At 41.7% G+C, this 144,179-nt stretch overlaps 4 protein-coding genes and 1 long non-coding RNA gene across 12 annotated transcripts; 3 read left to right on the top strand and 2 right to left on the bottom strand.

Annotated features, from left to right (window-relative positions):
- Window positions 1-11,158: 11,158 nt before the first annotated feature.
- On the bottom strand, window positions 11,159-13,682 carry LOC311631455. Its single transcript, XR_014796593.1, has 2 exons — window positions 11,936-13,682; window positions 11,159-11,857 (listed from the first exon to the last, which is right to left on the bottom strand). It is a non-coding gene; the product is annotated as an uncharacterized lncRNA (long non-coding RNA).
- Window positions 13,683-14,270: 588 nt separating this feature from the next.
- Window positions 14,271-30,362, top strand: CDV3 (CDV3 homolog). 5 transcript variants are annotated; one of them, XM_084902110.1, is made up of 6 exons: window positions 14,271-14,641; window positions 15,440-15,516; window positions 24,214-24,359; window positions 26,731-26,890; window positions 28,044-28,093; window positions 28,222-30,362. In XM_084902110.1, exons 1-6 carry the CDS (start codon window positions 14,408-14,410, stop codon window positions 28,227-28,229), a joined length of 675 nt encoding a protein of 224 aa, XP_084758236.1. In that variant the 5' UTR covers window positions 14,271-14,407; the 3' UTR covers window positions 28,230-30,362. The 5 variants fall into 5 exon arrangements, with proteins under 5 accessions (XP_084758236.1, XP_084758238.1, XP_084758239.1 ...); XM_084902112.1 differs by lacking the exon at window positions 28,044-28,093 and having other exon boundaries at window positions 28,515-30,362; XM_084902113.1 differs by lacking the exon at window positions 28,044-28,093.
- A 17,644-nt stretch (window positions 30,363-48,006) lies between these two features.
- TOPBP1 (DNA topoisomerase II binding protein 1) lies at window positions 48,007-96,964 on the bottom strand. Of its 3 annotated transcripts, none has more exons than XM_084902115.1 (28): window positions 96,768-96,964; window positions 96,124-96,214; window positions 93,871-94,005; window positions 91,304-91,447; window positions 89,160-89,341; window positions 87,982-88,178; window positions 86,173-86,352; window positions 85,292-85,461; window positions 83,083-83,246; window positions 82,686-82,933; window positions 74,392-74,738; window positions 73,582-73,754; window positions 71,384-71,592; window positions 69,423-69,709; window positions 66,917-67,090; window positions 66,512-66,621; window positions 63,985-64,108; window positions 62,664-62,810; window positions 62,447-62,549; window positions 60,462-60,654; window positions 57,581-57,801; window positions 56,686-56,849; window positions 56,345-56,453; window positions 53,354-53,517; window positions 52,123-52,260; window positions 50,863-50,955; window positions 50,533-50,694; window positions 48,007-48,737 (listed from the first exon to the last, which is right to left on the bottom strand). In XM_084902115.1, the coding sequence occupies exons 2-28, from the start codon at window positions 96,205-96,207 to the stop codon at window positions 48,594-48,596; spliced, it is 4,566 nt and encodes a 1,521-aa protein (XP_084758241.1). In that variant the 5' UTR covers window positions 96,208-96,214; window positions 96,768-96,964; the 3' UTR covers window positions 48,007-48,593. The 3 variants fall into 3 exon arrangements, with proteins under 3 accessions (XP_084758241.1, XP_084758242.1, XP_084758243.1); XM_084902116.1 differs by having other exon boundaries at window positions 85,292-85,446; window positions 96,768-96,953; XM_084902117.1 differs by lacking the exons at window positions 96,124-96,214; window positions 96,768-96,964 and adding an exon at window positions 92,192-92,356 and having other exon boundaries at window positions 93,871-93,998.
- Window positions 96,965-106,433: 9,469 nt separating this feature from the next.
- LOC311631709 (inhibitor of carbonic anhydrase-like) lies at window positions 106,434-142,737 on the top strand. 2 transcript variants are annotated; one of them, XM_084902127.1, is made up of 17 exons: window positions 106,434-106,592; window positions 108,491-108,660; window positions 113,271-113,379; window positions 114,085-114,261; window positions 115,006-115,153; window positions 115,953-116,008; window positions 119,554-119,732; window positions 122,883-123,054; window positions 123,918-124,057; window positions 126,505-126,595; window positions 127,640-127,696; window positions 129,683-129,838; window positions 133,104-133,245; window positions 135,342-135,406; window positions 136,075-136,259; window positions 137,918-138,104; window positions 142,391-142,737. In XM_084902127.1, exons 2-17 carry the CDS (start codon window positions 108,517-108,519, stop codon window positions 142,423-142,425), a joined length of 2,043 nt encoding a protein of 680 aa, XP_084758253.1. In that variant the 5' UTR covers window positions 106,434-106,592; window positions 108,491-108,516; the 3' UTR covers window positions 142,426-142,737. The 2 variants fall into 2 exon arrangements, with proteins under 2 accessions (XP_084758253.1, XP_084758252.1); XM_084902126.1 differs by having other exon boundaries at window positions 106,449-106,967.
- On the top strand, window positions 139,277-141,665 carry LOC311631712 (plastin-3-like). The gene is given in 4 exon segments (XM_084902132.1): window positions 139,277-139,729; window positions 139,732-140,406; window positions 140,409-140,536; window positions 140,538-141,665. Coding segments are annotated over 4 exon segments (1,905 nt in total). The 5' UTR covers window positions 139,277-139,350; the 3' UTR covers window positions 141,261-141,665.
- Window positions 142,738-144,179: the final 1,442 nt, after the last annotated feature.

Raw genomic sequence — 144,179 nt, 5'->3', positions numbered from 1 at the left:
CCTCCCATCTCTCCATTCCAAATGCAATCAGAGGCCGCCCTGATTTCCCCCAGGGCCGGCGGGAAGTGCTCACCTGGGCCACTTAGCCTTCTCTGCTGAAAAGCATCCTCTGGGCTCCAGCAACATGGCCATCTGGGCACAGAGAGCCATGCACAGGGAGCAAGGCGAGCACATGGGCTGGGGGGACCTGGAGGGAGGAGGGGTGTCCTGATCTAAAATCTTTCCAATGAGGCACCCAGGTATTAGAGATTTCACCTGTCAAGTGTGATTCATTCACGTGGCATGGAAAATTCATTTATGAGCAGCACCTCCTTCTGAATGAGTGTATAGAAGACATTCTTTCCTGCCCAGGGTCGCAGAAGAGCAGTGAGAAGGCAACCTAGGGAGGCACAGAAGGCAAAGCTGACCTTGGCTCCCCCTCCTGGGTTAGACTGCCCTTAGGGCTGTGTACATGCAAGCACCCAGCATGCTCCAGGGCACGCTACGGTGTGCACCAGGGACGCAGGGAGCCATAGCAAAGTAAATGATCATACAAGTAACATGGAATGAGCTGCTAGTTTCTTGGCACGATGGTAACAAGCCACTACAAACTGAGTGGCTTAAAAATATCAGGAATGTATTCCCTTCTAGTTCTGGAGGCTAAACATCCAAAATGGAGGTGTCAGCAGGGTTGGTTCCCTCTGAGGGCTGGGAGGGAGTCTGTTCCAAGCCTCTCTCCTGGCTTCTGGTGGTTTGCTGGCAGTCGCTGGCGTTCCTCCGCCTGACCATGCATCGCCCCGTCTGCTTTCACGTTCACGTGGCAGTTTCCCTGTGTGCGCGTTGCTGCGTCCACGTTTTCCATGGTAATGACCTCATCGTAGGCTGGTCATCTGCAAAGAGCCCATTTCCAAATAAGTCACAGTCGCAGGCACTGGGAGTTAGGATTTCAACATCTTTTAGGAGAAGACACAACTCAACTCATACCACTGAGCCTTTAGTAAAAACAGTGACTAGCCATAAAATCCCAGGCGTTTGGCATGATAGTCATTTTATATACACTTTTCCTACCCCTCACAATAAGATCTCCCAATATTACAGGTCTTATCCTTACCCACACAGCTAGAAAACACAGGCTCTGGAGTCAGATAGCCTGGCTTCACCACTTAGCTGGGAGGCCTTGGGCAAGTTAATTCGCCTCTCTGTGCCTCTGTGTCCTCTTTGGTAAAGTGAGGATAATAGTACCTCCATCCATGCTGAGTTGTTGAAAGAATTTTAAAAGATAATGCACATGCCCTAACCAGTTTGGCTCAGTGGATAGAGCGTCAGTCTGCAGACTGAAAGGTCCCAGGTTCGATTCCGGTCAAGGACATGTGCCTTGGTTGCGGGCACATCCCCAGTAGGGGGTGTGCAAGAGGCAGCTGATCGATGATTCTCTCTCATCGATGTTTCTAACTCTCTATCCCTCTCTCTTCCTCTCTGTAAAAAATCAATGAAATATATATATTTTTTTAAAACATTCTAGTCCAGCTCTGCTGATTCTAATATTTTCCCCACTGTGTTGCCTATCATCTAGGACACAGACATAATAGTTTGCAAATAACCAGCTGAGATTATGAGTTTTTGGCAGTGACCACTCCGAGACTATGGCAGAGTCTGTTTCCATGAGAGTCAGCTCCTGGCACATTCAGATAACTCAGTCCAGCAGATCTGCTGTTAATTCTTGAGAAGGTTCTTGAGAAGGAAGATATCTTGAGGTTCTTGAGATATCTTCTCTCCTCTTCTCCCTCTCTCTCTCTCTCTCTCTCTCTCTCTCTCTCTCTCTCTCTCTCTCCTACACACACACACACACACTGCCTCTGAGGCCTCACCCAGGACAAAGCAACTAACCACTGAAAGGGGACGGGTTGTAAAGATTTAGTTAGAAAGCCTGAAGAGTGAGAACTGGCTGCTAAGCCCAGTCCAAAGCTCCTTTGCAAGCCAGTGCTGGGCAGAGCAGAGTCCAGAAGACAACAACAAAATGTCAACACCTTAGTGATGGATTCTCTCAGGTTTGTCAAGACAGAAAGAGAGCCCAAGCAGCTAAGTCCTCCGGGGCCTTTCCCTGATCCTCCCTGCATCACCTCTGCCACAGCCGCTTTTCCACACACAATTCAGTCTACAAATATCTAAGGAAAGCGGACGCAGCGAAATGGCTGCACACAGGCCTCGTCTGGCCCCTAGACAAGTTTTATGTAGCCTGCACATAGCTTTTTTAAAATTATTTTTTATTTTTCTTAATTGGGGAGAGAGAGGGGGGAAAGGGGAGAGAGAGAAGCATCCACTTATTGATGCATTCATTGGTTAATTTTCATATTTACCTGGGCTGGGAATCAAACCCACAACCTTGGCACATCAGAACAACACTCCAACCAACTGAGCTACCCAGCCAGGGCAGCCTGCACACAGCTTTTAAGTAGTTGCTAACATTTTAAAAGGAAGAAGTGTCACATAAAACCTCTGGGGCTGGATAAAAAGTAAAATGATAGACACATACTTCTTTCACTTAGGCGGGGTCAGGATAACTCACAGCTTCCACACCCACTATTGTCCATCTGAACGGAAACTTCCTTTTGATTGATGGGCCAAAGCACCTTGTTCTTTTGAACTACTTGTTCTGGATTTTCATGGCATCACACATTTGCATGATATAATTTCTCTTCTTGTAATCCACTTCCTCCTGATAAATTACTCCCAATAAGCCCAGCCTTCGATGAATGGGAAGGCCATCCTGACCCTCCAACCAACCCAGTCACCCGAGAAATACCACTGAGTGGCCTCAGTTAATGCCACGTGGAGCGGAATAGTTGCCTGGCTGAGACTTAAAAATTCTCGACTTTTTTTTTTCACCGAAGCTGGTTTGGCTCAGTGGTAGAGAGTCTGTGTGCAGACTGAAAGGTCCCAGGTTCGAATCCGGTCAAGGGCATGTACATTAGTTGCAGACACATCCCCGGTGGGGGTGTGCAGGAGGCAGCTGGTCGATGTTTCTCTTTCATCGATATTTCTAGCTCTCTATCTCTCTCCCTTCCTCTCTGTTAAAAAAAAAAAATCAATAAAATATATATATTTTTTTAAATTCCCGACTTTTTGACAATTGTGAGAAATGATAACAGCGTTGTTGTTTTAAGCCACTAAGTTCTAGGCCAGTTTGTTACATGACAATAGATAATTAAAACAGTTTCGAAAGTAAAAAAGTATTTTTTTAATAAATATTTTTTTAATTGATTTTTTTACAGAGAGGAAGGGAGAGGGAGAGAGAGTTAGAAACATTGATGAGAGAGAAACATCTATCAGCTGCCTCCTGCACATCCCTTATTGGGGATATGCCCGCAACCAAGATACATGCCCTTGACCAGAATCGAACCTGGGACTCTTGAGTCCGCAAGCTGATGCTCTATCCACTGAGCCAGACTGGTCAGGGCAAAAAAAAAAAAAAAAAAAAAAAAAAGGCTTTAATCTTGTTAATAATTACTTTCTTCAAGTCTTTGTTACAAAATTAAATATATGTATAATACATATACAAACACACACTATTTATTAAATTAAATCTTTATTGTTGAAAGTATTACATATGTTCTATATTTTCCCCTATGGACTCCTAGCCTGCTCCTGCTCCCCGCACTAGGCCTTCACCACCCTGTTGTCTGTGTCCATGGGTTACGTATATATACATACATACAAGGTCTTTGGTTGATCTCTTCCCACCCACCCTCCCCCGCCTTCCCTCTAAGCACACAATTTAGGGAAGTTGAAGTGACCTAATATTATTGAGCTCCTAATTTCATTTCTGCCTGGTGCTTTCTCATGCTTTATCTTATCTACTACTCAAGATAATCCAGTTTATATTATTATTTACATTTTTAAAAAGAAGAAGCCAGCCCTAGCTGGTTTGGCTCAGTAGATAGAGCATTGGCCTGCAGACTGAAGGTTCAATTCTGGTCAAGAACTTGTACCTTGTTTGCGGGCACATCCCCAGTGGGGGCGGGGAGGGGGGGAGGTGCAGGAGACAGCTGATTGATGTTTCTAACTCTCTATCCCTCTCCCTCTCTGTAAAAAAATCAATAAAATATATTTTTTTTAAAAGTTGTAACTATGTAAAAAAAATAAAAAATAAAATAAAATAAGAAGCCAATGCCCAGAGAAGTTAAGTAACTTGCAAATGATTACATAGCTCATGAGTGGTGGGAATGGGAACTGAGCACCCAGTTCTATCCAGATGGGATACCTATGTTTTTGTCACCATCTCACATACCCACACCACCTCTCTTGGCTCAGACAATGATCTACATTTCACTGAATGTGACATCAGATGTTATTGCAAAGCCTCCAAAACCTTCCTTTTAAATGGCACCATATTACAGTATTCCAACTGTAGTTTATACACCATTTCCAATTGTTGAGTATTCACATCCTTCTAAATCTTTTTGCCATTAAAAGGAATCCTGGCTCTGGTTGGCTTGGCTCGGTGGGTGGAGTGTCATTCTGCATCTGCGTAGTGAAGGGTCCCAGGTTCGATTCCAGTCAAGGGCACATGCCAGTGTGGGGCATGCAGGAGGCAGCCGATCAATGACTCTCTCTCATCATTGATATCTCTCTCTCTCTGTTTCCTCTTTCCCTTCCTCTCTGAAATCAAATAATAAAAATATAATTTTTTAAAAACGGAATTCTGACAGTTGCATCAGGCTGATAAGAGTAGAAATGAGGGAGTGGTGGGCCATTTGGGGGGTTTCTTTGGCATTACAAATGACCACATCTACAGAACTCCTCCTTCAGCTCCCTGCCCACATACCTGCTCTCTCCACCCTGACTATCTTAATGAACCTGGTTATGCAGTCACCTAAGGAGAAGGTCAGGTAGCAGGTGGAGCAAAGAGAAGGGAGAAAAACAATCCCTTGGAACTCACACCCATTCAGGCCAGATGAGCTCATCACCTTTCAACAACTTAATGCAGCCTTTATCCATCTTAAATAGCGTTGACAGCGGGGGAAATCAAGATTATGTCAGGATTCTGGTTGGTTTTGAAAAGATTATAAATCCTCTTATTTCAAAAGTGCCAAGTGAAAGGATTATAAATCCTGTTAAGAATTTTAGCTTTTATCTTGAGAGTAAAGGTAGCCATTGAATGGTTTTAAACAGGAGTGATGACCTGGACTGATGTTTTTGATCTAGAAAGAACACCTGGTTTGGAGGGCAGTAGGATTTAGGGATTAAAGGGATGGAGAGTGAGGGACAGGGAGGACTCTAGCATGATCCTAGAATACCCCAAGGACAGCTGGGTGGATAGGATAAAAAGCAGGAAGGGAAGAGAATCACAGGACAGTAGTTCCTTTTTGGACCAAATGAACTAAGGGTGCCTGAAAGCAGGGTTTGGAGCAGGGGGACTTCCAAATGCTGTTCCTAGGATTCCTGCTAGTTGGCTAGAGACTCAGTCTAGGAGGGAGGGCCATATAGGCTAGGGCTAGGCAAGTCCAAGGAATTAGAGGGTTCTAGAAAGCCATAGCTGACCCAGCAGGAGAATTGGGAACACTATGGATGACCATGTTCCAAAAGACATCTTCAAATCAGTGGCTGAGATAGACATTTCCTCTAATATCATTTGGGGGAAATGCTAGAAAGCTCAGTCCTTAACTCACTCTGTCTGCACTTCCAAAAGCAACTTTCCAGAGCCTCTGGAGGTGTATTTTTTGTTCTTTTTGTTACCTTTCTTTGCCTCTTACTTTGTTACCTGAATTTTTCCTTTTGCCCTCTATTTAAGCCTTTTGATGGGGTTTCCCCTCCCTTTTCTTTGCTCCACATAGGGTATCTATATATATATATAAAAGGCTAAAATGCAAACTGTCCCCTTGGGAGTTTGACCGGGAGACTGGGAGTTCGATTGCTTGCTATGACATGCGCTGACCACCAAGGGGCAACATGGAATGAAGGAAGGCCCCACGTGCATGAATTTTGTGCACCGGACCTCTAGTGTAAAAATAAACCTATAAAACACTAAACCATCACATTACCTCTCAAAACATATTCTATGTCCACCAGATCTTCAGAGGGGCAGGTCTGGGAGAAGAGCCTCCATGAAGCACAGAAAGGGCAAGCATGGACAAGGGCACTGGGGACAGTGTTTGGAGTGAACTGGACTGAAAGCACAGGAAGTCCTCAGGACCTCAGAAGGATAGTAAAGTCTACCTGCATACATCCACTTGGCTTCAATAGAGGCTGGCCAGGCAAGACCAGATGCTAGGTCATTTTTATCCAATTGTCACATATTCAGGGGTTGAGAGATTTTCAGGCTTCACATTTTATATATATATATGAGGCCTGGTGCACAAAATTTATGCACATGGGGGGGGGAGGGTGTCCCCTTAGCCCAGCCTGCTCTCTCTCCAATCCAGGACCCCTCAGGGGATGTCCGAATGCCAGTTTAGGCCCAATCCCTGCCTGATCACCCCTCACTGTGCCCTCTGCCAGCCTGGTAACCCCCAAATGCCTGGTCACCCCTAATTGCCCCCTGCCAGACTGGTTGTCCCACATAGCCTGCTGTTCAGTCGTTTCTGGCTCTCACTAACCCCATGCTCGCCTTGTCGCCCCAGGCAGCCTGCTGGTCATTATTGTTACTTGACAGCATCCCAGAAAATTTGCATATTCCTCTATTATTAGTATAGACATATACATACGAACCCATTTATTTATTTATTTAATTTCAGGGAGGAAGAGACAGAAACATCCATGATGAGAATCATTGCTTGGTTGCCTCCTGCACGTCCCTTCCTGGGGATGGAGACCACAACTAGGGCATGAGCTCCTGACCGGAATCGAACCTGGGACACTTCAGCAGGCAGGCTGACACTCTAGCCACTGAGCCAAACCGGTTAGGGCAAGGCTTCACATTTCCCACACAAAGGAAGTGAGACTTCCTGGGAAATGTGAGGTGCTCAGGGGCCTGGGAATTGGGTTGGGAAATGGTGATAAGAAGTCTTTGAGCAATTGTGGATCCGCTGCGGTTTGGAGTGAGATCTGAGTTTCTTTGCCATGGATGTGAGGGTAGGGGAAGGGAGAAGTGCAGAGTCCCTAAAAACCTTTAACTTTGCCATTTTACTGAGAACTTGCACACCGAGTTAGTCTTCATTGAGCTTCATTTAGTAGCAGGTTCAATGCACAATGTATAACTGTACCTTATTGATTTACACAAGTTTGCAGTTGTTTACAAGTCCATGACTTACTTTTTATCCCCCCTGGGCCAAGACCCACCGGTGCCCAAAGGTGATTCCTCTGCTACAAGGGAGAAAGCCCCAGGCAGCCTAACAAAGCTTTCCCAGTGTCTGTCCTTGGGCATTCCTCAGGCTGGGCTTCCCTATGCAGGGCGAGGTCTGCCTGGGGCCAGGGAGGGGTCGGAGGTGGGTAGACCCCAGAGTCACACCATCTGGGATTAACTCCCAAGCAGGAGGTTACACCAGAATCATCAAAATACTTTCTTCCTCTGTGTAATCACTTGACAGGCTAATCAGTGATTGTTGGAGGATACTCCTGACCCCTCCCTCAAACAGCAAACTGTGGAGTAGGCCGTAATCCAGTGCTGTTTGGGCTGAGAGGACAAGGGGTTCCTCAGCTCTAAAGACAGAATGGGGAGCAGGTAGCAGTGAGCGCCTCCGAAGAAGCCTCACAGTCGCTAGGTTAATGGGGAACCTTGATCCAGCCATTTGCTGCTCACTCACACAGTAAACACTGTACAACCTAGAGATTTAAGAGAAGTTATCAAAATACCAAGCAATTTCATATTTAGTAGTTGTCAGTAGACAGCATGAAACTTTAACTTCCTTTTTTTAAAACATATATTTTATTGATTTTTTTTTTTTTTTTTTACAGAGAGGAAGGGAGAGGGATAGAGAGTTAGAAACATCGATGAGAGAAACATGGATCAGCTGCCTCCTGCACACCCTCTACTGGGGATGTGCCCGAAACCAAGGTACATGCCCATGACCAGAATCGAACCTGGGACCCTTGAGTCCACAGGCTGCTCTGTCCACTGAGACAAACCAGTCAGGGCTAACTTCTTTTTCCTTAATGGTCAACAAATGTTTAGTGATTGTTTACCATGGGGCAGGAACTCAGCGAGCAGGCACTAAAGACCCAAAAATGAATATACACAGAGTTAGAGAAGACAGATAAAAGGAGTAGTCTCCCAACCCTCCCCCCACCCCATATAACTACAATTCGTGATACATGTCTTATAATAAATAATATTAATATCAGTAATACCTAACATCAATTGGGTTGACTATTTGCCAAGTGCTGAACTGACTGGTCTTCAATTCATCCCCTCATTTAGTCCTTACAACTCCATGAGAGTTTTTTATCATCCCCACTTTAAAAATGAAAAAAAAAAAAAAAAATGAGGCACAAAGAAGTTAGGTGACTTGCTAGGAAAAGGCAGAGCTGTGATTGAACCAAGGGCTGACTCCAGGAAGCATGCTCTTGACCATGAAGCAAAGAGCAGGGTGAACTAAGGACTTGCCTTCAGATATGGAAGATCTCTCTGCACTCCCTATACTCTCAGCCTTTCCCTGCCTTTGAAGCCCAGTTAGGATGACAATACCATTGACCTACTGACCTGACCTGAATATCTAGGATTGGGGTGGCTCTGAGTCAAAGCAGAAAATGCCAGCAATTTCACATGTACCTGTTGGGTTATGAAGAAGGATTAAGAATGAAGTTAGGGTCAGGGACAAGATAATCGTGCCTTGCCAACATAATCACATCCCCTGCACGCTGTGATAAAATGATTGAATCAGAAGGTTCTGCTTTGTGCAAGAGTCATCTGACTGACTCCCAAAGAGGCCACCTTAATGAATGTACCGCAGATCTGAACCTGTTTCACAGCCAAGTCAGTATCCCAAGGTTCATGAGTCTGGACGAGCCTGACTCCCAGCATTCCAACTCATAGGAGTCTGAAGTATATAACCAGATACCCATTGATTTATTAACACTTGGTATTAGTCCTTCAGGAACTGGAATCCTCCTGTGTCAGCTGGTCACCCCTTTCCCAATCCCAGCAATCCCAGGAAGCCAAATGAGTCATTAGCAGGCCGGTTGGTGGGTGTTTCCCATGTGTTAGGGGGAGCAGATGTCATCCAAATTAGGGTGGAGCTTAGTGAATCATCTCCGCCTCATAGCAGGGCACCTCTGTGTGAGCTCCAATTTCATGTTTCTCTCTCATAGGCAGTGGTGGGTAATAAAGTGCCAACTTCTGGCCTTTTGGCTCTACCCAACTTTTTTTCCTTCCTCTTTCTGTTCTCTTTTTTAATTTATTTATTGATTAAGGTATTACATGTGTCCTTATCCCCCCCATTACTCCCCACTCCCCCCACTCATGCCCTCACCCCCCTGTTCTCTGTGTCCATTGGTTAGGCTTATATGTATTTATACAAGTCCTTTGGTTGATCTTTCCCCCTTACCTCCACCCTCCCCTACCTTCCCTCTGAGATTTGACAGTCTGATCGATACTTCTCTGTATCTGGATCTGTTTTTGTTCATCAGTTTATGTTGTTCATTACATTCCATAAATGAAATCATGTGATATTTATTTTTCTCTGACTGGCTTATTTCACTTAGCAATAATGCTCTCCAGTTCCATCCATGCTGTTGCAAATGGTAAGAATTTTTTTACCGAAGCGTATTATTCCATTGTGTAGATATACCACAGTTTTTTAATCCACTCATCTGCTGCTGGGCACTTATGCTATTTCCAAATCTTAGCTATGGTGAATTGTGGCGCTATGAACATAGGGATGCATATATCCTTTCTGATTGGTGTTTCTAGTTTCTTGGGATATATTCCTAGAAGTGGGATCACTGGGTCAAATGGGAGTGCCATTTTTTGTTTTTTGAGGAAACTCCATACTGTTCTCCCTATTCTCCATCCTTATCCCTCATTCTTATTTCATGTGTTCTCCATAAAATGCAATTGATTAGGTTGATCATTTTATTGTCATCACATTCCCCCTAAGATGAAGTCAGGGAAGTCACCTGGATGGGTAGGCTGGTTATTCCCAAGCTCTTCATTAATTATGGATTTTTTCTTTGTTTGTTTATTCTCAAGTATTTTAGGTTGAACCATATGAAATTGCAATTTGGGTAGGTTAAAAACAATCAAAAAGCAGCAACTTCATGTGGTCCAACTAACAGCAGACCATTAGCGGGGAGGGCTTAATAAGTCCAGTGCTCTTTTGCAAGCCTTGGTGGTAGGTGTTGCCAGGGGAGCACTCATGCATGGCAGCTTTTTCTGGAAATAAGCTCTTTGGGGTAGCGACTTGTGTCTGGGGCCTTATTCCTATTGCTGCCCATTTGTCCTCCAACTAGGGCCTTTTAATGTCAGGGATGGAAAAAGGAGGCACTTCAGGTTGAATTCTTTGTTATGTGTGACAGAGTACATGTTCTGAAGCCAAGAAAGAACAATTCTGAGGAACACTTTTATTTATTTATTTATTTATTACTTATTTTTAATCCTCACCCGAGGGTATTTTTCCATTGATTTTTAGAGATAGAGGAAGAGAGAGAGAAGGAAAGACAGAAAAATATTGAAGTGAGAGAAACACATTGATTGGTTGCCTCCTGCAGGATCCTCAACCAGGGCCTGGGCCAGGGAGGATCCTACAACCGAAGTGTGTGCCCTTGATGGGAATCGAACCCAGGACACTTTGGTCCCCATGCCAACACAATGCTCTATCCACTGAACCAAACTGTCTAGGGGCCACTTTTATTATATATATATTTATATAATTGATTTCAGAGAGGAAGGAAGAGGAGAGAGAAACATCAACCATTGATTGGCTTCCTCCTACATGCCCCCTACTGGGGATTGAGCTCTCAACCTGGGCAAATGTCTTGACCGGGAATACAACCATGACCTCCCAGTCTGAACCACACCCTCCGGGCTGAGGAACACTTTTAGATAATACATGGTTTGCACATTCACCTGTTAATGTGGAAAATTAAGAACCAATGGAGACATTTCACATTTTGCAAACATTAATAAACATTTGTGTGATATAGGCTCTATTGCCCAACACTATTCCTACTTGCAAGGATTTTCAATGGGCTATAATTGTACGTATACTTGTGTGACTGCTCCATATAGTAAATTCTGTAATGGTAGGGCTTATGTTTGATTTACTAACCCTTAACTCCTATCACAGGGCCTGGCATAGAGTAGGGGCTTCACATTAATGATGAGTGAATGAATACATAAGTACATAAATGAAGGGGTTAAACAAATAATGGACATACTAGGAAGGAATTAAATACCACGACAAATGAAAGGTCTCTGGGCCTTTAAAGGTCAGGAACCAGGCTGCTCGTAGACGTCGGCAGAGGCTCCCTGGACGAGGTGACCTGACAGTGGTTGCTCTCCCGTTGGATGAGGCTGGTGAACAGCTCAGGCACTAGCACAGTCTGCCTCACAGCTGTGAGAGAGGAAGCCACAAGTGAAAAGAAGCCACAAATGCAAAGTTGCTCCTCATTTCCTGGCTAGCTCTCTGGCCAGCAAGAGCTGCATTCCTTTGAGCTGAGCGTGTGTGGAATTTCCAGCCTAGGTAGCAGAATGGAACTTTGGAACAAATAGATCAGCAAAAAAGAACCCGTGGACAATGGGGCCGGGCCCAGCTGCCCTTTGCCAGCTTTTTGAGCTCACAGAATATTGGAGTTCAGTGGGCCTCGTCGAGGGCGATACATGATGTCCTTTGGATTGTACCACTTCAGGAGACCCAGACAGCCATGTTCAGACAGCATCAGGATCCGATGTGCTGAAGTACCTGGGAATGGCCTGAATCTTCGCCATCATCCAACTTTCCATCTAGCAAGGACAAGCGAAGGTCTGTTTTTGCTTTAAAGAAGGGGAAAGTCCAAACATTAGAAGCAGAGGGAAAGATACCTTCATCAAAAGAGAGCTGAAAGATGTTTCGCTGGCAGCATAATGACGAGGGAGCTGGTGATAGCAGGAATTAGCATTCTGTGTAACTGTTCTGGAGGAGGGTGGTCAGGGATATTTAAAACAACTACATGAAAATATCACCCAGGTGACATTTCAGGGCAGGGGATTCAAAGAGGAAGGTCCAGCTTCATGGAGGGAGACTAATTATAGACGATGACACAATCACAAAGACACTGGTCTCTCTACTGGCCTGACCTGAAGTTCTTACACCTGATGGAGCTCTGGGAGCATGCCATCAATCACACCGAGAAACGTAATGGGGAACTTGGCGGTATTTACCCTCCACTGCTGTTCCTAAGGTCTCTGCATTTCCCCAACTCAACAATTCCTTCAAAACACTGATAATATTGATTGAGACCTAAGCAAGGGGAGGACTGAATTTCAGTTATTCATATCTAGATCTTCACTTCTATGATTATAATTGAGTTGAAGGCAGGAATAATAAATTACTCAACCTAGAATAAGCTATACTGCCTTAACTATAGCTATCTAGGTGTTTCATAGATAAAGAACAGATAAAGGAAGGGGAGAGAAGGGGACGTAAGGAAAGAAAAGAGAGAGGAAGGAAGAGACAGAACAAAAGAAACGAAATTTGATCGGAGATGTGGAGGGAGGTGGAGACGGGGGGCAGTACTGAACTTGGCCTGCATCACAGAATATAATAGTGTCACAGAAGGAAGTCACCTAGGGGGCCCATCCTGAGTAGTTATAGTTGAGGGAATAATATGTAAACTTGTCATTGGTCAAGGCTAGGTCTTTGATTTATTTCTTTAATAATATTCTGGATTTAGTTCTTTAATATAGTGGTAGGGTCAGGGGTGGGAGGGGGAGGACAACCTTAAATGGGGAGCCTGTAAAGGAAAAGACAAAGAGGTGCCTCCATTGACTGTGTGTGCTCTATCCCGTGAGGCTGTTAACACGTGTCCGAGTCATTTCCTCCATGGTTGTGACAGTCCTCTCCTTTATCCTTAGGAGGAAGTGAAAGTTTAATACCTTACATTAGACCACCTTTTTCATTACAAGGATTCATTTCATTCTCAAAGCTCAGAGAATACTTAAACGGTAACTACAGGTTTTGCATGGGTATTTTGTCCCCATTCCTGTGGCCGTTTATTAGGGATAAAAGCTAAGGATAAATTGCAGTCGTCATCCAGACTCAAGTCAGGGCTGGGGGCACTGTTTCTCGAATCTAATGAAGCACTCTGCTCTGCAGCCAACACCTACACTTGCCCCACCTATCTCACAAGAGCTAATGATTCCCGGATCAGGAGCTTGAGGATCAGATTTATTTATTTAGCTTGAACTTGGTAAGACCTATATCTTTAAGGGTGGAGTTCAGACAAAATCAATTCCCTTCTACCTTATCCATTGGTTTATTAAAGATCTTTAAACGAGATCGAACTACAAGCCCAACTCTCCTAATCATCATCCCATAAATATGAAAATGAATAATTGCCGGACCAGAGAGGGTGGAAGTATAGAGGCAGGAGGAGGGGGCGGTCTCATCTTTATAACTCGGTGTCTTTTCGCTTTCGCTCCAGTGCAAACCGCAAGGCCACACAGTTCGCTCGGGGCGGGCGGACACGTGTGTCTGCCACGCATGCGCTCAGAATAGGCCCACCCGCCCCTTCTCCCCTCCCCCAACCTCTCTCGCCCAATCCCAGCCAGCCCTCCAAATGCCCACCCTCCAGCCTACACCCTCCGCCAATCGGGAGACCGGAGTCATCATATACGTCACCTATTTAGCATAGACCTTCCCCCCCGCCCCGTCAGTGGCTGGGATTGTCGCCTAAGCGCTTCGTCTCGGCACCTGATTGGCTCCTTCTCCAGCCCCGCCTCCGTCTCCCCCCGCCCGCCCGCCGCCCTCCCCGCCGCGCCCCCACAGCGGTGGGCGGATCGTAGTACGCAGGGCGGACGCGGCCTCTCTCCTGGAGGCCCGCCCTCCCTCCTTCCCCTCCCTCCCCTCCCCACCCCTTCTCCCCTCCTCTCCGGGCCTGCGCGCGCGCGCGTCCTCCCGCACGCGCCGCCGCTAGCCGAGCACTCACGCCGGAGCTTCGGGCCGCGCGTTCCTTTTCCCCTCCGACTGCGGAGCGGCCGGGACCCTGCGCCGGGGTCGCGGCGGCGGCGGCGGCGGCGGCAGCAGCGGTAGCCCTCGGCGGGCTCGGGCGCCAGTAGCGGCGCGCGATCCATCAGGCGGACCGTACCACTGCCCGCCAGCTCGCGGGGGGGGGGACGGAGGCGGGGAGGAAGTCGCCTGCCCGGCCGCACACGCCTCGGCCACCCCGCGGGGCTGAGGCGTCGCCGCACCCGGGAGCCTTGAGCGTCGAGCCGGCGGCGTCGACCCAGAGGTCGGAGCCCCGCGGGCCGCTCCCGCCGCCGGCCCCACCCATCCGGGTCGAGGAGGCCAAGGCCATGGCCGAGACGGAGGAGCGGAGCCTGGACAACTTCTTCGCCAAGAGGGACAAGAAGAAGAAGAAGGAGCGCAGCAACCGGGCGGCGAGTGCCGCGGGCGCCGCGGGGGCCGCTGGCGGGAGCAGCGGAGCCGCGGGCGCGGCGGGCAGCGGGGCGGGCGTGGGGGCCCGGCCGGGCGACGGCGGGACCGCGGGGGCCGCGGGCCCTGGGGCCTCCACCAAGGCTGTGACGAAGGTGAGGGGCCGGGATTCGGGGTCGGGGTCGGGGCCGGGGCCAGGGCCGGGGCCGCGGCCGCGCGCTGGCGCCCATGTGCCTGCGCCGCCGGCCTGGCTGCCTGGCTGGCGGGGCGTCCGGGAGGGGCCCGGGGGCCGCCGGGCGCGGAGGCCGGCCACGTGACCCGGTCCTCTCGCCGGGCCGGCCTCCCGGCGGGACCCCCGGCGGGGCCGCCTCGCTGCTGACCCGTTCCTCTGCGCCCGGGGTCGCCTGGCTTGAGCCGGGACCGAGGCGGCAGCATGGGGGTCCGGGGAGATGGGTCTGGGTCCGAAGCGCCCGGCATTTGTCGAGTGACGTCTGTGCTAGTGATTTTGCGTTCCGACTTCAGCCCGGTCGTCGGAGCTTGAAATTCTCTTTTATTAACAATCGCGTTTGTAGCAACTCTTCATGGGCATGACTTACTTGGTCTCCTAAGCCGGAGAGAGAAACAGGAAAGGATCCCATGGCGATACGGAGGCGGTAGACACGTAGGTGTGGGCTCGCCGTGGACTTTTTTCATGTTCGGCTTTTCCTGGTTGGTTTTGAATGAACAGCTCTGATAAAAAAGGAACCGGATGGAAGTCACAGCGCTGGAAAGGGCACGTGTGTCCTCCAGCCCTAGTCGACCTCTTGGGATCAGGCAAGGGCTCTGGCCCGGAAAATGAGTCCATATTGTAGGGTCCGGCCACGTGATCCACCCTCCGTGGTGTCTGATATTGGCCTGAGTGGTACTTTTAGGAATAGCTTTAATTGATCAATTTGGTATGTGTGCTTTTACAGGATGAAGACGAGTGGAAAGAATTTGAGCAGAAAGAGGTGGATTACAGCGGCCTCAGAGTTCAGGCGATGCAAATAAGGTATGGCCTGGTTACAGATAATGTTCAGATAACCCTCAGGATAGGTGATTTATGTCTGGTTTCTCTTTATAGTAGCCTTGCACTTTACATATGCTTATTAGGGCTCTTAATAGACTGTGTCTATTCTTTCTCTCTGTGATGGCAGTCATTCTATATGTTGATCAAATTAGCTGCCAGCTCCAAAATCCTGAGAGAGCTTACCTACTTCCAGTCCTGGTTAGGTTTTGTTGATTTTTTTTTTTTTTTTTTTTGAGACAGCTAAAATTAATTTTGTGGTTTCAGAGTATTTAGCCCCCCCGCCCCCCCAAAAAAGACACTTAATATTTGTGGGTTGAGCTTAGTTTTTCCTTGTGTCTCAAAAATAACATGGATGGTTTTCAGGTCCTTTCCAATAAGCAGGGTAATATGTATTTTTGAAATGGAAGCATCCTTACAGAGAAGTACAGGTTTCATACATTCACACAGTGAAACCAGCCTGTGTAATCAGCACCAGAGTCAAGAAACTGAACATAAGAAAGCTCCCTCCTCACCCTCTGCAGCCAATGCCTTCACCCCGCAAGGATAACTCTATAGGTTAACTTTCCCTAGAATTTCATAGGAATGGAATCAAACAGGTTATTTTTACAGTTTAAGAAAACAGTAATTTTTTTTTTTTTAATCCTCACCAGAGAAAATTCTTTCCATTGATTTTTAGAGAGAGTGGAAGAGAGAGAGAGACAGACAGACAGACAGACAAACATCCAAAACATAAATGTTAGATAACAATTGGTTGCTTCCCTCACGTCCCCCTACCTGGCCTGGGACAGAACCTGCAAACCAGATGTGTGCCCTTGACTGGGAATAGAACCCCTTGGGCCGATGCTTTAACCATTGAGAGTAAAGCCAGGGCAAGAAGACAGTAATTTTTAAAAATTGGATTGGTTGAATTTTTCAAGATTTGAAACCAAGAAATATTTCATGGCTTGGCCAGGGTGGCTCAGTGGTTGAGTGTTGACCTATGAATCAGGAGGTTACAGGTCAGGGCACATGCCCAGGTTGCAGACTCAGTTCTCCACTGGGGGGCATACAGGAGGCAACTGATCAGTGGTTCTCATCACTGATGTTTCTATCTCTTCCTCTTCCTCTCTGAAATCAATTAAAAAATAGCTGTATATATTTTAAGTCCTACCTGTGGCAGTCAGTTTTAGATTTGTGTAAATAAAGGCAGGAAAAACAAGTGAATATAGGCTTCCATTGGTTTTAGATTTAAAACCCTTTAATCCCAGTTTGCAATTATGCCAGTGACCATGTGGCACGGTGGAGGAAATGTTCCTTAAAGAAATAATGTCTTTTCTCCTCTCTAGATGGTAATGTTTATGGCCTTAAAACTCTCATTCAAAAACCAGGGCTAATTTTGGCATCTATTGAATATCTACCACAGTTAGGTATTAATGTCCTACCTTTTTTCACATCATTTCATGAGAGCTTAACCGAAGTGAAACATGATTGATGGTGGGAACTTTGAGGAAATGTAGCTTCTCCGTTCTTGAGGTTCTTCTGTCTTGGTGTTAAGTAGCAGTAATTACACTGGAGTTTTAGTCCGTAACCGTTTGGGTTTATGGAATTGCCTGTGTGTGTGGTTCCTGTCTTGATGTGGAATAAGGCTCTTGATCTGCCTCTTCTGACTGCATATTCTTGGAGGAGACTTGGATGACTGGAGGCATAGTGTTTGCTCATGTTGAACTTTAGCGAGTAGCAATTTTGGAGGGAAAAATGTTTCAAGTTAATGTTAGACATTGACTTTGTTTTATTATGAAGGATTTTAAACCACCTGGTTGACATTAAGTATATATCCCATATCCATAGTCAAGGCTGTTTTTCATTTCGGCTACTCCCAAGATGGTGAAACATTCCTTAAATTCAGTTGTCGAACAAAACTTCCGTTCTTGAGGGTTCAACTCTTTCCTGCTGATTATTCAGTAAGTCTCCATAAGTTCTAGGAAGGTTAGTGATAGCAGCAAAGAGAAAAGGAAAGTTGTGAAAAATAATAATTGAGCTTAGAAATCTACTGTACATAAGAAAGCTTAAAAAGGCCAAAACCGGTTTGGCTCAGTGGTAGAGCATCGGTCTGGGGACTGAAAGGTCCCAGGTTCGATTCCGGTCCAGGGCATGTACTTTGGTTGCGGGCACATCCCCAGTAGGGGGTGTGCAAGTGGCAGCTGGTCGATGTTTCTCTCTCATCGACGTTTCTAACTCTATCCCTCTCTCCTCCTCTCTGAAAAAATCAATAAAATATATATATATATATATATATATATATATATATATACACAAAAGAAAGCTTAAAAAGGAATCATTTCAGGGTCTGAAATGCATTAATTCAATTTATATTATTTTTAATGGGAGAAAAATTATTTTGGTTTTCTAACAAATTGCTTCTTGAACAGCAGAACAAATTAGGTTCTAGAACTGAAGTTCCATTGTACTTACATCCTTCACCTTTGCCAGGAGCATAAATAAATTTCAGCTAGGATGAGCTTTTTAAGTTCTGCTTGACCTGAGGTAGACCAGCTTTAATATTGTGTGTTTTCATTATTCTTACCATGTAGTCACTGCCCCTAAGTGGCCATTCAGAGGTCTTCCTCTAACCTACTAACATTGAAAAACGTATCTTCAAGAAGCTGCTTTTGTGGGTCCTCAGTCACTATGGAGTCTGGGGTCTGTATTTGCATTTTTATAAATCATTCAAAAAGGGAAATCTAACAGCTCCTGGGGAAGGCTTGAGAGGGAGAAGCCATCTGAAGTTTAATAAGAGACCAAGATTTTCACTTTATACTAATATCCTTATAAACTGCAAATTAAATGTTCTTGACCATGGAACTTGATAAGGGTCCCCAAGGAAAGACACGTTTCATCAATGGGATGGAGTTGATAACGTGGCAAAAAGATGGACTTTAGGAGAAAGACAAACCTGGGTTTGCATTTTGCTTCTGCCTGTGTGTGATCTTGTGTTTTTTTTAATGAGGTTTTTTTTCCCTTTTGTTAATGCTCACCCGAGATTATTTTTCCATTGATTTTCAGGAAGAGAGAGGGAAAGACAGAGAAACATCGATGTAAGAGAAATACATGTAAGAGAAATACATCGGTTGGTTGCCTCCGGTTGCTCCTGCACCAGCCCCGACCAGGGCCCAGGCTGGGGAGGAGCCTGCAACTGAGGTCCATGCCCTTGACCGGAATCAAACTTGGGACTCTTTGGTCTGCAGGGTGTCGCTTTATCCACTGAGCCAAACTGGCTAGGGCTATTTTTGAATGTTCTTACCTGCAAGACTGGGATGACTACTCAATAGTGCTATGAGGACATTGAACAGGATGTTTATAAAATACCCACTTGAGTCGAAACCGGTTTGGCTCAGTGGTAGAGCGTCTGTCTGCGGACTGAAGGGTCCCGGATTCGATTCCGGTCAAGGGCATGTACCTTGGTTGCGGGCACATCCCCAGAAGGGGGTGTGCAAGAGGCAGCTGGTCTATGTTTCTCTCTCATCGATGTTTCTAGCTCTCTATTCCTCTCTCTTCCTCTTTGTAAAAAATCAATAAAATATATATTTTTTAAAAAATACCCACTTGATTAATATTAATCAAGATAAGTGGGTAAATAGAATGACTTACTCTTGGGAATTTCTCTGCTGTTTAACCACAAGGCGCCTGATTTATAAGACTCAAATTAAAGGAGGAGTAGTGAAGTCATATAAGGCTATCATGACTAATCACGTCAGACTCCAGTGAGTCAGTTCACTATGGACGTAATAGGAGAAAGTGACATGTTTGGGTTGGTGTTAGTATAACCATGCAGACAAAATTCCTTCTGAGTGTTCAGTGTTCTCTTCTCAGTGTATTTGAGAGGCAGCCTTGCTCTCTCTATATGGGACAAGGAAAATGAAACATTGGAATTTGACTGAAAATGTCTTAATTTGCCCTAGTCTGTGTGGCTGAGTTGGTTGGAGCATCATCCAATACACCAAAAGGTGGCGGGTTCGATCCCCAATTAAACACGTGCTAGGCAACAGATTGCTGTTTCTCCCTTCCTTTCTCAGGTGAATTAAATATATATTCTGAAATTTATAGTCTTTTTTTTCTTGCAACTCGTTGCTTTGGGGAATTACAAACTTCAGAAAAGGTGCAAGAATAGTAAAAAAAAAAAAAAAAAGAAAAAGAAAAAAGTACCTTATACTCTGCTTACATCTATCAGTTTCAGAGAGGAAGAGTAGGGGAGAGATAGAAACATCAATGATGAGAGAGAATTATTGATTATGTACTTCCTGCACACTCTCTACTGGGTATCAATCAGGGCATGTGACCTTGATCAGATCAAACCTGTCACTTTTCAGTCCACAAACCAATGCTCTGTCCACTGAGCCAAACCAGCTAGGGCTACCAATCATTTTTGCCATGTTTGCTTTATCTTTAGTTAGTTGCAGATATTGATCTAGACTTGAAGTACTTGACACTGTCTTTATAGTAGGTTAGCAAGTTAGACTGTTATTGCAGACTAGAGGTTTGGTGCATGATATTCCTGCACAGGAAGGGTTCCTAGGCCTTGCCAGGGCCTTCCTTCGTTCTGCACCGCCACCTGGTGGCCAGCACATGTCATAGTGAGCAGTGGAGCTCTTGGTTGAATGCTTAAGGGGACACTTCGCTATTAGCCTTTATATTTATACACACACACACACACACACACTCTAGAGGCCCAATGCACAAAATTCATGCAAAGATTTATCTTCCTTCTCCAGCTGCTGGCACCGGCTTCCCTTGTAGCCCCAACTTTGTCCAGAGGATGTCTGGTCTAATTAACATATTACACTTTTATTATTACAGATATAGATAAGTGTTAATTTGAAAGGAAAATTTTAGTAGCAACAGACATACTGTATTAATGTCCTAGCTCACATTTACCAACTAGCCTGAAATTTAAGTACCAAGAGTATTATAATGAAATGTGTCAAATTTTGTGTCTAAATAGATTTTATTCAAAGTCATGTTATTTATAGATAAGGTCTTAAGTGGGAAGCCATTGAGATGATTGAAGGGACCTACCACTTGAGCTTAGATTATTGGTTGATAGTAGGATCTGTAGGCCTCTCACATCTTTAAAATGGACCTTTAGGAGAATGAAATATTTCATTTAGTACTTGGCGGTTAGGTTACTAAATGTTGAGCGTTTCTACTCATTCAGTAGGACTGGTTAAGTTGTCCTTTGAAGAGAATAAATTGCTTCTGCATCCAAACTAGATCTATTGTAGCAAATTTTTGTGACTGCTGTGTGTGCCACACATTATGGTCATAAAAATAGCTCATGCTCTACTAAACATCAGTGATACTATGCAGGGTGCTGTGGGCTACAGGAGAGAGGGACTAAGTCTACCATGAAGAGGCAGAGTAAGAGTCCTTGCATGAGGTGCAGTGACATTTAAGCCACCAGGCATAGCTGTGGGGCCGTTTCTGTCTCCCTCTTTGACTCTGTAACAGTTGCTGGATAACAGTGTGAAACCAGCATTCCAGCAAAAGCAGGGTCATGTCTGAATTTTGTTTTAGCTGCTTCTCCCTAATGTTAGGGAAGGGGGTTTGGGAGGGTTAAGGATACATAAGTTCTCGTGTAACCTGAGATAAGGAGATAAGAACATTCTGTTCTTTATAAATATACTGCTGTAGGCTGTGTAATCCTGAACAAACTAAAGAAAGTGAATTCCTCAAATCTCAAAATAGAGAATTTCTGTGCCCTATCTTAGAACTGGAAAGAGGATAAAATAAGAGATTACCTGAAAGCATATAACCTTTGGAGTCCCACTGACTCAGCTCTGCTATTTTGTAGCCCTGGAAAATATTTAAATGTCCGAGTATCCGTTTCCTCATATGTACAATGGGTTTTCTCCCTGCTTCGTGTTTCCAGTTTAACTTTATTAAAGTCCGTAGATGGCTGCCTGGCATAGTAGATATTCAGTAAATACTCCTTTTCCAGCGCCATCGTTCTCCCCTACCCCACAATAGTGCTTTACAGGCATGCATATTTAAGACAATACTGTGTGAATTGTGATACTGAAATAACAGTAACGTCGTAGTGTTTAAAATCATCAAGTTTAGCTGATGGGAAGGTATATATTATATGTGGGTCAGATATAATTTTAGCCTAATTGTGTTCGCAACATGGATCTTGTTCTGGCTTTGATATTTGGAGATAGGACATTTTCTGAAATATGTAAATATGAAAAAAATAAGGTATTTAAATAATTTCTACCCTGCCGTTATTACTGTGGCATTTTGGCAAGGCTCTTAGCATCTCCCTCTGTTGGATAAAGGGTCTTGACTATACAATTTCCAATTTCCAATGTTTAGTTTAGCTAATACTTCAGAATCTTAAGAAGCCAAAATACTAGGTTGTCGTTTTGTGCCCATTATAGATAAGTTGTATAATTAAACAGATCACTCTTATTTTTTTTAAATATATTATATTGATTTTTTACAGAGAGGAAGGGAGAGGGATATAGAGTTAGAAACATCGATGAGAAACATCCACCAGCTGCCTCTTGCACACCTCCTGCTGGGGATGTGCCTGTAACCAAGGTGTTAGATGTTCTTGTGCAAAAGTCAAGAGAGGCCGCGATGTTTGACCAGAATCGAACCTGGGACCTTTCAGTTCACAGACCGACGCTCTGTCCACTGAGCCAAACCGGTTTTGGCTCACTCTTACTTTTTAATAAGATTATCATCTAGCAGTAATTTTAGATTATCATCTAGCAGTAAATATGATTATTTACTTTTCTCTAAGGTAAAGAGGTGATAAATACTAGACATAAAAGAATTTTCTTTACTTGTGATTCTCAGTATTCTATCAGACCAAAGGAGTTTTTCTTTAACTTTTTTTGTGAATTAGAAAAACAATATGCTTTATTTATTTATTCTTATTGATTTCAGAGAGGAAGGAAGAGGGAGAGATATAGAAACACAATGATGAGAAAGAATCATTGATCAGCATGTCCTACACTGGGGATCAAGCCTGCAACCTAGGCATGTGCCCTGAGCCGGAATCGAACTGTGACTTCCTGGTTCATAAGTCCACACTTTCCGCTGAGCCACGCTGGCTGGGCTACTTCTTTTAACATTTTAAAGATCATTCTAGATGTCTTTCTGTTTTAAGTGTATGTATAAGTTTTGTTTTAGTAAGTTTGTGTGACATGAAGGTTACTTCCCTGTTAGTATAGGGGTAACATTTTAAATGGATTCATAGGATTCTTTGTTAACAAAAAGGAAAACTGGAGCCTCACTTGGCCATATCTTAAATAAATCCTGCGTAGATGCAGATTGAAGATACAGTTGGTTTGTTCCCTTTTCCCCTTCCCGATTGCCACCCTAAGCCTAAGTTCCAGAATCTCATCCAGTTGGTGGACAGTTCAGAAGTGTCTTTAGAGGAAAATTGTTTTATAGCCAGGACTTGTCTTGTTTTAAAAGAAATGGAAGAAAGCACCCTTAGGTGTTCTTGTGCAAAAGTCAAGAGAGGCCGCGATGTTTGGAATTTACATGGTCAGCGTGGGGGTCATCTGTACATTGTTAGGGCCATGATCTTGGATCAGATATCAAAGTGTCTAAAAGGATGAAGGCCAAGGGTCAGAGCTTTAGACAACAGCCATGTTTTTTGTTTTTTTGTTTTTTTTAACAGGGAAAAGTATAGTTCGAATAGTGGAGATTGATAAACTGAAGGCCTAGGGAAAACCACCGTTGGTACGGGAGAGAATTCAGGGAAAAGGTTGGTGGTTGTGCCAGGTGCATCATCAGCAAGGGCAAGAGTTACAGAAAGGAAGTTTGATTTGGCAGTTCTCTCCCTGCCGTAAAGTCAGCAGTATAGAGAAGTGAGACATGTGCTTGATCTTGTAGAACATTGTTTATGTAAAATCATAAGTAATCTAGCCAAAGGAGAAATAATCAAAGAAACCCTGAGAAAAATCACAGGTTTCTGACTCAAGTCGATTCAAGACTAAAGACATTCTAAAATGGCATTAAAAAAAACTGCAGGCACTCTAGGATGCTGTGTTCCACTGAGGATCTCTTGTATTTCGAGAGTATTTTGTAACACATACTAACAGATACAACTTTCTCTTCCTTTTTTTAACTTGTTTATTTTTTAAATTAAATTATTATCTGTGTACATATCTTACCATTGCCCCCCCCCCCCCATACAACTTTCAGAAACCATTCATTCCATCCCTAAAAATAAGCTTATCATAAATGGTTGAATCCTTCAAGTTGCCCTTTTCACTGCATTTCAGATTAGACAAGCCAGTCACCCTTCCTCCATTGCTTGAGCCAATAGCTGGCGCTCTGCTCTTTCTTGGGGCTGCTATATATAATCATCAGGTTGTCATGGCCTAGCATATCGGTGTGTTAAGTATTTCTAAATGTTCGCAAAAGGGAGATGCAGACTATCAGGCCATGTGGTTTTTAAACCTTTTTCAGCATGAAATCTTTTTTCACAGGAACCCAAGTGAAAGTCTACTGGATAGATAAGGAAAATCCCCAATTTTTCTATCTTTAAAACAAATAAGCTTCTGTATTTGTAGAGCCTAAGTGACTTCTCCAGGGTCATACAAAACCAGCATTGATAGAACTAAAAATTTGGACTGCCAGTCTTCCTGATGGTTCTGTAATTGAATTCACTTGCTTTTTCAATAGTGAAAAGGAAGAAGATGATAATGAAAAAAGAGAAGATCCTGGTGATAATTGGGAAGAAGGTGGAGGTGGTGGTGGTGGTGTAGAAAAATCTTCAGGTCCCTGGAATAAAACAGCTCCGGTACAAGCACCTCCTGCTCCAGTAATTGGTAAGTTTAATATTTCATTTCCGTGAAAATGTCTAGGTATAATTTTATATGTGGTCAACTTTCAACTAAATGCATGTTTGTGGTGGGGTTAGTAGGGCTCATTTCCATTCCTGGGAAGGAGGCCTAAATACTTTCACATTCAAAGGAATTTGGAAGTTAAGATACAAGCTTTTTTTAGGCTAGCTAAATTTTTATGTAGACTAACTTGCCAAATTCAGATATTTAAGCATTTCAATTTTAGACAGCTGACTAAGAAATATTGGCTACCTGTGTTTCACCTGTGTTTGTCTTTTTTTTTTTTTTTCCCATTCCCCATTTTACTATCTTGAAGCATGAATTCTCAGAGGGGCAGATTTTATCACTACCAGGGGTGGGTAATGAAATCTTAAGACTTTTTTTGTATAATTTTTAAAGGCAACTTTGTTTTTATTATTTTATTTTTTTAAATATTACATTTTTCAGAGAGGAAAGGAGGGGAGAGAGAGAAACATCATTGATTGGCTCAGCTGCCTCAAGCACGCCCCACACTGGATCAAGCCCGAAATCTGGGCATGTGCCCCAATCAGAAATTGAACCATGACCTCCTGGTTAGGTCGACACTCAACCACTGAGCCACAGCCGGCCCGGCTATTTTTATATTATATTATATTATGTTATATTATATTATATTATTATTATTTATTTATTTATTTATTTTTGAGAGAGAAGAAGGAAGGGGGGAGGTATCAATTTGCTGTTCCACTTATTTATGCATTTATTGGTTGATTCTTATATGTGCCCTGATTGGGGATTGAACCTACAACCATGGCATGTTGAAACAATGCTCTAACAATCTGAGCTACTTGGCTGGGGCGAAACCTTAGATCTTAGTGGTTTTGTGACCCATCAGAGGGCCAAAGTATGTAAACAGATGTACAGTATGTATTTGTGGTATTAACATTTCTGAGGGAGGGAGGCAGTGGTGGTTAGGAAAGAGTTGTTTAAAAATGCTGAGGGCAATAATGAAAAGGAAGTTTGAGAAATGATGCTTGAATAAAATGATTTTCAAATTTTTCCATCTCGTGGCATACATGAAATAACTACTAAAATTCTGACACTGAAAAGTATATTTTTTTGCCTAACTGACAAAAAAGTATAATTTTTATTCATTCACACCATGTGATTATTGTTGTGTTTGGCTATTGTCGAAGAGGCCAGTGTCCCTGACTAAATAGGTGTTCATGTTTTCAAAATTCTTGTGGCACACTGATTGAAATCACTGCTTTAATATATACCCATTATTCTATCTAGACCAATATAAACAAAAATAAGTCACCCCAAATCTTACTTCCAGGGATCACAGAAAACTCCTTTGTCAGTATTTTTGCATCCGTTCTGGCATTTTGCTATGTATAAGTTTCTTCATTTATCTTCTTATTTTTCGAACTGCATCTGTCAGTGATTTCTACTACTTCCTGCATTGCTAACCCCATTGCCCAGGTCTCAGTCCTCATCTGATTTGTCCCATCAGCAACATTTGCCACAGTTGATCACCCTTTTGAAACACGCTCTTCTGTTGGTTTCCAGGACACTGAATTCTGGCCCCCTGTTGGTTGGTTCAGTCTCCCTTGGCAGTCTCTCTATATGCTAATGACCTGCAAATTCACATCTTAGCTCAGAGCTCTGCTGAATTCCAGACATGTTTATCTTAACTGCCTACCCAGCACCTCACTCTCAACATGTCTAAAACAGCTCATGTATGTGCTGCACCCCACCCCATAGCTCTTATCTCAATGCTGTAATTTCAGTCACTTAGCATAAACTTTGCGATCACCTCTTTAAAAATTTTTTTAAATTTTTTATTGATTTCAGGGAGGAAGGGAGAGGGAGAGAGAGATGGAAACATCAGTGATGAGAGAATCATTGACTGGCTGCCTCTTGCATGCCCACAATCCAAGCATGTGCCCTTGACTTGGGACCTTTCAGTCCACAGGCCGACATTCTAGCCACTAAACCAAACTGGCCAGAGCTGCATTCACCTTTGACAAAGTCTCTCCTGCTCCAAACCTAAATCTAATGTGTCCATAAATTTGTTTTGGGCTTACTTTTAAAGTAAATTACTCTTTATATGACTAGTTCTCAGCAGTTCCACAGCTACTCCCTGGCTTTGAACTGTCATTTTGTTACATGAATTACTGAGATGGTTTCTTATCTGGTCTAACAGCAGCAAGAGTGATCTTTTCAGATATGACAGAGCATGTCCTAGGCTATTTGTAAACCTCCCATGTCGTCCCCTCTAATCAGAGGAGAAACTAAAGTTCTCCTTTACAGGGCTGGTTTATTAAAATGCCAAACTTCTGAATATTTTCTCTAAACTGTTATGAAATGTTAGTTACAGAAACCCCGGAACCGGCAATGACTAGTGGTGTGTATAGGCCTCCTGGAGCCAGGTTAACCACAACAAGGAAAACACCACAAGGACCACCTGAAATATACAGTGATACACAGTTCCCATCCCTGCAGTCCACTGCCAAGCATGTAGAAAGCCGAAAGTAAGTAATTCCCACATTATGTTTTTGGGACCATTCCCTTGGTGTGGAGTGGGATGGGTGTAGGAGATACAAAAGCCCATGAGGAAGGGGTGCTCTTAACGGATAAATTCTAAACTGCATCAGACAGGCAGCTGAGAATTTAGAGTGGGACTCATGTACTCAGGAGGGGAGGAGCACCAAAGACTTTTGCACAAGTTTCCCTTACCCCCGGTTTATGTTCTGTAACTATGACTAAGCTGCTGTGTCATTTTTACAAATTAGAACTCTTTACAAGTATATTATTGTTGTTTTATGCTCCTTATAATGTGCAAACTGGACATGAAAGAGGACTATTTTGTTATATCCCCAGTAAATGTGAGTAGATGGAAGACGTTGGAATTTATAAATCTAATATTAAAATCTTATTTCAGCAGGTACTTAAAATGAATGCTACCTGGAGTTAAATGACCACATATGGCACATCCACATCTGTTAGGGCCATGAGTTTTAAAAGTTAAATAAAATGGGAAGAAATTAAATGATTAGCTGGATATAATTGTTTTGGGAGGGGAGGGTGACTTTTAAAGTAAATCCCAGCCGTTTTGCCTCTTTGAGACCACAGCTGGCTTGAGTTTAAACCTCCACTTGGACTTGCTCCTCTGCCCTGTCCTACAAAACCAGGGGCAGTGATCCGGCACACTCGTCCTTATCTGACCCACTCCCAGGAAGTAGAAGGGAGGAGAAGTCATTGAATAATGAGTGAGAAAATTGGTACTCTTGCTTATACATAAGGAAAGAGAGATGTATTGCTTATTATTTGCTAACAGTAAAAGTGAGTCTCAGAAGGAATCACCATGTTATCACAGAGCTTTTTAACTTTCCAGTTGTCTTCAAGTTGGTCCCAAATAGATTTGCAGTTAACAGTACTGAACACTACAGTAGATTTGCTACCACAGGAAATGGGGCCATGGAGCTTCAATTGCAGTGTTTTATGTTTTCTGTTCAATTGAAGCCTTAAAAATGGTTTGATAAGGATTTTATAGACTCGTTTTCCTCTCCTGTCCCTCAAGATTCCTCTAAGGGGTGGCTTTTTTTTTTTTTTTTTTTAACTCAAGGAAGAATATTTTTTCTAAGCCTCAAGAAATATTTACTGATTACGTTTATTTTCCCTTAGGGATAAAGAAATGGAGAAGAGCTTTGAAGTAGTAAGACACAAAACTAGAGGTAGGGATGAGGTTTCAAAAAACCAGGCCCTTAAACTTCAGCTAGACAACCAGTACACTGTGCTTGAAAATCAAACAAACAGCCACACACAGTACAATTAAGGGATGGTCTTTGCTACCCCTTCCAAGGTAACTAGACCACCACTAACCACCATGAACAGCCATTCCTCACCCGATCTCTGCCGGACCGACAGCCACCGACGCAGACCCCTCGATATAAGTGACCGGCCCTATCGCACTATGGAAGTTCAAGTGTCACAACTGCTCTGTGTATATTGAATTTAGGAGGATTTTCATTGTTATAAATGTGTGAACTAGATTCAGCAGTGTTCTCTCATAATAATTACTCTGCAAATACAAAAAAAACACAAACCCACAAAAAATGGCAGCCAGTGGTCATTTCAAAATCTTTTTATGTTCAGATTCTGAGCCTTTGTAAGGTTGACTACCTCAGATTTGCTGCACTCATGTGGATCACAACTTCTGGATTAGAACGTTACAGCTCTTAAGTGGCGACAAGGAACTTACAACCAGCTCTACTGGATTCCTATCAGAAATCCTGCAGAGAGTCAGCGTCTGGGTTCTGATCTGCTGTAAAAGATGAAGATTTAAGTGACCTTAACTAACCTGTCCTGTGCCCCACCCTCCGGGAATGCGCTCTGCAGTGGGCCGTGGCTGTCAGACTCTGGAGCGTGCCGCTCTCAGAAGGACATGTGTTCAGTGCTCTGTGTAGGGCTGGGATTTCTAACTTAAACTTTGAGTTGTATTCTGAGGTAACCACAAATTCAACGAAACTTGGGTCCACCAAGTGGGGAGGGGGACATGGGAGGGAATAATCTTGTTTTTTTTAGTAATTTTCCTTGGGGTAGTGCTTTCTCTATGTTCCACATTAAGGCCTTTTTTGCTTTGACTTGGAAGAAGTTCTTTGACAGAGCATATAGCTTGGTTAAGTAAGTGACCTGAAATACGCATTGGAATTGTGAAATTGCCAATCCCTCCAGGGGAACCAAAAAGCCTTTGATGGAAAGGGCAGTGGGTGCAGGGGGCTCTACTTCAGGTGCTGCTACAGCCTCCTCCAATCAGGTCTCATTGTAAAGCTGACTGCAGTGGAAAGAGGATGGTTTCTGCTCAGACCAAGGGGATCCACTGACCCATTCTTACAAATTCACAGCAGCGTGAGCAGAACCTCAACCTAAAACCCACTTAGGTTTCATGGATCTCGCATAGTCTTTGACAATTTCAGATATATTTGTGCCCAAATTTTTAAGTTCCTGGACATTCTGTAGATTGTTCCGGGGTCGCTCTGTTATCAACCCTCTGCTGTGTCTTTATGCTGTTCATTTAAAATCAGGGGCAAACCACGGGCGATGTAGCACTTCTGTTTTAATAATTACAGCCTAAACTATTCAGTCATTTTTAGTCCTCAAAAGGGACGTCAGGAAGATAGCCAGGTTTACTGAAAAGTTTCTTTCCATCTAATGAGATAGTTCGATAATTTCCTAGTTTTGTATCTTTGGTTCAATAGAAATATGTCCGAGTGGTGTGCGACCACTTGATGCAGAGTCTGGTTTCTCTGGAATAAGTCCCTTTGCCAAATGGGGGGAGTTGCAGACTTGCTACTGGCAAGAGTGAAGCAAGCGGGTGAGTAAAGCTGTCCTGATACGGGAGCATATTTCTGTGGGAATTTAGTCTTGATAAAAGTGTCAACACAGGAATCGGACTCCTGGGGGGCTCCAGGTCTGACAGGACTGCCAACCATTCCTGGGCAATAATGCTGGTGTTCTCTGAGGTGGTGGGCCGGAGTGCCCGCCTTCAGACGTGTTTGGGCGAGTTGCTGAGCAAACCAAGGAGAGGTTGGATGATTAAGCGAGAAATAAGGGATTCTTGGTTAAACTGAAGACTTCATTTGGGAACCAAAAATCTTAACAAATCTCTTGGACCTTGAGCCACATATAAAGTGTGCATTTTTTTCCCCAGCAGAATTTTGTTGAGGGTTACATTACTGAGGAATGAACTGAGATGGGTATGTGGAACTTATTTAATGGCTTACTGTACTAGGAAACAAGACCTGCAGGAGATTGAAAACCACCTCTTGTTACAACTTTTTAAGATTGTGAAATTGTCAAATGCACATGAATCAAGTTTTAATATGCTGTATGATGGGTTGGAGAGGATGTCCATTGTACCATTTCTTTCTTTGAATTCTCAGGCATGGTTTGGCAGTACAAGAACTCTTGTAACATTAACAAAGTCAATAAAAAGTGACTGGATTTTGGAGTCCGGTAGTTTTTATTCTTAACCCGTGAACTATTGTCTGTCTTTGAAAATGGTGAATGAATAGCAATGGGATGATGGTAATATCCTCTCAGGAGGGTACTATGAAAAATGTTAAAAAAGAGACCTGGAATGAAAGTGCAGTGGTGAACATTCTTTCCAGAGAGAGAGCATTGAGATGTACTTGTGTCTTCATTACTGTATTAAATTGTGTTATCTCAAACCCTGGCGAGGGGATCTGCAACCTTGACTATGTAGACCTTGCCCTTTGAGAAGCTTATGGATTTGTCAGTGATAGCCATTTTAAATTTCAGGATTTAGTCTATAAATTGTAGTCTCTAAATTTATAACCTAGAGAAAATATATTTCAAGTCTGGTAATGGAATTGTGTTAATAACTATGTAGGAGGTAGTCACTTTCTTGCTAGAAATGGTAGCAAAGTCAACAAATATTTAGTGTGATGTTCAAATTTGCAGTTACACTGTCAGAAACATGGTCTTCTGAAAGACATTTTTGTTTTTCTTTAGAACTGAGCCGTTTAACCCCAGCTCTGAAGTATCCTATTTTAAACCAGTGCATTTGACCTTTTCTCACCTTGTTCTGGTCAAGTATCTGGCAGTCATTTTCTGTCATCACTTAACCCTGGATGATTTTACTTCCTCCCTCCCCCCAGGAAGACTTTGATTCTTAAATTTACAGGGAGTCAAGATTTACAAAGAAGCATAAACCATAATGTTTCAAGTGTTAGTGTATGGAAACTCACCATTAACCCAGGACAGAGACGCTTGTCTTTAAATCCAAAGTGTAAATGGTATGCCATCCCTTTAAAAGACTGTAGCTAAAGTTTTTATCATGTAAGCAGTTATCTTCATGAGAAGTGGGGAAATTCAGCCGTTATCTGGTTTTCACATAGCTGTATTTTGGAATAATCTGGAGGACTTAAAAATTACTGAGGCCTCCCTAGCCAAGTAGTAGCTCAGTTGGTTAGAGTGTTGTCCCAATACGCCCAGGTGCAGGTTTGATCCCTGGTCAGGGCACATGCAAATATGTGGAACAAATTAATGTTTCTCTACATTTAATTAAAAGATTAAAATACTGAGACCTGACTCCCATCCGTAGACATTCTGATTTCATTAATATGGGATGTGACTTGAACACAAGGACATATATATTTTTTTTAATTCCCTAGTTAATTTCCAGCAAAGTTTGGGAATCACTGGGTTATGACAAGTGATCTAGTGAGTTATAACATCACAGGGCTAGTTCCAGTATGTAGGCAATCCTTTCAACTGTATTAGCCCAGAAAGGATGATCATATTTCTAAACACATGCTTAAATATGTAAACTGGAGGGGAATGAATACCGAAATTGGGGGGGGGGGGGGACACACACACCTATAAGCTGAAATACTGAAGTTATTGTGATTTTTATGTACACCTTTTTTATAGTTAAATATCAGTGTAATGACCATTTTTAATATTTACTCTTGTCATTTCTTAGACAACATTTTTAATATTTCCTTTTGTCATTTCTTAGACAATTACTGCACCATCAATATTCCCGTAGCTACTTGTTTTTTTCCTTCTCTATACAATAATTTTATTGTTTGATTTTTGTCTTGCCACTGAGTCTGACCATTCCAGAACTCACTGTAAATGTAAATTGCCTTACATTACCCCTGGCTACTCTTACTTTGCCCTTTATATTGCCCAGTTACCACCTCTGGGTGTTACAGGTTTCTTTAGAATGCTGTAGTTCTCGCTGGTGACTGTGGGAATGAGCCATAATTAACTTTCCAGAGATGAGCTCAGAAACGGCTCACCTTGGGAACTGGACCTCAGAGCCCGGCGCCGCCTGCACGCTCACCTGCTCAGCCTGCGGTTCACGCACCAGCTGCTCCCTGTTGGGGTCCTGTGGGTTGCACCCAAGCATCCTTTCTAATGGGCACGCAGAGGAGTCCGGGGGGGGGGGGGGGGGGGGGCGCTTGTCTTTGGCTTTAACTTGCTGTGACTATTGTGTTTTTCTTCCCGGGTTTCTCTGATTTCGCAGTTCAAATTTATGCCTTTAATTAGGGACAGAATAAAAGTTGGAAGTCCGGAACTCCCAAACTCGGTGGCACCCGGGGATGGGGGTGAAAGCAGGCTGCAAGCTTCCACTATATTCCTTTGTTCTCCCCTGACGTTCTTGTCTCCCTTCCTTTTAAAACCTTAGCTCCATCTGTCAAGAGTGTTAAGTAGAATTCGTTGAAATTTTAAAAAAATCACCCAGTATTTAACCATGGGCCGGGCACTCTCCTAAACAGGGAACACATGTTCCTGGTGTAATCCCGTAAAGGTGGAGACTAGGCCCTGAGGCTGAGTAGTTTGCCCCAATCACCTCGCTGCTAGCAGAGGAGCCAGATCCCACCCCAGGTGTTATGACTCCAGCATGTGCTTACCCAGGAGGCTTTGCGCCTGGTCCCGCTAGATTTAAGGCGAGAGAAGGAGCTAGGAAAACGCTTCTCAGATCCGACGGGAAAGGTGCTTTTTTTTTGGCGAATTCCGTGCTGAAGCCGGTGTGGCCGCCCTGGAGACTGGCTCTCCACTTCCCTCTCAGCCCCGGCACGCGGAGCTCCTGATGCTGAGGTGAGTGGCACTGCACTTTAGTGGCTGGGGAGGGATTTTTGTGGATGTCTTTGGATGAAAATTTCACATACATTAATACAGAACCTATAACCCAGCTTGAACAGTTAAATGCTTGTGGCCGCCCATGTTTTACCAGGAAACACCACCTGTTCCCCGGGTTATTTAGAAGCGAATCCCTGACTTCCTGCATCCATAGACATTCCACCTAGGCCCTAGGTCCTAGGGGCGCTCAACCATAAAAACCATCGTCAAGCGAACATTCCTTAATAGCGAATGTCCCCTTGGTGTCAACATTTGCCTCATTTCTCATGGTGCTTTACAGTGGGTTGTTTGTTTTTTTTTCCAACATAATCCAGACAAGGACGACCCATTGCATTGAGTCTTTTGCGCCCTGGTAGTTCCCCCACTTCATTCTTACCATTTTGTTGTTGAAAAAAAAACCTGGTCATTTGGTTTGCAGAACTTTCCACATTCTGAATTTAGCAGGAAGCTTTCCTACATTTCCTGCAAATGAGGAGTGTGCCGGTTATTAACTGATTTTAGCTTCCCCAGCGGCCCCGGTTGGGATGATAAGCAGCTCCGGGCACGTCTCCCCGTTGCCAATAGAGGGCGCTGGGGGGACGCCGTAGAATTGGCAAGAGGCTTGCAAGGTTCTCAGGGAAGCGAGCCCAAACACATGGACCCAGGGGCCTGAGATGGCATCTGGGCAGCCCTCATGGTCCGACTGTGGCTCACGCCCTCCGGGTGCTGCAGGCCTTACCCTCCGGCTGGTTCCTCTGCCAGGGCAGGCGGGGAGGCCGGCCGTGCTCCCCTCACGGGCTAGGGCCTCCGCCCAGAGAGGCTCTTAGTTTCTAGGTGCTGGAGAGTCGTGGCTGCTTTCTGTGGTTGCTGCTGCTGCTCTTTTGTGTCCTCGCTCACCCTTGTTTAAATTACTTTTTTTGTTTGTTTGTTTAAATTACTGGCTTAATTGGTTTCTTGACTGAATGCTGGCTGGTGAAATGGTACCAGGACTGGTCCTGGGAGACACACCCTCCAGGGTTGGGCCTGGGGGCTTGGTTTGGTGGAGCCTCTGAGCTCCTGGCTAGAGGGAAATGGAACGATGACCTGGTGGCAACACCACTCAGCGGCCACCTCTGCTCGCGATGCAGGGTCTCCGGGCCTGAGACCTGGGTTTCCCGTGACACTGCGGCAGGAGTGACGGCCAGGAGGACTAGCGTGGGGCTGGTTCCTGGGGCTCCAGGGTGCTCACCCAGAGGAATGACAAACTCGGGTCCTGACACTCTCTGCCAGGGTCACAGGGGCCTCCTGGCAGCTCTGAGGGCACCGCTTCAGGTGGCCAGGGGGCAGATGCTGCTGCAAACCAAACCACACTGAAGGATGCGGCTGCAGGATGACACCAGTTGAATTCACAACCTTACGGTTCTCCTGTGGGATTTTAAGATTCCGATTGGGAAGGGAGGGACCCGTGAACTGGGAAGGGTGGCTTCTGGTTGGACTCAGATGAAACAGAGTCTTTAAGTCTGAAGTTTCTCTGAGCCTGCCGGGCCCGGGCACATAACTGCCCCCCTGTGCCAGTTGAGGAGGCTGGCTACCTGGAGGCAGATGGCCTGGCAGAGGGAGGCCCATTCTCAAGAACTCCTTTGTTGCCACTTATGGGCAGAGTGACGGCACAGGGAAAAAATGTGAGCTATCCCCAGCATGTGCCGGCAGGAATCCGGGGAATGTGGGCGTGTATTTGAAGGCTGTTAGGGCAAGAACAGATATAACAAGATGGAACTGAATTCACTGACCACGGGTTCACTTTAACTAGAGAGTGTTTGCATTGTTTTTTATATGTATTTATACATATATATAAAATCTGGGTCTTGGTTCTTTTGATTTATTAGTGTGAAGAAAGAACTACATTATAATGAAAATCAAGTTTGATATGTTTGTTTTGAAGTAGTGCTGGGGAGTTGTTTGGGGGGTTGCATCTGTAGCACTGGTTACTTTGAACAAAAGCTTTCTATAGTTGTTTCCTTTGTCAGAAAAGAACGTTTGATATCATGTTGTTGTATTTTTTCCTCTGCGTTAGAGAAGTCTCTCTAAATGTTGGGGGAAATCTGCATAGTCATTACTCAGTCAGAATTTGTATGTGCCTAAGGATCATTGTGGGGTTTTTGTTTATTGGGGGGAGAGAGAAGGAAGGTGTGTATACATATGTAAATGGTTTTCTTTATTCTTTTTGTTTTTTTGTTTTTTTTACCAAAACACCATTTCACAACCATAGATAAGTTCATGTTTCTGAGCTGCCATCATTTTCAGCAACCTAAGAAAAAAATTATTTGAAGTTAAATTAAAATTTTTGCAAAACCCCTAAGAGGAAAATTTTATCACTGCCAATAACCTCACCCAAATGAGAAAACTAGGCAAACCCTGATGTGTTCTAATTAAGTAAGCAACACTTATTTAAAGGTTTTACCTCGTAAAATATTCCTTTACAAGAAGTTGAAATCCCTGTGTTATATTGCTAAAAGTTAAGGTCATGGAAAGTGTAAGACTTTATTCATGGATACCCAATCAGACTGTTAGAGACCTTGGCAGTTTAGGGCCTGCTGAATAAATGGGTGAACAAACTTCTTGTAATCTAAACTATTGGTCTGCATGTTTTCTCTTTACTCCAACTCAGTCTTTACATGTTGGTTTGGTCTCAGTATTGGGGGTACTGGTTCAACAAAAACCAGGAAAAACAATAGCTTTGTAGTAAATGTTACTACATTTACTTTGTAGTAAGAATGTTACCAACCAACTGTATATTGTTTACTTTATTGTAAATACTGGTAAACAGTGGTTAATAAATAGTTTTATATTAAAAAAAAAAGAGAGAGAGAGAGAGTCTGGATTTAAAGGATTAGCTCTAAGGCTCTCAGAGCTTCCTTGCTTGTGTTTGACTGGATATTGGAATCGGCGGTGGCCAAAAGCTGAGAAGCTAGAGCCTCCATAGCAGATGTGGAGAAAGAAATCAGTCCACCACCACATACAGTTTATTTCTTTGTGATGAGAATGTGTAAGAGCCAATCTCTTGACTTCCAGATGTACAAACAGCATTAACTGCAGTCACCATGCTGTGCAGTATGTCCCAGGACTTATAGCAGGAAGTTTAAAAAGTTTTGACCACTTCCACCCATTTCACCCACCCCCACCACCTCCTGCCTCTCACAACCACCCATCTGTTCTCTGTATCCTTGAGCTTGGACGTCTTTCTCTCCGTTTCCTTCCACTTATATATAACTGAGATGGTGCAGTATTGGATGATTTCTGTCTGAACGATTTCACTTAGAATAATGCCCTCAAGGTCTAGCCATGTTGTCACAAATGGCAAGATTTCCTCCTTTTCTTGGCAGAATAATATTCCTGTGTGTGTGTGTGTGTATCTGTCTATGCCTATCAATCACATTTTCTTTATTCATTCATCGATGGAAACTTAGGTTGTTTTCATGTATTGATAGGGTGCAGATATCTATTAAAGTTAGTACTTTTGTTTCTTTTGGACAAATACCCGGAAGTAAAATTCCTAGATCATATTAGTAGGTCCATTTAAAAAATATATATCTTTATTGATTTCAGAGAGGAAGGGAGAGGGAAAGAGAGACAGAAACATCAATGATGAGTCATTGATTGGCTGCCTACTGCACCTCCCCCAATAGGGATCAAGCCTGTAACCCAGGCATGTGCCCTTGGCTAGAATCGAACCTGGCACCCCTCAGTCTGCAGGCTGATGCTCCATCCACTGAGCAAAACCGGCTAGGGCCCATTTTAAATTTTTTGAGGAACCTCCACACACTTTTCCATAGTGGCTGCACCAATTTATATTTCCACCAACAGTGCACAAGAGTTCCCTTTTCTCAGCATTCTTACCAACATTTGTTATTTATTCTCTCTCTCTCTTTTTAAATTTATTTTTATTTTTTTTTATAATAGCCATTCTAAGAGATGTGAGGGGATACCTCATTGTGGTTTTGATTTGCATTTCCCTGGTGACTTTTCATGTACTTGCTGACATCTGTGTCTTTTTTTTTTTTTTCCCATCTTCCCCCCAGCCCCTTCCTTTAATTCTGTGTATGTCTTCTTTGGGAAAATGTTTATGCAGTTTCTCTGCCTATTTTTTAATAAGATTGTTATCTCGCTATTGATTGAGTTGTTTATACAGAGTGGGGCAAAAGTAGGTTTATAATTGTGAGTACCCAAAACAGGGTTTAATCTTGTGTTATTATTTATTTATCGTGTTATTTTCCATACTTTTATCTCACCCTGTATATTTTGGAAGTTAACTCCTTATTAGATAAATGAGTTGCAGATACCTTCCTCCATTTGGTAGGTTGCTTTTCATTCCTCTGCTGGGCAGAAGTTTTTTAGTTTGATGTGGTCTCACTCGTGTTGCTTTAGTTACCTTTGCTTTTGGTGTTAAATCCAAAATGTAATTGTCAAGACTGAAGTGAAGGAGATTACCCACTATGTTTTCTTCTGAGAGTTTTAGGGGTCAGGCCTTGCATTTAAGTCTTTAATCTACGTATTTTGGTTGGGTTTTGTGTACGGTGTAAAATAATGGCCCCATTTCATTCTTTTGCCTGTGACTGATCAGTTTTCCCAACACAATTAATTGAAGAGACTGTTCTTTCCCCAATGCTTATTCTTGGCTTCTTTGTCATCAATTAATTGACCACCGATGTGTGGGTTTATTTCTGGGCTCTCTATTCTGTTCCATTAATCTATTTTATGCCAGTACCATACTGTTTTGATTACTACAGCTTTGTAATAGAGTTTGAAATCGGGGTGTGTTATGCCTCTAGTTTTGTTTGGAGGAGTCTTTTTTCCCTCAGGATTATTTTGGTATTCAGGGTCTTTTCTGGTTCCATACACATTTTAGAATTGTTTGTACTATTTTTGTGAAAAATGCCATTGGAATTTTGATAGGGATTGCCTTGTATCTGTAGATTGCCTTGGGTAGTATGGACATTTTTAAGAAAATTCTCCAATCCATGAGCACTGAATATCTTTCCATTTCATTGAATCCTCTTCAATTTCTTTCATTAATGCCTTAATAGTTTTTAATGTAGAATTTATTTTAGGTACTTTATTCTTTTTGATGCAACTGTAAATGGGGTTCTTTTCCTAATTTCCCTTATAATTCATTATTTACTCATGAAATGCAGTTAATTTTTGCATATTGATTTTGTAACATAATTTTACTGAATTTGTATATTATGACAACTTTTTGATGATTTATGTTTCCTTTTTTTTTCTTTTATTAAGCTGGTATATGTGTACATATCTTACCATCGCCCCCCCACCCACTCCCATTCATGCCCTCACCCCCAGAGTTTTGCGTCCATTGGTTATGCTTATATGCATGCATACAAGTCCTTCGGTTGATCTCTTATCTCCCCAATGTCTCCCTAACCTTCCCACTGTAATTTGACAGTCTGTTGCTTTACTGTCTCTATCTATCTATTTGTTCATCAGTTTATAATGTTCTTTATTATCCATAAATGAGTGAGATCATGTGGTGGTTTTCTTTGACTGGCTTATTTCATTCAGCATAATGTTCTCCAATTCCATCCAGGTTGTTGCAAATGCTAAGAATTCCATCTTTTTATGGCAGCATAGTATTCCATTGTGTAAATGTACCATAATTTTCTGATCCAATAATCTGCTGACGGGCACCTAGGCTGTTTCCAAATCTTAGTTAGCTATTGTAAATTGTCCTGCCATGAACGCATGGGGTGCATATATCCTTTCTGATTGGTGTTTCTAGTTTCTTAGGATATATTCCTAGGAATGGGATTACTGGGTCAAATGGGAGTTCCATTTTCAGTTTTTTGAGGAAACTCCATACTGTTCTCCACAGTGGTTGCACCAGTCTGCATTCCCACCAGCAGTGCACGAGGGTTCCTTTTTCTCCGCAACCTCGCCAACACTTGTCATTTGTTGATTTGTTGATGATAGCCATTCTGACAGGTGTGAGATGGTACTGCATTATAGTTTTGATTTGCATCTCTCAGATAATTAGTGACTTTGAGCATGTTTTCATGTGTTTCTTGGCCTTCCTTCTGTCTTCTTTGAAAAGATTCTATTTAGGTTCATTGCCCATTTTTTTTATTGGATCATTTATCTTCCTTTTATTAACTTGTATAAGCTGCCTATAGATGTTGGAAATTAAACCTTTATCAGTGATAACATTTGCAAATATATTCTCTCATACAGTGAGCTTTCTTGTTGTTTTGTTTATAGTTTCTTTTGCTGTAAAAAAGCTTTTTATTTTGATGTAGTCCCATTTGTTTATTTTCTCTTCAGCTACCATTGCCCTAGGGGCAGTATCAGTGAAGAAGTTCTTTTGGCATATGTCTGAGATTTTGCTGCCTATGGATTCCTCTATTATTTTTATGGTTTTCCGTCTTATGTTTAAGTCCTATGTCCATTTTGAGTTTATTTTTGTGTATGGTGTAAGTTGGTGATCTAGTTTCATTTTTTTGCATGTATCTGTTCAATGTTCCCAACATCCATTTATTGAAGATACTGCCTTGACTCCTTTGTATGTTCATGCCTCCTTTGTGAAATATTGAGCATAGTGATTTGGGTTGATATCTGGATTCTCTATTCTATTCCATTGATCTATATGTCTGTTCTTATGCCAGTACCATGCTGTTTTGAGAACAGTGGCTTTGTAATATGGCTTGAAATCTGGTACTGAGATCCCTCCTACTTCATTCATCTTTCTCAGGATTGCTGTGGCTATTTGGGGTCTTTTTTTATTCCAGATGAATTTTTGGAGAGTTTTTTCTAGGTCTGTGAAATATGCCATTGGTATTTTAATGGGGAGTGTATTGAATCTATAGTTTGCTTTGGATAGTATGGGCATTTTAATGATGTTGATTCTACCAATCCATGAACATGATATTTTCTTCCACCTGCTTACGTCTTCCTCTGTCTCTTTTTCAGTGTCCTGTAGTTTTTTGTGAATAGGTCTTTTACCTCCTTAGTTAAGTTTATTCCTAGGTATCTTAATTTTTTTGGTGTGATGGTAAATGTGATTGCTTTTTTAGTCTCTCTTTCTGTAAGTTCACTATTTGTGTATAGAAAGGCCATAGATTTCTTGGCATTAATTTTGTATCCTGCAACACTGCCAAATTCATTTATTAAGTTTTTTGATGGAGTCTTTTTTTTTTTTTTTTTTTTTTTATGTACAATATCATGTCATCTGCAAATAAGGACAGCTTTACTTCTTCTTTGCCAATTTGAATGCCTTTTATTTCTTCTTGTCTAATTGCAATGGCTAATATTTCCAGTACTATGTGAAAGAGGAGTGGTGAGAGTGGGCATCCCTGTCTTGTTCCTGTTCTTAGAGGGAATGGTTTTAGTTTTTGCCCATTGAGTATGATGTTGGCTGTGGGTTTATCATATATAGTTTTTATTATGTTGAGGTATGATCCTTCTATTCCCATCTCATTGAGAGTTTTTATCAAGAAAAGGTGTTGGATTTTGTCAAATGCTTTTTTCTGCATCAATTGATATGACTATATGATTTTTATCTCTCAATTTGGTTATGTGATATATCACATTTATTGATTTGCAGGTATTGTACCATCCTTGCATTCCTGGGATAAATCCTACTTGGTCATGGTGTATGATCTTTCTGATGTACTGCTGGAGCCCATTTGCTAGAGTTTTGTTGAGGATTTTGGCATCCATGTTCATGAGGGATATTGGCCTGTAATTCTCTTTCATTGTGTGGTCTTTATCTGGTTTTGGTATTAGGGTGATGCTAGCTTCATAGAAGGAGTTTGGAAGTGTTCCTTCCTCTTGAATTTTTTGGAATAGTCTGAGGAGGATAGGTTTTAGTTGTTCCTTGAATGTTTGGTAAGACTCTCCTGTGAAGCTGTCTTGCCCCGGGCTTTTGTTTTCTGGAAGCTTTTTGATGACTGCTTCAATTTCTTCCATAGTTACTGGCCTATTGAGCTGTTTAGATTCTTCCTGATTGAGTTTTGGAAGGTTATATTTTTTTGGAATATGTCCATTTCCTCCAGGTTGTCCAGTTTGTTGGAATAGGGTTGTTTGTAGTATTTAACAATCCTTTGTATTTTGGCGGGGTCTGTTATTTCACTTCTTTCATTTCTGATTTTGTTTATTTAGGTCCTCTGCTTCTTGGTTAGCCTAACTAGAGGTTCATTAATCTTGTTTATCCTTTCAAAGGACCAGCTCTTGATTTTGTTGATCTTTTGTATTGTTTCTTTGGCCTCTATGTCATTTATCTCCACTCTGATCTTTATTATTTCCTCCCTTCTGCTTACACTCGGCTTTTCTTATTGCTCTTTTTCTAACTCTTTGAGTTGTAGGGTTAGGTATTTTATTACCATTGTTTCTTGTTTTTTTTTGCAGTAGGCTTGTAAAGCTATGAACTTCCCTCTCATGTCTGCTTTCACTGTGTCCCATAGATTTTGGATTGTTTTCTTTTCATTGTCTTTGTTGCCAGGATGTTTTTTTATTTATTCTTTGATCTCTCTGGTACCCCAGTAATTATTTAATAGCATAATGTTTAGTCTCCATGTGTTTGATGTTTTTGGATTGTTTTTATTATAGGTGATTTCCAGTTTTATGTCACTGTGATCTGAGAAGATGCTTAATATGATTTCTATCTTCTTGAATTTGAAGAGACTTTACATTACCTTTATATCCACATTGTTGAGAGTTTTTATCATAATAAATGTTGATTTTTGTCAAATGCTTTTTCTGCAACTATTGAGATCATATGACTTTTATCCTTCTTTTATTAATGTGGTATATCACATTGATTTGTAAAATGTTGTACTATCTTTGCATCCCTGGAATAAATCCCACTTGATCATGATGTTTAACCTTTTAAAAAAAATGTTTTCATTGATTTCAGAGACAGGAAGGGGGAGAGAGAGATAGACAGACAGACAGACATTGTTAGGTTGCCTCCTGTACGCCCTCTACCAGGGATAGAATGCACAGTCCGAGCATGTGCCCTGACCAGGAATCAAACCAGTGACTTCCTTGGTAACATGGGATAACACATAACCAACTGAGCTAAAACAGGTGGGCCATATGATCCTTTTAATGTATTATTGAATCCAGCTAATATTTTGTTGAATATTTTTGCATCTGTGTTCATCAGAAAAATTGGCCTTTAATTTTCTTGTCTTCTGGTGTCCTTGTCCAGTTTTGCTTTCAGGTAATGCTGGCTTCATAAAATGAGTTGGATGTGTTCTCTTCTATTTTTTAAAGAGTTTGAGAAGGGTTGGTATTCTTTAAATGTTTGGTAGAATTCACTAGTGAAGCTATCAGGTCCTGGACTTTTATTTTTGGAAGGTTTTTTGTTTTGTTTTAAATATATTTTTATTGATTTCATAGAGGGAGAGGGAGAGAGAAGTAAAAACATTAGTGATGAGAAAGAATCCTTGATAGGCTGCCTCCTCCACACCCCCTACTGGGGATTGAGCCTGAAACCCAACCATGTGCCCTTGACTGGCATCCAACTGGGGACCTTTCAGTTTGCAGGCCGATGCTCTATCCACTGAACTAAACCGGCTAGAGTTATTGTGAGGTTTTTGATTACCGATTTAAGTTCCCTACTAGCAGTTGGTCTATTTAGATTTTTTATTTCCTTGGTGTGCCTCCTGCATACCCCCCCCCTACTGGGGATTGAGCCCACAACCTGGCTTGTGCCCTTGACTGGAATCAAACCTGGGACCAGTCAGTCCACAGGCTGACGCTCTATCCCCTGACCCAAACCAGCTAGGGCTGTATTATGTTTTTAGCTTCTATTTCATTTAATTCTGCTCTGATCTTTGCTGTTTCCTTTCCTCGACTAACTTTGGGCTTGGTTCTTTTTCTAGTTCCCTGAGCTGTAAAGCTAGGTTGTTTTTTGAGGATCTTTCTTGTTTTTTCATGTAGGCATTTGTTGCCTTGAACTTCTTTTTATAGCTGCTTTTGCTGTATCCCATAGGTATTAGTATATTGTATTTCCATTTCCACTTCTTTCAAAGTTTTTATTTATTTTTCTGTTTCTCAGATCGCTATGGCCTAGTGCGAGCCCCATTGGCTTGCAAAGCTAGATGTTTTGGGGGCCCTTCTCTCAGGGAGAAGTTCAGGGTTGTGAGTTCCCTCCTACTTGTGGGTCATTGCACCAGGGGTGGGGGTTTATGGCAAAATTGCCTTTCAGCCTCTTCTACCCATTTTGATGTGGGGTTTTTCCTCATCTGCCCAAATTGTGGGAGTTGAGCAGCTACAATAGTTCGGGGTTTCCGTCAGAGGAAATTGTTTTGTATGTAACTGTAGGTTTGTGTCTGTGGAGGGACTTGACATCAGTATTCAATAACATCGTCAGCTTAGCTGGAACACTCCTGACTCGATTTTGATTGACTGCAGATTGCGAGATCCGGAGGCGTAATCAAATTCATGTTTAATTAACAGTAATAGATGCTCTCTGTTCCCTACTGTATCACATCAGGAGGCATGTCTGGCTGACTTGAGTGATGAGTGAATTTAGGTGTTATTATCTTGATCCAACATTATAATTCCCCATTTGCGTAGATCTGTGATTTCATTAGGAGTTGTAAGATGGTTTGCTTCTATCATTTCTCCTGTGCTTAGTACCTGGAATTACTCTCTGAAGAAGAGTTTTTCCTCAGCTGACAGGTTTTCCTGAAATGCAGTTACACTGGTAAGACAATTGCTTGATTCTCTCCTTTCATTTATCAGTTCCCATCGCTTAAAAAAATGTAACGTTCTTTTATGGCTTAAAGAGCCTAAACTAATATCTATACCCATAGTCAGCAAACCGCAGCTCGCGAGCCACATGCGGCTCTTTAGCCCCTTGAATGTGGCTCTTCCACAAAATACCACGGCCTGGGCGAGTTTATTTTTGAAGAAGTGGCATTAGAAGAAGTTTAAGTTTAAAAAATTTGGCTCTCAAAAGAAATCTCAATCCTTGTACTGTTGATATTTGGCTCTGTTGACTGATGAGTTTGCTGACCACTGCTCTATACCATGGCTTTTCTTTCCATTGATCCCTCACAAATGTAAATCACTTAGTAATTCTAATTGCAGTTTCCCACAAGCTAAACAAGCATCAGATGGCTCTGCCAAAGGGCCAATTCCTACTCAGGGTGGAAGGAAAACGAAGAACTGCGCAACTGGCTTGTTGACAGATGTAGATCAGAGTGTCTTTAGGCCTACAGGCAGGGATCCCCACACCACTACCCACTGCATACATACGGGTATGAATACATATAATATTTGAGTTTCCAATCAGCATGTTAGGGCTAATTTTTTTTTTTTTTTAAGTTCTAACTGGTTTGGCTCAATGGATAGAACATCAGCTTGTGGACTGAAGGGTCCCAGGTTCAAATGCAAGGGCATGTACCTGGGTTATGGGCACATCCCCAGAAGGGGGCATGCAGGAGGCAGCTGATGGATGTTTCTCTCTCATTGATGTTTCTCTCTATCCCTCTCCCTTCCTCTCTGTAAAAAATCAATAAAGTATATATTTTTAAAAATTAAATTTGCCCAGCCAGTGTGGCTCACTGGTTGAGCATCAGTATATGAACCAGGAGTTCACAGTTCAGTTCCAGGTCAGGACAGGTGCCCGGGTTATGGGCTTGATCCTGCATAGGGGGTGTGCAGGAGGTAGCCAATCAATGCTGCTCTCTCATTACTGATGTCTCTACTACTCTCCCTCTCCCTCCCTCTCTGAAATCAATAAAAAAATATTTTTTTTTAAAGTTTAATTTATTGAGATAGATGGCATACAGTTTTTAAAATAACAGTGATCCTGTGCACCTTTTCCCCTTTTCCCCAACTCTGTCATCTTATAAAAATACATAGCACACCACAGCCAGGAGACGGACATCCACAAGGTCAAGACACAGACAGCTGCAGGAGTCTCTCTCTGCTCCCTGGACGGTATACTGCCCATTTCACAAATCGATTAATAAAGCTAATTAGACCTTCACGTTTATATTTAAAAAGTAAAATACCAACAGTTCCATCATAAGAGTCCCTCAGGTACCCTTTTACAGCCACACCAACCCCGCCCCCGTGTAATTTTTACACTGACACGGTTTCCTCAGGCTGCGGCAGCACCTTCCGCCCGCCGCAGAACAGTCTGTGCGGGGAGGCAGGTGCAGAGGGCAGGCCAGCCTCCTGCCAGGGCTATCCCGCCTTTCCTGCATTTAAAACATTTATTTTAAATATATTTTATTGAGTTTTTGCATACAGAGAGGAAGGGAGAGGGATAGAGAGTTAGAAACATCGATGAGAGAAACATGGATCAGCTGCCTCCCGCACACCCCCTACTGGGGATGTCCCCACAACCAAGGTACGTGCCCTTGACCGGAATCGAACCTGGGACCTTTCAGTCCACAGGCCGACGATCTATCTATCCACTGAACCAAACCAGTCAGGGCCAAAACATTTTTTAAATTGTTTTGTTTTCAATTACACTTGACACACTTATATTAGTTTCAGTGTACAACCCAGTGAGTAGTAGACATTTTTTAAGACATTAAGTGATTATCCAGATAAATCTAGTGCCCATCTGACATCATACATAGTTATTACATTGACTATATTCCCCAGGCTGTACTTGACATCCTTGTGACCATTCTGTGATTACCAGTTTTGTATTTCTTAATCCCCCCACCCTTTTTACCCATCCCTCCAATTCCCTCCCATGTGGCAACCGCCAAAATGACCTCTGAGTCTATGAGTCTGTTTCTGTTCTGCTTCGTTCACTTCTTACACACCACATAAAAGTGAAATCATGGCATTATCTTCCTTGGACTTATTTCACTCAGCACAATACCCTCTGGGTCCATCTCGATGTTGTTGCAGATGGCAAGATTTTTTTTTTTTAATGGCTGAGTCATATTCCATTGTATATCTTCACAACTTCTTTATCCACTCGTATACTGATGGACACTTAGGTTGCTTCCATATCTTGGCTATTGAAAATAATGCTATAATGAACATATGGATGCTTGTCTTTTTGATTTAATGTTTTGGGTGTCTTTGGATAAAGACCCAGACCACTACCTATTTTTTATGGCCTCCAGCTGAGAATGTCTTTTACGTTTTTTAAAGGGTTGAAGGAAAAATGCCATAAAGTCCTGGCTCACAAAGCTTAAAATGCATACTACTGGGACTTCTCCAGAAAGTTTGCCAAACCCTGATGTAAAGCAGTATGTGTTAAAGCGCCTCTGGGTGAAGGCTGTATTACACGGGAGGTCTCGGACCCGAATTCTAAAACTGAACTCTCCTAAAAATGCACATACATAGCCCTGACTGGTTTGGCTCAGTGAATAGAGTGCTGGCCTGCAGACTCAAGGGGCCCAGGTTCGATTCCGGTCAAGGGCATGTACCTTGGTTGTCGGCAAATCCCCAGTAGGGAGTGTGCAGGAGGCAGCTGATTGATATTTCTCTCTCATCGATGTTTCCGATTCTCTCTCCTCTCCATTCCTCTTTGTAAATAAATCAATAAAATATATTAAAAAAAGTAAAAATGCACAATATACAAAGTTGTGCCTGTGTCCATCCCCAGGCACTACAGCCCCAGGTTAAGACCTTGGCACCACAGTATTGTATTAGCCTACTCCGGCTGCCGCAAAAGTACTAGACCTGCCGCAAAAGTACTAGACCGGGTGACTCAAACAATAGGAATTCCACCCCGTTCTGGAGGCTAGACATCTTCAGCTCAAGACACTGGCTGGGGTGCTTTCCAGGGAGTCATCTTCCTGACTTGCAGACAGTGCCTTCCGTGACTTCACATGGGCCTCCCCTCTTCCCTCCGTGCGCAGGCCCGCCTAGTCTCTCCCAAGGCCACCAGTCCTTGTGAATTAGCCTCACCCGTATGACCTCATTTAACCGGAATGACTTCCTTAAAGGTTGTGTCCTCATAGCCACACTGGGGGGTAGGACATGGCTGTGAATGGGGGGGGAGGGAGAGACACACAGTTCAGTCCATATCACCTATAAATACTAAATCTGAGTGTAACTGAGTACTGTGTGTCCAGACTGAGGGCCTCATCCCTGCAGCACTGAGAGCATGCGGTCTGGGTGGTTTGCTCCTGAACCCCAGGCACTACCTTATAGGCTAAGGAATCATCTTTGCTGAATTAATGAATGGTGAGATTAGATTAATGCACTAAGAAATTCATGGAGGAATATAAGTTGCTAATAATAGGCAGTGGTCAGGGTCTTTATTCAAAATGCCCAAAACAAATACGTAGTTCATTTGACTATCACATTTAAATACGGTAGTAATTCTGAGGAGAAACTAGGAATTAGGATAATCAAGGGAAGTGGGGTTTTTCTTTCCTTTTAAAATACCATGTGCGGGTGTGCACATACAGTGCAATTGAAATTTCGTGGCCCATGTGCAGAAGTTGGTTTCCAGCTCTCAAAAGAAATTTCAATTGTTGTACTGTTGATATTTGACTGAGTTTGCGGACCACTGTCTTAAGCTGTGAATTAGCTCTAAGCTAAATGCTTTGAAGGGCAGAAGTACCCCTATTCCATTTAGAGAAAAATCTGATAAAAACTCCAGTTCTTTTTGTCTAGGTCAGCAATTTTCAACCAGTGCACAAGGCTTTTTAAAATGTGCAATGCTTAATCTCTTTCCCCTTAGATTGTTATATTTGAAATTAAAATTATTGGTCTTGGTTAAGAACTGAGACCCCACCATCTGCCTTTCAAAGAAAGCAATTAACAGTTACATAAACACTATGCTCCTGATTCTGGTTGTACCTTAAACAAAATGAGACAGCATTTTATCTGAAAGTCTGTGGTAATGCATGCAGTATTTGGTAATAAAGGCTAATACAATTTCGTGATTCTATTTTTTTAACCCAATAGAATATTGTAAACAGCTTCAGATATCTGCCTAGCAATTAGCTTTTTAAGCAGTTTTACAAATTACAAATCTGTTACTGCTTCAAGAGAATGAATGCCAAAATACTTCTTTTAAAAAATGTATGACTTTTATTCTTTATTGTCTTTATTTTCTAAGTTTGACATCCAAACTTAGCAAACATCATGGAGATTTGTACAAACATACATATACATATATACACACACATTTTGAGTTTAAAGCCCTCATTAAACCTTGTGCTCAGGCTCCTGTTAAAAAGAGGTAAAATGGTGAGAATTTAAAAATCAGGAAAACATGAATAAATCCCAATGAACTTCCTTGTTATCAATTAAAGCAGACAGTTTAAGCAAAATCCATCACCTTGCTAATAAAACTCCCACTAAGCTACAGCCTCCGGTATTGACAAGAAAACACATAAAAAGCCCCCTTTTTTTGTTTGTTTTAGTGACAAGCTAGCTGAGGGGTTGTGTGTTGTTACTTCAGGGAACTCTCCATTCAGGAACAGTTAATATTTCACTGATTGAAATTTCAAGTGTTAAAAACTGACTTCAGGCTGGGTCATCCATCCTTCCACCCCGAGCGAGCCCTTCACAAACCACAGAACGTTCAGGCTATTGGAATGAGGCTCGGAATGAAACGCGCTGTTGTGGTTCGGAAACGAAGAGCAGGTGCTGTCAGTTCACTCGGGGCCGTTTGGTGTTATTCTTCTCTGGAGGCGCTTTCCTCTTTTGTGATAATCCAGACCCCAGTTCCTTATGATTCTGAAGGAAAGCAACAGCTTCTGGGAGACAGTAATTTTCTACTGGAGGAGGGGTTTCCTGAAAGGGGGAGGGATAGAGAGTTAGAAACATAGATGAGAGAGAACCATCGATCAGCTGCCTCTTGCACACCCCCTACTGGGGATATGCCCACAACCAAAGTACATGCCCTTGACCGGAATCAAACCCAGTACCTTTCAGTCCTCAGGCCGATGCTCTATCCACTGAGCCAAACCTGTCCCTATTCTGTTTTTTGACTACAAAAATTTTATACATTTCCCTTCACATAAACATGTTTTCTTTTTAAGAATTTAGACATGAATATTTCAAGGTTTGCTGTTTATCATGTGTCACATTTAGTGAACAGTCATTGTATATCAGAAAGACGAGCTAATAGCTCAGGTAGAGTGGGGCTAGCTCAGACCTAAATAATAGATTAAATATAAAAATAGGGGAAATTTGGGAAAATACAGTTAATAGTTATCAAGTGTGAGACAGTATGCTTAGTGTAATATTTGAAAAGTTTTTTACTGAACTTTTACTTGAGCTTTACATTAGATACCTGAGGTATTTTTTGTTCCCCATTTTACAGATAAAATAAAAAGGTTCAATAACAGTCAATATTACACAATTACCCAGCTGGCAAAGCCAAAATTCACAGTGTTCCAAAATAAAGTATATACACTTAGCAGCTGATAGATCAATTGATGTTTCTTTTCAGATTTAACCCATTAGAATAAGACTATTTAGTGTGTATTCATTTTGGGGGAACACTATTTATAAAACAGACTGTCATAATAGCACAACGTATTCCTCCAGAAATCTAGTGTCTGGCATATTTTACAACCTTGAGAGGCAGGGACATAACCAAAAGTCAGACAGTGATCACTCCCGGGGTAAGGAAGGAGGTGCATGGGAAATGCCCACGGGAATAGCAACGCTCTATTTCTTTAGATGACATTTTGCTATTCTTTAACAAGTACATGTTTTATGTGAGAATGCATACACAAACACTATGCCCAGCACAATACAGGCAATTAATAATGATCAGTTCTTGCCCTGGCCAAGTGGTTAGAGTGTTGGGGTGTGTGAGAGGCAAGCAGTGAATGCATCTCTCTCCCTCCTCTTTTCTATCTCTCCCTCCTCTTTTCTAAATAGAAAAAATAATTATTGGTTCTTGTCTTAGGGGGCAGTTGTATTCCTAAAATGACCAGGGATAAGATTCGGTGCTTTATGAAAAAGGCTTCATGTTTGTTTTGAGCATCCTTTTGTTTAAACCCAGAACAAGCATAAGCAGCATAAGTCACATGGCAGGCTGCGTCCTGGCTCCCCCCTCTCCCTATGCCTTTCTGTTTGAAATCCTTGATGGTAAAGTAATTCGTGACCGTGTCATATTTGCTGATGGTATTCTGGTGCCAGGAAGATGTTTCTTTGCCCGTTCAAACCATACAAACAAGGGCCCCTCACTCCACAAGTGCAGGGAGCCCTACATGTAAGCAAATGCTCGACTTGAGCATCTAACATTTTAGCATCTAACATAGGTGTTTACTACATATCAATGCAAATGGTCAAGAAAACTAAAGGAGGACCTTAGGGTAAATGTTTCTCCTTGGACTCTTGAAATCAATTTCCTCTTTCTTTGTATTCCAACATCTAGAAGAGCACTTTTATACCTAGCTCATATTTAAATTCCAAGCGACATGTTTACAAAAAGGAATGAAATTGAAAGGGGTTAAATAGAAAACAACAGGAGTCTGACATGTATTAACAAGGAGCGGAGGGTGGTGATGTGCAAACTTCTCTAAGCATAGAAGCAGATGGCTGGTAACGAGGTCAAGGACTGAGGCTTACAAACCTGCATGAGGTAATCGGCAATGTATTCTGTTTTCAAGCAGTACACGTACTGGGCAGCAGCTTCTGCTATATTAAGTCCTGAGTCATCTGGTTTCAGTTTGTTAAAGTCAGAAAAGAGATGTGTGGCTTCTTTAAATAAAGGCACAGAATGACCAGGTAGCACCTAAAGAAAAAGAAGCACCACAGCTATGAGTGTCCCAAAATAATTAAACTGTATGTCTGTACTTAGGGATCACCATCTCACAAAGCACAGGAATTAGGATCCGATCATAGCGACCTTGCTTAGAAAGAAATGCATGTAAAACACCCAGTGAACTGGTTCAATACAAACCTTTGCTCCTCCGGACTGAAGCAGCCGTCTGAATCCGGCTTCTCGGTTCTGATCGGCAACATGTAAGATAACCTTCCACCCGCTAAATGCCCCCTACAAACATAAAACATTGTGTGAAATTAGTTGGAAAATAAATGCAGATAATATTTAATTTAGTTTTATGTCAACAAATAACCTTATAACCTTTATTCTGCCGCAGTGCTATCTCAGAATCCTCTGAAACACAGCCATGTCTGGCACACAGTAAACCACCAATAAATACTTGAATGAAGGAAAATGATTTAATAGGTAACGTTAAAACAAAGCAATTTGTGGTTTGTTTTTTATATTTTCTAGTATTTTTTTTCTTATAATTAATCAAGGTAAAGCCTTGATTAAAGCACAGCTTCTTTAGATGAAGGCTCCAAATATATTTCTCTTGAAAATATTTACAAATAGGGCACACACAGTGGAATTACTCCAAAAGAAAGGGAGTCAAAGCTAACAAGGATGTGGAGAAGCAGAGAACAGAAAAAGATTACTCAGGGTTTCTTAACCTTTTGAGCCATGGACCTCTTTTAGTCTGGTAAAACTATAGACCTAGTCTCTAAGTAATTTGTGTTTTGTTTTTGTTTTTTTTAAATAGCAAATATCCAAAGTACAGAGGATTACATAGGAAATAATTTTATTAAAAATTACCTAATTATTAAATTATTTTAAAAATTGTGACATAATAGGTGTGTGCTTCTAACCTAATGCATTACAATGAAAGTGGTGAGTTGAATAACTACCTGTAATTTTTAAAGTATTGAACATAAACACTTCAGGATACTTACATTATAATGCAAAGCAAAGCTATAGATATTGTTACTAGTGTTGTGATTTGCTGCCCAGACTTATAACTACAGGAAATGCTTTTAATTAGAGGTTAGTAAAAGCAAGGATGTATTATTCCCCATCTAGAGTGGATAGCCTTCTGAATTTAACCTACAAACTTCTTTGGGGAACTCTGTGGACCCCAAGTTAAGAAGCCCTGAAGCTAGTTGCTGAAAGGATTCTTTGGAATACGTATGGGTCACATTTTACATGTAAACTATTTTTCTAAGTGCTATCAACATTTTATATATATAAAATATAAAATGCCCAAACTATATCAAATGATAAAAGATAAATAGAATTATTATTTTATCAAGCACATTCTCTTAAAAAAAACACAACAATCTGGAGCAGTCATGACATTGAATGCCATTTATACTACCTACATATCTGAGTATGTAATACCTCAACAACGCCCGATTCTTGACTCTGCTGGATCTTTTTCCTCCACCTCATCGCTGCCAGTGCTAGTCTGCGCTGCTGGGCACTGATTCCAGTCAAAACATCAAGGATGGAGCTGCTTCCCCACTCATAGTCTTCTTCCTAGAGAATTAGTCCAGCAAACCTTTTGGGTTCCCACAATTATGTCCTCAAGGAGTTCAGTCTAGCAGGAGTTTAAAACTATAGATTCAATTGTTACATAGAGAATAGGAACTAGAAATAAAATATTGTATACATTTCTCAGAAACACAGATAACCATAGCAATTGGTAATAGATTCCTGGGTTTCACCCACTGTAAGATGAACTTCACAGGAGGACAGACTCAGAGGATGTAGGTACTAACAGCTTCGTTACCTGTCTAAGAAGTGATTCCTAAGAGATTTGATTGAAAATTTCAAAACTACTAGTATGATAGCGACAATTGTGATGGTCAGTTAGGAACCAAAATATTTCAAATAGTTTAATATTTAACTGGCTAGCAGTAAAGCTTACAGTGAGATCATCTTAATATTTTCAAGTGTTATTTCAATTTTAAAAAAAACAAAGTAAATCAGCCCTAGCTAGTTTGGCTCAGTGGATAGAGCGTCGGCTTGCGGACTTTAGGGTCCCAGGTTTGATTCTGGTCAAGGGCATGTACCTTGGTTGCGGGCACATCCTCAGTGGGGGGTATACAGGAGGCAGCTGATCGATGTTTATTTTAAAATATATATATATTTTATTGATTTTTTTACAGAGAGGATAGAGAGTTAGAAACATCGATGAGAGAGAATCATCGATCAGCCGCCTCTTGTACCCTCCCCCCCACCCCCCCGGGGATGTGCCCACAACCGAGGTATATGCCCTTGACTGGAATCAAACCTGGGACCTTTCAGTCCGCAGGTCGACGCTCTATCCACTGAGCCAAACCAGTTTCGGCTGATCCGATGCTTCTCTCTCATTGATGTTTCTAACTATCCCCCTCCCTTTCTCACTGTAAAAAATCAATAATATATATATTAAAAATAAATAAATAAAATTGACATAGCTAGCAATCTATAATTCTAAATTTTGGGGGCTTTAATTGTTAATGTGGACCTTATTGGTCATATTTGGTTATTTCAATTACTTAAGTGGTCTGTGTATGTTTTGCAATCAATTAAGATATTCACTTTTAAAGAACAAATTAAGATATTCTCTGTAAATTTGAATACACACCGCCACAAAACGCCCAGCCGTCCTGCAGGCTTCCAGGTAAGAGCGATGAAGAACCCACTTCCCAGCCGCCACTGAGGCTAAATACTTCTCATTTCGAAGCGGATGCCCCACAATAATATGGGTGCAGCTGGGATCGAAGGACTGCTTCTCTATCACCAGTCCACCTGAAGGAGAGAAAAATTGGGAGATTTTCTTATTTAGCCACAACACCATTATCAGACCTAAAATAATTAACTAATTCTTTGCTATTTCAATACTAAATCCTTGTTCAACTTTTAGATTGGCACTTGTTTAGTACAATTAAGATATTTAAAAAGAAAAACAAAATACAAAAGAAGGTCCATATACTGCAGTTAGCTGCTAAATTTCTTAGGTATTCAACTACCTTAGCAATTTTAAGCACTGAATATAGATAACCAAAGACACAGTCAAAAAGGGACACCTGCGGACTAAAAGCAGAAAAAACACTTTCTGTGAGGGGAAATAAGGTCAGCTGACCACAGAGAAGCTTGGGAGGAAATACACAGGCTGAGTAAAGAGACAAAGCAGCAGGCAGGGCTGAAATCTCTTCTCGGGTACAAATGGGTGAAGCCTGACTCAGACAAAAGGAGACATAAATCTAAGCTCCTGCAAAGCAGGGTGTTGACTCATACTTTAGAGCTTACTTGTGTACCGGTTAATAACGGTGGATTTTGTAATCAAAGAAAACACAACAATTTCAAGAGAAACATGGAAACATCAAAAGTGCTTTTTCAAAGTAATGTCAATTGCTAGCTACACTTCCCCCATCTTTCAGGTAATTTGTGGATACTGTCCCCATAGAACTTTTCTTGAGACCATTCAGAGATCAAATTTTCCACTTCTTCGTATGGTTTGAAGTGCTGCTCAGAAAATACGTTTGCCATCGATCAGAACAGTGGTAATTTGAAGGAGCAAGGTCTGGTGAATATGGCTGATGGGTTAATACTTCCAGGCAAGATCTTTTAAAGTGTCTTTAACTGGTTTTGAAGTGTGTGATGGTGTGTCATCATGAAGCAAAATTACTTTGCCATGTCTCCTGGCATATTCTGGTTGTTTTATGATCAAAGCATGGTTCAAATTGATTATTTGTTGTCGGTAGCGATCACTATTAACGGTTTCACCTGGTTTTAGGAGCTCATAATACACCACACCTTCCTGATCCCACCAAATGCAGAGCACGGTCTTTCCGAGGTGATTTGGTCTTGCAGTCGATGTTGATGGTTGACCTGGTTGACCTGGATCAACCCATGATTTTGAGCCTTTGGGATTCTCAAAATAAATCCACTTTTCATTACCAGTCATAATTCAATGCAAAAAGACTTTTGTGCCGTTGAAGCAACATTTTACTGATGACTTTTTGGTTTTCTATTTGACTTTCGTTCAGTTGTTGTGGCACCCATTTTCCTTCCTTTAAAATCTTTCCCATTGTTTGTAAACGATTGGAAATTGCTGAGCAACATTTAATCTTTCTGCAAGTTGTTTTTTGAGTTTGACACGCATTTTCATCCAATAATGCTTGTAATTGTTCATCTTCAAACTTTTGGTTGACCTGGACATTAAAATCGTCACTTTTAAAGCATTTAACTCAGTGTTCACAAGTATCTTGAGATAGAGCATGTTCACCATAAGCTTCCCAAAGTATATAACTTTTTCTTCAAAAAAATGAATTAAAACTTCCCGCAAATGCTTTTTTTTTTTTGCACAAAATTTGAAATTTTTAAGCGTAAAAATGTTAAAACACCTTCAGCAAATTGGACATATGAAGTTTTGAAGCTTGCTGTCAACATAACAAAAGCATACATATCAAATTGCATATGTATCAACTATGTGTAACTCCATCTATTGAAAAAATCTGCATTATTAATTGATACACTTAGTAGCTTGACTACTGGCTGGGTGAAGATGCAGCCAGGACGTTCTAAGACTTAACTTTTGAACTCGTGCTTTGGAGATGACTAACAGCAGCAGCAATACCTTTTAAGGACTTACTATGCCAGACAATGTTGAAAGTAGTCAAAATTGTTAGCTCATTTAGTCCTCATAAGTTTATGCAGTAACTATTATCTACAATTTACATATGGGAACACAGTAACTAATTTACAATTTACATATGGGGACACAGAAATTCCATATTAATATCATATCGATATCTAACTAGACAATCTAATAGACTGATTTGTGTCTATCAGTTCACCAGTGTTCACTCATGAAGTGAAGGGCCTCTGCATTCTCTATCAGAAACCCTGTAGCCACAGACTCCCAATTTCAGCACAATCTATACCCAGATGCCCCGTGCTGTCCTCTTTCAGACAATTTCCTGCTAACTGCTGCTACTCTTGCCCAGAGCGTGCACAGATGGAACCATCTACAGGAGACACTGTGCTTTGCCCAGAGCTCACCAAACTGGAACGCTCATCAATTCTGACTTATTAGGCGACTGGGACACAACATGTTCCACCTGAATAGTTTCCAAGAAAAGGCTTCTCAAGTGTACTCTTGTACACATGACAGAAATCTTTAAATAAACATACCATGGTTCTCCACATCCTTAAAAGGACAGACAGCACTAAGTATGTGGCCAGAGGACCAGGTTATCTGTCTGGTACGTCCAGCACTGCTTGTAGAATGATGTCAGATCGAGAGCCTGACAACTAGTGGAATTCAAATACTATAAAAGTAAAACCACATTCCAGTGAGTCAGTCTATAATTTCATTGATTTGGACCAGGCTTTCATCAATAAACAAAAAGCATCACAAAAAGATTCTTAAACCTTAAAAGTTGGTTTCAACTTAAATCTTTAATCCTATGACCCAGTGCCTTTAAAAGGTCTAATTCTGACTCAATGTATAATCTTGGACAAATTAGCTATCTTTTTGGTCTCAATTTCTATACAGTGATAATATCATCCACATTTGCCTTCTAAATAACTGTTACTGGGTGGGATGTTTTTTTACTTAAAATACTTGTACCTAGTTTCTCGATCAGATGACAATAATCAATACGTTCTTGAGGATTCAGAGATGACAACTGGAATGTATACTGTTTTTTTAAGCCTTCACGAGTCTCCTCTACTGTTATCTGAAATGGAAGAGTTTTATTTTAGACAAAGTAACATTTAAAAAGTTATTAGGTATACAGTTCTTTCACAGTAACATTTAGTCTTCTGGGGTTATCAAATATGAAAAATAATACAATGCAAAGAAATGCAGTTTTCAACATTGTTGAACTCTTACTATGGATACCAATAAAATCTGAGCGCCACATACCATCACTACCCAACAGCATCACCACCAGGCTAAGGGCAACAAACCTTTTCTCTCGGGTGTGGAGCCACTGGTGGGTTGGCCAGGGGGAACGCAATGCTGGGGGCCTGAGGCGTCGGGATCAGGTGGCTGTCTTTTGTTGGGGTTTCCAGTTCAGAGTGGGGGTGTTTTGGAGCTTCAGTCACACACACGTTTCCAGGATCACAGACAGCTAAGGGCAATAAAACGTTGCAGTGTGATATTACCCAAACATGACTAAGAACAATTCTGGGAAATAGTCTCATCTGTCTTAGCCAAGATGAAATTAAACACAAATTCTGGAATGTAAAAACTACATGCAAAAGAAGTGGCCTATTGCTAGAGCTTATAAATCAATGAAATTACTTAGTATTAAAAGGGCAAATGGTGGTCGCATCTGTGGGTTTCTGCCAAGCTCTCACCAATAAAAAGTATCCCAAATTTGTAAAATACCGTAAAAGCAAGGTTTCACTTGGAGAAAATCAAAAGCAGAGATAAATCTATATATCTAGTACAGAGAAATATCTAACATTCTGTTTAAGATAAAGAAAGCCCATGGAAGAAAACAATAGGGGGATTCAGAAAGAAACTCAGACAAATCCAAAGAACAAGTGCAGTATGTGCTTCGAAGCTAGAAGACTTAAATGATCGGGAGAAAAAACAAATGCAAAAAAGACTAGAATAAAAGAAACAATAACAGTAAAAATAATGCCTAATCCTAAATTTAAAAGTAAAAATGTGTTTTTCAATTTGCTGATAAATTAATTACAATTATTTTTCTGATTCTTAAGTTTAAACTAAAATTAGAAATACCTAGTGTTTCATTTGCATGGACAATTCAGAGAATCACAATGTGCTTATCTGTTAATTTTCAAGAGCCAACATGTGCTTAATACAAAGAAGTAAACATCTCGTTCTCATTACCTTGTTCAGCAGTTTTCAAACATTGGAAAGGCTCCTGGAAAGGAGAATCCTCCAAATTTCTAATGTCAACCTGAGGTTCGGAGTACTGTGTGGGGCAAATTGGCCATTGCAAATTGCTGGCAAGCCTGGCCCTCTCCTCTCTGGCTGTAGGGTCATCCCAAATGATCTGTTCATTCTGGGAGGGCTCTGTGTTGATATCAGGTACTGTTTGACGAGACTGCCTAAGGAATGAAAGTGACAATTTTAACAGACAGCCCTAACAAAATCCACGTTCATAAATTCCTTTAGTTAGAGGCTCCAGGGGTCTTCAAACTACGGCCTGCGGGCCACATGCGGCCCGCAGAGGAGTCTGATCCGGCCCACCAGGTTTTTTGGGCAGTGAGCGCAGCCGAGGTGTTACAGTAGGAATTAGTAGTTCATATAGTCCGGCCCTCCAGCTCTCTGAGGGACCGTGATCTGGCCCCCACTTTAAAAAGTTTGAGGACCCCTGAGTTAGACGGTACATTTGTGGGTCACCTTTATATGCCCATCTAGCACACAGTAAGCACTTGACACTATTTATTGAATAAATAAACTTCGGGAAAGATTTTCTTTTTAAAATGTTTCTCCCAGAAACTTACCTGTTTCAGTGAGAAAATTAAACACATATTTGACTAAATGTCAATATATATGAAACTTCAAATATGAATGCCGCATTTAAAAATGGCAGTTTTTCCAGATACATAGAAGCATTGTACAGACTGTTAAACCTCAGAGGAAAGGCAGGGGGAGGGATAAGAAATCAACCAAAGGACTTGAATGCATGCATATCAGCATAGCCCATGGACACAGACAGTAGCGGGGCGAGGGCCTGTGCTGGGGGACAGGAGCGGGTGGGGAGAGGTCAATGGGAGAAAAAGGAGACATATGTAATACTTTCAACAATAAAGAACTTAAAAAGAAAAAATGGCAGTTTTCTTAATGATATAGACTTAGGGAAACTTGGTAATGTTTTAGCAAACTGGTTATTTTGCTTACCGGTAGCTGTATTTTCCATTTTATTTATTTTTATTTTTTTAAAATATATTTTTATTGATTTTTTACAGAGGAGGAAGAGAGAGGGATAGAGAGCCAGAAACGTCAATGAGAGAAACATCGACCAGCTGCCTCTTGCACACCCCCTACTGGGGATGTGCCCGCAACCAATGTACATGCCCTTGACTGGAATCGAACCCGGGACCCTTCAGTCCGCAGACCGACGCTCTACCACTGAGCCAAACCGGTTTCGGCTGTATCACTTGAACTAACAACTGTAATTTCATGGGAAGCGTATTGTAAATGCTGCCTTAGAAAGACCTTTTAGCTCTTGTAACCAAACCTCCCAGAGTCACAGGCAGACCAGCCTTATGCTGAACTAAAGTAAAGCATGCTCTATGGTATAACTGTAACAACTCCCCTGGAGAGTAAATAGAATTCCAACTCCTTTCTTCCAAGATATATATATCAAATCTTTCAACACACATATATGTTATATATAACCCAATTATATTATATACAATCAAATTATATATATATATATATATAACATATTAATAAAAAAAACCTGATACCACTAAGAGTTCACTTGTCTCAAAAACAAGGAGGATAGCCTTTTATTCTCAGGGTATTTACTCTAACTTGGCACAAGATTTAGGCTCTCTATAATAATAAAACATAACCTGAAGTATATTAATAAAAAGCCACAGTTACTCAGAGAATTAGCCTCATGAAATATACATTTATAAGATGAATGCATAATTTAATTCAAGATATAATTAGAGAATTTTCTATCAGGAAAAGGATGATGTAATGCTTCTGAACACACCACACTAAGATGTGTAATACCTTTCCTAGAAGACAGATTTGTAAAAATACAAAATGTATGTATTTTCAATAAGAAACAGCTGTTTAGATCACGCCCCACTATGAAGCACTGCTTGGTAAGAAACCAAACCTGAGTCTGTTTCCTGCCCCCAATCAAGAATTCCAGAACTGCCGAAACCGGTTTGGCTCAGTGGTAGAGCGTCGGTCTGCGGGCTGAAAGGTCCCAGGTTCGATTCCGGTCAGGGGCATGTATGTTGGTTGCGGGCACATCACCGGTAGGGGGTGCGCAAGAGGCAGCTGGTCGATGTTTCTCTCTCATCGACGTTTCTAGCTCTCTATCTCTCTCCCTTCCTGTCTGTAAAAAAACCAATAAAATACATTAAAAAAAAAAAAAAAAAAGAATTCCAGAACTGCTTGGAACAAGGTAGGGAAGTCAGAAAAGCGAGGAAGGTGGTGTCTGACTATACAGGGGTGGGCAAAAGTAGGTTTACAGTTGTTGTATGGAAAATGACTCAATAATTAACAATACAGGCATAAACTCTGGCCCTGGCCAGTGTGGCACGGTGGCTGAGCATCGTCCCACGCACCAAAGAGGTCTCCAGTTGGATTCCCAGTCAGGGCGCATGCCTGGGTTGTGGGCTCACTCCCCAGTAGGGGGCATGTGGGAAGCAGCTATCAATGGTTCTCTCTTATTGATGTTTCTTTCTCTCCCTTCCTCTAAATTAAAAAAAAGAAAACACAAATTCTGTGTTTCACGTACTCACAACTATAAACCTACTTTTGTGAACCCTGAAGGTAGTTTGGGCTAAATAAGGCCTAGAGGTATAGTATAGCCCTTTTAGTGGTCTTGATAGTAAAGTAGAAGTTTAGACTTAAGTAAAAGAAACAAAACAAAAAACCCCCACAAAATTACAAACAAAACTGCAAAACTAGGCCTAACTCGTGGAACTGAGTCAGTAGGTTCCTGTGTAAGCAGCTGCCTCTCTCTCAAGTCACGCAGTCACCTCGTGCTGCCACCGGATAAGTGACGGGCACCTACCTCAGGGCCTCCAGGACTCGGCTTCGTCCACTGCGGGCGGAGCGAGCGCTGTCGGGGGTTGAAGAAGCACTGTTACAACCACTTCTGGAAAGGGAGGTCCTTTGCCCTTGGGGCTTCACTATTGATGTTGCAGACATTATCTCCTGAAGCTGCTTTTGGATATTCTCTCTCATCTCCAAGGTCTGTGTCAGTGCTTGAAACATACACAAATATACCTATCAAGGTGAGTTTCTTTTTTTTTTTTTTTTTTTTAAATCACAGCTTACTCATATTAACCGTTTTGTCTAGATTTGGTTGAGTGACGTGGCATTTACTGAATATTACTTATAGGCTACAGTAAAGGACTAAGACTACGAATACTGCAGAATACAAGGCCTGTGCATGAAAGAATCAGGAAGCCCTTCGAAGACACTCTTCTAAGACTTGCAGTGATTCTCTCCTGTAGAGCGCCCTGCCTGCTTCTTACACGCTCTCATTTAGGTACTACAGTCTGAGGTGCACAACAGTCATTTATGTATGTGATTTCCCCCAACGGTCCTTGAAAACACACCACACTATAATATACATATTTATATGTGTATATGTGTGTGTCTATATATAGACACACACATATACACATATAAATATGTATATTATATATATATATATATATATATATATATATATCACATATATAGTGTGTGTGTGTCCATATATATATTTTATAGACTAAACACTGAAATAGGTACTAAATATTCTTTGAATGAAGAGAGTAAATAAGTCATAGGGAAAGCTCGGGTAGGGTAGAATGAGTATGGAAATAGAAAATAATCCATTAAAAAGGGGACACTTATAGTGATTATTCATTGCAGCACACTTTGTAATAGCAAGAAATTAAAATATCCTAGATGCCCGTCAACAAGGGACTGGCTAAGTAAAACGGGAAACTCATGGAATGAATACTATACACTGCTGCCAAAAATGACTGAAGGAGCTCCTTATGTACCGATAAGAAATACTCCACAAGCTAAACTGTTAAAAGATCAAAGAACAAAACAACATATATAATAGTCCACCATTTATGGTTTTTTTCCATTGATTTTTTTTTTTTTAGGGGGGAGATATATTGACTAGTTGCCTCCTGTGTGCACCCCAACTGGAGCCAGGGATGAAGCCTGCAACTGAAGTACGTGCCCTGGACCAGAATCAAACCCGAGACTCTTCAGGCCGCAGGCAGACACTCTAACCACTGAGCCAAAATTTGTGGTTTTTTTGTTTTTTTTTTAACCCTTTGCACTCCGAACCATTCTGGACATTGGCTACCAGCTACTCGACTCTACTTTGCGAAACGTGCGTTGAATTAACTCAATTCCTCGTAATCACTAATAAACTGCAATGTCCCCTGAGAGGGGACATCCGAGTGATATGCTAGAATTGCAATGTCCTCCGAGAGGGGACAGCGGAGTGCAAAGGGTTAAGTAGGCCAGGAGAGAATATACATATTTATGATCATGTATGCATAAAACAGCCCTTGAAGGATACACAAAAAAACTAACACTGAAAAGTAGAAGCTCTTCATACCTCCTCCTGTACCTTTAAAACCATGTGGTTAGTTTGCTCACTGGTTAGAGCACTGGCTCACAGACCAAAGGGTCTCAAGTTCATAATATATGTTAAAGATATATATATATATATATATATATATATATATATATATATATATATATATATATATATTACATATAGTATAACTTTCTGAATATCACTGAAAAGAACTGAACCAAAGGAAAACAATTTTAATCACCAACTCCACCTACCTTTAATAAAATAGGACTATTTCACTTAAGCCACTTAAAAATTTGAATATTATTACTTGATGTTTGGCATGGGACTTCAATTAATTCTCAAATATATGTTTTGTTTCTGTTTAGCACCACAGAAAGTATTTTTCCATTTGATGCAAAGAAATTATATATTCATTTTTTTTATAATTTAAAATACTTTACCTCCTTTAGAGTCATTGCTTCCATTTCCATTTAATGTTGCTACGTCTTTGTTACTAGTGGTCATATTATCTATATCATTTTCTTCTACAGGCAAATATTCTGGCTGTTGAAGGAGAAAAATAACAGTTGCTCAAACCAAGCCATTGTAGGTTTCACAGCCATATATGATTATACGCTCTGCTAAAGAGGGGGAAAAGATACCGTCCACATTACCTACCTCATCATTCTTTGCTGTCCCATCAGCTGAGAGCAGTTGACTATTACAGAGTCTGTCACCTTGCACTGCGCTGATATCCAAGCTCATTTTGGGATTATATGTGTGCGGATACAGAGATTCGGGAAGGTGCTTATACTCCTGGGCGCACTGCAATAGAATGGTGTGCTTTAAGCGGGACTGAAAAAATCTTACAGAATAAATGATGTTAAGTTGGTAAGGATAATCAATACATAAGGTAATAATAACAGGATAAAAATAATAATAACAGGATAAAAATTCAAAAACAGCAAAATTAGGTTTGGTGGGTTTTTTTTGTTAATGGAAAATAATATGGTTGGTTTTTTTTGTTAATCCACACCTGGGGATATTTTTTTCTACTGAGTTTTTTAGAGTGTGGAAGGGAGGGAGGAGATAGGAACATCAATTTGAGAGAAACACATTGATTGGTCGCCTCCTCCACAGACCCTGACCTTGGCCAGGGATGGAACTTGCAACCTAGGTACATACACTTGACTAGGAATCGAACTGATGACTCTTCAGTGTGCAGGCCAATGCTCTAACCACTGAACACACTAGCCAGAGCTTGCTAAATTAAAGTTTTGAAAACTAGTTAATACTAAAAAACCCATTATACAAAGGACAATTAAACTCTCATTTAAAAAAATTTTAATTTTTAAATTGCAGTTTATATTCAATATTGTCCTCACTTTTTAATGTATAAAAAGTAATTGTTGCCCTAACAGGTTTGGCTCAGTGGATAGAGCATCGGCCTGTGGACTCAAGGGTCCCAGAATCGATTCCGGTTAAGGGCATGTACCTTGGTTGTGGGCACATACCCAGTAGGGAGTGTGCAGGAGGCAGTTGATTGATGTTTCTAACTCTCTATCCCTTCCCTTCCTCTCTGTAAAAAAACAATAAAATACATATTTTTTAAAAAAGTAATTGTCATGTTTACTAATGTATAAAATCTAATTCTATTTCTATGCTTTTGCCAAGGCATCAACCACATTCCAAGGAAACACCCAGAAAGAGAAAAGACAGTTGTATTAATACACACATTAATTATCCTTAAATTATTATAACTTTTTTTTCATATCATTTCTCTTTAGTAAAACTGAATCAGAGATTCAGAAATAATACCTATTAAATACTTAAGTATTTAGGGAATAAAGATCTTTAGTTTTTGATGCCAAAGAACTGAGATGTGCACTGTTAAATAAGGTAATCAAACTTCTTTACCTGCACTGGAATTGGTTAATGCCTTGAAATAGTGTTTATATACATTTTCAACAGACATGGGAGGATAAAAAGTATTGCTTACTTCTAAAAGCCAGTGCTCTGAAACAATGTGTATTCCTCTTTCTTTTACAGATTTATATTCTCGATTAGCATCATTCTGCCGCCCTTGATAGATGAAATGAGTCACTGTCTCATCAAAATTCCACCTGAAACAACCAAGTACAAAAACCAAATAACTAAGAAATATCTACATTAGTTTAAGATGATCATTTTCTATGAATAGAATATTTTGACGTTCACAAAATTTCAAGAACTAGCATAAGCAAGAATATTAGATAGGCTCCACTTTTTTGGTCAAATTTTATACATATATTTCTAAGTATATATATACAGAGATATTTGGAAGGATGTACTTTAGAATATCACTTTTTTCTTTATACTTTTCTGTTTCAACTTTCTTATAATGGATATAGCTTTATAGTAATAATAAAGGTATTTTCAAATCCAAGCATTCAATCTGTCTTCAGTTGTTGGCAGTCACTATTCATTATCCACTTGCTCTATACCCCATAAAACATCTTGCAGTTTACACATATTTCTATATAGTCCTCACAATCCAGAAACACTGGTCTTATATAGGTTTTACCAATAGAACTAAAGGATATGGTTAAGTAACACGTTCAAGGATATCCAGTAAGTTGACAGAACCAAGTCTGGCTTTAAAATTCACACTCTTAACTATTTTATTATGCTTTGATCTCCTGATTCTTCTTACATATTTTCCTGACTTAGAAAACATATAAACCCAAGGTTTTTTTTTTTTTTTGCAGTTTTAATATACATTAGTATATCAGACATACAATAGTATATCAGACATACAACTATTAAGTGACTGATGATTGTTACTTTGCTTAATTCTTGTCACATAACCAAAATGAATGCTGCTCGTGGTATCTGTTTCAGCTGTGGCTGCAGCATTTGAGGTGAACTTCACATATGCATGCATGCAAATGAGTACTCCATTTTCTTCTAGTGTTGGCAGGCACAGCACTTACATACTAATCATATATTCTGATTTATTTTTTTAAATTATAGAAGTAGGTAAGTTACATATTTCTAAAGTTTTATACAGTGAATTTTTATTCAACATGTGTAATAAATATCTGCATGTGATGTGCTGAGCAGCTCTGGTCTAGATGTTTACTGCTGGAAGTGGGAGACAGGGTCAGTGATCTCTTCAGGAAGTTCTGGTCCTAGCTTATGGACGGGGACATCTGGGATAGCTGCACTCAAGACGTTTTCCCACACACATAACTACTGTAACCTCTGCATAGTCAATGGTTCTTCCCTCTCAACTATCACCAAGACTGAAAAATCCATTTCAGGCATAGATTTAATATAAACGTTAAATTAATGCAATTGGCCAGTTAAATTCTATTTAGGAGTTTCAGCAATATATTCTATTTTTCATACTGAGAGGACTGGCATTTTAAGTCTCATAAAAAACAACTCATGTATGTTCCATATATGTCTTACATCAAGTCCACATCCAAACAGTATCCAAGGAAATATTCAATTTACATATATATATTCAATTTACATATATATATACATATATATATATATATATGTGTGTGTGTGTGTGTGTGTGTGTGTGTGTGTGTGTATACACATGTATACACACACTCACCCCCTTCATAGATTGTTATGAAAATGAAAACAAAATGAGATAATGCTCATACTAAGTGCTCAGCAACCAATAAGAGGTAATAAATATAATAGGTGACTAAATAACATAACAATAATACTCTGTTACCTAACAGGTAGTATTATATAATACTACACTGTCCTACAATAAATGCTTATAACTGTGACATTTTAATATTCTCCTGATCTAATTTCTTTTATCAAATAGAAAGCTAACTGAAATAACAGGACTGCTAAAGGGAAAGATGAAGCTAATCGTAATCCTCAAACTGTTTGCTACATTTAAAACCACTCACTATGCTATCTATGAATGGCTGAATACAAGTGATCAAGAAAGCTAGCACTCAGATAGTGGAGGAATCGGTCAACTCAGATTGGCCAGAACAGGCCCTGGCCAATTCTCTCACACTAATGCCATTGGTGCTGGAGACATGCCTTTAGCTTGGCTCTCAGGGTGAGAGCATATCTGCTAATCTATGTCTCCAAAGTAGTAAAAATCTAATTAAAACATTCACAAAAAGACCTTTTTAATTCAGGAGTACTGCTAGAATACTTAGTACTACTCAGAGAGGGCTCTAATCTGTAGGTAAAATTATGCTTAATCAGTAAGTAAAATCAGTAGGTAAAATTATGCCTTATCTCATAGCTACAACAGCGAATGGCACAAAATAGGTTGTCAAAAATTTGTTGAATGCACCCTAAAAGGCACACATGTAAGAGTGAACCAATATGGCAGAGGACATTTTAAAAGGATGTAGTGACTTAAAAATCATTTGGAGAGATTTTGTACATAAAATGACACACTAAAAAGGCAAAAGAAATGTTTCTTCGTAGGCGGTCACAGAGCTTGAAGTTTCCCTATAAACTTGGGCCATATCACCACCAATCAAAGACGTGCATACCTGTAATCTGCTCCTAGAGAAGCCGCAATCCCGTTCAGCTCACTCTGCTTCTTACTGAGTTTCTTACTAACACACACCACCACCTTGTGAAGTGGCTTTGGAGCTTCTTCCTGTCCATGGAAAAGAGAAGGCATTGGCCATTACTATTTGAAATGTTTGCTCTAGAATAGGGGTGTCGAACTCAATCAGAGAAGGGGCCAAAATCTAAAATCCAGCCTAAATTGCGGGCCGAATGGTTTACTGAACAGTCATAAACTGACAATGTCATAAACTGACATCGGAGTGCAGTGATGACAGCGCGGTGCGGACCACATTGCAAGGCCTGGCGGGCTGGATTTGGCCCGCAGGCCTTGTGTTTGACACATGTGCTCTAGAACATCTTTTTAGTAAGAGATCTAAATCTACCTTCTCTGACTGAGCATCCTTCAGTGGAGGGCTGGCAGAAAGAGCCACAGCATCTCGTGAGCTATTTGCCAAGGCGAGCTTCAAGTTTCTGCCAATGACTTCGGAGAGCGGGGTACTCAGTCGCCTCTTCTTTTTGCCAGGCCCTCCTGGAGTTTCTAAGGCTGCCAGTGCATCCTGTATGTACGGAGGGGGAGAATGAAAGCAGGAGAGAGAAGTGGAGAGGAAGAGGAGAAAACAAGAGCCCAAGGAAGAAGAGGGGAAAGGAAGAGAAAAAGGAGAGTTAGAACGGGGATAATCCTCAAAATTAATGGATTACAACTATAACCTCATCTGGTTTTCCTTCAAACAATAAAATGAAATATTATATTACATAATATACACTACAAAGAAAATTCATACTGTCCAGCAAATTGGTTTAAAAAGACCAAGAAGCTTATATTTTCAGCAGTGTACGCCACATTTATCCAATTCTTACGTTTAAATTATAGTTTAAATAAAGGACAATCAAAACCAAAACAAGCAGACAAAAAACATAGGTGGAAACAAGTGAGCAAGGATAGATATAAACAAGACAAACTACAAGGAAGGTTACGAAGTCAGACTGAGCTGAGACTTATAAAGAATCTTCAAAAGCACAAAGTATGCTCCTATGCCTAAGCCATCCACAGTTCCTGCACGAGAGGAGGTCACTGCTGTCCAGAGGCTTGCTCATTCTCTTTCCCATCTTAAAGCACAGTATCCCATGTGCACACACAATGTATTTAACAGTACTCAACTGATTAACATTCAGATTAGCAATCTTTTGCCAGTATACTGACACAATGACTAACCTGTACACACACCATTTTGCACATGAAAGAGGAAAAGAACCATTTTAATAAAATGTATGTACTAACGCTGACATTCTCCTGAACAAAGCATTTGAGTGTATACTCTCCAATATGCTTGACAGCACAGTGGGTGGGTTAAATATATTTGTATGTTTCAACTTCTACCCTCATAGTAAATGAGATTAAACATCTTTATGCAAATGGAATATTTCTATTTAAAATTTTTTTTTATAGCTATCCCTTCCAATCCTTTGCCCATTTTTCCATTGGGTTATTAGTCTTTTTTATATTCACTTACATGAAGATATTTGCATGAATTTATATATACATATATATGTACACACACACACACACACACACACACACACACACTTGTTCCCTATTTGTACTTTGTGAAGTTTTTGCCATGAAGAATTGCTTTTTAAACAATTACTGCACATTTATGAAATTTTCATATTTAAATGCAGATAACTGGCTCAGTGGTTTGGCGTCTACCTATGAACCAGGAGGTCACAGTTCGGTTCCCGGTCAGGGCACATGCCCGGGTTGCTAGCTCCTTCCTCAGTGTGGTGCGTGCAAGAGGCAGCTGATCAATGATTCCCTCACGTTATATTTCTTTCTCTCACCCTCTCCCCCTCCTCTCTGGATCGAAAAATAAATAAATGGAGTTTCTTATTACTGTCAAATTCATATGAATTTTTATTTTCATTTGGGGTATGATATAGTTAGAAAGGTTTCCTCACATTGAATTATTTAAAAATAAACTCATGGTCTGTACTAGAGTTTTTATGCCTTCATATCTTGTGTTTAAGTATCTGATCCTCTGCTATTTATTCTGATGTGAGGTTCTGAAGTCTCATATTCCTACTGATTTCTCAGTTGTCTGATTGAAATACACCACTTATTACATAATAAATTTTATCTATGGGGTGTAATCTTGTGCATTAATTTGATAATTCATGTGACAATAACTGCTTCAATTACTGCGAATTTGTTTCAATAACTAGAATTAGTTCCTATCCTCCATTATTCTTTTCGGATTTTTAATACTACAGTAAAACTTCAATATAACAAACTAATTGGGACGAGGGCATGTCCTTATAGCTGAAAGTCCGTTACATAACAAAGTAGGTTTTCCGAACGTGTATGTTAAAGAATTGACAATCTAAGGGAAAAGAGGTCAGTACCCCTGACTAAATAGTCCAGTACTGCATGCCTTAAAAATTCTGTGGCTATGGCACACAATTGAAAAATCACTGCTCTAAAAAATGAAAGCTTTAAAAGTGTTTTGTAACTTTACAGAAACTTTCAGAACCACCAACTTTCCTCTGCAAGGTATCTAAAAAGAGGTCTAAATGACTGAAAATATTTCATCTATTTTCCTGCCTACTAATATTACTTAATTTACTACTCAGATTCTATGAACTATGAGACCTTAGAGATCATCTACGTATATTCCATCATTTTATGGAAATAATGAAGCCCAAAGAGCTCCTGATTTCACACTATCTCTTTCTCTGTTACCAACCACAGGTACAAACTGGGACTCTACTCAATAATATGCACCTACTTGCCAACATCTTTGGAAAATTTACTGTAAGCATTAGAGGTGATGCAGAATATGGTGCTTAAACTATGAAACTGTCAATTCCAGGACCATTTTCTAGAAACCTTACCTTTACATCAAAGGAAGGCTTGAAGAGTTTGTCCTTGGACAGGAATTTCGATGGCGTGTCCAGGTCTAACGAGGGCTCCTTCTGCAGCGGCTGAGCTGCGGGCGCGGGCTGTGGGGCCTGCCCGGTGTGCTGCGAGATCACAGCTCGGAAAGCTTTACTCTGAAAGCGGTTCATATCTAACGGAGTCACAGCTGCTTTCCTGTGAGTTTCCAGGCTCGTGGCCGGATGCTCCGGAGCATCTGAGTTTAGATTCTCCCCATTTGTTATTTCAGTTTCTAAGCTTTGCTCTGGAGATTTGAAAAGAAGCAAATGTGAGCCACTAATGTCAACTGTTTTTTCTCTAAAGAGGCACATGTGAGATTTTTACCTTACCGTTAATTTTTATGCAAATTCTCAAGTATACTTTAAATCACAAAGTTATATACCTACTTTTTATAGAAACTGACCAGATGATGTATTAAAATATGTTGAGTTAACCCTAACTGGTCTGGCTCAGTGGATAGTTAGCCTACTGACTGAAGGGTCCCGGGTTTGATTCCAGTCAAGGGCACTTGCCCAGGTTACAGGCTTGATCCCCAGTAAGGGGCGTGCATGAGGCAGCCAATCACTGATTCTCTCTCATCACTGATGTCTGTCTGTCTGTCTCTGTCTGTCTATCTCTCTCTTTCCTCCTCCTCCTCCTCTCCCCCTTACTTCCTCTCTGAAACAAAAAAAAAAGTATTAAAGAAAAAGCCCAGCTGGTTTGGCTCAGTGGATGGAGCATGGGCCTGCGAACTGAAGGGTCCTGGGGTTCAATTCTGGTCAGGGGCACATGCCCGGAGAGTGGGCTTAGTCCCTAGGAGGGGGCATGTAGGAGGCAGCCAATCAATGATTCTTTTATCATAGATGTTTCTATATTTCCCTCTCCCTTTCTCTCTGAAATAAAATAAAAACTAATCCTCTTAAAAAAAAAAATGTTGAGTTAGACAAGCACATTAACTGAAATAATAAAATCAGATTTACCATTTCAGCCTGTTGTAACTTGAAAACTTCTCAGTAAACTTCACAATTTGCCAAAATATTAAATGTCATCGTAATCATTGGCAGAATAAAGAAAATTCTAATTACATGTACTCAGAGTTAGCAAGTAGTGAAGTTTCTGGAAGTCCTTAATGAAATTTTAATATGACTAAAACATCACTTTGCCTCAAATGGAAAATTTCTAGGCTGTCTAGTAAGTAATGGCTCTGAGAGCTGTTCCCAAGCTGCTGAATTGTCTGAAGTTTGTCCAGGGAGGGACCCTACCATCTTATAGGAGGTTGGCTACTGGGTCCTTCCACCCGCCTCCTCCTGTTTTCCAACATTTAACAAACACATTAGATGGCTACTCAATGCCAGGCTCAATGCTAGCCGAAGGAAACACAATGCCCAAGACATGCATATTCCTTGCTTTTCAGAGCTTACAGTGGAGTAAACTAGAGCTATAAAGGGGGTAATACAGGGTGTGATGGCAAGACAAAGGCCAGACTTGGTGAGCAAGGAAGGCTTCCCAGAGAAAGTGACATCCAAGCTGAGAACTGAAAGATAAAGAGGAACGGGCAGGAGGTGGGCTAGGGAAAACAGAGTCCGAAGATGAGGAGAGAGAACACTAATTACAGTGTGTCCGTATGAGCCACAGAAGGGACACGGAAAAGGGATCAAGACGCACATCTTTAGGCTTAAACTCTGAGCCCCTAGAACGCTCCTATATTGTTGTGCACCTGCTACTTTCAGACAGTGCCTACACTTGCTAGTACAATTAAAAATTAAACATTTGTGCTATGAACACACATTTATTTTTCCACCCAATAATGAATAAAAAGTGGCTCACTGTGCCCATTGTGAAAAGTAGAAATCAATGACCTTACCTAAAAATAAGCTCTGACACCCAGAAACCATCTAACTGTAAAATCATTTATGTATAAAAGAACAAAAGCATTAACCTTTAGTTGAATTTTCAATCAGAAAATGGTTTTCAGTCGCTCTCCTTCCCAGTCTAGCAGTCTCCAACAGCCATGCTATAGTAACCGCTGGTAAATTCCACTTCTTGGAAGCTTCATATTTAGAACCACTTGGTTCTTTCAACACAAGATGTGTACTAGCAAACATGCCTTTCTTTGCATTGGATTTACGAACAAAGAATTCTTGAACACTAAAAGTTGTATTTAAAGAAAAGCAAATGGTCATATACACGATTAGACAACAAACTAAGAATGAAGTTTCTAACACAACAGTGTTGTCAGAGTTCTATGTATAAATACTGATTAAAAGTCAGTTCTATATCTTAAATAAAAATGTATTCCTACAATTAAACTTTTTTATAAAAAACATAAGCAAATTAATTAAACTAGACTTTCAAGAAATAACCAAAAAAATTGCCTCCTTTGTTAGTCATCACCCACCCACCTTGTCCTTTCCCCCCAAAAAGGGGCATGAACACCTAGAGGAGCAAAGAAAAGTGTAAGAGTAACATTATATATTTCAGCCAATTATAGCTGCTCAAGGGGAAATGGTGAACAACATAGACTGATGGACAAGAGATAAGGAACCATGGGTCAGATTGTTGGATCTCAAAGGGAGGGTGGGGATAAAAGGGAGTGATCAAACAAAGGACTTGTGAGCATACATATGAGCCTAACCAGTGGTTAAGGACAATTGGAGGTGGGTACTTGAGGGGGGAGGGGTAGGGGATTGGAATGAGGGGTTGAGGACAAATATGTGATACCTTAATCAATAAAGAAATTAAAAAAATAAAAATAAATAAAAAATAAATGCATATTGCTAGACTGAACTTCAATGATTAAATTTTAAAGAATTTTTTTAGTTTTTAAGTCAAATATTTAGTATTTCAGTTATCTTTTTTTGCTATTTGAATAAAGTCATCATATACTTTTAAAAATAAAAACAAACAAAAAAACACCAAACAACTGCTCAAAGCATTTTCACATATAATCTCATTTGATCCTCTCAATACTTGTAAAATACCAATTATTGTACAAAATATTGTAAAGATACAACCTGGGAAAAGATGAGAAATTAATGACTTGCTTAAAGTCACAGAATAGTAAACCTGAGAATGTGGGGGCAGAAACGGAAGTCTACCACTTGAGGTATAAACAGAATTCAATCATTTCTTTTATGACTTCTGGGTTTTATGTTCAACTTCCCCACTTTTAAAATTTAACATTCTACAGTTTTCCCTAGTATTTTCATTTTCCACATCCAACCCACTGATCCATGAAGTCTATTGTCACATTATTTTCTACAATTTCATTTTTTCAAGGAGCACTGTGCTGTTTAATGTAATTCAAATACAGAATACAGCAGAAAAGGAAACAGACAATTCAATAAATTATAAAGCTGGCCACCACCAATGTCAGAAGAAAAATCTCTTGCTAGCCACTTCAGAACCTTCCAAGGTGCCTTCAGTTACAACCTCCTTTCATCTCTTCTCCATAGTGGCCACTATCGGAATATTTATGGTAACCGTTTCCTTATCTTTCTTTATTCTTACTACATAATGCATCCTCAAACACTACATTTAGTTCAGTTTTGTATCTTTTAGCTTATACATTCCTTCTTATTCCCATTTAACATTTGCATTTCTGGCTAAAATAATGCTTAGATAAGCAAGCAGTATTCAATAAAGGAACATATCAGCTTTAAATACTCCCTTTCCTGGCAGATAAGCATTAATGTCTCTAGTCTTTTTTTTTTTTTCCTAATATATTTTATTGATTTTTTACAGAGAGGAAAGGAGAGGGATAGAGAGTTAGAAACATCGATGAGAGAGAATCATAGGTCAGCTGCCTCTGCACACCCTGTACTGGGGATGTGCCCGCAACCAAGGTACATGCCCTTGACCGGAATCGAACCTGGGACCCTTCAGTCCGCAGGCCGACGCTCTATCCACTGAGCCAAACCGGTTTCGGCATGTCTCTAGTCTTAATGTCAGCCAGGCATCCACTTGGTACACTCTCCCTTCTCCCTTTGAGCCATCACATAGATACACTGCACACTACCCATACTAGGGGTAAATATTATAAAGACGCGCAGCCAAATTCTAATTTGAATGCTTTCCAATAAGTCAAAACAAACAAAAGTACATCAAGACAGTAAATACACTAAAAAAATTACATACCTTGCTCCAAGGAACTTTGCTAAGAATGTCAATGAATCCTTTTCTGCTCCCACACACTGGCTGAAGGAAATAACACAATCCTCTAAAGGAGTCATTCCTGCCATTACTGGGATTGGCTTGAAGAGAGGACTTGACTTGGGATCCATTAAAGTCTGATACTCTATACAAGTTACCTTAAAAACAAGAGAAACAACATCAACCTGAAATAAGCAACCAGTGGCTAACACTGTTTCAGTTATAGCAGCAGTAATTTTGGTTTAGATGAAAAGCAACTTTAACATAAACTTGTGTATGCTCATTCTCATTATATTTTAAATAACATGTAAAGAAATATGTCAATTTGTTAAATATTACATTATGAAATATTAAGAATATTAAATTCAGTCAGGCTTATTGAAGTTATTGAATATTGTTTCAAATTTGATTTCTTTCAATGTATTAGTTTATAATTTTTCCTCTCTAAATTCTTGAAAAGTTAAAAAAAAAAAAATCAATGCTGAAATTACCAGTGATAAGCCAACAAGATGGAATACAAAAGTGCATGTCATGCTTTGGTTGTGAGAAAACCAGGAAAATTGTATGAGATGACCTGGAGTAACTCCCTAACAAGAAATGTTGCTGCTTTGGTCCCTGGGAAACAATAATCTCTACCAGGATTAAGACCCAGAAGCTTGAATATTTTCATATTTTACCACTTCCTTTGCTAAAAGAAGACCCAGTCACTCACTGCCCATACCAGAACACCAATTTACCTAAATTGAACTGATAAATAAACATGAACACTCTCAGCATTCATATGTATTGTCTTACCAGCCACGTATTTGTAACAACTTCTCCCACAGTTGCTTCTATTTCAGACCCCAGCAGAGGAACAACAGCATAATCGGCAACAATTCTGCTCTGAAGGGATACAATTGTTCCAGCATTTTCTCTTATGGTAGTTGCAATGTTAGACTCATTTTCATTATTAAAACCCAAAACAAGGAAACTCTTTTGGCTGAATAACCCTTCTTCAGTAATAACTGTGGAGTAATCAGGGGGGGCGTGACTGACAGAAGACTGGTTTTCTTCTTGCAGAGAAATGTGAGTAGAATCATTACTGGGCTCAGCATGAGTGATGTCATTCAAGGCCCCAACTTCAGACTTTGCAGCTTCAACTGGAAGAGAAAAAGGAATGTTTTCTAACAGATAGTTTATCTTATAAAGTTACTTTCTAGCAAGGATATTAAAGATAACAGTCTGAGAATTGTGACTACCCTTAAAAACTAAGGCTTCAATAAGTACACAAATGCATAAAGTATACGATACCACCCCATCTTCTGGATTATCAAGAGTGTTATTAGTATTACCATATTTCATCAGGAAGGTTATCAGTAATCATGTTATCATTCTAAGTACTCCTAGCATACTAGAGACTCTAATTAGTTGAGAATTATGAAACTAATTATCCCAAAGTATGTCTTAGTTCCAAAACTGGTTTAGATAATTCTCATTAGAGAGTATATCATTAAAGAAAAAACAGAAGTTAACAGGCCTAAAATAGTCAAGCCATTTACATAGAAATAACTGTACAAATGTAATAAGAGAACTATGGTTACTTCTCTTTTACAAATTCCTAAAATGTTTTATATTGAAACTAGAGGCCCAATAATGCACGCCTCTGCCTCGGGGTCTCCCCCCCATGGCTTCGTCTGGTCTTAATTAGCATATTACACTTTAATTATAGAAGATTGGAGCTACTACTTAGCTTCTATTTCTTAAGAGAACTGATCAAGGCCCCAAACGATCTTAACTTCTTTTTAAGATTAAGGTGCCTGACAGATGGGTAGTAAAAGAAAAAAGACATAGCTATATAAAAGTATAAATGTCAGTCACTAAAATACGCAGTCCCCTAGTATGCAATAAACATTGTCGGATCAAGGGTAAAAGTTTAAGAGGTAAAAACTTAGTGCGTTTTTGAAAACTCTAGTGGTGCCACGCTGGAAGGTTAACATTTTACAGTAGGAATCAGCAAACTACAGCCTAGGGGCCAAAATGGGCCTCTCACAGTCTGTAGGTTAAGAATGGTTTTTATAGTAAAAAAAAAAAAATGATTGTAAAAACAGAATACGTGATAAGAGAGAAAATGGCTGGCAAAGCGTAAAGTACTTACACCATCTGACCTTTGACAAAAACGGTTTGCTAACCCCTGCTATATGGGATTCAAGCAAGACTGGAAGCTATTCAAGGATTCTTCATTTATTCATTTTCCCCAGCACTGTGCACAAGTGTTTTACATGCATGTAATTATGCTCATGATACTCTGGGGTTGGCACTATTAGTGTATCTATACCCTTTCTCCAAGCGAAACTCAGGCTTAAAAAGGTTATGTAACTTGCCTGAAGTCAGTTATTAAGTGGCAAAAGTGATATAAACCATTATCTGTGTGGCTCCAGAATCCATAACATTATTATAATGGCATCTTCTTATTTCTATTCTCATTTCAAATAGACCATTAAATTTTTTACTATTAAACTAGTCACTGCCATACGTATATACTAGCAAATATGTTATATATAAACATATAGCTTATTCCTACAGAATGAAATTAATTAAATTGCTCTTTTGGCACTCTGAAGAAGTATAGTTTTGTCTAGACATTTACTGACCAGCTCAGGAGACTCTTTGATACTCAATTACATACTATAATGAATAAAAAGGATAACAGTATATGTTTATAATTTATGGAGATATATGAGGATAAGTAACCTTAGCTGGAAATAAAGGTGACATGATAGTATAAAACATTCTGCAAAGTAGTTTTTTAATAGTTATTCTTGTTTTAAAAAAATATGCTTTTATTGATTTCAGAGAGTGAAAACATCAATGATGAGAGAGAATCACTATTCGGCTGCCTCCCCAATACCCCATACTTAGGACTGAGCCCAAAGCCCAGGTATGTACTCTGACCGGGAATCGAACTGTGACCTCCTGGTTTATAGATAAATGCTCAACCACTGCACCACACCAGCCCAGCCAGAAACCATTTTTGACCAGTTAAATAACCATGCTCCTATCTTCTAGGACCAGCTCTCACATCAATGCTTCTCTCCTTCTCTCTTCCTTCTCTCTCTAAAAAAGCTTTTTAAAAGCAGATACAGAGACTATGAAGCTGCCTCAGGAGCAAGAACTGTCATAGAAAAATGGGACAAAATAAAAAAAAAAGGTGGTAGACTATAATAAAAATATATCACAAATAACAATAAAGGTAAATCAGTCAAATTTACTGTTAAAAAAAAGTCAGTTATACTAAATGCTGATCCATAGCAGGCAGGGATTAATATCAAGCAAAATGGACTTTAAGTTTAAAAAAACTTCAAAATACATAAACTAAATTTGAAATTCTGACACATGCTAAAACATAAATGAATCTTTTCTTTTTGACAAACTATTTTTAAAAATTGGTATGGAAGCAAATGTACAAAAAGACTTGTACACTTTTGTAAAGAAAATTGGAGTCTAGCCGAAGCCAGTTTGGCTGAGTGGTAGAGCGTCGGTCTGCGGACTGAAAGGTCCCAGGTTCGATTCCGGTCAAGGGCATGTACCTTGGTTGCGGGCACATCCCCAGTAGGGAGTGTGCAAGAGGCAGCTGGTCGATGTTTCTCTCTCACTGAGGCTTCTAGCTCTCTATCTCTCTCCCTTTCTCTCTGTTAAAAATCAATAAAATATATTAAAAAAAAAAAAAAGAAAGAAAAAAGAAAATTGGAGTCTTAATTTCAAATAGCCAAACACATTGCAAGACTATTATAATAAGACAGTTTACCAGTGTGGGATCTCAATAGAACAGAATGGAAAGCCTAAACAGATCCCCACCTAACAACTTTAAAATGACAGAGGCAGTAGTGCTAACTAGTGGAGAAACAATGGACTATTTAATAACAAGTATTAAAAACAAATGATGATCCACATGGATAAAATACAATTTGAAAAGTTCACATCAAATACAAAAATCAACTCCACATGGAATGAAGATATGTGAAAAAGCAAAAGCTTAAGACTTCTAAGATATATATAAGGAATAACTTTTTTTAAAAAATATATATATATATATATATATTTAAATATATTTTATTGATTTTGTACAGAGAGGAAGGGAGAGAGATAGAGAGTTAGAAACATCGATGAGAGAGAGTCATCGATCAGTTGCCTCTTGCACACCCCCTACTGGGGATATGCCCGCAACCAAGGTACATGCCCTTGACCGGAATCGAACCCGGGTCCCTTCAGTCCCCAAGCCGACGCTCTATCCACTGAGCTAAACCGGTCCCGGCTATAAGGAATAACTTAACAGTGGTACTCGAAGGCTGTTCTGCCTCAAAGCAGCTTAGGGTCTCAAGGCGGAAAGAACCAAACACCAAGTGGTGGGGAGAGGTCTGAAATACAAAAGTACCTGAACTTTCTAGGGCCAGGATGTGGGCCACACAACAGCAGGGGGCACTACTAACACAGACCACCTGTAAGTCCGCCCCTTGACAGAGTAACATGGCAACTCCTCTTGGGAGGACAGTAGTCATAAGTCCATCAATTAAAATGCCTAGTGTTCTGCCCTAGCTGGCTTGGATCAGTGGATAGGGCGTCCGCCTGAGAACTGGAGGGTCCCGGGTTCGATTCCCTCGAAGTAAAGGGCACATGGTCGGGCTGCAGCCTCTATCCCCAGTAGGGGGCGTGAAGGAGACAGCCGATCAATGATTCTCTCTCATCATTGATATTTCTATCTCTATCTCTATCTCCCTTCCTCTCTGAAATCAATAAAAATATTTTTTTAAAAGCCTAGTGTTCTGTTTAAGAAAACGGTAATGTGATTAAATGACAATAGAAATAAAAGCAATGTAAAAAAGAAGTAACTTTATGACTCAGGGTAGGAAAACTTAAATAAAATAGAAAAACACAACCACAAAAAAAAAATAGATAGAAAAATTCAACTACCTTAAAATATTATGGCCTAAAAAATAAAAATATTATGGCCAAATAGCACTCAAAATGACAATGAGATCTTACTTTACATCCGTCAAACTGGCAGAAATGTCAAGCTTACAAGAAATACTAAATATTGAAAGTATGTTCAACAGGAACCCTTACTATCATTCTAGTGTGAAGTGGTAAACAAATACAAAGCAATTTGCATTATATAAATACATATCCCATGAATCAACCACGCCCACCTTAGAAAAATTCTTGCTCATGTGCAGAAACATGCATAAGAACAATCTCAGTAGTATTGTTTGTAGTGGCAAAGAAAAGATCATAAAAATGCCCATAAGTGGGAAAATGGCTACATTATAGTGTGCTCATATAGCAGTGTGGTATTTTCTTAGTACTTGGATCAGATGAATATCTCACATTTAGAGAAAGAAAGTAGAAAGGAGTACATACCATCTATCATTTAAGCTAAAATACATACAAAATGAGCAGTGTATATATGTTGTTTACACAGGCTGTAAACTATAAAAAGATGGGGAGGAATTCACAGGCATAGAATATTTTCTTTTATTAAAGCTAGATATACAGTTACTAATCATATTATTCTTTATATCTTTTTGGATGTATTAAATCTTTTTTTCTTTTTTAAGGAGATGTTAACTACTCTTCAGTGGCAATTTCCCTACCACACTGAGAATACCCACTGAGGTGGCAGTAGTCCACAGTATAGCACTGTCTGCACTAAAACCACAATAACCCAGTAAGAGATTTTTGTTACAAGGTTAAAACGTTATAAAATAGTCACAGGGATATAAAGTACAACATACGGACTATAGACAATATCAATATAGCGATGCATGGTGCAGATGGATACTTGAAAGACTGGGGGTAACCGGCTGGCATGGCACAGTGATTGAGCATCAACCTACAAACCTGGAGGTCCCGGTTCAATTCCCAGTCAGGGCACATGCCCGGGTTGCTGGCTCAATCCCTACTGTGGGGCATGAAGGAGGCAGCTGATCAATGGTTCTCTCTCATCGTTGATGTTTCTCTCTTCTTCTCCCTTACTCTCTGAAATCAATTTAAAAGAGAGAGAGAGATTCGGGCATCATTATGTAAAGTATGATTGTCTAAACACTATACTGTACACCTGAAACTAATACAAAATATTGGATGTATTATAAACTATAATTAAAAAATAAAACTTGAGCCGGGACCGGTTTGGCTCAGTGGATAGAGCGTCGGCTTGCGGACTGAAAGGTCCCGGGTTTGATTCCGGTCAAGGGCATGTACTTTGGTTGCGGGCAAATCCCCAGTGGAGGGTGTGCAGGAGGCAGCTAGTCGATGTTTCTCTCTCATCAATGTTTCTAACTCTCTGTCCCTCTCAATTCCTCTCTGTGTAAAATCAATAAAATATATTTTTTAAAAAATAAATAAATAAAAAAAATAAAACTTGAATAGGCCAGAGAATCCAAGATGGCTGCACAGGTAAACACCTAGCCGCACACAACAATTTCAATAAAATACAACTAAAATATAAAATGGACATTACCCAGAACTACAGGAAAGTCGACTGACTGGAAATTCTACAACGAGAAGCAAGGAGAAAAGCAGAAGGAAGAGCGGAGGAGCTGTAAAAGCCTAAGGTACGGAGACACGTTGTGTGTGCGGAGAGGACGGAGTCGGAGAGGAGGGGCAGCTGAGTGCCTGGCTGGCGTTCCCTAGCAGGAAGGAGATTAAAGTTCCGGACTGCCCTGGGCCCCAGTTCCGACTGCTCTGAACCCCAGTTCTAGGCCAGACCCCGGTGACCCAGGCTCAAACAGAGGGAGCTGGGCTGTAAGGCGGAACCCCGGGGGGAGCGGCGAAAGGAGGTCCCGGAGGCATGCACATTGCGCGCAGAGAAGGGACGGTTGGCTGTGCTGCGGGATTGCCCTGGCTGGAAGGAGACTGGGGCTCCAGACTGCTCTGAACGCCACCTCCAACTCCACTTCCAACTGAACTGAACCCCAGTTCCGGGCTCATTGGGGGAGAGACTAGACTGCTTGGTAGCAGGCGAAAATTGAGGGCACCTTTCTCTCAGAGGTGCTTGCAGCAAGTACTGAAGGACCCTGAGACTCAGGAGCCGCAAAGGGCGGGGCTGACGGAAGCCAAAGCTGTAGGCTCCACCCTGGAACACACACCCCCCCCCCCATCAGGGAAGCTGCGAAAATGCCGAGACAAAATAGATCACAAACGAAAGAAATGGAGGACAAAAAGAGTCTGGATATAGAGTTCAAATCTACCCTTATAAGGTTTTTCAAGAATTTCCTAGAAAAGATCGATAAGACCTATGAGGAAATGAAAAGGGATCAACTAGAATTAATAAGGAATCAACAAGAAATGATAAGGGATCAACAAGAAATAAATAATACATTATCTGAAATAAAAAATATTATACAGAGTCTTAAAAACAGAATGGAAGATCGCAAGAATCAAGTCAAAGATTTGGAACATAAAGAGCCAGAAGACAATCCTCCACAGAAGCTAGAAGGCAAGAGAATCCAGAAAATTGAAGATAATTAAGAAACCTCTGGGACAACTTCAAGCGAACCAACATCAGAATTATGGGGGTCCCAGAAGATGAGAGAGAGCAAGATATCGAAAACATACTGAAAGAAATAGTGACAGAAAACTTCCCCCACCTGGTGAAAGAATTAGACTTACAAGTCCAGGAAGCGCACAGAACTCCAAACAAAAGGAATCCAAAGAGGACCACACCAAGACAAATCATAATTAAAACTCCAAGAGCAAAAGACAAAGAGAGAATATTAAAAGCAGCAAGAGCAAAGAAGGTAGTTACCTATAAAGGAGCACCTATACGATTGTCAGCTGATTTCTCAACAGAAACCATGCAGGCCAGATGGGAATGGCAAGAAATATTCAAGGTGATGAATAGTAAGAATCTACAGCCAAAGATAATCTATCCAGCAAAGCTATCACTCAGAATTGAAGGTCAGATAAAGAGCTTTACTAATAAAAAAAAAGCTAAAGGAGTTCATCACTACCAAACCAGAATTATATGAATTGTTGAAGGGGGTTCTTTCAGAAGAGAAAGTAAACAAAGATAAAAATTATGAACAATAAATACGTAACTATCAACAAGTGAATCTAAAAACCAAGGAAATTAAAAAAAAAAATCTGAGGAACAATATTAACTGGTGAATATAACAGAACCAGAGGCATGGAAGGGGAGTGAACTGACGATTCTTGGGAAAAAGGGGAGAGGGGGATGTGGGAAGAGACTGAACATAAACTGTGCACCTATGGATGAGGACAATGGGGAGTGGGGAAAGGGCAGGGGGTGGGGTGGGAACCTGGTGGAGGAGAGCAATGGGGGGGTTGGGGGTGGGGAAGGAACATTTGTAATAATATGAACAATAAAAATTTATTTAAAAAAATTAAAAAAAACCTTCATGCTGTTATAAACTTACACAAACCAAGTGATGCAAATACAAAACAGAACAAAGCGGAGCCCTTGAGTTGAAGAGAGAAAGGGGGTCTGAGGGTTCTTAGCTTTGCCTGCTTAGGAGAAGTAACTAACAGGCTCTCTCCCTCTCAGGCATACATCTTCTAAACGCTAAGGGTCCCCAGGAGGTTTGCAACCAGGGGAGCGATGGGCAGCAGCTGCTTGTCCCAGGCTAACCTCCTGAACTCATTTCCAAGGCCCCCTTTCTCTGACTTTCCAGTGAACCAAACAGCCCTGCCTAGGCTCTCTCTTACTGTTGCGTCTATTTTTTTTGGACCACATTTAGAAATTCTGATCTATTTGGAGTCCCCCCACCCCCTTTTTTTTTAAAGTGTATTTATTTTTATTGGTTTCAGAGAGAAAGAGAGGGAAAGAGATAAAAACATTAATGATGAGAGAAAAATCATTCATCAGCTGCCTCTTGTATGCTCCCTACTGGGCATGTGCCCTGATCGGGAATCTAACCATGACCTCCTGGTTCATGGGTCAATACTCAACCGAGTCACACTGGATGTTTCTATTTGAAGCTCTTCCTTGTTTCACTGTCCCCAGCTTTAATAAAATGTATTCTCAAAATATTTTTAATGCTACTGCTAAAATAGTTACTAATAACTATAAACACTAATCAACTATTTCTTACCGACTGTTGCATTATTATTTACATATTGAGAAAGCAGATCTTCATCAGCTTGCTCATGCTTTTCAGCAGAAGCAAAGTCTTTCTTGGAGAAGCTGTTGTTCTTTTTTAAAAGGACTGTTTTACTTTCAGGTTGATCTGAAACTGGAATTTCCACTGGTTTGTAATTGGCATGGATATATGTCTCTTCAGGAAGCATATAACCTTTACTAAAACATTGCAGCAACCATTTTGCTCCCACTACATGAGGCCTAAAAAATAATGCAGAGGTATATGTTAGATTAAACTGTAAAGACCATAATCCCATTTTCCAATGCAATTTCCAAAATTACATGAACATGCAATTTTAAGAAGCATTATTAAAGAACAGAAATTGCTGTGAATTAAAAACTGACAAAACCTGTGGGCTGATTTATCCCAAAACTGCTTCAATTCATCATCATAATCTCCCACAATAACATGAGTTACATCTTCATTGAGCTGGTTAAAACGAACTCCACCTCCACTGTTAATAAGCCTTCTCAGTTTATCTAGTTTTCTGCCACTAAAACCACAAAGATATATCTGCAAAGAAAGAAAATATTTACTTTAGATTAATGCATGTAAGATGTTTTATTTCTCACAAGTAACACATTACAAATATATATCAAAATCTACTGTGTGTAAATAAAACTCGTGTATGTTTTAAGATATACTGATAGAAAAGAGAGAGAGAAAAAGATATTTGATTTTTTGATTTTTATCACTTCTTCATAATCTCATAGCATTATCCTTCACAGTAGATACTTAGTAATTATTTTGGTGCTTTAAATAAAAGTCAGAATGAAATTATCTTCTGAATATTACTGCATAGCAATTTCTAAAACACAGCTAACTTAAAAATCTTACTACTTGTAAATTTTAAAATAATTATAGAAACAAATGAGTTAAATGTCTGAATTGAGAAAACCTAGGTTGAAATTTTGGTTCGGCTGCCAACGATTACACACCTGACCATGGCAAGTTACTTAGGCTCTTTAAACCAATTTCCTATGCTCTGGTTTCTCTTCAGATAGAATAAATCTTTCGCCTTTTAAACCAATTTCCTTACCTATAAATTGAAGGATTTCCCCCCCCCCACAATTAAACAATAAAATTTAAGTCAAGAGATGAGTACTGCTAATAGGGTGGTGGAGGCCTGGGATGAGGGGTGGGGACGGGATAGAAGGGGCAATGGGGGGAGGGGAGAAAGAGGGATATATATATAAAATACCTTAAACCAGTGGTCGGCAAACTCATTAGTCAACAGAGCCAAATATCAACAGTATAATGACTGAAATTTCTTTTGCGAGCCAAATTTTTTAAACTTAAACTTCTTCTAACGCCACTTCTTCAAAATAGACTCGCCCAGGCCATGGTATTTTGTGGAAGAGCCACACTCAAGGGGCCAAAGAGCTGCATGTGACTCATGAGCCACGGTTTGCCAACCACAGCCTTAAATAATAAAGATTTAAAAATAAATTAAATTTGTGGATAAAACTTACACAAAAACTTATTTTTTTCCTTCATGTTGCCCTAGCCAGTTTCGTTCAATGGACAGAACGAACTGAAGGGTCCCAGGTTCGATTCCTGTCAACATGCCTGGGTTGGGGGTTTGATCCGCAGTAGGGGACTTGCAGGAGGCAGCCGATCAATAATTCTCTCTCATCAATGATGTTTCTATTTCCTTCTCCCCTCCTCTCTGAAATCAATAAAAATCTATTTAAAAAATTTTTTTTTCATGTCTATTTTACATGTGTCTTTTAAAAATTTCTTAACAAATTTATTCCCAACTGCATTTATATCCCAAACTAAATAACCTCCATTACTATATTTTAACAAAAATTAAAAATATATACTTCTATAAATAAAGAATACTTTAGTCATATCTAGAATTAGTAGTCTAGGATAAAAGATTATAAGAAGGTAATTTGCACAATTTCCTTTCTTAATAAAACATGGTTTTTAATCTTTGCTACTTTCTGAGAATAAATGCATAGCCTATTCATTCTACAAGTAGGAATATATTAAGTTTGCACTAAAAATACTGAACAGCCCAGAGATATTAAAGCAGAGGGTGTAATGAAATACAGGCCTTGCAGGAGATGGCTGTTACTTAAGGCCTGTGATTCCAAGCAAGAATTTTAATCCTCTAAGTCTCAGCCTCAGGATAATATCCATTTTAGAGTTAATTGTGGGAATTAAATGAGATTATACACAACACAGTAATAATATGTATGAAGTGATTAGCATAGTGTCTAGCATATTATAAACACTTAAAAAATCTGTTAAGTGGTTCAAGGACTAAGAGATCTCAAAACACAGTAGATAGAAAAGTCTAATGCAGTTTGGAGGGTTCAGAGAAGAGCTGATAACTGCCATGGACTTTGAAGGATGACAGATGAAGGAACATCCCAGGCAGAGGGACCCTGGCAGATAAAGGACGGACAATGGCATACTAAGTGCATCGCTTAGCCAGTGTATAGAGTTTATGCAGAAAAGGAGCAAACACAACTCTGAAGGGTCTTCAAAGTCAGACCAGGAATTAGTGATGTACACTGTCAGTTACTGCATTAGTAATAAAGACATACCCGACAACCATCTAATAAATCTTCAGGTGCTTGAAATGCACTGACATCCAGATTTTCTAGATTTTCAAGTAGAGGCTCCACTTTGCTATTAAGAATGGAATTATATATCGATTCATTTATGCAACTTGCATTGATGTTGGAAATATTGCTGACATCTGAAAGAGTACGACCTATGTATTAAACAAAGATTAATATTTATGAAGGTAAAATAGCTGTGACTACATGTTTTCCTATAGATTAAGTTTTCTGATACACACATGGCTATGAAGAACTTCCAAAATTAAGATTCAAGTGTTTTTACTGAAATCTTGGTGGCAAAATAGGAAAAGGTAAAATAAAACTAAGGCTTATATTTTATTGAAATGAAAATATATTTATTAATAATATGTTACCAACTTTTAATAAAATCTAAACTTGCTGGCTTTAAGGTCCAGTAAGCTAATATAAAAAAAAAAAAAAGTTTATAAACATTTGCTCAATTGCCCAACATGTAACCTACAAACTAGAAATGGTTTTAAATTTTATATGAATATAGATGACCTACAACAACCGCAACAAACTAATAAAAAAAGGAAATGTACTAATAATATCTGCACATCAGTCAAGTTTTTTTAAATTAAAGTTTTATTTTAAGTTTATCTGTTAGTATTCTTAATTTCTTTAAGCATCTTCTTCATTACATCAGGGTATGAAAGTATGCATTCATTATAAAAAAGAAGTATCAGAAGTTCTTAACTAATTTTTCATTCAATTTGGTTCTAATACAATTATGCCAAGAGGCAGAGCAAGAAAAGATGGAATTCCCTACTATATTTCACTGACCCTATTACCAATTCTTACACAGAAAACTGATAGTTTACTTTAATCCCAATGAGACTTACTATTAATTGTGTTGATCTGGCCAACAGGAGTTGAAGTATCAGGCATAGCGTTTGTTTCTGCTCGAGGTTCTGTCTTGTACATGGATTCATCCTGACAAAAACCTTTCTCAACACTATCAAAAAACCACTGTGTGGTCACACAGTGTACATTCCATCGCTTGGCACATTCATATTTTTGACCTATCATGTTCATTAAGAAAGAAAGCAATGCAAATCATTAAACTCTATCTTGGCAGAAATATTCAAATTTATGATAGGTTATTAAAAAATCCACCTGCCGGGACCTGTTTGGCTCAATGGATGGAGCATCGGCTTGGGGACTGAAGGGTCCCGGGTTCGATTCCGGTCAAGGGCATGTGCCTTGGTTGCGGGCATATCCCCAGTGGGGGGTGTGCAAGAGGCAGCTGATCGATGACTCTCTCTCTCGATGTTTCTAACTCTCTATCTCTCCCTTCCTCCTCGCTGTACAAAATCAATAAAATAAAAAAATAAAAAATAAAAAAAAATCCACCTGACACAAAGTCACTAGTAATTAATCTTACTTTTAAATACAGATGCTATGTGAGGAGTAACATCTGTTACAATCTTATATAGAGACAGAGGCAACTGTGGGGTAACTGAAATAATATTACACTTGGTTTGAGTATACCCTCCATCACTTAATTTTAAATAAAATATTTTTATTGATTTTTTACAGAGAGTAAGGGAGAGGGATAGAGAGAAACATTGATGAGAGAGAGAAGCTCTGATCAGCTGTCTCCTGCACCCCCCTCCACTGGGTATGTGCCCGAAACCAAGGTACATGCCCTTGATCAGAATCGAACCTGGGACCCTTGAGTCTGCAAGCCGACGCTTTATCCACTGAGCCACACCAGCTAGAACCACTTAATTTCTTTAAAAATATCATATAGCCCTGGCCAGTGAGGCTTAGGAATTTGGGCCTTGTCCCATGCACTGAAAGGTTGCTGATTCAATTCCTGGTCAAAGCATATGCAGGAGGTAACCGATTGGTGCTTTGCTCTCACATTGATGTTTCTCTCCCTCTCCCTTCCTCTCTCTGTAAAAAAGTCAAAAAAATCTTATAAAACAAACATATATATATAAAACAAACATTTATATATATCCATAAAACCCTTTACTACCTTAAACATATTTTAACACAATGTATTTTGAAGCAGTATCATAGAGAAATTGAGGTCAACATGTAATAAAAAATAACATGAAAACCGTTTTTGTTTTTTTTTACATTCTAGAGAGCCAGGAAATGAGCTATCCTCAGAATCAGAAAATAGCTATAGCAGTTATCAATTTTATTTATAATCATAATATAATTGGGCATACACAAAATTCTGACTTAATTACAATTACCAACTTTAACAATATTATTTAAATTTTATTTCCTATCTAGGTCTGAGTAAAACACTGTATAGATATAAGAGATTACAAAGATATGTAATTTAACTACAACTATTAGCTCTCTTGTTATCCATACAAATTTCTTATCTCTTTTCTAAGTATTTGGTAATTGTGTAGGAGACAAAAAAAATTAAAAGATTGGATAATAAATTTAGATAAAGCACCACTGAAAATTTTTATTTTATATTTATTGAATGACTTGGGTAAACACTAGGACAATCATGTAATTTTTCTACGAATTGTGACCTAAACTATTTTTGTAAGATTTCTAGGGGGGAAAAATATCACACTACATTTATGATATGTCAGAAGCAAAAGCTATTCTGTAAAGAAAATCTTAAGTTGTTAAAAAGTAGAGAAAATCTTGCATTTGTCCAAGGAAATAGTTTTTACCTTTTGGCTCTTGTACAATGAGGTGTGTACATTCATTCATTTTCAATTGTCCCATGTATTGGCCTCCATGCTTAACTGTAAGTTGCTGAACTGACTTCCTTTCTAAGCCACACAAACCAGTCACACAGATTATGCAACCAAGAAAAATAGGACACTTGAAGTCTTCCATGTTTATATCAGTATATCTAGTTATTGTACTGGGGAAAACAAATAAAAAGGAGAAAAATGAATGTATTAAATATACCAGATAGTTTAAAGTTCACCAGAAAAATAAGAATATCACTAATGCTTTCCTCATTTTTAAAGATTTTTATTAAATATTAAGAAAAGGGGAACTCACAGACACTCAGAATTACACTAATTGCTAATCTAAGCTCGGTACCATATCTCTAATAAAAAGTAATGTTTTAAGGGAAAACTCTTCATTAACTCTAAGTCTGTGCTGGTAAAAGTGGTGGTTATTCCCCAAAATTTTAAGTCTGAATCTCTACTTTGGTTGCCTACTAGAAAAACAGAATCTGTATCCTTTTCTTATACAAATAATAAGCAATGATTTGGGGCAGAAACCAACAAAAATATCACTGTCCTTCTGTTGCCACGCTCGGCAGATGTGCTGATGGAACAGGCTGGGAATGAGGGTAGTGAGATGCTTTCCTGTTTTGCTCACTACATATGCCTACAGCCTAGCTCACGGCAGATACATAAAATGGGCTCAATTAATATTTATTGAATGATCACATCCCAGCTAATGACTTACATGATTATTTTCAACCTTACATATATCCACTTTGGGAGGGAATACAAGTGACTAATTTGGTCTCCATATTAACATATAGGACAGTACTGAAGAAGAAAGCAATATAAAACTTGCAGCTGCCATATTGATTTCCCCAACTATTTTACAGATACTGCTCAAAACAATTTTATTATCAAAGCATTTCCTACCTTGTAGCTAATTCTAACCCATAGCCCATTCTACCTGTCAACTTCTAACCGGGTAACAGCTTTTAAAATCTGCTCTTTTGTTTTCATTGGAGAAAAGAATAATGACCCAATTTTTGTCCCTGAATGACAAATCCAAAGATACAATAAAACCTCCCCTATGGAAACTCACAATAAGCTAGAATGACTAAACATATTATTTTCAAATCTAGAATATATCGAAATGTCTTTCTTACTTCTCTTGTGACTTCTCCCAAAGTGTGTTAACCCAAGAAGGAAGCAAAATTGGTTTCTTTAGATTTGCAGCAACTAAGTATTTTTTGCTACCAACTTCTCCGGCAATAAGGTGAGTTACTGATAGATTCAGGTCTCTGTATACACGTCCACCCATCATTTGTACGTATTTATGAACTTCTTCCTGTAGTCCCAAGAGAAAATATATTAATACTGAAGCAAACCTCTATTTTTTTATACAATATCCCATATATATCTTGTTAGCTTAAATGCACAAGTGTTTCTCGCCAACATAAAGTTAAATAAATAACCAAATTACTTTTTGGAAGGTAAATATAAATTATAAAAAGAAAATTTTTAAATTTCTATTTATTGATTTTAGAGAGGGAGGAAGGGAAAAAGAAAGCGAGAGCAAGAAACATCATTATCATTCCACTTATTTATGCATTCATTGGTTGCTTCTAGTGTGTGCCCTGACTGAATATCGAACCCACAACCTTGGTATATTGCAATGATACTCTAACCAAATGAGCTCCTGGGCCAGGACATAGATTTTATTTTATTTATTTATTTATTTTTTTAAAATATATTTTATTGATTTTTCACAGAGGGGAAGGGAGAGAGATAGAGAGCTAGAAACGTCGATGAGAAAGAAACATTGACCAGCTGCCTCTTGCACACCCTCCACCGGGGATGTGCCCGCAACCAACGTACATGCCCCTGACCGGAATCGAACCTGGGACCTTTCAGTCCGCAGACCGACGCTCTACCACTGAGCCAAACCGGCTTCGGCCAGGGCATAGATTTTAAAATAATACCATTATACATTATTTTCCTAATTATCTCTTTATAAAGTCATTAAACTATGTTGTTGTTTTTTAAAATATATTTTTATTGATTTTTAGAGAGAGAGGGGAAGGGAGAGGGATAGAGAAAGAAAAACCTCGATGTTGAGAAACAGTGGTCAGTTGGCCTTCTGTACACACCTCAATTATGGACCGAACCCACAACCTGGACATGTGCCCTGACTGGGAATCCCACTGGTTACCTTTCGGGTGCATGGATGATGCTTAACCAACTGAGCCACACTGGCTAAGGCACTATATTACTTCTATAATAAACAAAGTATTTTAATTTACCAGACATATTTTAAAATGAGTAAATTACATATGTAACATAATATATCTACTACATACCTCTCTCTCAGAACCCCTCTTCCCTTTTTATAGGATTTCCCATCTACAGTGGAAAAATGTTTCAAAAGCAAACTTATTGACTATGTAGGGGGAAAAGTGAGTTTCCTTTTACTTTAAATTTTTTTTTTTTTTTTTTTGCTTAGCCCTGGACAGTTCAGTCCGGTGGATAGAGCATCAGCCTACAGACTGAAAGGTCACAGGTTTCATTCCAGGCAAGGTCATATGCCCAGGTTGTGGGCTTGATTCCCAGTGGAGGGCGTGCAGGAGGCAGCCAATTGATGATTCTCATCACTGATGTTTCTCTCTCTCTCTCTCTCTTTTTTAAAAAATATATTTTATTGATTTTTTACAGAGAGGAAGATAGAGAGATAAAGAGTTAGAAACATCGATGAGAGAGAATCATCGATCAGCTGCCTCTTGCACACCTCCTACTGGGGATGTGCCAACAACCAAGGTACATGCCCTTGACTGGAATCAAACCGGGGACCTTTCAGTCTCCAGACTGATGCTCTATCCACTGAGCCAAATCGGTTTCGGCAATTGATGTTTCTCTATCTCTCTCCCTTTCTCTCTGTAATCAATAAAAATGGATTTAAAATGTATCTTCTTAAAAATAAAACAGATTCCACTCTATTCAACTCATAAAAAAATAAAAAAGATAGTCCTGGCCAGTGTTGCTCAGTTGGTTGAGCATTGTCTTGTGCACCAAAGGGTTGCAGGTTTAATTTCCAGTCATGGCACATGCACAGGTTTTGGGTTTGGTACCTCGTCAGGGTGCATTAGGAGGCAACCGATTGATACTTCTCTCTCAATCGGTTTCTCTTTCTCTCTTAAAATAATAAAAATGAAAAAAATATAAAAATATAAACACCAAGTATAAAGTCTTCCAAGTATATTCTACACAATAAAAAATTAAGTATGGAAATACAGACGTATTCCTCAATACCTACCCTTTTGTCTTTTTCCAGGCTTGTACAAGATACAGTTACATCACACATAACCATATTATAAACTGGATGCTCAGCTCTTGGGACACATCGCTGGTGCTGCATACAAAATATAACTACTTGAGGACCAACAATTCTGCAGCCAAGCTATAAAAAAGGGGGAAAGTTTAGTAAGTAACATTTTATATTATTTACCAATTCTTTATAGAAGTTGATGATCACCACAAAATTTCACCAAATTGTTTTAAGAAAAATATAGAGACCATTATATAATTTCTCAGACATAGTACTCATTAACTACACACACATAAAAGCAAGTCAAACAATGCAGGCTATCAAAAGAAGCAAGCTCCAAGAGCTACATTCACTCAAAATTACCAATGAAATTTTAATCACAATCGTAACAATGGGAAGGGTGTATGACTAACAGTCTGAAGCCATAATTAGGAATTATCCTTGCATACTTTTTAAATGGAGCACCCAGCCAATGAAACAGTTTAAAGTATTAAGCCTAAATAACCCTCATCTAAAATACCTCTTATATCACCAAAAAACAAAACCATATAATTCTGGGCAGTTTCTACATTTGTTTTAAATATTCTGTCTGCAACTCAAAGTCTTCCCAAAGAAAACCCACAAACACTTCTTTTAAGATACTGCAGGTTACTAAAAACAAAAACGACATTTCATTTTCATTGATAATTGACACTAGCACATTCAAGCCAGGCTAAAAAATCTACAGTTGTGCAAATCACCATAATATGACTGAAATATCTACAGAGTAAATGATTATCTTCTTGGTCAAAAGAAAATGGAGTTTTTAAGCTATTGATTCTATCTGACAAGCAGTGTTATTTCCAAAAGGTGCTTCCGGCAAAAGTGGGCACAGACCTTCCACAAACTGTACAGATACTGCATCTGCCTACTCTTCTAGGTTTTCTTCTCCTTCAAACAAGAATCACTTCTTTGTAATCTGGATGGAATTACAGCCCGTTTACTTTTATTTCAATGCTTCTCTCTTGTCCAGACACCAAAAAAGTAATGAGTCAGTAGACTCTAGAATCAACAGAAAGAAATGAAGATGGCTCACTGGTATATTAGCAATACACTCATCACCAAAATGCTTCCTTTTAACATAACTTTTCAGTCTTTAGGAAGTACAGGTATTAAATTCTACCTGCAAGAGCAAGTAATCTGAAAGAAGCGGTCTTTTCCTACTCTATTTCTCCCTGAAATATTTTGCAATCACACTGAGTTTAAAGTACAATAGAACTCAGTCACTAAAATGCTTCATTATAGCCCTGGCTGGTGTGGCTCAGTTGGTTGGGCGTGCAACGTAAGGTTGCTGGTTCAGTTCCCCGACAGGGCACATGCCTGAGCAAGGTGTGCAGGAGGCAGCCAATGTTACTCTCTCACACCATGTTTCTCTCTCTCCCTCTCCCTCTAAAAATCAATAAAATAAACTTTTTAAAAGAGGGATTAATTTAAAAAATAAAATGCTTCATTACTATAGGATTCCCTTACACTAAATGAAGTTAAATCCCCTGAAATACTATAAAAAATTACATATTAACAAAAGCTTATTATAACATAACTAGAGGCCTGGTGCACGAAATTCGTATGGGGGAAGGAAAGGGTCCCCTCAGCCCAGCCTGCACAATCTCCAATCCGGGACCCCTCGGGAGATATCTGACTGGCAGTTGGATATCCCTCTCACAACCCAGGACCACTGGCTCCTAACTGCTCACCTGCCTGCTTGATCACCCCTAATTGCCCCCCTGATGGCCTGGTCATCCCCAACTGCCCCCGCTGACAGCCTAGTTGCCCCCAACTACCCCCACCGCCAGCCTGGTTGCCCCATGCAGCCTGTTCGGTCATCCATTTGGTTGTTTCAAATGCGATGGTTGCTTAGCCTTTTATTATATATATATGTATGTGTGTGTGTGTATGTATATGTATGTATGTATGTATGTGTATATATATATATACATATATATGTATGTATATATATGTATATGTATGTATGTACTAGAGGCCTGGTGAATGAAAATTCATGCACTGGAATGGGGGTCCCTCAGCCTGGGCTTCCCCCTCTCAGTTCGGGAGCCCTCAGGGGCAGGAAGCAACCTGGTGATCAGGGGAAGGCAATACCCCATCACATCTTTGCTGCTGCTACTGCCGGCAGTGCAAGCCTCGGCCAGCTCTGGGCGGCTGGGCAGCCTCCATCCAAGGCTTGCCTGCACCTCTGAGGAGACTGGGCAGCTGAGGAGACTGGGGGGCTCCAGAGGCAGGCGTGCAGAGCAGCTGGATCTACCTTGCTGCACGACTGCCTCCCAGGCAGGGCTGAGGGAACTGGACGCCGCCATATTTGCAATGGCGTGAGAGTCAATTAGCATATTCCCTCTTTATTAGATAGGATAGATTAGCCTTTAAAAATATTCCAGTCTTCCCAAACCAAATAATTTTTTGTATTCATAATTTGCATACTTCATGATCAATAAATAATATGTCCACTGAAGCAAAAACAAATCAAAAAACATACTGAAGAAACACAATGTAAGTTAGCAAACCTTTTTGAGGTGATCAAAAACACCACCACTAAAAGGGTCACATATATAAAGTGATCTGTCATCCTCCTTAAGCTTCAATGCCTCTTCCTCTGTAATAATCTGAAGATATTCTTCGGACTGGAACTCTTTTATTGACTGAAAGAAAAAGATGAAATGAGATTGCACCTGAAATTGTCACTTGCTATTTAAGTCCTACAAGCTCTATATTTAAAATCCATCCCAAATCCAGCCTTTTCCTTGGACTCCTCCATCACCTCTCACCTAAACTCCTGCATAAGTCTCTCAAGTGTTTTCTTCTCCCTCCCTTGCCTTAAATCTTTTCTCCACACAACAGCAAGAAATCTTTTTAACAATATAAATCACATTATGTCCCTCTACTAAAGAACTTCAATGTCTTCCAAGCACACCCATATGAAATCCACATTTCTTAGGATGGCCTACAAGACCATGGCGTCCAGCCCTTGCCTGTCCCCCTACCCTTATCTTCGACCTCTCACCGACCTTACTTTTTCTCTAGTCACTCCAGCATTCTTGCTACCACTGGAGCAAGCGGAGCAGGACCTCCTTTAGAGGCTTTGCTCTTGCTCCCACTGCCTGGAATACTATTTGCCCAGGTCATCACCAGACTCAAGGCCTTATTCAAATGTCACCTTCTCTGAGATGCCCTTCCTGATCACTATTTCTTTTTCTTTTCTTAAAAAAAAAAAAAAAAAAAAAAAAAAAAAATATATATATATATATATATATATATATATATATATATATATATTATTGATTTTTAACAGAGAGGAAAGGAGAGAGAGAGCTAGAAACGTCAATGAGAGAGAAACATCGACCAGCTGACTCTTGCACACCCCCACCGGGGATGTGCCCGCAACCAATGTACATGCCCTTGATCGGAATTGAACCCGGGACCTTTCAGTCCGCAGACCGACACTCTACCGCTGAGTCAAACCGGTTTCGGCTGTCTCTCTCTTAAAAGAAAAGTTTCACGGGCTTGTTTGCCACCATATCCTGGCACCCAGGTAAGCACGCGAATATTTTCTGAACAAAATTTGAAATCCTCATGTTAAATACTTAGAATGATCCTTTAAAATGAGTAAGTCAGATCATGCCACTGTTCTGATTAAAACCTTCCAACCGCTTTCCATCTCACTGAGAGAAAAAGCCAAAGTCCTCACGATGGCCCTAAGTCCTCTTAAACCTGCTCTCTGAAGCATTCCTTAATATTCTTCCATTTCTTGCTCATCATACTACAGCCACACCAATGTTGGGTAACACTCCATGCACTTTCCCAGAGGCCTGTCTTCCCTCTGCCCAAAACCTTCACCAGATAGCCACACGGCTATCTCACTTCCTTCAAGTAAACTCAAATATCATCTTCTCCATAAACGATAGCTCAATCACACTCTATTTAAAATTACAACCTTCCAGGCCCCTTTACCCGTTTTGCTCTTTTCTCTTCACTTAACACTTAGCATACTGTAACATACTATATAGTTTACCCATTTGTCATGTCAGATTAATGTCTCTTTCCTCCTGCTAGAATAGAAGGTAAACTCTAAGAAAGCAGCAATCTTCACCTGCTCTGATCACAGATGTATCCCATGTGCTTGAGCAGTGCTTATCAGACACACAATAATTATTTGCTGAAGGAGTAAACTTTAAGGAAAACCCTGCTACAACAGAGCTTCTTAAATTTTAATGTACAGAGAAATCACACTGAGGATCTTGTTAAAATGTAGATTCTAATTGTTTAAGTCTGAGTTGGGCCCAAGTTCTGTTTTTATAACAAACTCTTAAGGTATGCTGCTGCTGCTGCTGGGGTCTGGGAGCAGCAAGGCTCCACCCTACCTCTGGGTCCTCCCATATGATACTGTACATTATACTGTACATAATGAAACACACTTTTAACAACCTGCTAACCAAATAATGAACTGTAACCAGTACAGGACTGACTCAAAATTTTCAACACACAAAAATCTATTCTAATTAGTAGACAAAAGAAAGCAACTTAATTTCCAATTTGCCACTTTTAACAGAAATCTCATAATTTAAACCCCCCCCCACATTTAAAGACATATTTACATTAATTAAATCTAGCAATGAGATATCTGTGTTAATGAGACTACAGTAAAACTATGTATTTATGAAAATAAAATAACTATTACTGAGATATAAAGATCCAATAAATCAAAAACTCTAAAACCAAGAAAATAAAGCATCAAACAAGATGTTTTCAACTGTTCTTACCTCAAGAGCTTTAAGAAAGCATTCGGAATTGTCTGGAGACTTTAAAAACTTCACAAAAAACGGTTCTTTGTCATTTTTGGACATTTTTAAACTGTCAAAACAAGGGAACCAAAAACAAAAACACATTATGCATCACGCTATCTGCCTAAGAAACCTACTTTTTTTTCTGCACAGACAAGAACACCTAAGGATAGGCATTTTGGCCTCGCCCGTGAATTCATCCACTCCGTTTGTAAGAATCGCAGGAAAGTGGGCAAAGTCAAAGGAAAAAGATAACCTGCAAGTCCTAGGACGAACTCAATGTCCCGTAGTTCAATACGTTAAGGGCCTTCATACTGGGGCTCTAAGTGCCCTAAACCAATGAACAATCCACTGCATTTCGCTCCGGGCACAGGATGAACCTGGCTCAGCAGGTTAAGTTAGTACCGGGGCTTCAATGTGAACGTGCAAGCCAGGCAGCAAGGCGCTGCCTCCAGAGGGCCGGGCGCCCGAGCTCCCCACCCGCTCGGGGAAGGCCCGGCTCCCGGCCCGGCCACAGCCACAGCCGCCCCTCCCCGCCGGTTACAGGGGCCGCAGGGGCCGGGGCGGCGGGAACGCCCGGGCTGCGGCGGGGAAGGAGCGGGCCCTCTCCGCGCCTCACTCACCTCCGTGGAGCTCGGGGGTTTGGGGGCGGCGTGTGGGGGCGCGCGCGGCCAGCGGGAGAGCGGCTGGGGTCGGGCGCCAGCCCGGCGCACACCCGCCGCACCCCGCGGCGCCCCCACCCCAGGCGAACGCGGAACCCGGAAGTGCCCGAGACCCCGAACCGACTTTCGCGCCAAGGGCGCGGACGCGCTCACCGTTTCCGGCGGAAGTGACATCACCTGCAGCTGCGGGCGGGGGGTGGAGTCGTCCAAAGGGGTGGCAGGCTTCGGGAAAGCTGGGCGTTCTCGCCGGCCTTGGGGCTCAGGGGAAGGACTTGGGCCGGTTGTCCTGGCAGGGGCTTAGGGTTTTTGGAGGGCGGCCCTGGCACCGGCGCGGGCCGAGCACCCTCGGCTCAGGGGGTGGGGCCGCTGGGGATTAAGGTGCGGAAGGGCCGCGGGCCCCAGGTACCTTAGGGGAAGTCCTAAAACAAGGAAATGTAAAGCTTCAAGCCAGGATGGGGGGGGGGGGGGGGGGGGAAAGAGCGTTTCCTCTATAAATAGTTTTTTAAAAATATTTTTATTGCAAATAAGCATAGACAACGGATACAAGACACTGGTGGGGGGGCAGGTGAGGGCATATATTGAGGTAGGGGAGCGGGGGATGGGGGGAGAGAAGGTCAATGGGGGGAAAAAGGGAGACATGTACTACTATTTGTAATACTTCAAACAATAAAAAAAAGACAAAATGTTGTATATTTAAGGAACATTAAAAATATATACATTTTCTATTGATTTCAGAAAGGGAGAGGGAGAGATAGAAACATCCATGATCAAAGAATCATGGGTTGGCTGCCTCCTGCACGTCCCCCATTGGGGATCCAACCCAAAACCTGGGTATGCGCCCTTGACCCCAATCGAACCCAGGACCCTTTAGTTCATAGGCCTACGCTCTATTCCCTGAGGCAAACCTGCCAGGCTCCGTAAATATTTTATGCACTGCCTGAGCCAGGCAGTGCATGAGAAACCACATATTATCACCCAAAACAACTCTTATGAGGCAAACAGTGGTATTTTCATCTCACAGATGTAAAAGCTGAGGCTTAGATTAGTTAAATGATGTGTCCGAGGTCACACAGTTAAGTGGTAAAGTTCGGATGTAAGCCAAGTCTTTTTCCATTTTATTTTCCATCACCATTGATTCCCTCCTATACTTTCAGCCCCCATCCACCACCACCTCCAATCACCACTTGTCTGTGTCCATTTCATTTTTTTTTATTTTTATGAATCCCTCCACTAACCTCCACCACCACCCCCACCAGACCTGACTGCCTGCTATCCATGAATCTGTCTTTATTTTGCTTGACTTGTGGATGAAAATAGGGGTTCAATGGAAAGTAATCTCAGAGTGATCTAATCATACATTCCTAACTGGGCAGGTATGATGGGCAGTCAAGCCTCGGGCACAGAACTTTAGGAAAAGACTTTACCTTAAGGCAGCCCTGTCCATGTTTCTGTGCAACAAGGTTAACACACCTTTGAAACGGCCCCCACCAGGCTCCGCCTTCCAATAGTGCCCACCCTTTCCGACCCCGCCTTATAAAGTGTGAATCTTAACTATTCTAATCTGACCTGGGCCTTGCTTTCTCCCACCTTCAGGCAATCTTCCTTACAACCAATCTCAAATGCCTAAAAACAACTGCAAACTGTTAGTCTCTAGTCTCCAAAGCATTTATTATCTCAGTCTATTGAAATCTTGCTTCCAGGTGTATCCTTGCTTGGCAATAAATTTTTACAAAAACTCTCTACAGGTTTGTACGTTCTTACATCCACAGACGCCGCAGACAGCCTCTTTTCCCTACAATTCAGCAAAATAGGATCACTGCCTACTACAGCCAAGAGGACAGGAGGGAAGAAAGATGTCTGGATGACTAGATTGCACGCCAAGTGCAAAGAGGTCTTTGCCAAGATTGTCAATGGCCCTCTCCCACTCTTTCTCCCTTCAGTGAGCATTTCATCTTTCTCTGTAACTCCCTGAGTCTAGAGGAGATCTGGGATGGAAACTAAAGTTCAAATGATGAAGGTTAGGGGGACAGGAGGTAAAACAGGACGACAAAATCTTGGCTTGTTCATGATGAACAAGTCTGTTCAAATGACAGACTGCTTAGTGTTTATTTTAATCTTGAGATTGAAAAGCTCATGATTTTGGATTGAGTAATGTGAGAGTTTAATACCATATTCCTTGATTGTTTTTCTCTTTCTTCTTAGCAACTAAAGATAGCAATGAGCAGCTTGGGCCTAAGTATATGAATATGCCCAAGCCAAGTGAGTCAGAATCGGTAACATGAGGGCTCAACGGTAAAGACCTGGTGCTGTTGTTGGGGACAGGGCGAGGAAACTCTTAAAAATAAAGTTAGTTTAAAAAACAAACACAAAAAACCCCACAATGCTACAGTTAATTGTGAGGGAGCAAATCTGTCATGAAGCTGTAACAATAATGACTATTCATAGGGTACTTCAGTGTCCATAAAGGACTCCTGCTTGCACTATTTCTGTTTACTTTTCTCAGCAATCCTCTAGTCTAGTATGTTGGCATCATTGTCCCATATTATGTAGATGGAGAAAGTGAGCTTCTGGCACTTTGTCACAGCCAGGAAGTGGGTGTACCTTGGCTTGAGAAGAGGTGGCCTGACTGGAACCCTGCGTCCCTTCTGACCAACCACACTGCTCCTTGTCACATGCTGCCTGCACACCTCCGCATGAAGGTCTGCACTGGGGCCTTGCTGCTGATGAAGATGAGGAGGAAAAGGAAAGCACTCTGAGCTTTTAGCCAGCTGGATGTGAAGAGCAGGGGAGTCAACCTTGCAAATGACAAGTTCTCCCATCTGTGTCTCCACATTAGCTAGAGCAGTGGTTCTCCTCCTAGTGTAGTACCTGGACAGGATGCCTCACCCAGCAATGTGTTGGAAATGGAAATTCTTGGGCCTGACCTCAGGCCTGCGGAGTCAGGAACTCTGAGGGCAGGTGCAGCATCCTGTGTTTGCATAGTCCTCCTCCAGGTGATTGGGATGCACCTTGAAGTTTGCTTGAACAGCAGTCCCTTTGGAAAGGGGGGAAATGGTTAGGTCAGTTGTGGTTAATGACTTCCTGAAAATGGGGAATAGCTGTGATGTACCCGGATGTAACTCTCAGAAGAAAGAGTTCAGGGATTAGCATTCCCCTCACCTCTCTGGCATTCAGGGGCACCTCCCTATTTCTTTGGCACTTTTTCACCTAGAACCAGACACTCCAGACCCTTGCAGTAGGATTAAAGGGGACTTTATATTGATCTATTTGTAGAATGGAAAAACACAAGAAACAAATATGACAAAACAGTATTTTTAAAATAGAGGTAGTGGGAGTATGAGTTATATTTTGCTACATAGATAAGATTTCTCAAAATTAATAAATAAACTAAAAATAGATTTTTGAGGGTTTTATATTTTTTTCAGTGCTATAAATGAATGAATTTGTATAAGTAAAGGGCTTATAATTTAAAATGAATGAGACTAGCAATCTTAAGTAGTCTTTGCTGTGGCAAAACATTAGTTTAAACTGTTGTCTTCAGTAATGTGAAAAGTAAAACAGACCTACTGATTCTGGTGTGGTGGAGGGAAAGGGATAAAATAGAATCTTAACAGCATGTGTTGGTACTGGCTGCATATAATTAGGTATTATAAGAAACAGACAACAAGCTCCAGGTGGAATTTGAATCTAAAAACCAGGGGAATTAAAATAGAATCAGAGGTATGGAAGGGGAGTGAACAATATTAACTGGTGAATATAATAGAATCAGAGGTATGGAAGGGGAGTGAACTGACGATTCTCAGGGAAAAGGAAAGGGGGGGGGGGGTTGTGGGAAGAGACTGAACATAAACTGCACCTATGGATGAGGACAATGGGGGAGTGGGGAAAAGGCAGAGGGTTGGGTGGGAACCTGGTGGAGGGGAGCAATGGAGGGGGGAAAAATGAGGAACATTTGTAATAATATGAACAATAAAGATTTATTTATTTTTTTTAAAAAGGGGGAATTTAGCAATCTACAAATGTGAGGTTTTGCAAGGTTGGGAAAGCTGACTGCATCTAGGCCCTAAAAATGAGATATACCAGAGAGAGGTTTTAAATGGCCATTACAACCCATCCATGTAGAGAAGATCTAGTTAAGAGTATGGTCCTGCCCTCAACGGTTTGGTTCAGTGGATAGAGCATCGACCTGCGGACTGAAGGGTCCCGGGTTCGATTCTGGTCGGAGGCATGTACCTTGGTTGCGGGCATATCCCCAGTAGGGGGTGTGCAGGAGGCAGCTGATTGATGTTTCTCTCTCATTGATGTTTCTAACTTGATATTTCTAAATACACATAATCATTATGTGTATTTATTCATTCATTCGATTTTGTTTGGAGACCTATAGGATAGCAGACCCTATTTTCCAATCTAGGATTAGCATATTTTTTGCAACATGACTTTGTCCCCGTACAAAGGAAGTTTTCGGAGTTTGCTCCATCCTGAGGTCAGGGCACCTTGGATTTGAGCTGTGTTAGCTTTAGATAGATGATTAACCTTATCCCTCTCCTTTCCTCTCTGTAAAAAATCAGTAATATATAAATATATTTTACTGATTTTTTACAGAGAGGGAAGGAGAGGGATAGAGAGTTAGAAACATCGATGAGAGAGAAACATCGACCAGCTGCCTCCTGCACACCCCCTACTGGGGATGTGCCCACAACCAAGTTACATGCCCGGGACCCTTCAGTCTGCAGGCTCTATCCACTGAGCCAAACCGGTTTTGGCAATAAAATATTTATTTTTTTTAAAAAAAAGAGTATGGTTCTTGCACCCAAGCCAGGTAATTACCATGGATTGAGAGAAAGAGAGGTATGGGGCCAAGGACAGCAGCCAGGCTTGAACATTAGTTTGAGAAAACTGTGGAATGGCTACTGTTGCAGGGAGAGAGCTCTTTCAGGGCTTCCTGGCAACTTTGCACGCATCCATAGGAGCAGAGGTGAGAACGACAGCACATCTAACCTCCTGCTCTGCTGCTGTGAGAAGTTGTGTCAAAGAAACAGAGGTGTCGTTAGCACTCTGGATGTCCTTCCTTTGCAACATGACTCTGTCCCCGTACAAAGGAAGTTTTCGGAGTTTGCTCCATCCTGAGGTCAGGGGCACCTTGGATTTGAGCTGTGTTAGCTTTAGATAGATGATTAACCTTAGGGGGTCATGTTCCCCTCTTAACCCTATTTGGTTTTTATCAGCAGGTCTGCAGAGAAGATTGCTCAACCCACTTTTGAGACAATCATTATGTGTATTTATTTATTCATTCATTCGATTTTGTTTGGAGCCCTATATGATAGCAGACCCTATTTTCCAATCTAGGATTAGCATATTTAAAAAATATATATATTGATTTTTTACAGAGAGGAAAGGAGAGGGATAGAGAGTTAGAAACATCGATGAGAGAGAATCATCGATCAGCTGCCTCTTACACACCCCCTACTGGGGATGTGCCAGCAACCAAGGTACATGTCCATGACTGGAATCAAACCAGGACCTTTCAGTCTCCAGACTGATGCTCTATCCATTGAGCCAAACCAGTTTCAGCTAGGATTAGCATATTGAACAGAAAAATCTGGTCTCTGCCCTCAAACCACCTATTTCCCTTCAACAGGATGAATGAATGAAGTGAGAGCGAGGGCACTTGTAAATGAGCACAATAACCTCTAAATTCATTCACTCAGAAATAATAACTAGTCTTAAACGATAAAGATTAAGAATTAGCAGCTAACATAGTCCTCACTCCTGCTTCTGTCTTGATGACATAGCAAGTGCAGCAATTGTGCCCTTGTTGAGGACAACCAGATGTGGCTCAAGCACTAGAAAAGATCTGCATGACAGCATTAGAGAAGAAAGGTGCCAAGTTTCTGGGAAAGGGGAGGTCACACAGAGGTGAGATGACATTCTGAAACCACATTTTCCTGAGGGCATTTGCCACTTCTGGGCTCAAGGGGAGAGGTGTCTGGAAGAGGGCCTATGCTAGCAGAGCTATGGCAGTCCCAGGGATGGAAAGCGGAAGCAGAGGCATGACTGCAATCAGAAGTGGGGTGCAGTGAACTAATCCTGACGAATGAATAGTGTTTCCTTAAAGTATTTGGCACAACTGGAAACTCCGTGGAATGAGAGACCAAAAGGAGAATTCTACACCCTAGAGCAGTGGTTGGCAAGTTGCGGCTCACAAGCCACATGCGGTTCTTTGGCACCTTGAGTGTGGCTCTTCCACAAAATATCACGGCCTGGGCAAGTCTATGTCGAAGAAGTGGCATCAGAAGAAGTTTAAGTTTAAAAAATTTGGCTCTCAAAAGAAATTTTAATCGTTGTACTGTTGATATTTGGCTCTGTGGGCTAATGAGTTTGCTGACCGCTGCCTTAGAGGGATTCCGATGACTACACTTGGTGAGTTAGTTCCTATGGCTGCTGTAACAATCACCACAAACGTACTGCCTTAAAACAACACAATTTACTATCTCGCAGCTCTGCAGGTCAGAAGTCTGAAAGGGGTCTCCCTGGGAAAAGTTGAAGGTCTCATCGGAGATGTACTCCTGTCTGAAGACTTGACAGGAGGACCCGTTTTCTTGCTTTTGCTCCCATTTTTTGGCCCATGGCCTCCCTCCCTTTCATCTTCCAAGCCCAAAATGGCAGAGCCTGTCTTACATTGCATCCTTCACACACTAACTCTTTGCTTCCCTCCTCCACATCTGAAAGACCCTTGTGATTACATTGGCACACCCAGATAATCCAGGATGAAAGTCACATGGTTAGTAACTTTGTTTCCACCTGCAACCTTAACTCCTTCTTGCCATGTGACATAACATATTCACGGTTTGTGGGATGAGGACATGGACATTTTTTTTGGGAGGGGGGCATTATTCTGTGTATCACAGCAGGCTTTCAGTAGCTAGACTCTGGAAGCTTACCCAAGCTGCAACTTAGCCTGGATGCGGCACAACCCTGATTGGATGAAAGTGATCAGTCCCCATTCTATCTTTTTAGCAAAATAAAAGGATGAATGCACTTTAGAAATAGTAGATTATCTGAAGCCTCTAAAAAAAAAAAAAAAAACTTTATACACAATGTCCAATTACTTGTTCAAGCAAAAATTAAAAGGCATGCCAAGAGAACTATGTGTCCAAAAACTAATAGGAGACCACATAATATAAACAAATATACCCGTTCATCGATGGTGTGAGATATCAGAATAATTATTACTTTTGATCATCAGTGGTTATAAGAGGGATGAAGGCGCTTCTGGGCTCCTGGTAATATTCTCTTTCTTTATCTGAGTCCTGGTTACATGGGTGTGTTCCTATTGTGTCAAACCATGGGCTGTATACTTATATCGTTATCATAATTCAATAAAAAGTTTGTATTAAAACTATATACATTTCTTTTCCTCTAAATGAAAAAGAGGAAAGGACTGCTATTCTCATTTTTAAAAATGCTAAAGGTCAAAGGATTCCTTGGGTGGAAGAAGAAGTAGCTGAAAGACCCAGCTTGGCATCTCTGCCCCTAGGCAAGGTGCCCCTGCTATGGGGTGGTACAGCAGATGGTTACCAGGACGTGTGTGTCACCATCACAGCTGGCCCAGAGTAAGGGTTTACCCCTTAGCAGCCTCTGGGCCAAATCACATGCCGAGGATCTCTTGATGAGTGTCTCACCAAGGAGAGAACTCATTTATCCTTTCCTTTGCAATTATGTTCAACAGGGATTGCTGGTCCAGAGATTGCTTGAATCCTGACCAGAAATATACTATTGTAGCTATTTCCAGCTCAAGAGCAGAGGGGCTGTGGTTAGCAGGGACCCTGACAGCCTCTATGCACATCATGTACCCTGTGTAACAGGCTTCTATGTCTTTCTCGGTGGGCTTCTCACTCTGAAGCCCAAAGGGTCGCCTTAGAAACTAACCAGCTGTGAGAGGTCCCCTCCTCTCACACCCTACCCTAGTCACCTGGCACACAGAGAGGGAACTGGACATTCTTGAATTGGAATTAACTCAGTTGTCTGGAGGGGGAGAAGAATGGTGATCATCTTTCCATTAGATCGTCCAAGGATGTCCTTGGCCTTGTGGCTTCTGTGATTTACAATCTCTTCTGACTCCCTCAGGACTATCTCTGACCTCAGTGGAAGGCAGGGTTAGTTCCTGCTGGAGGGATTAACTTTTCATGTCTTGGTAGAGGCTGAAACAAACAACATTTACCAGCAAAGATTCATCTTTTGTACAAAAGAAGAGGGTGTAGAATAAATTTTTTTGTGTGTGTGGGTTAAAGTAATAAGATAGGCTGTTTAAATTTAATTATAACACAGTCTTACATTCTGAAGGCCCAATTCTGAGGATGCTTTATTAGATAAAGTCTTGGAAAAAGTTTGAATTATGCCATTACCAGTTCTAAAACGAATTGAATAGAAACTCTATTTAAAATGTATCCAGGGCAAAAGACTTGAACCAATCCTTTACACGAGAGGGCTAAGTGGCCAATAAGCACACCAATTGATACTCAACCTCATTAGTTTCCAAAGAAATTCAAAATTATAATACAAGACCTCCAACATTCCTACCCAGTCAGCAAAAATGTGGAGCAAATTCCCGTATCTTACGTCCAGATTGCAAATTGGTTCAGCCATTTTGGAAAACTGTTAGGCAACCTCTATTTAAGTTGACCATATGTCTACATATGACCAAGCAATTACTTTCCTGGGGAAAGACCCTGCAGAAACGCATCCCCTATGTGCACTAACAGACATGTACTAGAATGCTCATAGCAGCACTCACTTCATGCCCACACTAGACACTGCTACCACCACCAGGAAAGATAAGTGTGCTCCATACACAGTATGGAATAATATGCCACACCGAGAATGCATGGAGGACAACTGTTCACAAGTACAAGCTTGAGTGTAAGAAGCCAGACACAAAATTGTATGTATGCATTGTTTGATTCTATCTCCTTAAATTTTTTTTAAAGTATATATATTTAAAAAATATATATTTTATTGATTTTTTACAGAGAGGAAGGGAGAGGGATAGTTAGAAACATCGATGAGAGAGAATCATCGATCAGCTGCCTCTTGCACATCTCCTACTGGGGATGTGCCCGCAACCAAGGTACATGCCCTTGACCGGAATCGAACCCAGGACCTTTTGGTCCACAGGCCGACGCTCTATCCACTGAGCTAAACCGGTTTCGGCTCTCATTAAAATATTTTTAAAAATCCACAGAATTCGTGTATGTTGTTGTAAGTTATGATAATGGATCTCTTGCTGGGGCGGGGGGGGGGAGGTAAGGGGGATGGAAAGTGACCTGAAGGAGGGCACCGGGAAGCCATCTCTACTCTGATCCCATCGTTTTCATGACCCTGGTGCTGGTATGTGGATTTCACAAGGTGGCAATTCTTCAAGTTGTATGCCAGCATATGTGAAGTTTTATGTGATGTTTATTGTGCTTCAATGAAACCTTCTTAAACGTTATTTAAATCAGGAAGACTTCCTCCAGGCGGAGCTCACAGACTGGGGACTGGGCTGCAGGTGGCCTTCAGCAGCAGGTGGGAGGGACCTTGTCATTTGTCGGGGGTGAGTTCCAAGAGGGGCCCGGAGGGGGCAGCAGAGACGCTTTCAGTGGAAGAGTCTGAAAACTGTCCAAAGCGTGGTGCGCACATCCTTTGCTGGGCGAAGGGTCCCCAGGGTTCACCCTGAGGACCGGCCCCCAGTCCTGAGGAGTCTGTGCCCAAACATTGAAGAGCTGCTTAGCTGATGAAGCTCCGGAGGTGAGGGAATGTAAGGGGACCTGGTGGATCGCTCTTGCCTCGTCCAGCGGGCTCCAGGAGGCTTCGGGGTTCAGCCTTGCTCTTGGGGCACTGTGCAGAGGGGGCAGCCTCGGGGCAGGGGACGAGTGGGTGACAATTTGCTGTCCTCCCGCCCCGCAGAAGGCCCCAGCTGCTCTGGGGCGAGCCGGGGGTGTGGCAAAGGTGACAGCCAGGAAGGGCGAACCCTTCGAGGAGGCGGATCCCCTCTTCTACCCCACCGGGAGGACAGGTGGAGCTGGCCCAGACGGGCTGGACCTGGTCTGTGTATCACTCCGGCAGCAACAGCAGTGAGGATGAGGCTCACCATCTGCACCCTGCTGTGCACGGGGGCGCTGGGTGAGTGGTGCACCCGGGGGTGGGGGCCGGCCCTCCAGGACTGTGACCCGGTGCTTGCCGAGGGTCAGCTAGAGCGGGACTCTGAATCCCCTGGGTCCGAGGAGCCCCAAGGCAGCCTAGCACCCAAAGGGCCTTCCGCCCAAGGTGCACCCAGGCACCTGACCAACTTAGCCTAGGGCTGGGGGTTCACAAACTAGGACCAGCTGTCCATCCTGCCTGGCCCCAGGGATGAGCTAAGGATATTTTCTATATTTTTGAATGGTTGAAAGAAAATCAAAATAGTTTTGACACGCTTGTTACATGAAATTCCAAGTTCGGTGTCCATGAATAGAATTTTATTAGAACACAGTCTCACTCGTTCGGGTAAGTGTCCGTGGCTGCTTTCGGGCTTAAAGGGCAGAGCTAAGCGGTTTCCACAGAGACTGTGTGGCCCGCAAAGCCTGAACTATTTACTCAGCTCATTACAGAAACCCGTGGCCTAGAGGCTGTTGATCCTGTTTACAGCGAAGGAAACAGGGACAGAGGAGAATGAGTTTCCAAAGGACTCACCGGTTATTATTAAGGGATTAAAAGGGAAGGGCACATGCCAAGTATGCTTGACTCATTGCGTGTCTAACGAGAGGATCTTTCCTGCTCTGAAATGTTCACCTCCCATCCCTACCACATACCAGCGAGGGAGAGGAATGTAGGGAGAAAACCACCAGCCTAGAATGGGATTCCTCCTGCCGCTCAGTGCTGTGACCTCTCTGAGCTGTTGTCATTAGTTCAGGAGGTACTGCTTTTCCACAGTAAGCACACAGTTGCTGTGAAAGTGCAATAAGATAATGTATCTAATGGCCGAGCTCTAGGCACAGGTAAAAACCCTGCACATAAACGTAGGGGCGCCCTCCTGTGTTATGAGGTGGGCAGGGCTCTTGGCTGAGTGATTGCAAGGAAGGTAGGGGTGCAACATCAATGAACTCAGGCCAGTGCAGAGCCCTCGCTGAATCAGCAGCTGTTGTTTCTGTCCAGCCCTGGTTGGGTCAGGTCTCAGGCTGTCTTAGATCATTCCTGGAGTAGGGTATCTCACATAGGGGGAGGGTAGTCTGGGCCGGGCAGAGGAAGGAGAAGGCAGGAAAGGCAAGGAGCGCTGTGGTGGGCTCTCCCCGGCCCGGTCTGCCACACAGGGCCTCCCAGCGAGCTCCTCTGGCGTGGGGGCGAGGCTGGAAAGGCAGAGTACAGCTGTGGCCCCGGGTCCTTCCCAAATTCTTCCGGAACAGGGCTTCTGTTCTTTGTTCTTCCTCTATCTTCTCTCTTGGCAATGTCAGGGGCTGACCAATAGTTCATTTTTTCCAATCGGCTCCGTGTTTACAAACCAGAGGCAAGAGCTGCCTCTCCTTTTGTCCCAGCCTCAGAATGCAGTGGAACCGGAACACTTCCCTGCCCATGGGCAGGAGTGGAAGGAGGACAGGGCAGAGGGTCCCTTCAGAGGGTGCTGCTGTCTCTCCTGCTGGAACAGGGCGTTCTGTCCTTTTCTCCTGTAGGGCTGTGCCTGGCTGACCCCGACAAAATGGTGCGATGGTGCACCGTCTCAGGTCATGAATTCGAGAAGTGCTTGCTTTTCAGCAGGAGTAGGAGGGAATTTCTCCCTGAGGCTCCCGTTGTCTCGTGTGTGAATAAAACCTCCCACCATGAGTGCATCCAGGCCATTGCGGTAAGTCACGGCTGCCTAAAGGAGAGCGGAAGACAATCCGCACTTCCTCTTGCTCCTGGCGTTCTGGAACAATTCTGTACTCACACACTGGAGGCGGATGTACTTCAGAAATGAACATCGGAGCGGCTACCTTTAATGAGTCTTAAAGCAAAACACAACATGCTCTGAAAGGGGGTTATTTTGAGAACACAGGGGAAAAAACAAGAATTTTTGCTATCAAAATAACATGGTTTGGAAGTTCTTAACACAGCATAAGAAGGAGATGAATGATGCTCACGGGGAAGAGAAATACAGTGACAGGATTGCAGATAATAGCTGATCCCTTTCTTTTCTTTTTAAAAAAATATATATCTTTTTATTGATTTCAGAGAGGAAGGGAGAGGGAGAGACAGAAACATCAATGATGAGAGAGAATCATTGATAGGGGCTGCCTCCTGCACACCCCCCACTGGGGATTGAGCCCGCAGCTGGGGCATATGCCCTTGGCCGGAATCAAACCCGGGACCCCTCAGTCTGCAGGCCAACGCTCTATCCACTGAGCCAAACTGGCTAGGGCCCTTTGTTTTCTAAGTTTTCCAAAATCTTCTTTACTCCTTCAACATTGTTCCTGCTCATTTGAACTTGTGTCAGATGCTGTGCTGGGCAGTGATTTAAAGACACATACTCTTGAGGAGCTTACAGTCTAATAGGGAGAGAAGAAAACTATGCAAAACAAATAGACATGTAATTTCAGATTGTGTGACGTACAATGAAGGGGGAAAATAGAATGCTCTGACTGAGCTTTGAGTGTCAGGAACAATCTCCCTGAGAGGGAACAATGAAGCTGAGACCCCATGGAAGAGCCAGCGAACACAGTTGTGTGCAAAGGCCCTGAGGCAGGGGAGAGCTGAGCTTGTTTGAGTTGCTGTGGAGGAGTCAGGGTAACAGGAGGAGACTGGAAGGAGCAATTAGGTGGAAGAGGAAAAACTCAGCCAAATGGAGCTTGACTAACTCAGGAAATCAGTGATTTGGTACAAACTACTGGTATGCTCTTTTTTGTTTGTTTTTAAGTTGGACCTCAGTTACAATCATGGCTTAATTAGAACCCTTTGCCCTGACTGGTTTTGCTCAGTGGATAGAGAGTCAGTCTGCAGACTCAAGGGTCCCAGATTCCATACCGGTCAAGGGCATGTACCTTGGTTGCGGATATATTCCCGGTGTGTGTGTGTGTGGGGGGAGAGAGGGTGTAGGAGGCAGCTGATTGATGTTTCTCATTGATGTTTCTAACTCTCCCACTCCTTTCCTCTCTGTAAAAAATCAAGAAAAAATATTTTTTAAAAAGAACTCTTGAATTATGATTATGTTCAGCTTTGGTCTCTGCATGCCCCTCTTTATTTTTAAATATGTTAATAATATAAAATCATACTATCCAGGAACCCACCACAAGTTCTCAAAACTTCATTATTGCCAATAGCTTACTTTTAGCAATAGATTTGCGGCAGCATTGGATTCTATAGAAATGGTGACACTTCGGGTAGTGTCACCTATTGGCCTTACTTACAATGATCCATGTACTTCCCCTTCCTGAGCAATAGAATCCTAAGAATTTTTTGCCTTATTTGTTTTTGGTGTTAAGTTCTATGAGTTCTTTATATATTTTTGGATATTAACCCTTTTAGTGGATGTATCATTTGTGAATATCTTGCCCATTCAGTAAGCTGTCTTTTTGTTTTGTTGATTTCATTTACTATGCAAAGACATTTAGTTTGATGTTTAGTTTAGTTTGACAGTCACATTTGTTTTTTTCCTTTTGTTTCCCTCATTTGAAGAAATATATCTTTGGGTAGGAGGAAGGGAGGCCCTACACATACAACCCAGAACACAAAAAGATATTGCTAAGAGTTATGCCAAAGTGTCTATTGCCTGTTTTCTTCTAGGAGTTTTATAGTTTCAGGTCTAACATTAAAGTCTTTAACCATTTTGAGTTTATTTTTGTATATGGTGCAAGAAAGTGGTCCAATTTAATCTTTGTGTGTGTACTAGTATCTGTCCAGATTTGCCAACACCACTTATTGAAGACTGCCTTTATCTCTTTGTATATATCTATTTTCATGCCAATATCAAACTGTTTTGATTATTGTAACTGTAGATTAGTTTAATATCAGGGAGTCTGATACCTCTCAACGTATTCTTTCTCAATTTTTTTTTTTATTGTCTATATTAAGTGTCTATTCAGGATCTTTTGTGGTTCTATACAAATGTTTGGATTAGCTGTTCCAATTCTGAGAAGAATGCCATTGTAATTTTAATAGAGATTGCATTAAATCTGTATATTATTATAGGTGGTGAGGATATTTTGACAATATTAATTCTTCCTATAAATGAGCAAGGTGTATCCTTCCATTTATTTGTATCTTGTTCTATTTCACTTTTTAATGTCTTATAATTTTCAGCATACATTCTTTCACCTTTTTGGTTAAATTTATTCCTAGTTGACCATTATTGGAGTACAGAAATGAAAAAGATTTCTAATTATGGATTCTGTATCCTGCAACTTTACTGAAGTAATTTATTAGTTATAATAGTTTTTTAGAATTTAAACATGTCTAATAAACTGTTTCCCATTAATTCACCTTTCGATTTCAACAGTTACATTATTGGGTCTACAAACCATAATTTAATTTTTTTTTCTTTTTATACCTGCTAATTTTCTGTTTTATGCTTATCCCTGTGAGTATTGCCTTCACTTTGTACATAAAACCAAATGCCACATAGGACTCTCTTCTCCATAACATCTGACAGTCCCAATCTCCACCATCCTTGAAGGTCTGTCTGTTGTACCCAGGCATTGTGCCTTACCTTACTGTGGGTTTAGTTTTCTGCACGTGGGAGGTCATTTTTTATTTTAATCATCCCTCTCCTGCTGGCTCAGGTTTTTCTCAGAATCGTTGCTGTTCTAGTGGGCCCCATGAGTTAGGTGTTGGCTCCTTGGTTCCTGAGCCCCTGAGGTCCCAGTGATTCCTGCCTTGGGTCCTGGGATCTTGGCCCCCAAATCCCTAATCTCACTGCCTTGGGGAAAGCTCTTGTTTATTTTTATTCTACAGGATGTGGGGCTGGTGTGGAGATTCTCTGGAGGTTTCACCTACCTTTTGTGATACCAAGAAAGTCTCAAGATTGTTTCATATCTGGTGTCTAGTTGTGGAATGAAAGGGTCACTTATCCACGTGAATGTCTATAATGGCACTGAGATGTACACTCAGAAATGGTTCAATGGCAAATTTTGTTACGTTTTTCATTATAATAAAATAATAAAACAACCCCAATATTAACAAGAAAAGTTAAAAAAGTTTGTTAAGACAAATATAGAAGTTTACATTATTATATTTCTTTGAGAAATACTATTATTATTCTATTGCTTACCAGTAACATGCACAGATCATGGAGCTATATAGCTTCTGCCTTGTAATTTAGTGAATAAAAAATATTCATAGAGTATGGGCAAGGGCTTCTAGAAAAATCATTTTGTCTAAAGATAACTGAAGCAAGAAAAAGGCAGGACAGTTTATCATTCAGTGTCTAAATAAGAAACAGGGCTTCTCACTTGAAGATAAAATAAATTCTAGACCTAGTGGAAAAGCACCTATAGTATTTCAAGTGAACTATTAGTTTGAGGTTGAGATTTAGCAGAAGCAGGAACAAACAAAAAAACCTCACAAACCCCATCAAGTAACAGTATGATGGAAGTGATAACCCCATACCGCCTGTATTCAAATCCCAGCTTCATGGATAGTATGATTTTATATTACTAACTATGTGGCCTGCGGAAGTGATTCACTGACAAACTTTCTGTGTCTTTATTTTTACTGTGTAAAATGCAGACGAATTGAACAGCGGTGAGCTGTGAATGTCTGAGTAGTCCATTACATGAACAATGAGCCACCACAGAAGTAATAATCTTTTAACACTTAGTTCAGAAGCAAGAAACTAAACCCATAGAAACACTGAATCCATAAACAAAAGACCCCTACAGTTATCTGGACCCAGGACAGGAAGGAAAAGTACCGAGTACTGAATCAGAGTGGAGAAGAGTATCATCAACCCCCACTCCCCCATAAAGAGGGCTTCACAGTGACACCTGAGAAGGCCCCAGCAGAGAGCCCACCATAAAAAGGTCATCAAACAAGAGCACCTGGGTTCTCAGTGTACACATGTGAAAGAGCATGGCCAGGCAGCGGGCCTGAGTGACTGACTGCAGCCTCCTTCAGAGCCTGCAGTGCCTGGGCTGTGCACCCAGCCTGCTGTGGGGAGGGCAGCTTTCCACCACGAGGCCTGCGGGTAAAGCCTCTGTAGCTCAGGTTGATCCTAGAAGATCACACACAGGTTTCTGAGCCAAGAACCTGACTCCTCACCAGGAAAAAGAAAACCAATCCATTCCTTCCTCTATGTGGAGGAATAGGAATGTGATGGCCAAACTCTTTCAACAGGGTGGTGGAGTCAACTGAAACGAGTTAGTGGGTGGTCTGGCCAAGATGATGGCTTTTCTGGCCCCAAAGTCACCCTCACTCACCTGGGTTTAGGCGGTGTTTCCTGGAATTGAGGGCTTCATTGGTGTCTGCTTTGTTCCTTTTCAGGCAAACCTGGCAGATGCTGTGACACTGGATGCAGGTTTGCTGTTTGAGGCGGGCCAAGCCCCCTACAACCTGAAACCTGTGGTGGCAGAGTACTACGGGTCAGAAGACAGTAAGTTCTCCCTGGGGATTCGTGAGAGTTTGTGGCTGTTGTTCTATCCTGATAGACCCTTGTTCTCTTCCGGTAGACTCTTGTCCTATTTAGGCAGGTAATGGAGGAGTGAGTGGGCAATGTGGTCCCCACAGGCACAACTCGGGCCTCTGTGGCTTAAGGCTGGTTGAGGACTGGTGCTGCTGACAGTGATGTCCTGGGCCAGGAAGTGTGCATAGCCTGACCAGAATCATTAGAGTTTAGAGCTGTTTAGAGAGTCCTCCAAGAACCACAGGTGCCTCACTCAGAGGAGAGACCACACTGGAGCACACACTCTGAGAGTAACCTGACTATCTCTGAGCCTGTGTCCCTAGGTTCCAGGAAATACTCAGGAGTTAGGAATGTGATCTCTGGTTTCCAGGTAGCCTTGGGTTGGCAGGTGTAGGCAGACAACCTGCAGGGCGAGGGCAGGAAAAATCATTGAGGCCCATGTGCATGTGGCCTTCTGGCCAGTGTTTGCCTGGAGGGTTATACCAATGCCCACTCTGTGGTCCTTTTCTTCCCTGCAAACCTAGGGAAGTTATTCTGATCTCTCCCTCCTTAGCACCCAACCCGTCATAAGTGTGGCTTGTGGGTTCCCTTCCCTGGTCAGGAGCCCAGCAGTGATGAGCAATGTTTCCCTGAGGTCCAGGTTGTGGGTCTTCCAGTCACACTGTCTCTCTGTAGATCCACAGACCAGCTATTATGCTGTGGCCGTGGTGAAGAAGGGCAGTGGCTTCCAGCTGAACCAGCTTCGAGGCAAAAAGTCCTGCCACACAGGCTTTGGCAGGTCTGCTGGGTGGAACATCCCATTGAGCACACTCTATTCCGAATTGTCTGAGCCACAGAAATCTCTTCAGAAAGGTAAGCAGGCAGGAGGGTGTGTGCCCTCAGGCAGACGTCCCTTCTTTAGGTGCCATAGGCCACCCTGAGGCCACTCAGACATGATCAGGTGATCGTGTGTGATGATTCCTGGGGTGGAGGAGGAAGGTTAACCAGCTTTAAACTGGTTGGGTCTGCAACACCGGCAGCCTTGGGAGGGTTCGGCTGAGTCCTCTCTTCTCTGAGCTCCTGATACTTCAGCAGAGGCTGCCTGGAGGAGTGGGTGGGGAAGGGCATCAGGCCCGCAGAGGGTTCAGGCAGGACCAAGATCAGTGGGCCCTATTGCCCACTTCCCTGGGGCTCCTTCCTTTCTGTGTTTCCCCTCCTGCTGGAGCATTCTCTGGTGGCCCTGTGCTGGCCATGAGCTTAGCATGCACCTGTCCAGGTGGGTCTGTCATCTCCTGGGCATGACTTCCAGGAGAGACTTCTCTCTGAGCTGTTCCAGTGGTTCAAGGCAGGGAGGGGCTGACAGTGACCTAAGACAGGCCTTAGTTGGTGACAGGCATAGGCCTGGTCCTTGGGGAGGGCGATGGGAGAATAGTTGTTAACATGTCCCTTTTGGGAAACCTTGAGCTTGACCAGTGAACACACATATGTGCAAGCTGGGCCTGGTATGCTGGTTTTGTTCTGGTCCCTCTCGGTTCATGCATGAGCCTGGGTTGGGAGCTGGAATTGTCTTTGGCCGGCTGGCTCATGCCCTGTGTTCTATATTTCTGTGTTGAGCAGCAGCGGCCAATTTCTTCGGGGGCAGCTGTGTCCCCGGTGTGGATCCGAATGCCTACCCCAAACTGTGTCAGCTGTGCGCTGGGAAAGGGAAAGACAAGTGTGCCTTCTCCCAACGTGAACCGTACTATGGCTACTCGGGTGCCTTCAAGTGAGTGAGACTCCCTGTTCCTCCCCCTTTCTCTGAAGATGGTGAAATGAGGGCACAAGGATTAGGCAGGCTGCCCCAAACCATCTACACGGTCAGTGTGAAACCCAGGTTCTGAGTGCCTCCTACCATCCTGAGGAGCAGTCTTTTGTGTGGGAGCCCCTTTCATCTCCCCGTGGGGGGTCTATGTTACCCTCCTGGACCTCCTGGAGGTTGGAGGGGATAGACCTGTCTCTGGGACTCTGGGATCCACAGACACAGGCTTGGGCTCTCGTCTGACTAAAGGCCAGGATCTCCCAGTTTGATTATTTCTGCCTGAGCATCTCCCTGTGTCTGGGACATGTGCTTGCCTCTCCCCACCTCCCTCTCAGCCCTGTGAAGGCACCTCTCTCTATACTATGCTCAGTAAGAGAAATGGCGACCACTCAAAACCAGGCTGGGAATCCAAGGCTATCCAGAATTTTGCTTTAAAAAGCTTTAAACCTTTTATTAAAAAAAAAAATCTATTGCTAATGGCTGCCTTTGAAGTGAAAGGTGAGGGTCCTACTTCCACATCATCCCTCCCCAGAGTAGCCTGGGAAGTGGCTTACAGGGCTCCTACCTGCTTCAGCTCCGGGCTGGCTGTGGGGGTTCACATGCCCCTCACACAGGGCCATCACCTCTGTGAGGACAGATGGAAGTCTGGGGAACTGGGCAAAGCTCTGTGAGCCTGTGGCCGGGGCAGAGCCTCAGAGGGTCTGCAAGGGGAGGGCAAGGCCCTGTCCTGGAGAGTGGCCCTGACTGCAGCTGTCCTGTTCCTCAGGTGCCTGCAGGATGGAGAGGGGGAAGTGGGCTTCATGAGACATACGACCGTGTCAGGTACGTGCTGGATGGAGGAGGAATTGCGTGCGTTGCACCCTGGCCAGGGGACCTGATGTTTGCCTGGAAGTTTTCCTACATCTAGAGATGGGTGATGACAAGTTCTTAATGAAATAGGAGGGTTTCTGTATAAAACACATTTTTGTTATTTGTACGTTGTTTAGTGCTCAATTTGTTCAGTCTATAATTCTACTAATTTTCTGAACATTTAAACATTACTTAACTAGTAAAACAAAATGAGTTTCAATAATTAAATTCTCCCAGTCACTGAAATACCAACTTCACATTTGATCACATTATTCTGAATGCCTCATTACAAATGGCTCCTAAAGGCTTCAAAAATCTGCAGTAAAACCCACACTACCGTAATGATTTCAGAACTTATTAGCACACATATAATAAATCTGTTGCAAAAGCATTATTACTATGGACAATAATTTCTTCTTTGTTTCTATATTTAAAAAGCAAACACCTTTCCAGGGTTTTGGGTAATCTATCAGAAATAAACAATTAACAAAAAAGTTTTTCAGATAAGATGAGGGTACAGACTTTGGGTTTTATAACCAATTAAATTTCTTTCCACTATAGAATACAATATACCTCACTATTCTAGATTCATTTTAAGATTAGCGTCTGCTACCTCAGGGAAACTTTAAATGCTTGCTTTCTACGTGGGCCTCCAGTTCCTCATAACCTAGTTTTTCTCTAACACAAAACAGGAGTTTCGCGTGTTTTGTTCTCTTGTTCAGCCAATCACAATTCACTGTCTCCCCATTACTACACATTGACCTGGTTTGTTAGCATTTTGGTACATGATGCATTACTTATTACCAGTAATTTTAATTAGTGGGGTCATCTAGGGGTTTCATCTCACAGGATCAAGTTGTTCCAAATAACTGTCACTGTTATCTTCTCTGGTTGCTCAAGTTATCACAATTATGTCAGAGGGCTGGGCCTTCTAACACTCACTATAATGTGTTTAAAACATCCTCACTTTCTGAAAACAACAGAAATGTTCTAGAGACCATCTCGATTATCTTTGCTGAAAGCCACTTGTCTGCTATTATACAAGACCCCTTATTAAAGTAGAAGTTTATGAGAGATTGTCCACCGGGCTCTAGGGATGAAAATGAGTGTTGATGGTGAGTGACTGAGGTGGAAAAGTTATTTCTTTCTGAAACTATTAGATCATATTGGATATTTTAACTTAATTCTAACATTATAAAAATCATTAAAAATTTTTTAATATATTTAAAATGTATTTTATTACATACCTAATTAAAATGGTAACATTCACAAGAACTCTAATTGTATTCCTTCTCTCTCTTCTTCTTCTTTTTTTTTTTTAATGTTTTAATTGATTTCAGAGAGGGAAGGGAGAGGGAGAGAGGGATAGAAACATTAATGATGAGAGAGAATCATGGATTGTTGATCCAAGACACGTCATGGATCATTGCCTCCTGGGGATCAAGCCTGCAACCTGGTCATGGCCCTGACTGGGAGTGGAACCGTGACCTCCTGGTTCATGGGACAATGCTCAACCACTGAGCCACACCAGCCCAACCTCCTTCTCTTTTGATAGATTTTATCAACCCCAAAGGGCCTTCTGTATGAGTTTGGTAGGGCTGCCATAACAAAGTACCTTAAAAGCAACAGAAATTTATTGTCTCATAGTTCTAGAGGCAAAAGTCCAAGATCAGTATGTTGGTAGGGTTGGCTCCATCTGAGGCTGTGAGGAAAATCTGTCCCATGCCTTTCTTCTAGTTTCCAGCACATTGCTGCCAGTCTCTGGTGTTCCTCGGCTTGTACTACGTTATCCAATCTCTGTCTTTCCTTTCACATGGCATTCCTCCTGTGTGCATGTCTGTTGGTGTCCAAATTCCCCCTTTTTATAAGGGCAACAGTCATAAAGGAGTAGGGCCCACTCACTCCAGTATGACTGCATATATATATATATATATATATATATATATATATATATATAAATATATATATATTATTGATTTTTTTTTACAGAGAAGAAAGGAGAAGGATAGAGAGTTAGAAACATCGATGAGAGAGAATCATGGATCAGCTGCCTCTTGCACATTTCCTACTGGGGATGTGCCCGCAACCCTGGTACATGCCCTTGACTGGAATCGAACCCGGAACCTTTCAGTCCACAGGCTGACGCTCTATCCACTGAGCCAAACCGGTTTCGGCAATGACTGCTTCTTAGTTATATCTGCAATAACTCTGTTTCTAAATAAGGTCATAATCTGAGGTAACGTGAATATCGGCAGGGGGCGCACAGTTCAACCCAGAACACCTTCTAATAGCTAGATATGGAACCAAAGAGCTTGTTTTCCTTATAAGGTTTTCTGGTCCTACTATGTACCTATAGAATGCCCTGATTGGCTTCCTCAGCCCCTGTCCATCCCTCACCTGCTCCACCACCGTTCTCTGATGGGTTCTGTCTTCAGGGGGAGACCAGGATTGTCCCAGCATGGCCACATATCAGCCTCAGATTAGCAAGTTTGATGAGTTACCTAAACTCTCGGAGGCTATTTTCTTTTCTCTAGAATGGGATAGTTGCCCTAGCTGGGTTGGATCAGTGGATAGAGAGTCTGCCTGCGGATTAAAGGGTCCCAGGTTCAAGTCCGGTCAAGGGCACAGGCCCAGGTTGCAGTCTCCAAGGGGGAGGTGTGTGCAGGAGGCAGCCAATCAATGATCCTCTCTCATCACTGATGGTTCTCTTTCCCTCTTCCTTGCTCTCTGGAATAAATATTTTAAAAAAATAGAGAGGGGATAATCACATCCCCGGCCTCCTCCAGCTGTTATGAGGATTAAGTGGCAAAGAGCATGGGTGACTTCAGCATTGGTGTGGTGTGAGTGCTCGGTAAACATCTGCTGTCACCTTTCATATTAGCAGAGCTATAGGGACAGGGGCAGAGGGAGGGCTCCAGGCCAAGCATGCCTCCTAGCCCTGTCTACTCAGTCATTTCTTCTCCCAAGGACTCAGGTTCCTCATCTGTTGAAAATGCATTTGGAAAAGATTCTCTTTCAGTCCTCTTAGGCTTGTTAAAAGAATGATTGAAGAAGACAGTTTTAGTTGATATAAACAAATGTATTAACACTTCATGAAGTGGGCAGTCTCCATTTGGGGAACTGCAAAATGGGGGAGGAGGAGGGAGAAAGCAGGAAGCTTTTATAGGACAAAGAATAAAGAACAAGGAAGAGACACACAGGAAACATCTGATTGGCTGGAGCCACACTGTCAGCCTTGGCTGGGCTGAGAAGGAATCAAGAAAGAAGTAGGAGGAAATAGGGTTGGCGGTGAAGACTGGGTGGGCACTGCGCTTCTGGTCACACAGAGCATTACAGGGACATGAAAGTTACCTAAGTTTTGGTTTGTTGACGTGGCATCCTGGGCAGGAGCGGGTCCATCTTGGGCCTAGACGGTTATTTCAACAAGGTCAAGTGGTTTGTGTTTCAGTGAGAAAGGGGGACCCTAGCTGATGTCTCCGCTTACAGACTGTTGGCTCCTTTGGGCTTTCCTCCCCCAGAGAACCTTGCACGCCAGGCTGACAGGGACCAGTACGAGCTCCTCTGCAGGGACAACACCCGGAAGCCAGTAGACCAATATGAGGAGTGCCACCTGGCCAGCATCCCTTCTCATGCTGTCGTGGCCCGAAGTGTGGACGGCAACGAGGACTTGATCTGGGAGCTTCTCAACCAAGCCCAGGTGCCAAACCCACTGTCCTCCTTCCTGCCTGGATTCGGGGCACCTTCCTCTACTCTCTAATTGCCACTTTGGAAGTCCTGTGAACTACAGCAGGAACCATACCACACGTCATCCACTTCACTGACAAGCCACTTAGTCTGTATATGTTATGGACAGCGGAGGCCATAAAACCCTTGCCTGGCGTCACTGACCTGGTGGGCCAAAGACTCTGCAGAAGTTCCTGGTTGCCCCAGTGTGTTCTTTTCTTTTCTTTTTTTTTTTTTTTTAATTAATTAATTAATTTATTTATTTATTTATTTAATAAGTTTTTATTTTTCATATTATTACAAATGTCCCCCCCCCCACCATTGCTCTCCTCCACCAGGTTCCCACCCCACCCTCTGCCCTTTCCCCTCTCCCCACTGTCCTCATCCATAGGTGCACAGTTTATGTTCAGTCTCTTCCCACTCCCCCCTCTCCCCTTTTCCCCAAGAATCGTCAGTTCACTCCCCTTCCATACCTCTGATTCTATTATATTCAACAGTTAATATTGTTCATCAGATTTTTTTAATTTCCTTGGTTTTTAGATTCACTTGTTGATAATTACGTATTTGTTGTTCATAATTTTTATCTTTGTTTACTTTCTCTTCTGAAAGAACCCCCTTCAGCAATTCATATAATTCTGGTTTGGTGGTGATGAACTCCTTTAGCTTTTTTTTATTAGTGAAGCTCTTTATCTGGCCTTCGATTCTGAGTGATAGCTTTGCTGGGTAGCTTATTTTTGGCTGTAGGTTCTTGCTATTCATCACCTTGAATATTTCTTGCCATTCCCATCTGGCCTGCATGGTTTCTGTTGAGAAGTCAGCTGACAATCGTATAGGTGCTCCTTTATAAGTTACTACCTTCTTTGCTCTTGCTTCTTTTAGTATTCTCTCTTTATCTTTTGCTCTTGGAATTTTAATAATGATGTGTCTCGGTGTGGTCCTCTTTGGATTCCTTTTGTTTGGAGTTCTGTGCGCTTCCTGGACTTGTAAGTCAAATTCTTTCACCAGGTGGGGGAAGTTTTCTGTCACTATTTCTTTCAGTATGTTTTCGATATCTTGCTCTCTCTCATCTTCTGGAACCCCCATAATTCTGATGTTGGTTCGCTTGAAGTTGTCCCAGAGGTTTCTTACATTATCTTCAATTTTCTGGATTCTCTTGCCTTCTAGCTTCTGTGGAGGAGTGTCTTCTGGCTCTTTATGTTCCAAATCTTTGACTTGATTCTTGCGATCTTCCCTTCTGTTTTTAGGACTCTGTAGAATATTTTTTATTTCAGACAATGTATTCTTTATTTCTTGTTGATCCCTTATCATTTCTTGTTGACTCCTTATTAATTCTAGTTGATCTCTTTTCATATCCTCATAGGCCTTATCCATCTTTTCTAGGAAATTCTTGAAAAACCTTATAAGCGTAGATTTGAACTCTATATCCAGTCGCTTTTTGTCCTCCATTTCTTTCGTTTGTGATCTATTTTGTTGTCGCATTTCGCAGTTACAGATGGGACGGGGTTTCAGGGTGGAGCCTGCAGCTTTGGCTTCCGTCAGCCCCGCCCTATGCGGGTCCTTCAGTGCTCGCTGCCGGCGCCTCTGAGAGAAAGGTGCCCTCGATTTTCGCCTGCTGCCAAACAGTCTATGCTCTCCCCCAATGAGCCCGGTATTGGGGTTCAGTTCAGTTGGAAGTGGAGTTGGAGGTGGCGTTCAGAGCAGTCTGGAGCCCCAGTCTCCTTCCCGTCAGGGCAATCCCGCGGCACAGCCGACCATCCCTTCTCTGGGGGCAGTGTGCGCGCCTCCGGGACCTCCTTTCTCCGCTACCCCGGGGTTCCGACTTACAGCCCAGCTCCCTATGGCTGAGCCTGAGTCCCCGGGGTCTGGCCTTAGGCTTTTACAGCTCCTCCGTGCTTCCTTCTGGTTTTCTCCTTGCTTCTTGTTGTAGGATTTCCAGTCAGTCGACTTTCCTGTAGTTCTGGGTAATGTCCATTTTATATTTTAGTTGTATTTTATTAAAATTGTTGTGTGCGGCTGCGGCTAGTTGCCTACCCGAGCAGCCATCTTGGATTCTCCCCAGTGTGTTCTTTTCATTCTAAATGGATGCAGGTGTCCCAGCTCCATGAGGTGCTCCCCTGTTATCCTATTGGCATATGACACTGTCCTCCTGACTTCCCTCAGGTGCAGTAACCCTCTACGAGCATTCCTCTCTCTCCTGCCAGTCCCTCTCAGCCAGCCCTCGTTCATCACCCAGTCCTATCCCTGTCGTGCTCTCTGCTCAGCACTGGGGTATCAGAGATGAACTAGACAAAGACCTACCCTTGAGTTGCTCACAGAGAAATGTGAACACATTCAAAGTGTCAGGAGGTGGGATGGTACAACCTTGGGGACATGTATTATGTACTTTTCGGAGGACAGAAGGACTGATTTGCAGGATACATCTGGGAAGGTTCTGGGACCCCAGGGAATAAGCTATGTGCACCCCAAGGTAGTACGGAGGTTTGCCAGAGAAAGCAGCGGGTGACAGTTTATGCAAAAGAAAAAGCAGACAGACATTGGAAAGAGTGTGTGAGTAGGTGCTGCTGTCAGTACAGCCAGGAACAGCATTGGGCCCGTCAGTGGGACTCATAGGTCAAGGGCCCTTTGTTTTTGCCAGAAGGGGCAAAGAACTGCTTGAGATCCTCAGTGGTGGGGGGTGGGCCTGGGACTCCTGACCTCCAGCCTGATGGCAGAGTGCTGGATCACCAGCTACTCAGGATGAAGACCACCGGAGCCACTTGGAGAACCAGGTGGCCAGGACCACGGCAGCCTTCACTGACTGCCCATGGGAACATGGCAGTAGAGAGGGGCAGTTGTCTGGCACATAATGACCCCAAACCCCTTTGTACAGATCTGAGGGGTAGCCCCTGCAGTTTTCCTGAGTCTGTGTAAGGCAAACAAGCTGGGATTTAGGGAAAGCATTCCATGGAGGGAGACCTAAGGACCCCATGAGCCACAGGGACTTCTGAGGGCCTTGGCCACCGTGGTCTCACTCAGGCACTCATTCTTTTTTCCCTTTCTGTTCTTAAATGGTTTGGGGTTTGTTTTCCCTTTGCTTCTCTATGCCAGCGTCCTTCCTTCACTGTTTCTTTTATCTTTCTAACAGGAATATTTTGGAAAAAACACGTCAGCAGACTTCAAGCTCTTTGGCTCTCCTCATAGGAAGGACCTGCTGTTTACAGATGCTGCCCATGGGTTTTTAAAAGTCCCACCTAAGATGGATGCCATGCTGTACCTGGGATATGAATATTTATCTGCCATTCGGTCTCTAAGGGGAGGTGTGTAAGGTCCTGGCAGGGCAGCGGGCAGGGTGGGGCTCACAGAGGCTTTCCTGGTACCTGCAGGCCTCACCTGACCCAGCCTTCACTACCTGCAGAGCTCAGGGGAGTACCAACTGCACTGGGTTTTAATGAGGGGAGTTTCTGTTGAGCTGGAGAGAAGACCTAACTTACCTTTAGATTATGAACCACTTGAACGAATGATGGCTCTGGCTTCTTTGTATTAACCAGATTTGCCCCGCCCAACAACAGGTCTACTAGTATTTGACAGGGGAAATAGCCCATCCTAACCTGAAGTGGGGACATGGCCTCTGCCACCTTCAGGAGAACTAGAATTTTAGAGGGTTTTAATCCAGCTCCTGTCTTCCTCCAAATTCCTATGGTCCATTTCTTCCTTCCTTCTCTCTTTCCCTCCTCCATTTAGTCAACCAATAGTTATTGAGCATCTAGAAAGCCACTGTGTTAGATGTGGGCATACCATGGTGAGTAAAGACACTGGGCAACAGGAGAGCAAGCAGGCCCACCCAGAGCAGAACACACGACTACCCCCTGGGGAGCGCTCCCTGGATGGGAGTACTCAGTCCTGTAAGAGAGAGCTCAGAGGCCTTCCCTGTGGAGATGATGCCTGAGAAGGTGAGGTCAGGAGGGAGGTTAGGGTTGCCCTGCCTTCACCCTCTTTCTGAGAACTGAGTTCCCATTTCTCCGGAGGTTGATAGGCAGGAATGAGTGGTGATATGGGCATGTGACTCTGCTGATGTCGATGAGGACCTCATTGGGCAGCCATTCTGTAGCTAGTGGCACTAAACTCCCAAACACTCCTTGGAGCTTCCTTTGGATCTCTGGTTCTTCTCTACCTGTCCTAGGTGAAGACACACAGAAGGTGAAGTGGTGTGCAGTGGGCCCTCATGAGAGTGCCAAGTGTAACGAGTGGGCTTTCAAGAGTGGTGGCATCTTAAAGTGCACCACAAAACCGACCACTGAGGACTGCATTACTGCTATTGTGGTAAGGAAGGCCCTCTCTCCACAGCTGAGTTCAGACACCCATACATGTGACTTTTCTATGGAGACTTCCCAGATACCTCCCCATCAGCCGTGAGGCTGAGATGCAACTGTAGTGTTGCATCTTTCCCACTCTCCAAAGCCCCATCCCACTCCATCCCATAGACCCCTCCAGCTCAGGGCTGGGCAGAAACAAAGAGCCAGCCCAAGGTTCAAACTCATTTGGTGCTCATCTCTGGTGACTAGGGAGCTCTGAATGGTATCCTACCAAGGACCTGTGGGAAGTAGGATGACATCCCAGGGTGTGGTCAGAGCCCTTGTGGATTGTGAAAGCAAATCCAACCTTTTCAGTCTTTTAGTTGAACATTTAATTTTTTTCTGGTGATAAAAATATTACATGTTGGAAATGAAAAATAAATCATTCACAACTTCATAACTCAGAAATAATTACCACGTAATTTTTGAGTTATGAAGCTCATTTCTATTTCTCTATAAACAGATAATACTTCTGTGATTAGAAAAAAAAAGATAAATAAAGGACCAAAAAATTGACAAACTTTGGAGACATACAGTCTATCTTAGGAAAAGAAGAACCTAATTTTGGTAAACTTACTTGGGACCAACCCTAAGATTAAGATCTTGCAATTTCTACAACCTCCTAACTTTGTCAATTATAAGGATTAAATTAATTTGATTGCTCATAACATGACCTGGCATATAAATAAATGTTAGCTATTGTTATAATTACTTAAATTCTTGGGCATAATTGGTGCACTTTCTTAGGTAATGAAGTATTCACTTAAAATGTTTTAATAGCTGCATAATATTCCACCAAGTATTTCTGCCTCAATTTATTTAATTTCTAAATGTCTATATTTGAATTATCTCCAAATCTTTGCTATTAGAGGTAATATGGGAATGAAGATTTTTGTTCTTTAATAATCAATATTTCTGAGTATGCCTTTAATACTAATGACAGCTAATATTTATGACCTCTTAACTTTCACTAACTCATTTAAGCCGATAAGAAAGATGTTTTACCCATTTTATGGATGAAAAAAAGTGTGTAGAATAGTATTTAGGGATGTATCCCTTAGAGCAGGGGTCCTCAAACTTTTTAAAGTGGGGGCCAGATCACGGTCCCTCAGAGACTATATGAACTACTAATTCCTACTGTAACACCTCGGCTGCGCTCACTGCCCAAAAAACCTGGCGGGCCGGATCAGACTCCTCTGCGGGCCGCATGTGGCCCGCGGGCCGTAGTTTGAAGACCCCTGCCTTAGAGTAATCAGATCCCAGAGACTGTGATATACTGGTTATGAGCAAAAGTTGAGCAATAAAACTACCTAAGTTTAAGTCCTGGTGACCATCTATTGGACAAATTATTTAACCCCTCTCTGCTTCAATTGGCTAATGTATTAAAGAAGGAAAATTATACAACCTACCTAACTGGATTTTATGAGAAATATATGAAGTAACCACTGCTAAGCTTTTAGAAAAGGTCCTGACACAAACAGGGGCTTGGCAAGTTTTCCCTTTTAGAGTTAACTACTATCTTAAGTAGATTTTTTTTTTTTTTTTTACAAATTTCTAGAAAGGCAGTTAACAGGTCAAAGGCAAAGAGTATGTGTGTGTCTGTGTGTTTCTTTCTTAATGACCTTATCTGTGATTGTAAGTATACATTTTTTGCTCTCTTGGAAAAATTATCAATTAAAACTATACATTAGTTATTATAGGAATACCTCATTGCATTGTGCTTTGCTTTATTGCACTTTGTAGATACTGAATTTTTTTTTTAAGGCAAGATTAAGGCTTGCTGAAGGCTTAGATGGTAGCAAAATTTTTTAGCAGTAAAGTATTTTTAAATTAAGGTATGTGCATTGTTTTTTTAAGAAATGATGTGTTTCACACTTAAATAGACTATAGTATAGTGTAAACATAACTTTTATATGCAGAGGGAAACAAAAATTTCGTATGACTTGCTTTATTGCAATATTTTATTTATTCTAGTGGTCTGGAACCAAACCACAGTATCTCTGAGGTATGCCTGTAATTATTTAAGTAGTGAAATTAATTATGTACTGAAATATTTGCTGTGTCAGGGCTCTCGGTATATTGTCAATGGAGTTATGGGACCAAAACTGAACTCTGCCGTACAAAAGAAAACAAGTTCCTTAATAAATGCAGTCATTGAGTCTGGCATGTGGCTTGTTGAGCGACAATGGTGTAGTGGAAGTACTAGGAGGGCATGGGTCTCATGAGAGGTTGGGGTCTTTCTCCTGGCCAAATGCACATCCAGTTTTCTAAAACTGTGTTTACGTGGCAGAAGCTTTGGGTGATCAGTGATTTGCTTAATCACAAGGACATGTGACATGAAACCAGTGGGTTGGAAACCTCTGAGACAGGATAACAAGCTAACTGTTGTGCCACTGATTTATTTCCTACCCTCAGCAAGGAGACGCTGACGCCATGAGCTTAAATGGGGGATTTATCTACACGGCAGGCAAGTGCGGTCTGGTGCCTGTGCTGGCAGAGAACTACAGTAAGTGGATGGAAGTGTCGCTGGCTGTTTTATTCCCTCTGGGCCCTGGATTTAGAAATGAGGAAATAATTTAGTTCACCGTTGAGATAATAACTATTGCTAGAGTGTAGGAAGCTAGTGGATAACATCCCGTTTTCCAAATGTCAGGACCAATTGAAGACATAGATGTAAGATTTAGGCAAAAAGAGGTAAAAGTAGCGCCTTTATTACTGAGAATAGTGATACGGGAGGGCACGGTGCAGAGCTGGCTGCAGTGCTGGCCAAAATGCCCTTGAGTTAGAGTTGCCCACTAATTCAGGAGAACAGGTCTGCTGGCTCACCCCATGGCTGAGGGCAGAGGAAAACATTTTGTCAGAGGTGATCAGCTCTAAACCACTCTCTTTCCACTATCCTCAGTAATGAGCCACATGTGCCTAGATCTTTTTGCCAAATTATCCAAAATTAACTCATGCCAGCAGCACTGGAAGGCTGGGGGGGAGGGGGGAAGGGGGAGGGGGAAGTGCTGAAAGGTTATGTTCTTTAGTGGGGATCTGTCCAAATGAAAAAATAAGACTGGAGAAGAGGATTTCACCAGTATTATTTGTTAAACACCCATCTGTTAGGCAGTGAGAATAAAGGCAGGTAGAATAAAGACTGCATAGAGGTCTTTCTGACTCTATGGATTGGTTCTGTGTTCTCTAATATAGCAAGAATATAATGATGAAAGATGTCAGATGACTTGAATCCCATAGGAAATGCAAGAAAATCTTTGTCCAGATCTTTAGTGGTCCCTTTGAAAGGACACCTCATTTTCTTTCTCTGCACCTGACTAAGTATTGGGGAGATTCTGGGATGAAACCTGAAGTTCAAAAGGCAAAGATCAGGGGGAAATGGGGTAAAATGGGACTGCAGAATCTTAGCTTGTTAATGACCAACGAAAACCCGCTTAGTTGGTGTTTCTCTTCATTTTCCTCTTAACTCTTATGATTGAACAGCTCATGTCTTTGGGATGTGTTTGTGGGAATTTAATGTCATGTACCTCAATTGTTTTCTTTTTATTCTTAGTGTCCGAGGATGGCAAAGAGCAGCTTGGGTCTAAGTGTGAGAATACACTCATGAAAGGTGAGTTAGAATTAGTAACACTGGGGTTCAAAGGTAAAGGCCTGTTCTTAGGAAAAGGGTAAGGAAACCTTAAAAATAAACAAAAGTTGCTAGAGTTGTAATAAAAAATAAAGGAGAAGACGACACCACAGTTACCGGTTAGAGAGCAAATCTATCCTGAAGCTGTAATAGTAATGAGTATTCATAGGGTACTCTACAGTGGACAGGTCTGCTGCTTGCACTATCCCTATTTGCTTTCCTCATAGGGGTGTCGAACTCAATCAGAGAAGGGGCCAAAATCTAAAATCCAGCCTAAATCGCAGGCCGAATGGTTTACTGAACAGTCATAAACTGACAATGTCATAAACTGACAGCGGAGTGCAGTGATGACAGCGCGGTGCGGGCCACATTGCAAGGCCTGGCGGGCTGGATTTGGCCCGCGGGCCTTGTGTTTGACACATGTGCTAGTATATGGGCATCATTGCCCCATATTATGTAGATGTGGACAATGAGGCTCAGGGCCACACAGCCAGGAAGTGGCTGCACCTGGGCTTGAAAAGAGGTGGCCTGACTGGAACCCTGGGCCCCTCCTGACCAACCACACTGCTCCTTGTCACATGCTGCCTGCCCACCTCCCCACGAAGGCTCTGTATTGGGGCAGGAGCCCATTCCTGACTTGTCTGGGGCCTTGTTGTCAATGAAAATGAGGAGGGAAATGAAATCACTCTTAGTGTTTAGCCAGCTGGATTTGAGTAGCAGGAGAGGCAATCTCGTCTTTAGAATAGGAGAGCAGGTGACAAGTTCTCCCATCTGTGTCTCCACATAGGCAGAGAGGGTCTGTATCTGTCTGAGAAGTACTAATCTTGGGCATTAGCTAAAGCAGGGGTTCTCCAATTAGTGTAATACCTGGACCAGATGCATCAGCCTCACCTGAGAATTTATTAGAAATGAAAATTCTTGGACCGGACCCCACCCCACCCCACCCCACATCTGAGTCGGTCTCCAAAGATGGGGCTACTGTTCTGTGTACAATTCTGTAATACATCATCTGTGTATTGTATTGTGTGTTCACCCCAAGTCAAGTCTCCTTCCATCACACGTTCTCTTCTAACTCTGCAGATTTATGATTCTAATCTTATTATAAATTCAGCTTTGCAGTTTAAGCCTTACTCAATAAGCACAATTCAATTACATAATTTTGGGATAGGAATCCATGAAATATCAATGGTGTTCTCATTAGAATCAGGAATAAGGCAAGAAGGCCCACTCCCACCAAAGATATTTGGCATTATTTTGGAAGTGAATGAGTAAGTTAAATAATAATAATAATAATAATAATAATAATAATAAATATATATATATATATATTTAAGACATATATGGATTTTTTTAATATTGGGGAACGAGAAATTAAATTATCATTATTAGAAAATGTTATTGTGAACCTAAAAAAACCAGAGACTTAACCTTAAAAAAGAAGTCATTAAAGCTCTTTCTTTTGGACTTATATTCAATAGAAATATTTAAACAGAAACATACTCATATGTACAAAGATTTAGGGGGAAATGGGTCACAATGTAAATGCCTACTAATAAGGAGATTATAAAATACGTACTTCCACACAGTGGAACATAACTTAGAGTCAACCAATAAAAATCATGAGAGAGCTATACTGATTTCTACTGAATCAAAAAGGTCCACAGTAGATCTTTAAAAAGGTTCAAGTAACTCGCAGAAAAGAATGTATAGCAGGATTCAGTTGAAGAGGTATGAAGTGTGTGTGTAAATACTTGTGAACGTATGTACGTAGACACATCGGGAGCAGGAGTGTCATTCTATTTGGCCCAGCACTAATGATGACAGTTATCTGCAGGGGCTTCTGCTAGAGTGAGGTATGGGATTCAACCTATTCCCCTCCCTGGAGAGAGTGGCAGGCAGGGGCTAGCTGCAGCAGCTCTAGGAAGGCCCTGGAGCTGTTGAAATTGATCTTGGTATCTCTGTTGCAAGGCCACTACGCTGTGGCAGTGGTTAAGAAATCAGATGCTGACCTCACCTGGAACTCTCTGCGAGGCAAGAAGTCCTGCCACCCCGAAGTTGGCACGTCTGCGGGCTGGGACATCCCCATGGGCTTGATATACAACCAAACAGGGTCCTGCAAATTTGGTAAGTGTGTTCTGGGGGGTGGTGTGGCAGCCCCTTCCTTGGGCCTGTGTCTGTGGAGGGGACAAATTCCGTTCAATGAATAGCAAGGGGTGGCATAAAGTGGCTGGACAGACAATTGTGGGCGAACTTCACATGTCCCTGAGCAAGTCCTCCCCTTTCTCCTCACCTCCTTGCCTCCAAGGAAGAGGCTTGGCCCAAAAGGCAGACCTTGGGGAAAGGTCTTTATGTTGTGCAGCTGGCTCAGGGAACAGGCCCGGGGTTGCAAAGCAAGAGTGGGTGTGTGTGCATGCATGTGTGCATTACTTTCCCAAACAAACTGGCTGCTTTTTAAAATGGAAAACCTTACACCAGGAGGTCCTTAAATGCTTTAACTTCCACTTTCATCCTCATGTTTCTTAGGTTCCGGTATTAGTCATTTTAGCAACGTTCTTGCTATTCCAAAAAGACTCCTGCTCCCCTGCTTTCGCCAGCCACCTAACCTATCCCAGCCCTGTGTGAACCCTGCTACCTGCTCTCTTCTCCCTCTGCACTGAGCAGCTGAGCATGGCTGGAAAATGTCCCGGGTGGAACAGTCCCTTCCACTGGAAATGCCCCAGATGCTGGCCTCAGCACTCGGGGGCTCTCCCACTGCTTCTCTGCTCTACCTCTCTACACTTCCCAATAATTATCCTAATGTTCTAACTGTCCTCACATCTCCACCCACACCCATCTACCACCTTTTCTCAGCTGATGATCTCATCTGCACCTGCAATAGGCAACTGAAACTGCCAGAAAGGGTCCCCCCCCCCCACCTCAACATTCCAACGCCAAAGCTGTGGCCTCCTGATGGCTGTATCTGCTCAGCCTCCCTCCACAACCCAGCCCATCCCTCTACCTGCAATCAGGTGTGGGCTCCTCCCTTATTCCCCTCTGCAGAGGCCCATACCCTCAGTCAGTACTTCCCTCTCTGGTATATCCAACTGTTTCTTTCAACATGTAAACACACCCAATGTCTTCCCTCTTTACAAATCCCCCCTCTCCCAACATCCTCCTCCAGCTCCTGTCTTCCTTCTCTGCCCCTTCACTCCCAGACTTACTGGAAGCCTTGTCTGAGCCACTCACCTCCCACCCACTCCCTGCCCCCTGGCTTTCTGCATCATTCCACGCTAAGAACTCTGGTCAAGGCTGCATGACCTGCTTGTTGCTTAATTGGAAGGGCGTGCTCCAGTCCTCTTCTCCATGACCTTCTCTTTCTTCAGATCACCCTAAAACACTTATCTCCTGGCTTTTGTGGACACACACTGGCTTGGTGTTTCTCCTACCTCTTCCCTTCAAAGTCCCCCTTTCCCAACCTGGTTAATAAATGTCTGAGTTGCTGAAAGCAACTCTCCCCACATCCTTCAAACCCATGCCTACAGCCTTGATTGCCATCTAAACAAATATTGTATGTAGGGAGTTAGGCACATAGATAAGTGTTTGCTGCTATTAATATTATGCCTATATGTTGATACTATCAAGTTTTTGTCCCTAGCACAGATCTCTCCTTGACCTCCAGGTCTGTATATATGAACCACCTCTTTGGCATTATCTGCTTAGATATCTCAGAAGCACATTAAGTTCAACATGCCCCAAACGGAATACTTCATCTCTGCCGAGCCTGGTCCTGCCCCTGAGCTGCCTAGCTCGGTGGAGGACCCCACAGTTCATCCACTTGTCCCAGCTGAGAACCTGGGAGCTGCCATCCTCTATGCACCCATCCATCACTAGTGATCTCAGTTTCTCTCCTCTCCACCTCCTTCCCTTCCCTTTGTGCTACTCTAGTCCAAGCTGCCCTCACCTTCCCTTGACCACTGCAGCAGCCTGCTGCATGCACCCACATCTGTTTTAAATTTTTTTTTATTGATTATGATATCATATAATTGTCCTCATCCCCCTATTCCCATCCCAAACCCCTCCCCACATATGCCCCTACTCCCCTGTTGTCCATGGCCACTGGCTAGGTCCATATGCATGCACACAAGTCCTTTGGTTGATCTCTTCCCCTTACCCCCACCCTCCTCTACTTTCCCTATGAGTTTTGAAAGTCTGATCACTGTTTCTCTTCCTCTGGGTCTGTTTTTGTTCATCAGCTCATCTGCTCTTGATTCCATCCACCCTGTTGCTAGACTGTTCTTTGCAAAAAGCAGATCTGACTATGTCCTGGCCAGGACTGTCTAAAGCCCTTCAGACGCTCCCCATTGCTCTAACAATAAAGAACAAATCTACACCAAATTGTAAGAGGTCACATATGGTCTGGTTCCCTGCCCCTCCCAGTCACTCTTGCTGGGGGTGGTCCAGGCCCAGAGACCTCCATTAAGCTCTCTAGGCAGTTTGCCCCTCACCCCAAACCTGCCCTAGATCTCTGCAGATGCTGCTTCCTTTGCCTTTTATTGGGTAATTCCTATTCATTCTTCATCTCTTGACTTGAGGCCTCTTTCTGACTCCCAGGTCTGCACAGGGTTCTTTTATATGTGACCTGTGGGATCATATTTTCCCCCCGGAGCAAGGGGAAAAACAAATTCACTGGGTGATTACTTGGGTTATGACTGCTGCCCCACAGAGTTGGGTTCAGGAGGGTAGGCCCTCACTGTGGTGCCCTGGAGCCCAGCACAGGGCTTGGTGTCTGGGCCTCTCAGGCCCCTTCTTAGACTTGGAGTCATGATGGCAGATCCTATAAAGAGGAGAGGGCAGCAGAGGTCAGAAAACTGTGGGACATGTTTTCCAATTTTGCCCACACTTAGGATTAAATCTATGCCTGCTCTTCCTAGGACACAGGAATGCATGACAGGATGGATTTTTGTGAGCTCACAGACCCTTGTTCCAACTTCAGCTAGTCCTCCCTCACTTCACTTCAGTTGCAACTTAAACATTTTTTTTCAGCTAAAGCTGGTTTGGCTCAGTGGTAGAGCGTTGGTCTGTGGACTGAAGGGTTCCAGGTTCGATTCCGGTCAAGGGCATGTACATTGGTTGTGGGCACATCCCCGGTAAGGGGTGTGCAAGAGGCAGCTGGTTGATGTTTCTCTCTCATCAACGTTTCTAGCTCTCTCTCTCTCTCCTTTCCTCTCTGTAAAAAAATCAATAAAATATATTTTAAAAAAATTTTTTCATAAGGTTTCTATTTTTAATAATATGATGCCAGATACCTGAATGTGTCTTTACATCATTCAGGCAATTCTAGGGACAAAAACCTGAGGCTTTCTTGCTAACACAGACGGGGAGAGCTGACCTCCTGTTTCCTCCTGCACAGATGAATTCTTCAGTCAAAGCTGTGCCCCTGGGTCTGATCCAAAGTCCAGTCTCTGTGCTCTGTGCGGTGATGACAGCAATGCAGCCTACAAGTGTGCTCCCAGAATCTACGAGAAATACTATGGCTCCAGTGGGGCACTCAGGTGAGTAGTGTCTGTGCACCACTAAGAACCAATAATTTTTAAATAAAATTATACAAAGGGAATGTTTTTCTAGATGTACAAAAAATCACATAGCAGTATATAATACTGTAATACTGTGATCCATATAGGCTGATTTATGTACAAGAATGACAAATAAACCAAAGGAAGATAATATACTTACAAGACAGATACACAAACATATTATTTTTGGTTCGTAACAAAGATGACTTTTCAAATCACTGGGGAAAGGCTGAACTTGAGAGATCAAATAAAATGAGTATGGCAAACTGGCTTCTGGATCTGGTGGCAGCAGATTCAATAGCCAGTTAGTCCTCTAAGCCAACTGGCAAGGGTCAGTGAGGGTGGTGTGAAGGGCTGTTGATGGTTCCTCTTAGCTGCTTGGATGAGAGGGGGAGAGAGACCCATTGCTGAGGGCTGTGTGGTTATCAGTGCAGGGCTTACTGTTTTCTAAAAGTAAAAGTATGAATGCTGATGATAAGAACTCAGTGAACAGAAAGGGAAAGGCTTCAATTATATAAAATGAAGAGGATAATCACAGCAGAAAGTGCCCGAGAATTGGGCTGGGATGGGAGCTCCTGGGAGGACACTTTTGTTGGAGGGCAGGAGAAGAGCACTGGAGATTAGGACTGGTAATTTGGCAGAAGGATGCTGAAAGAGAGCCCAGCAATAATTTCAGTGCTTCTCTTGGAAGTAGGAGCACATGCCGGAGTATGAGTGTTGGCAAGAGACAGAGGTTTCCGGGAAGTGGGAAACATTTTTGAAGCCATTGCTCTATAGAATGGGGAGGTGGTTGTCGTAAGCACTAGTTCTCACACGCAAGCACAAATCAGAATCTCCTCAAGGGGTTCTTAATACACAGATTGCTGGGCCCTATCCCCATAAGTTTCTGATCCAGTAGGTCTGGGGCCTGAGAATGTGCATTTCTAAATTTCCAGTTGGTACCAATGCTACTGGTCCCAGCTCAAGCTTTGAGAACAGCATTTCTGTTCTCCTTGCTCTATTCTTTGGTCTAGAATAGAGCAAGGAGAACAGAAATGGCTAAGTGAAGTTCATCATTGGGGAGGTCTCTGGTCTACCTCACTGCTGAGGTGCAGACACACCTGAGGCAGATGATCATATTCATTTGGGACTGGGGTTGTAGGAAGGGGGACTAAAGGAAAGAAACAGGGCAAGCGAGCTTAGGAAAACTGAATGGGAGTAATAACCCTAACCAAGTATAGAGAGACCTGATGTTAGGATAGAGAAAACTGGAGAGGTGCTCCTCATAATTAATAATTAATAGCAATTTACATTTGGCAATGTCATAAAACTGATGTTAATGTGAACATTTCTCTCTTTTTTAAAAATATATATTTTATTGATTTTGTACAGAGAGGAAGGGAGAGAGAGAGAGAGTTAGAAACATCAATGAGAAAGAGTCATCGATCAGCTGCCTCTTGCACACCCCCTACTGGGGATATGCCCGCAACCAAGGTACATGCCCTTGACCAGAATCGAACCCGGGACCCTTCAGTCCCCAAGCCGATGCTCTATCCATTGAGCCAAACCGATCCCGGCAATGTGAACATTTCTCATAAAGAATGCGCCTTAACCACAGGCAAACATTTTTCAGGGGATTAAGTGTGAACAAATATCTAGTGATGCACGTTAACTTTTATTAAGGCTGAGTAGACATATGGGTGTGATAATACTCCTTCAAAATCACATCTTCCATGCTGATTTTACTCTCTGATGTGAGCTTCTATTCAATCAGAGAGTCATTCTTGAATATCCCTGTTAATAGGAGAATATGAGTTTCTCCTCTGGAAAAACTGGTCAGCGTCCAAAATAAGGAGCATTAGAAACTAAATAAGCAGATTAAAAAAAAAACTAAAAAAAAAAAACCACACCACTATTTCATTTCTCCTCTAATTCCCAGGGACAGCTAGGCATTACAGTTGTCTGTGTGGAAGTGGTCAGTGTTAGATGTGCCAAGTGACCTGGGTGGAGGGGTGTGAGCCTCTCAGTGACCCCCTCCCAGGGTCTCCCTCCCCCTCCTGTTGGCCCTCCTCACTGACCTGGCCCTTGGTGTGCAGGTGTCTGGTTGAGAAGGGAGACGTGGCCTTCGTGGAGCACCCCACAGTCCTGCAGATCACTGACGGTACGTGCCCGCTCCATCCTTTCCTCCCTTGGAAAAACCTGAGTTTCTCATGGGAAATCACTCCCCATTCGGGCAGTCAAGAAAGTTTATTAAGTCATTAAGACTCTAGTGACTTTGGCCCTAACATTTTTCTACTTAGGGAATGAGAGAATTCTCCATGTCCAGTCAGACTTGACAGGGTTGGTTATCACACTGGCCTTGAATCCAACTGACAAACATGTGGAGGATGCAGCCCATCTGAGCACGTCTGGCTCTGTTGATTCATAGGCATCCTGACATATTCTGGATACAAGTTTTTAACAGTTATAGATATTCAAAATGTATTGTCCATTTATGAAAAATCTTGCCTTTGTACTTTCTTAATGATGTCTTTTTATGAACATTTTTTATCTTAATGTAGTTCAATGTATCAATCTTTTCCTTTCTAGTTAGTGCTTTTTCATGTCTGTTTAAGAACTCTTTGACTGTAACAGGGCTGTATAAGCACTAACCAGAAAGGTAATGAACTTAGGAGTTTATGAACATTTCTCTTCTGTTTTATTTTCAAAGCTTTATTGTTTCCCTGTGTCTCTGTGATTCTCTGAGTGGTGACATGGGTGGTTGGTCACATCTCCCAAGTGGGGCACCTTGATGAAAGCTACCAGTTGTCCTGGTTTCTCTCCCCCCAGGAAAAAACCCTGAAGACTGGGCTAAGGATCTAAAGCAGAAAGACTTTGAGTTGCTGTGCCTCGATGGCACCAGAAAGCCTGTGACCGAGGCTCAGAACTGCCACCTAGGCATAGTCCCAAATCAGGCTGTGGTCTCAAGAAAAGAGAAGGCAGATTTTGTTCGCAGAATGCTCTACAATCAACAGGTATGGCAACTGCATGCTCAGCTCACTTAGACTTGCACAGACACATCCCAGCCCAGTCTCACCTTCTTCCTTCCTGGACAGTGGAACTTGATTCTTGCAGTCCTTCCTCTATGAAAGGGAAGGCTGCTGGCTGTGTTCACTTCTTGCCCTGGGCCATCTGGGATAGCACAATGGATTGGAAAAGCCTCAGACATGTGGCCATCTGAAGTGTCTCACCAAGACTCATTCATCTTTCTGAGCAGAGTTATGGTACCGCTTGGGCTTGTTCTGTCACAGACGTAAGGGAGTTAGCTGAGTACCCTTCACACTAGGCTGAGTCATATGGGGAAAAAGCAGAATGGAGGTTACTCTATCTGATCTAGGTAGATCTCAATGTGTTTCCTGAACCTGGCAAGCTGAATACTGTTTTAGGATTCATGAAAGTTATAAAGCCAACGTTTAGATAATTTATGACCTTTACAGGTAGCTCAAAAGGGCTGATCCTATTGAGTAGAGGGCATGCATAAATCAAGGGATCTTAGGGAAAATTCAGAGCCTTGTCAAATAATCCATGTCTTGGCACATGCTGCCCACACATTCCAGCTAAAGGACAACTCAGGGAGAGCTGGCAAAACCAGAGGCTCTTGGTCACAGACTTTTGAAAGGATGGGGTCCCATACAGGGTAAGCTGCTACCTTGGTTATAAGGGAAGTGGACAAAGGAAGAGGGGAGAAGAAGTAAGATGGAAATGGGGCAGATACAGAGAATAGAAGAGGCAAAGTAGCAAGGGTTCCAGGAAGCAGCAAGACATACATTTCCCTAAGCGGTTTTGTTCAGTGGATAGAGCGTCGGCTTATAGACTAAGCAGGGGTCCTCAAACTTTTTAAAGTGGGGGCCAGATCACGGTCCCTCAGAGAGCTGGAGGGCCGGACTATATGAACTACTAATTCCTACTGTAACACCTCGGCTGCGCTCACTGCCCAAAAAACCTGGCGGGCAGGATCAGACTCCTCTGAGGGCCACATGTGGCCCGCGGGCCGTAGCTTGAAGACCCCTGGACTAAAGGGTCCCAGGTTTGATTCTGGTCAAGGGCATGTACCTTAGTTGCGGGCATATCCCTAATGGGAGGTGTGCAGGAGGCAGCTGATTGATATTTCTCTCTCATCAATGCTTATAACTCTCTATCCTTCTCCTTTCCTCTCTGTAAAAAAATCAATAATATATATATATATATATATATATATATATATATATATATATGTATTTTTTTTTTTTTTAAAGACATATAAGTATGACCCAGGAAGTTGAAAACACCAATGACCAGTGGAATAGTGATACAGTGGCAAACTTGGAGCCCTTTCTACTTAGCACTTGGTTAACATACATCATCTCACTATTTAGTGCTATTTCCATTTACAAAGGAGTTAACTGATGTTTAATAAGCTCAGTAAAGAATTGCCCTAAGGTCACATGACAAGGAAAAGCTAGGGCCAGGATTTGAATCCAGAGGCCATGCTTTTTGCCATTTTCCTATGGTGCCTCCAAAAGGGTTGCTGTGTTCCAGGTTTCCTAGGGGCTGGAGTAGAGCAGTCCAGGAGACTCAGGTCTTTTGAGGCAGAATACACAACCCTGTGCTCTCTGGCACTGCCAGTCACTCACTGTCTGTCTGTCTGTCCTAGGAGCTCTTTGGAAGAAATGGGTTTGAGTATATGATGTTCCAGTTGTTCAAATCTTCAACCAAGGACCTGCTCTTCAGTGATGACACGGAATGTTTGGCTAACCTTCAGGACAAAACAACTTATCAAAAGTACTTAGGACCAGAGTACCTTACAACCGTTGCTAATGTGAGGCAATGCTTACCCTCTGGTGAGTAGAACACTGAGGAGCAATCATGTCGGGGGCCAGATAAACATGTAAGGACATCGCTGCTGAGCCCTGGGTAGGTATAATAGGAGTGCAAAGATTCAGAGGGCTTGCTCCTGGCCCTGCAGGAGGATTCAGACTCACCAATGAGGTGACTCAGTTAGAACAATATGAGACATTAGCTAAAAAAAGGCCAAAGCATTTGAAGGAGACAGAGCATGCAAGAGAACTTGTGATCATTTGGAAATTGCATATATATATATATATATATATATATATATATATATATAATTTTTTTGCTAAAAAAATAAAAATCTATTTAAGCACTTCAAATGTAGGGAGAAGGTTGGAGATGACACGTATATATCACTCAAGAGGACCAATTTTCAAAGATTTTAAGTAAAATGTAAAAAATAGTAATAGAAACAAAAAATATAGCCGAAACCGGTTTGGCTCAGTGGTAGAGCGTCGATCTGCGGACTGAAAGGTCCCAGGTTCGATTCCGGTCAAGGGCATGTACTTGGTTGCAGGCACATCCCCGGTAGGAGGTGTGCAAGAGGCAGCTGGTCAATGTTTCTCTCTCGTCGCCGTTTCTAGCTCTTTATCCCTCTCTCCTCCTCTCTGTAAAAAATAAATAAAATAAACTATATATATATATATATTTTTTTTAAATATATTTTTTATTGATTTTTTACAGAGAGGAAGGGAGAGAGATAGAGAGCTAGAAACGTCGATGAGAGAGAAACATCGACCAGCTGCCTCCTGCACACCCCCCACTGGGGATGTGCCCGCAACCAAGGTACATGCCCTTGACCGGAATCGAACCTGGGACCTTTCAGTCCGCAGACCGACGCTCTACCACTGAGCCAAACCGGTTTCGGTATATATATATATATATATATATATATATATATATATATATATATATATATATATATATATTAACACGATAGTGGATCCTTTCTATCTCTAATGGCATAGATGCCTCAAAAAGAAGTTGGTGCCCTTACCCGCCTCGGGTGACCTTGAGGGTTCGCGCCGTCCCTGGGCGCTTAGGGGTACCGCGTCCCCTGGAGGGGACTAGGCTCCTGTGGCCCGGCGCCCTGTTCACCTGCTTCCCCTGCCCTTAGCGAAAGCTTTGTTATCACACCGCATCTCCCTATGAATCCTGAGACCACTCAGAAAAGTGTTTTTACCCAATTTACTGAGAAGTTGTGACATCTTAACATCACAGGATTTCTTTAAATAGATGAGATGGCTACCACTCAGAGTTCCAAAGATGAGCTTGAAAAACTCAGAGGCCTTTGCAAAAGTTGATCTCAACAGCAATGGATTTATTTGCGACTATGAACTTCATGAGCTTTTCAAGGAAGCTAGTATGCCATTACCGGGATATAAAGTGAGAGAACTTATTCAAAAACTCATGCTGGATGGTGACAGAAATAAAGATGGAAAGATAAGTTTTGATGAATTTGTTTATATTTTCCAAGAGGTGAAAAGCAGTGATATTGCTAAAACCTTCCGCAAAGCCATCAACCGGAAAGAAGGGATTTGCGCTCTGGGAGGAACATCAGAGCTCTCTAGTGAAGGAACACAGCATTCTTACTCAGAGGAAGAAAAATATGCTTTTCTTGGATAAACAAAGCTTTGGAAAATGATCCTGATGGCCGACATGTTATACCAATGAACCCAAATACTGATGACCTGTTCAAAGCTGTTGGTGATGGAATTGTGCTTTGTAAAATGATCAACCTTTCAGTTCCTGATACAATTGATAAAAAAGCAATTAAGAAGAAACTTACACCCTTTATCATTCAGGAAAACTTGAACTTGGCACTGAACTCTGCTTCTGCCATTGGGTGTCATGTTGTGAACATTGGTGCAGAGGATTTGCGGGCTGGGAAATGTCATCTAGTTTTGGGACCGCTTTGGCAAATCATTAAGATTGGTTTGTTCGCTGACATTGAATTAAGCAGGAATGAAGCCTTGGCTCCTTTACTTCGAGATGGTGAGACTTTGGAGGAGCTTATGAAATTGTCTCCAGAAGAGCTTCTGCTTAGATGGGCAAACTTTCATTTGGAAAACTCAGGCTGGCAGAAAATCAACAACTTTAGTGCTGACATCAAGGATTCCAAAGCCTATTTCCATCTTCTCAATCAAACTGCACCTAAAGGACAAAAGGAAGGTGAACCACGGATAGACATTAACATGTCAGGTTTCAATGAAACCGATGATTTGAAGAGAGCTGAGAGTATGCTTCAACAAGCAGACAAATTAGGTTGCAGACAGTTTGTTACCCCTGCTGATGTGGAAGTCCCAAACTGAACTTAGCCTTTGTGGCTAACATGTTTAATAAGTATCCAGCACTAACTAAGCCAGAGAACCAGGATATTGACTGGACTCTACTAACTAAGCCAGAGAACCAGGATATTGACTGAACTATTAGAAGGAGAAACTCGTGAAGAAAGAACCTTCCGTAACTGGATGAACTCTCTTGGTGTTAATCCCCATGTAAACCATCTGTATGCCGACCTGCAAGATGCCCTGGTAATCTTACAGTTGTATGAGCAAATTAAAGTTCCTGTTGACTGGAGTAAGGTTAATAAACCTCCATACCCAAAACTTGGAGCCAACATGAAAAAGCTAGAAAACTGTAACTATGCTGTTGAATTAGGGAAGCATCCTGCCAAATTCTCCCTTGTTGGCATTGGAGGGCAAGACCGGAATGATGGGAACCAAACCTTGACTTTAGCTTTGATCCGGCAGCTGATGAAAAGATATACCCTCAATGTCCTGGAAGATCTTGGAGATTGTCAGAAAGCTAATGATGACATCATTGTAAGTTGGGCCAACAAAACATTGAGTGAAACTGGCAAATCAACTTCCATTCGGAGTTTTAAGGACAAGACAATCAGCTCCAGTATGGCAGTTGTGGATGTAATTGATGCCATCCAGCCAGGCTGCATAAATTATGACCTTGTTAAGAGTGGCAATCTAACAGAAGATGACAAGCACAATAATGCCAAGTATGCCATGTCAATGGCTAGAAGAATTGGAGCCAGGGTGTACGCTCTTCCTGAAGACCTTGTGGAAGTAAAGCCCAAGATGGTCATGACCGTGTTTGCATGCTTGATGGGCGGAGGGATGAAGAGAGTGTAAAATAACCCATTTGAATAAAAACAGCTTTGCTCCCAGGTGTATGATTAGCAAGTCAGCTATTTCCAGATGAAATGCTCATGGCTTAAGGAACTGTTGGTCATTTAAAGGACTTTTCATTTTGATTAAGAAGACTAGCTCCTCATGAGAGCCCTCAGGGGAAAGAGTTTTCATAAAAATAAGTCCTCTTTCCCATAGTCCTAGTTGGCTTGATCGGCACACCTGAAATGTGCTCATAGCCAAATCATTTACTCTCTTTCTACATTGCTGCCTTTGACATTCCCCCTTGTTATATATTATTTCTTTCTGTATATCTTTTTCCCTCTTAGAATGTCCACCTCTTCAGACTTGCTTAGATGATTGGATATGACTATTATTAGACAATAATTTTGCTTTCCATCTGGTATGCTAGTTCTTAATCAAGAAGTAAAAAACATACATTATAGGTAGAGGAAAATGTATCTTAAATTTGCATCTTCTCCCTCACAACCAAGCTGTAAACAGTTGACATATATTTTGTCCTAAAACACTTGGTTCAATTTCGGCTTATTTGTTTTAAAACCTGTATCATCTAACTCTTTCTTTAGATTTAAAATGCTGTTGAATATGACACTTTTGAGGAGAGAGTATGCTCAGAACTTAGGTAGGATGCAGTAGGCCAGGTATGCTAAGTGTACAATAGATTTTCTAATTTTACACCTAAGACAAGGAGATGTGGTCACTAAAACATAAAAATATATGTAGGACTTACGTACTCTTGCTTGTCAGGCTGTTTGCTATAGTTTCCAAGATTATAATGTTACTCTTACTCTGAAAAATTATGTAATCTGATAGCAATGTATTAGTTCAAATAAAGGCATTTACATAATAAAAAAAAGTTGGAGAAATAAAATTAGAGCTTGGATAACCCAATTATTGGAAGTGTACTGAATTTTTGTTGAATTATTTCATGTATTGTAGATAATGAGAGCAGGAAAGGAAGGACAATGTAGGTGGTTAAGGATAGTACTGGCATTACTGAGGGGAGAGTAATCTTTACTGCCTACTATTTGCTTTTAGAAAATAAGAACAGAATTGTGTTGAGTAAGTACAGGCAGTACCTGAAGGTCTTTCTCTCATGTTGTGCTCCACAGAACTTATCGACGCCTGCACCTTCCCTGGAAGTTAAAAAGTGATCAAAGTGGGCAACTGCAGAGATGCTCAGAGCCTGCAGATCTGATGGGGCCACATTCACCATTGTCTATATGTGGGTCTGTATTAACATCTTTATAATTATGTGCTATACCTGATGCAAAAAATTAAAATGAATAAAAAATATTGCCTTCTCAGAAAACTTCCTTAAATGTTCTCACATTTTTTGGAGGGGAGAAGACTATTTCTTTGTACTAGCCCTGTGCTTCTGATTTTAAATTGTACCCTTCCTACTTTTTGATTATGTTACCCAAGAGTCAAGTCATTTAAATAGAATTTATGGAACAAATCTGTCCGAAGGGAGTCTGCGTGGTGATTATGCATCAATTTGTATAGTATCAAGTACTTACATAATAAAAAGAAAGGATAAGGAAAGTGTTTATTTTTAAAATGTTTTTAACATTTAAATTTTACAATGTCAAGTGGAATCAAACTCCTGATTGAGATTAATTGAAATATATTAAAAGGATTGCAAGAATCTAATCCTACTACCCTTTTATGGTCAATTTCCTGAAGATGTGATTTATGCTCAGTTTCTTATAGGAGATTTTGCCATAGCTATCTATAAATATATAAAAGCCTACTACGTACATTGTCCCTGGAGAATTCGACTGGGAGTTTGACTGCTCCCGTGTCCTGACCATCAGGGTGTGTTGTGGAACAAAGGAAGGCCCTGCGGGCAGCTGGGGAAGGGAGGCACCTGCCAGCAGCCAGAAGCAAGGCCCCGTCCTGATCGGCCCTGATCACCAGCCTGGCCAAGGGATAAGTTTCATGCACTGGGTCTCTAGTTATTATAATTCTAGCTTATGGCAGTGTCTCAATGAATGTGTGGAGTGGGAAACTAAGTTATATATTGTTAAATGTCAGTTTTATGGGTATAAACTTTTGCCTATAAAAGAGTAACCAGCATAGGACTTGCCCTCTTTCTATTAACAACTAAGAAACTGGACAAAAATATACAAAACAACTGTCTTCAAACTGTTGGACAATAACAGTGTAGGAATATGATTCCTGAAAGAAGGGAAGGAAAAGAGGTGAGTAGAATGCTGACTCTACTTTTTGCCTAGAAGAAATTTCTAGATCACAACACAGAGAGGGGGAACCCAAGAGAGCCCATTGCATTGAGTTGAGGAAGCAGAGACAGGAGTTTGAGGAAGCCACATTGACTGGAATTTATATACAAAAGAGATCTGATAGCAGTCTCCTTGAGTCTTTGGTGAAATACTAATTTCCATATTTGTAATGAAATTGAAGTTAATCAAATCAGGCAAAGAATAACTCTGAGAAACCTATATCCTGAACAATTCTCAAGGCTTCCCAACCAGAATAAAGTAACCTCATCGAAAACCTAAGGATTTCACTGGAGGTCATGCCTTGGATATGAGTCTAAAATTCTGTATTTTAAGGGCTGCTATATAACTGCTCTTTCTAAGAGTAAAACTAGTCTTGGTAAGATCAAGCCAATCTGCAAGTAACTTAACTGCCTTCTAAAATAAACCTCAATACTCATTAGAGCAGTGGTTCTCAACCTTTCTAATGCCACAACCCTTTAATACAGTTCCTCATGTTGTGGTGACCCCAACAATAAAATTATTTTCGTTGCTACTTCATAACTAATTTTGATACTGTTAGGAATCATAATGTAAATATCTGTGTTTTCTGATGGTCTTAGGCTCTATAGCAGAGGTTCTCAACCTGTGGGTCTTGACCCACAGGTTGAGAACCACTAGC

Source organism: Pipistrellus hanaki (genome assembly GCF_964339955.1).
Source record: "Pipistrellus hanaki genome assembly, chromosome: 13".
Lineage (NCBI taxonomy): Eukaryota > Metazoa > Chordata > Mammalia > Chiroptera > Vespertilionidae > Pipistrellus > Pipistrellus hanaki.
Note: the sequence above shows the minus strand (reverse complement) of the source record. Positions and strands in the feature narration are given on the sequence as shown.

What these genes read in the sequence shown, in the direction of transcription:
- CDV3 (XM_084902109.1), top strand. Translation starts at nt 14,408, where the DNA reads ATGGCCGAGACGGAGGAGCGGAGCCTGGACAACTTCTTCGCCAAGAGG. An exon ending in CCACCAAGGCTGTGACGAAG is followed by an intron (nt 14,642 to 15,439) that starts GTGAGGGGCCGG and finishes GTGCTTTTACAG; the next exon opens with GATGAAGACGAGTGGAAAGA. An exon ending in AAGCATGTAGAAAGCCGAAA is followed by an intron (nt 26,891 to 28,043) that starts GTAAGTAATTCC and finishes ATTTTCCCTTAG; the next exon opens with GGATAAAGAAATGGAGAAGA.
- TOPBP1 (XM_084902115.1), bottom strand. Translation starts at nt 96,207, where the DNA reads ATGTCCAAAAATGACAAAGAACCGTTTTTTGTGAAGTTTTTAAAGTCT. An exon ending in GGACAGCAAAGAATGATGAG is followed by an intron (nt 62,550 to 62,663) that starts GTAGGTAATGTG and finishes CTCCTTCAACAG; the next exon opens with CCAGAATATTTGCCTGTAGA. An exon ending in AAGAATCGGGCGTTGTTGAG is followed by an intron (nt 50,956 to 52,122) that starts GTATTACATACT and finishes TTATGTTTGTAG; the next exon opens with GGGGCATTTAGCGGGTGGAA.
- LOC311631709 (XM_084902126.1), top strand. Translation starts at nt 106,925, where the DNA reads ATGAGGCTCACCATCTGCACCCTGCTGTGCACGGGGGCGCTGG. An exon ending in GCTGTGCACGGGGGCGCTGG is followed by an intron (nt 106,968 to 108,490) that starts GTGAGTGGTGCA and finishes TTTCTCCTGTAG; the next exon opens with GGCTGTGCCTGGCTGACCCC. An exon ending in CATTCGGTCTCTAAGGGGAG is followed by an intron (nt 123,055 to 123,917) that starts GTGTGTAAGGTC and finishes TACCTGTCCTAG; the next exon opens with GTGAAGACACACAGAAGGTG.